At 46.0% G+C, this 144,179-nt stretch overlaps 1 protein-coding gene across 1 annotated transcript; it reads left to right on the forward strand.

Annotated features, from left to right (window-relative positions):
• The first annotated feature begins 32,519 nt into the window (after positions 1 to 32,519).
• Positions 32,520 to 104,805, forward strand: pamr1b (peptidase domain containing associated with muscle regeneration 1b). The gene is made up of 14 exons (XM_056281782.1): positions 32,520 to 32,688; positions 41,713 to 41,889; positions 46,848 to 46,973; positions 47,633 to 47,747; positions 80,606 to 80,823; positions 81,199 to 81,306; positions 96,083 to 96,253; positions 96,606 to 96,797; positions 98,604 to 99,533; positions 99,656 to 99,832; positions 100,216 to 100,282; positions 101,166 to 101,395; positions 103,305 to 103,663; positions 104,021 to 104,805. Exons 1-14 carry the CDS (start codon positions 32,529 to 32,531, stop codon positions 104,600 to 104,602), a joined length of 3,612 nt encoding a protein of 1,203 aa, XP_056137757.1. The 5' UTR covers positions 32,520 to 32,528; the 3' UTR covers positions 104,603 to 104,805.
• Positions 104,806 to 144,179: the final 39,374 nt, after the last annotated feature.

Genomic DNA, 144,179 nt, shown 5'->3' on the forward strand with positions numbered 1-144,179 from the left:
TTTTTTACAAATAAAAAACTGAAAAGTGCGGTGTGCAAAAGTATTCAGCCCCCTTTTCTCTGAGTGCAACCAATTGCCTTCAGAAGTTGCCTGATGATTGCTGAATGATCGAATGTTGACCTAATGACTAAATAGAGTCAACCTGTGTGTAATCTAATCTCAGTACAAATACAGCTGTTCTGTGACGGCCTCAGAGGTTTGTTAAGAGAATACTGGGGAGCAAACAGCATCATGAAGTCCAAGGAACACACCAGACAGGTCAGGGATAAAGTTGTGGAGAAGTTTAAAGCAGGGTTAGGCTATAAAAAAGATTTCCCAAGCTTTGAACATCTCACGGAGCACTGTTCAATCCATCATCCGGAAATGGAAAGAGTATGGCACAACTGCAAACCTACCAAGACACGGCCGTCCACCTAAACTTACAGGCTGAACAAGGAGAGCGCTGATCAGAGATGCAGCCAAGAGGCCCGTGGTGACTCTGGACGAACTGCAGAGATCCACAGCTCAGGTGGGGGAATCTGTCCACAGGACAACTATTGGTCGTGCACTGCACAAATCTGGCCTTCATGGAAGAGTGGCAAGAAGAAAGCCATTGTTAGAAGAAAACCATAAGAAGTCCCGTTTGCAGTTTGCCAGAAGCCATGTCGGGGACACAGCAAACATGTGGAAGAAGGTGCTCTGGTCAGATGAGACCAAAATTGAACTTTTTGGCCTAAATGCAAAACGCTATGTGTGGCGGAAAGCTAACACTGCACATCACTCTGAACACACCATCCCCACTGTCAAACATGGTGGCAGCATCATGCTCTGGGGGTGCTTCTCTTCAGCAGGGACAGGGAAGATGGTCAGAGTTGATGGGAAGATGGATGGAGCCAAATACAGGGCAATCTTGGAAGAAAACCTGTTGGAGTCTACAAAAGACTTGAGACTGGGGCGGAGGTTCACCTTCCAGCAGGACAACGACCCTAAACATAAAGCCAGGGCTACAATGGAATGGTTTAAAACAAAACCTATTCATGTGTTAGAATGGCCCAGTCAAAGTCCAGACCTAAATTCAATTGAGAATCTGTGGCAAGATCTGAAAACGGCCGTTCACAAACGCTCTCCATCTAATCTGACTGAGCTTGAGCTGTTTTGCAAAGAAGAATGGGCAAAAATTTCAGTCTCTGGATGTGCAAAGCTGGTAGGGACATACCCCAAAAGACTTGCAGCTGTAATTGCGGCAAAAGGCGGTTCCACAAAGTATTGACTCAGGGGGCTGAATACTTTTGCACACCGCACTTTTCAGTTTTTTATTTGTAAAAAATTCTTTAAATCATGTATAATTTTCTTTGTACTTCACAATTGTGTGCCACTTTGTGTTGGCCTTTCACATAAAATTCCAATAAAATATATTTATGTTTGTGGTCGAAACGTGACAAAATTTGGAAAAGTTCAAGGGGTATGAATACTTTTGCAAGCCACTGTACATGGCAAATAGACACCACACTACTATCTTTTCTATAATTCATTGCCATCTCAGCTTTCAATCTGCTTTTTGCCATTTTCCTGAGCCCCTGTGGGAATCTGTCACTCCCCTAATAAGCAAGTCCACAGCTTTGTTTCTGTAATGATTATTAAGTCGTCAATACATGGGTAACAGTTGTTGATAGATCCTAAATAACCTTCTTAGCCTTGTAGCGGAAAAGGATGGGATGGCTTGATGTACTTTCTCCATCTGGTTTCTCATACGAGATCAAGTCACTGAGGAATACTGTGCTCTTCGCCAGCCATCTCCACCATCAGAAAGGCAGTGAATTGAAATGCAGTGCTATGCAAGAGAAGACAATATTCTGCAGGGTGCAAACCACAGAGGACCCATGGGGAGATCGGCTCCTCTTGGAAAGACAGGAGCACCCCTGAAAACATGATTTGGGAAATTCTGAGCAGTCTCTAAAATATTAATTACCACATTGTTATTGCCACAATTTTGCTATGTGTATGTCTATGTTATTTTTTTCTGTAACCATCGATTATGTTGTACATGCATTCTTGAACTGAAAACTCATGAATTTAATGGGGGTGATTTATCACTGGTTCTTTATGAAGATCCAGCTGCACTTTTTCTACAAACACCATCTGAATGTGATGGCACAATAGAGAACTGACCATAGAGGAATTTCCTTATTGCTGCGTGACCTTTGACCTATCTGACCTACCTATAGGTGATGTTTGTTTTGATATTTGTCCCAGGGACAGATCTACTGATATAGAGCAAGTATATTCTTGCATCATGGATGTATTTTTCCATTCCATTTTCCAAGCAGCTTATCCTAATTAGGGCTGCAGGATGCTGGAGCCTATCCCAGCCATCATAGGGCAGAAGGCGGGGAAACACCCTGGACAGGCTGCTAGTCCATCCCAGGGCAGACACATTCACACTTAGGGACAATTTAATAAGTCTGATTCACTTTGGACTGTGGGAGGAAACCCAAGCAGACACGGGGAGAACATGCAAACTCCACACAGAGGATGACCTGGGATGACTCCCAAGGATAGACAACCCCAAGGTTTGAACCCAGGACCTTCTTGCTGTGAGGTGACAGCGCTAAACCACCATGCCACCGTGCCGCCTTGGATGTTTTATGACCAGTCATTTATTGTGAGTTGTATCTGAAGTCTGCATCCCAATGCAAAAAGTGAAAACTGTGGAGTAGTTTGCCCCCTCCTCTCACGAGGGGCAGGAATGTGGAGGGGGAGAAGAGAGGAGCTTGCTAACAACTTGATTAGAAAATCAGTATCCAATCTCTTGGATTACACCCACTGACCTGCCATACCAAATCCCTTGCTAAATAAGTCCAGAATTAAATTTTTCTCTCTCCCTTTCTAGTAACTGGCTTATTGAGTCAAGTGTTCTTGCTGCTCTGTGGGAAGGAAGGCTAGCCTTTAAAGTGGCTGAAGGGAGATCTGAAGAACATCTGATTGTTATTAGGCAAGTCAGATACACAAAGCAGTGGTGTAGTTTTATCCAAAGAAATGCATCACAAGTCTTGATCTAGCTGTGACCTTGTTAATGGGTCACATAGTCATTTAAGAGTAAAGATGGTGGAACGTTTTCATGTTTCAACCGATCATTCACTCTACTTAACAGGGGCTAGGGGGTCCAAAGGGTGCACAGCCTGAAATACTTGTTTTTTCATCTCATCACGTTGGCATGGTTCTTTATGGGTGCAAGTGGGGTAGTGGTATCCATACCCGTTCTTAACTCTCACTCTCTTTTTGATGTGTTTAGCAGAGCATTCTCACTTACATTGAGGTTAACCACAGGGCTCTGGGGACTGAAACGCCTTTTTGGGTCACAGTTTATGAGTCAGAGACAGGCTCTGCATGCAAAGCCCTACGTTTGCACGTTAAAGCTGAAATCCGCGACTTCTCTACCTTAACAAATCATCATTTTATCCATCTGGATCATGGAGTCAGTTCACATGATCCTTACCAATATTACTGTAGAACAGTGTTAAATATCACAGAAAGTTGAATCAGGTCACCTGGACACAACATTTATTGAGAGAAACGTTTCATCACTGATCTAAGTGATGAAACGTCTCAGCTGATTGCAGGTATCCCCACCCTTATAAACAATGCAGTTGCATAATGACCGAAAACAATGATGGGTTTCATATGCAAATTGCTGTGCCCGTGACCATTAACTAGCATTATAATGGCCATGTATACTATTCACAGAGGATTGTGGAATAGTTGCAATCACAGCATTGTAAGATGGTGACAGGTGTACTCTTAGCCCCCCCCAGGTTCAGTGATGGTCGTTCCCTCTTAACATATACTGCTCAAAAAAATAAAGGGAACACATAAGCAATGCAATGTAGCTCCAACTCAGTCACACTTTTGAGATATCACCCTGTCCAGTTAGGAAGCAACACTGATTTGTGAATCAATTTCACCTGTTGGTAAATTGTCTAATTTCCACCAGGTGGAAATTAGACAATTTGCAAGACAACCCCTATAAAAGGAATGGATTTGCAGGTGGTGGCCACAGACCATTTGCCTGTCCTCATCTTTTCTGGCCGATCTTTGGTTAGTTTTTCCTTTTGCTAGTGCCCTCACCACTAGAGGTGGCATGAGGCGGTATCTGCAACCTACAGAAGTTGCTCAGGTAGTGCAGATCATCCAGGATGGCACATCAATGCGTGCTGTGGCAAGAAGATTTGATGTGTCTCCCAGCACAGTGTCCAGAGCATGGAGGAGGTACCAGGAGACAGGCCAGTACACCAGGAGACGTGGAGGGGGCCGCAGGAGGACAACAACCCCGCAGCAGGACCGCTATCTGGTCCTTTGTGCAAGGAGGAACAGGAGGAGCACTGCCGGAGCCCTACAAAACGACCTTCAACAGGCCACTAATGTGCAGGTTTCTGCTCAAACAGTGAGAAACAGAATGCATGAGGATGGTATGAGGGCCCGACGTCCACAATTGGGGCCTGTGCTCACAGCCCAACACCGTGCAGCCCGACTGACCTTTGCCAGAGAACATCTTGGTTGGCAGATTCGCCATTGGCGCCCTGTGCTCTTCACAGATGAGAGCAGGTTCACACTGAACACATGTGGCAGACGTGAGAGAGTCTGGAGACGCTGTGGAGAACGTTCTGCTGCCTGCAACATCCTCCAGCATGACCGGTTTGGCGGTGGGTCAGTGATGGTCTGGGGAGGCATATCCTTGGAGGGCCGCACAGACCTCTACGTGCTAGCCAGAGGTACCATGACTGCCATTAGGTACCGGGACGAGATCCTCAGACCCATTGTCAGACCATATGCTGGTGCAGTGGGCCCTGGGTTCCTGCTCATGCATGACAATGCTCGTCCTCATGTGGCCAGAGTGTGTCAGCAGTTCCTGTATGTCGAGGGCATTGATGCTATGGACTGGCCTGCACGTTCCCCAGACCTGAATCCAATCGAGCACCTCTGGGAAATCATGTCTCGTACCATCCGCCAACGCGATGTCACACCACAGACTGTCCGGGAGTTGACCAATGCCCTGATCCAGGTCTGGGAGGAGATCCCTCAGGAGACCATCCGTCGTCTCATCAGGAGCATGCCCAGACGTTGTAGGGAGTGCATACAGGCACGTGGAGGCCACACACACTACTGAGCCTCATTTTGAATCGTCTTGAAGAATTTCCACACAAGTTGGATCAGCCTATGTTCTCATTTTCCACTTTGATTTTGAGTATGATTCTGAATCCAGACCTTAATGGGCTAATGATTTTGATTTCCATTGATCATTCTTAGGTTATTTTGCTCTAAACACATTCCTCTGTCTAATAAATAAAGATTTTCAGCTGAAATATTTCATTCATCGAGGTCTATATTGTGTTTTTAGGTGTTCCCTTTATTTTTTTGAGCAGTGTAGATGGCCTCTTTGACTCCCCGTTCAAACCAGCGTTCCCCCCTATCAAGGATGTGCACATCATCATCCTTGAAAGAGTGGGCACTGGCCCGTAGATGGGTGTAGACCAGGGGTGCCCAACTCCAGGCCTCGAGGGCCGCAGTGTCTGCGGGTATTTGTTCCAACCATGCATTACACCACCTGATTTAACTAATTCCTTTCCCTCCTTGGTCCAAGAGGTGAGCTAATTAGTTAAATCAGGTGGTGTAGTGCATGGTTGGAACAAATACCAGCCGATATGGTGGCCTGGAGTTGGGCACCCCTGGTGTAGACTGGAGTCCTGGTCTGACATCCTCTTGGCCAGCGTCTGTTTGGTTTCCCTGATGTACAAGTTACGGCAATTCTCCCACCACTTAACAGCGTACACTATATTGCTCTGTTTGTGCCGGGGGACCCCATCCTTGGGGTGGACCAATTTCTGGCACAGCAAGTTTTGGGGTTTGAAAGCAACTGAGACGCAATGTTTGGGAAATACGCGTCACAGTTGTTCTGACACTCCTGCCACATATATACGGAATCACCACTGGTTTACCCTTAGACAGCCGTTGTCCTTATCCCCTCTTCGATTGGCTGGTACTCTGTTTGGGTGTCTCCCTGGCTTTGAAAAACACCCAGTTAGGATAACCACACTTAACCAGGAGCTGTTTTAGAGGCCATCTACGGAAAGAGGAAACAACCATCCCTGAATCGAGGGGGGGGGGTGTACATCTGTCTCCAGCTTACAATGCTGTGATTGCAACTATTCCCCAATTCTCTGTGAATAGTACACATGGCCATTGAAACTAGTTAATGCTCACAGCAATTTGCATATGAAGCCGATCGATGGTTTCGGTCATCATGCAGCTGTATTGTTTATAAGGGTGGGGACACCTGCAGTCAGTTGAGACTGAAGAGGTCACTCAGATGGGTGATGAACCGTATCTGTCAATAAACACTGTGTCTAGATGAACTGATTCAACTTTCAAGGAGTTCCTTACCTGGATTATTGAGCATGTATAAAGACAAGTATTTACGATATATTTTGATCAAGTTTGTAACACTGCCTGTGTTAGCTTTGGTCTGAGGATGCTATTTTGACAAGGATGTAGACTATTTACTGGTTAGCTGACTTCACATGAGCCACAATGGCTGCTACACCTTGTTTGTAGTCTGAGTAAATCAGTTGCTACAAGTCTATTTCTCTCTGCCTCCTACATCGAACTACATTGGAGCATTGTTCCTCTGTAACATTGATTTTTTGTCCGACAGATTTGCCACATTGTCATCACGTCTCAAAGGATACAATCATGAGAAAAGTTGTGGATTGCAGCTTTAAATTTTTTTTAAACTTGGATTTTCAATTCAGTTTGACTTCAAATGAAACTAATGCAAAATGGGCTCTTGTGTTAGTTTGCTGTGGTATGCCACAGAAACAAGGTAGTTCCCCAACGTTTATTCATGCGTTTATATATTTCTATTTTACATATAGTTGCACCGATGATATGCTCGTTGGTTTTATCTGTTTCAGTTGAGAGGTTTCTTCTTTCCGCAAAATCTTTTTACTCCCCCAGTGACTTGACTGCAAAGAGCTGGGGGAGGTTTTCAAATATCTCGATATAAAAGCATCTCACAGTTGTCAGAGAGTCTAAAGCCAATGGTTTTATTCAGCCGTCAGGACTGATTTAACAACAGGTCTACATGATATTCTACTCTGGTTACCTTTACTATATTCAATTACACCTTGACACTCTGAATATGTTAAATATGTTCAGTATGATATTACTTCACAAACACACACACACACACACACACACATGCAAGAAAGAACATTCAAAAATGATTCAGTAATGATAGAAAACACCACCTCTACTTTCACCCAGAAGATCCAATCCAATCCATAATGTTTCGTTTCCTATTGCTTCCTAGCAAAAACACCTTCCCCTTTAGTCTCAGTTATGTTGGTGGGGGGAGGGAGAACACAGGCGGAGGTCAACATCCTGGACACAAGGATGAATGACCCTTTGGCATCCGGACCTCCATTTACACACAGTCAGTAGTGTTGATGGAGCCCTGGTGGGGGGAGGATAAGCAAACTAGCCAGACAGAGAAGACATCTTATGATGTAGTCAGCGACCACTGAACTCTGTGTGTGTGTGTGTGTGTGTGTGTGTGTGTGTGTGTGTGTGTGTGTGTGTGTGTGTGCGCGCGCGCGTCTGCATTAGCAAACTGACCATAGAGGAATTTCCTTATTGCTGCCTGTGTTTGACCTGTGTTTGACCTCACACAAAACCACAGAGTATAGCGGTGTCCGGGTGGTGTGGCGGTCTATTCCGCTGTCTACCAACACAGGGATCGCCGGTTCGAATCCCCGCGTTACCTCCGGCTTGGTCCGGCGTTCCTATAGACACAATTGACCGTGTCTGCAGGCGGGAAGCTGGATGTGGGTATGTGTCCTGGTCGCTGCACTAGCGCCTCCTCTGGTTGGTTGAGCTGCCTGTTCAGGGGGGAGGGGGAACTGGGGGGGAATAACACGATCCTCCCACGTGCTACGTCCCCCTGGCGAAACGCCTCAGTGTCAGGTGAAACGACGCACTGGCGACTCCACCTGTGTCGGAGGAGGCATGTGGTAGTCTGCAGCCCTCCTGGATCGGCAGAGGGGGTGGCGCAGCAACCGGGACATCTCGGAATAGTGGGATAATTGGCCGGATACATTCATTCATTCATTATCCAAACCACTTATCCTTACTCAGGGTCGCAGGAATGCTGGAGCCTATCCCAGCAGTCATTGGACGGCAGGCGGGGAAACACCCTGGACAAGTCGCCAGTCCATCACAGGGGCCACACACACACACACACACACACACACACACACACACACACACACACACACACACACACACACACACACACACACACACACACACACACACACAACTAAGGAGAATTTAGCACAGCCGATTCACCTGACCTATATTTCTTTGGACTGTGGGAGGAAACCGCAGCACCCGGAGGAAACTCACACAGACACAGGGAGAACATGCAAACTCCACACAGAGGACGACCCGGGATGACCTCCAAGGTTGGACTATCTCGAGGCTTGGCCGGATACAATTGGGAGAAAAAAGGGGGGGGGACAGAGTACAAACATATATTGCAAAGGTATCACAGACACAACCATTTATTACACTGGTGGAGGGGAGTTTAAGAAGAACTTTATTAATCCCTGTGGGGAAATTCATCCTCTGCATTTTACTCATGCTAAACACATACACTGGAAGCAGTGGGTAGCCATGTAGCTAGCAGCAGTGGGGGGCCCCCATGCAGCGCCTGGGGACCAACTCCAGTTCTTTTTTCCGTTGTCTTGCTCAGGGACACAGACAGCAGTATTAACCCTAACATGCATGTCTTTTTGATGGTGGAAGGAAACCAGAGCACCCAGAGGAAAGCCACACAGACACGGGGCGAACACACAAATGCCACACAGAAATGACCTTGGACGGCACGGGGTTCGAATCCAGGACCTTGTTGCTGTGAGGCAACAGTGCTAACCACTGGGCCACCGTGCTGTTTAGTACATGTACGACAGACGGTACACAGCTTTTGCTGAAGCGAGCCCCCATAGTGCCCTGTATCTACTAGCCATAGGGCAGGAGAGTAAAATGACAGTGAAGTGGGGGATCTGAGTCGTTTGCAATTGAACTTTCGCAAAGTCCCGCCCCCCTTAGTTACTGTTGCTATGCCCGTCAAGCATTTCAGAACTATCCAGGAAGTAGCCGGAAAACACCAAAACATGAAGGAAGAAATCAGCGCATTGTGTGGGTAAAAGTAACAGTAATAATACGTTAGCTGTATTAGCTATCAATAATAGCTAGTAGCAAGCTTAGCTTGGAGCAGACAGGTATTTTTGTTGATTTGGATGGATTAAGCTGGCCATGGGGTCTGCTATACTGCCAAATCTATTGCCGACATTGCGCTTCTTGCGTTCTGGGTTTCGGGAAGGGAAAGAAAATTACACCCCCTCCAAACTTTTCAGATATCTAGTATCCGATCTGCAGATCCCACAGGCACACCGTTTCCGCATTTTGCTGTGTGTTTGAAAGCTTGACGGACCGTTGCTAAGGTAGGATTGGACAAGCACCGTTCTGGGGCGGTACTTTAAGAAAGGTCAATTATGCGTGCTTTCCATATCAGGGCTGAGGTGGCAAGGTCTGACCGGTTGGGGATGGTAAGTCCAACTATTCTAGCTGCTGTGGATGACATTTCAAGACATATGTTACGGTTTGTAAGCCGAGGCATGTTGAAAAAAAAAAGAAAGAGATGAATCATTTCTGTATGCTCTATGCACAGCACAGCCAAATCATGACTAATCCTCTCACGTTTATCTCTTAATCTTTGTTAATTTCCCCCCACTAAGCTGCATATATCATAACTGCCTGCATAGTCTTTCTATGCCTGAAATTGATTTAAAAGGCTTAGCATAAAAAATGGGATTGTCAACCATTTAAAGATAGGATGCTCAGAGTATATTTCCCATTTGATAGCCGTTGTATTTTACCAGCCGTCGGCCTTAAAAGTGCTTGCCCCGATCATTTATAGCCACGGCCTTGTGGTATCTGCATCCTCATAGGCCGTGATGCCGAGTGTATTTTAGTCTCCTGTGCCTCAGCAGTGCCTAGCATCTCTAATGTGGCGGATAGAGTCTCGCCACTGGTAGATTTGTGTCTCCCGGGACCGGCTTGTATCGCGGTTGGCTGTCAGCGCATACATTACGCCATTTAAGCGAGAATGATCACCGCCATTAACAACAAAGGAGGCCCAATTGAATAATTTAACGGAGTGGGTAGTGGCAGCAGCCCGTTGCTGACAGAAAGGGAGAACAGAGAAACGATCAAACAGCCAGCCCGGGCAATGAGAATAGTTGGGGGGGGGGGGAATAAATAAATAATATAATGAGATCAGAGTGATCAGTTAACATGCCCCGTTCCGCTCCACTTCCTATCAGTAACATTCGTCTCCTGCTGGGCGTCTTGATGTGGACGTCTTTATAGCACCTCGCCGCCTGCAATGGCGAATCAATACACTCCGTGGAAACCAGGCTGTATTTCATTGGAACTCATAAGAGGGCGCCATGTTAAGTGAGGGATCGCTTTTCCTTGCTCGGTGTAAGGTTTGTGTGGCTTGGCTGCGAATCTTAGAAGTGAATCAACATGACGTATTGGTTTCAGTAAGGGGAACCAATGTGACGTATGTTTCAGGGTCGCGCTAAAAAATGTGATTGATTTATCTTAGGCTCTACCGCCCTCTAGAGGACATGACGTATCAGCATGCAGACACGCAAACAACATGCAACATCTTTTGACGATATTAAAGCTTTGGGGGGCAAAAAAAGGGAGGGGGTATTTTCCTAAAAAATTCCTTTTCTCATTGTCATATAATATCCATATATAGCCATTTTTCAAATAAAATGATAGGAGTTAGATCATTCCTGCCTCTGCTTAAATAGTCATTTTCTGTTTAAATAGGCCTTGAGCCTTTTCAGATCCGAATCCGAATTATGTTTATTGGCCATGAAGGTTTGCACTACATGGGATTTGACCCCGGTTTCGTGGCACAGCAGAATAACAACACTACAACACAACAATCTTCAGATATATACACAAGAATTGACAAGTGAAATAAGAGGTGATAAAGTGGGATGGTGCAGAGAATATGGCAAAAGGCCTTGAGCCTTTTTTTACTATTGAGGGCTGATAGAGCACACTTTAATCAATATTAGTTGACAACTTCACTGATGAAGCTCATCATTTTTAAACAAGCATCCATCTTGTACACCTCCCCCCCAAAATAAAAAAAAAAGTTTTATAACTATGTTTCTGCTCCAATACTCTGGTTGTAAATGCTGCAATTTTTTTCCCTATCTGCAGCTTTTTTTTTTTTTTGGTAATTGAATATGTAAATCAGCATAGCTCACATTGTGGGATTAAGACTCGTCTCTTGGACAATCCCCTTTCTTGCAGAGAAGATAGTCCAGTCACTCTTTTATCTGCTGCAGCCTCTGATGCACTCATTCATTTGGAATGTCTGCATGGGCACAATTTCAGCGTTCAAAACCGATCACCCTGAAAGCTTTTCATTTCGCTTCTCCATTCAAATTTGAGCATTTACTTTTATGGGGGCATTAAACTTGGTCACAGAGGTGAGAGAATTATTGGTTCGGGCTTGTTGGATAGCCTCAAATGTTCTCTTGGGCAAACTTTGCACCAATCATGTAGTTTAATCAAAAGCAACATACCCTGACAGGCTATTGTTCCACAGCATGTTGATGCACTCAAGGTTGCTGGTGCAGTCAGGCTGTGTATGACGCAACAGCTCTGCAAAGGCGGAGGTTGAATCACATCTTCAGCCGTAAGGAGACATTATCAGCTACAAAGGTCATAGGTGCTAATAACAATGCCGTTAAATGATCCATCCATCCATCCATTATCATAACCGCTTATCTGAATTCTGGTTGTGGGATGCTGGAGCCTATCCCAGCAGTCATTGGGTGGCAGGTGGGGAGACACCCTGGACAGGCCGCCAGGCCATCACAGGGCCCACACATTCACACCTAGGGACAATTTAGTACGACCAAGTCACCTGAACTACATGTCTTTGGATTGTGGGAGTAAACTGGAGCATCCAGAGGAAACCCACACATATACAGGGAGAACATGCAAACTCCACACAGAGAACAACCCGGGATGACCACCAAGGTTGGACAACCCCGGGGTTCGAACCCAGGACCTTCATGCTGTGAGGCTACCGCGCTAACCACTGCACCACTGTGCTGCCCCCGTTAAATGATAGTGCTCATAAATTAAATATCTTGGAAAATAAGTGGGGTGGTGCGGTGGTGCGGTGGTTAGCGCGGACGCCTCACAGCAAGAAGGTCCTGGGTTCGAGCCCCGGGGTAGTCCAACATTGGTGGGTCATCCCGGGTTGTCCTCTGTGTGGAGTTTGCATGTTCTCCCCGTGTCAGCGTGGGTTTCCTCCGGAGGCTCCAGTTTCCTCCCACAGTCCAAAGACATGTAAGTCAGGTGAATTGACCGTACTAAATTGCCCCTAGGTATGAATGTGTGTGTGTGTGTGTGTGTGTGTGTGTGTGTGTGTGTGTGTGTGTGTGGGCCCGTGTGTGGGCCCTGTGATGGCCCGGCGGCCTGTCCAGGGTGTCTCCCCGCCTGCTGCCCAATCACTGCTGGGATAGGCCCCAGCCTCCCCGCGAACCTGAGAGCAGGATAAGTGGTTCAGAAAATGGATGGAAATAAGTGTTGAACAGAGACATCAAGTTAATTAAGGTTTGTTTATTTGCGCTGTAAAGCTGGGGAAGAAAAAAAAAACGCTCCTTTTTTTTTTAAATTGACTTAATCTTTCAGGGAAATAGTAAATTGTCAACAAAACTGTAAAAGCTGCCGATACCACTGACGGGGACTGTGAATTTCATTAAAGCCCTTTCTTTCTCCTCTCTGTCTTATCCATTTATCCAGGGCTTGGAAGGTTGTTTTCCACTTCTCTCCTTCTCTCCATCATCTCTGTTATCCCTCAACACAGAAGATACCCTTCCAAGTTCCATGATTCCCGGGACTACAATTTGTTTTTCCAACATGGTGCCATATCATGTGAATTAACATAATGAAAAATAGTAATTTCAGAACCACTCAAGAGTCTTAGAGAGAAAAAAGCACTGCTCTGAGAAAGGAAGAGTTTTAAAGTAGACTAGGATTGAATTTTTTTCCCCTCTTTGTGGCCTACATACTGTAAAATATTCAGAATAGTTCAACTCTGAAAAACAAAAACAAAACTCAAGATACCGTTACAATTGTCTGGTTATTCCCCGCAGTCCGTTTTTCATATACAGCTATGCAAGTAAAGGAAAGCAGAAAGGTGCTGCTAAGATGATGTCAGTACTGATAACCCGAAGGTGGCTTTGAGGGTCCAAAGTGATGTAAGCTGCAACATATTACCTTTTTTTCTCACAGAACTGACACAAACTTCTCTTCTCCACCACAGAGGAATTGTTCCAGATCTCTGGTTTTGGGCGTACCAAACCTATTTACTGAGCATGTCTTGGCCCACACACAGTTGTTGCTTCGCCTTGGTCAGGCGCTGTGCCCAAAAATTGAGGTAATGCACTTCCATGTTTAGCTGCAAGAGGCTGTCTTTATGCCTCTTGCCAAAAATCGCTTGTGCATGTGATTTCCCTTATGGTACATATATATATATGCCATACGGTGAACACCGTCCAAACTGATGCATACATTTTTCAGCATAGGTAGCTTCAGCGGGAACCAATTAAGTCCCGAACCCCCAACATTTTGAACAGCATGCCAAACTGACAAAGCTAAACGACCACAGCTTTTGGCCCTCGACATTCTTCCATATGATTAACTCATCTTTAATACGACACATTTTAACAGAGCACGTCTCGGTGTTAAAGAGGCGAAGATTTGAAGTCTATTCTATCTATTCTGAAATCACCGAAACTGTCACGTTTAATCGGGGCAAGTGAGTGACTGAATGAAATCTAACTCAGAGTCACCGCTATTTAAGGTTATCGATAAGAAATTCTGTTAATTCGGGGTGCTTTTAAATACTAACTGCTAAGCGCTATAAGCCCAATTACTGTTATCTGTGATTTAAAAACTACAAATGAAAAAAAAAAAATTTACACAACATAAAAACACAGTTTATATCTGTGTGTGTGTGTGTGTGTGTTTGTGTGTGTGCATGCGTGCGTGCGTGTGTGTGGTTTGTAGAGGCAGTGTGGGTTAGCTATTCATACATTTTAATAGGCAGAACTTGCTGTCCTTGTGTGTCTCTGTCAACACAATAATCCAAACAGCACTATGTGAACTAGTTTATGCACACACACACACACACACACACACACACACACACACACACACACACACACACACACACACACACACACACACACACACACACACACACACAGGTTTATCATAAAAGTGTAAGAATAACACAAGAGTTTATCCCACATAACCAGGATGATTGTTACATGTTGTAACTTCAGGGTTCACTCACTGCATACGGGGCTTTGAAGTCAAAATAATGGCATGCTGCCATTTAATGATGTGCTTTTCTCTATATCTAATAAATGTTACGCATGACCTCATCACTTGACGTATTTCTTCCAGAACACGATCGCATTTAATTGTTCCGAGGGGGTCATCATAATATTTGGTTCAGCGAAAACAAGAAAAAAAAGCTACCACCCTAGCTAGATTTAATGTTATTATGATGGCTGCAGGGCAACTATCTCTCTCTCTGAGCCAAAATCCCAAATCACCGTGAATACAAATGCACACAAACAGATCAAGCACCGGGTGTGTGTTGACTAAGAGCTCTACATCCACACGCTACATCCCTACATCCTGCACGATGACCAGGAGCCAGCTCTTGTTTGAGTTTGATGTTGAGACTCATCAAGTGGCTCGGATCTGTAACCCCCGCCACCCCCGCCAAGTACTCCAGCCCTCACCCAAAACACTCACCACCTCTGTCTTGAGAATACACTGAGCTCATTGCACCCTGTCTGAAGTATACTCAGTAGATTATAACCGGTAGAAAACAAAAACCAAAACACATATCTCAGACCAAAATCTGGCCTTCTGCTGTAAAACTGGGGGGACAAGAAGCAAACAGCGATGGTGTGTTGTAAATTGTTGGGGGGGGGGTTGCGCTAATTGGCCATTTTCCACGTTAAATCAGGAGTTTAATGGTTCCAATTTTGTTCTCTCGGCCTGACTTTACTCATCCCCCTCTTTCAACACCCCCGCCCTCACTCTTTCACCATTCCCCAGCAAAGTGGATTCACTAAGCCTCTTTCATGTTACTGACTGAATTATTTCCACCGTAATGGCACAGACTTGGCGCTCCACTGGGGTGCAGAGGTTGTGAAGGGGGGGAAAAAAGATGCAATACAGAAACTTTGTTACCATGGTAAGCCAAAACAAACTTTTAATGTTAAACGGCTGTTTGGTCCGTTTCCTAAGGCCGTTCCCTAGCACATGGTTTAACAAACACCAACCGATGAGCAGCGTCACATTTAAAACCAAATAATATAATACAAACGGATGCAGGGGGAAAAAAGACGCGATCTTTCAATGAGCAAAGGCTGTCTGTTGAAGCAGAGTTGCCGTGACCATGGGACACAATGTCGTATGTTAGAGACCTCATGACTCCCGGCTGGAACCTGTGACCACAACAGATGGAAAGTCTCTCTATTTGTCCTGCATATGGAACTATCCATCTGTGTCTCCTTCCACCTCTCGCCGAGGTTTCCATTACAAGACCGACATTTTTTGCCTGGTATGCTCCTGTCTTCCAAGCATGGAGCTCAGTCAGCAATCCTTCCTCTGGAGGAACTCCCAGTGCTACCGCTACTGGCCATGCACCCTTATTGACCATTTGCCTTTCGGAGCCCATGAAGCAGAGTGGGATTTGGTTGTCGCACCTCTGTATGAACAACACTGTAAAACCAGTTATGGTGTTGCCGAGGCATGCTAGGGCTAGTGTTTAGGAATGGAATATATTACTTGTTTGTTCCCTAGCCAGGAGGTGCACAGGCAGAAGGAGTTATGATTCTTGTCTGCACATTTTATTTGGCACCAAATAAAACAAAACAATGGAACATTAAAGATGCACTCAACTCCAGCGCTCTCAATAATTATTATGTTTGCAAGGGACAACTCAACAACTCAAAAATCTATCAGCAAAAAAGTCCCCTTTATAGACAGCGACACATTTCTATGCAGATGGAATAATGTCATGAACAGACAAATCCCAGAGCTGCTCCGCTTAAAAAAGGAGCATGAACTTGCAGATAAGACGCCAGTCTACATTTCCTTTTCAATAGGGAACTTCGTAGTTTGGTAAGTTTAGGATAAAACAGCTCAGGGCCTCGAGTCTTTGGTTTTAAGCTTTTAGAAGAGAGTTGTTTGACACATCTTAATTTGATGCTCACGTTCATATCAAGAAAGAATTTGAAGCTCTTATTTAATTACTTTGGTTTTTATCATATTCTACTAATAGACACCCCTTTGCGAGTTTAATGGTAGTCTTGAATGCAATGAGGTTTTGCACTGTGGGAATTTACTGCAGATGGCCCATTTCACTGGGGGATTGTCACTGGTGTTAATGTGATGTGTAAACCAAGTTTTTGTCGCCTCCCGCCAAGGCAGCCGTCTCTGGCTAGCTACACCGGGCGGAGGCCTGGGAGGAAAGATTTAGAGCTTTGCACGGAACTATATTGAAATATTTGACCTGTTATTAAGATTAAAGTTAATCAAAACCAGTCCACCACAATGAGAATCACCCTGGCATAAATTGCGGTAACCACAATCCAAGATGAATTGTATTGTTTTCTTTAGATTCGTGTAGACTGGATTTAATGCATGCTTTAAGCCTTGGGATGCTTTGAAGTATTTTTGGCCATCAGCAATATGTAGTTAAAAGTAATTCTGAAGGCATCGCATCCCTTTTCAATCTGGCACCGCATATCCTCAGGGATGTATGAGATGGAGATGAAGGATAAGCATGTGCAGATGTTGTTAGTAAGCAAAAAAGGAACAACGGGATAATGTGTTTGGGCACGTACTGTAGAGATCTCTCATTTTTCTCAGACTTTTCATCTCCTTTTCTCCCATCTCTCTCTCTCTCTTCTTTATATTCAGGATCGAGTCACGCTTTTGTTACTGCTTTCGCCCTCCCCCAGATTACCTTTGTCTTTCTTGCCTCCCCTTTCTCACGTCACATCTGTTTAATAGGAGGCGTTTTTACAGAGATCCCGCAATACTGCCGTAACGAAGACTCGTCTTCACACTGAACCAAACAAAGGCGGCACAAGGGGGCCGTTTACATGTTGCCTTTCGCAGCGCACGTTCGTTACAGACCCGTTTGTTTTTGCGGACGTGTCCGCGGCTCACCGAGATGAGAAAAATCTCATTTTCTTTTCGGATGCAGCAAGCGCACCGCAGGTCATGTGACAAGAATCAACCAATTAGCTCCACAGGATTTGATTCACCCCATTCCGTCTAAAGACAAATCTAGCAGTAAAGCTACTGTTACGGGTCTAGATAGATCGATGCCATCGGCTATCCACTAGTTTACCTTAGATACACATGACCCGCGCTCAGGAACATGTTACATCACTTTGAATATACTTGGCTGCACTGAGCAACTCGTGTGTGTGTCATTCTTTATAAGATAGCCTACTGAAACATGGTGCCAGAAGTCGGAGAACTTATTTCTTATTTTACTAGCTCGCATGTTTAAGTTTGTAGGCCTGAGTAGGTCACATGTCGGAGGATTCCGATTCAGAGCAAAGTACTTCTGCTGAAGACGTTGTCACAGAGGAGATAACGCTAGCATTACCGGCGCCGATAGCATCACATACAATGGCAGCTAACGTGAATATTCCACCACCGTCCCCGATGAGCTTCACAGGCGATTGGAGTGTCAATTGGGACATTTTTCGGGCCGAATATGAAGACTACGTCCTCGTCACGGGCATACTTGGCAAGGACAAGAAAATACAAGCGGCTACTCTAAGAAGTGTGATGGGAAGTGAATGCAGGCATATTTACCGCCACAATCTGAACCTCTCAGAAGATGATCAAGGGGATCCTGACGCCATACTGAGAGAGTTGGGGAAATACTTCAAGCCAGCAAAAAACACAATATACGAGAGGTACATTTTCGGGAGTTGCAAGCAGGAGGAAGGAGAATCGTTTGATACCTTTGTGACGAGACTGAGAGAGAGGGCAGCAACCTGTGAGTATGGACAGTTGAAAGATGAAATGATCCGTGATAAGATAGTCCTGGGAGTTGCAAGCGAGGCCGTTAAGCGCAGGCTGTTGAGAGAGAAGGATTTGAACATGGTCACAGCTATTGACATGTGTCGCGCAGCAGAGCAAACTGACATCCGTATGAGAGCAATGGAGTTTGCAACAACACCGCAGCCGGAGGCAGTGCATGCCGTTGCTAGGCAACCCAGACAAAACCAATGGAAACAGAGCAATCCACCCAGAACAGCAGGAGATGCAGGCAATTGCAAATATTGTGGCAGCTCGCATTCAAGGGGCAGAGAGCATTGCCCGGCCTTCGGGAAACAATGTAGGTCATGTGGGACACTTAATCACTTTTCTAAAGTGTGCTTAAAGAGCAAAAAGGGGCATGCTGAGGGCAAGGTAAACTGTGTGGAATACACAGAAGAACCCCCAGAGCATAGTAATGATGCAGATGATCTGTACATGTTTGAGTCAATCGGCGCAGTGCACACCAAAGAAAAGAAGTGGTTTGTGACTCTGAAACTCCACGACAAGCCACAACAATGTCAGCTGGACTCTGGAGCCACCTGCAATGTAATGGGCTTTCAAGACAAGAAAAGGCTGGCCCCAAACACACCTCTCCGCCCGAGTGACACCAGACTGAAGCTGTATTCGGGGGAAACACTGAGCTCTATGGGCACCTTTGAGACTGACTGTACTGTGAGAGGCCAAACACACAAGCTCTCATTCGAAATAGTGAGGACCAGCCAACATCCTCTTCTGTCAGGCTCCACCTGTGAACGCTTAGGGCTCATGCATTTCACAATTCCAGAGGATGTGCTCAAAATGGAACACACACAACCAGGAGCCCTAACTAAAGAACAGCTTATCAACAGATACAGTGACGTGTTCAACTCCCCTGTGGAATCCGTGCCTGGGGAGGTCCATTTTGACCTTGATCCTAGTGTTGCTGCAGTACAGAGTGCCCCTCGCAATGTCCCAATCGCAATGAAAGCAGCAGTCAAAGCCCAGCTGGACAAGTACGAGGCTGACGGCCACCTTGCGCCTGTCACAGATCCTACAGATTGGATCAGCAACATGGTGATTGTTAAAAAACCGGAGAAGCTGAGAATATGCATTGACCCTAAACCATTGAACAAAGCCCTAAAGCGCTCTCACTACATCATGCCTACCTTGGAGGACATTTTGTATAAATTGCCCAAGGCCAGAGTCTTCACGTTAGTGGACGCTCGGGATGCATTCCTGCAATGCAAACTGGACTATGAGAGTAGCCTCATGACCACGTTCTGGACCCCCTGGGGGAGGAAGCGGTGGCTCAAGCTACCATTTGGAGTATCGGTGGCGCCCGAGGTATATCAGCGCAAGCAGCACGAGCTCCTCGCCGGTCTGAAGGGCGTTGAGCCCATTGCAGACGATATCCTGGTCGTCGGCTGCGGGGACACAGACAAGGAGGCTGGGGACGACCACGACGTCAAGCTTGCGGCGTTGATGGAACGCTGCCGCGAGGTCAAGCTTCGCCTCGGCCTGAAGAAGTTGCAGTTCAAGGTGGCTGAGGTGCAGTTTCATGGCCACATTCTCTCATCTGCTGGACTGAAGCCCGATCCAGAGAAGGTGAGAGCCATTATTGACATGCCGAACCCAACAGATGCCAAGGGCGTGCAGCGTCTCATTGGCTTCGCTAACTATTTAGCCAAGTTCATGCCTCATCTATCTACTGTCTGCGAGCTGTTGCGACGCCTGTTGGACAAGGACACACCCTGGCACTGGCTGCCTAAGCACGAGGCGGCGGTTCATGAGCTTAAGGCGCTGGCGACAGCCATGCCCGTCCTGCGCTACTATGATGTAACTAAGCCAATCGCAATCCAGAGCGACGCCAGCCAGAGCGGTCTCGGTTGTTGTCTCATGCAGGAAGGTCAGCCCATCGCATTTGCCTCGAGGGCTCTTACCCCCACCGAAAAAAACTATGCACAAATTGAGAAGGAGTGTCTCAGTATCGTCTTCGCCTGCCAGAGGTTTCACCATTACCTATATGGCCGCGACCCAATCACAGCAGAGACGGACCATAAGCCTCTGATCTCTATTTTCAGCAAGCCACTTCTCAATGCGCCCAAGAGACTCCAGAGCATGCTCATGACTCTGCAGAACTACGACCTGAGGGTAATCTACAAACCAGGCCCAGAGATGTTCATAAGCGACACGCTCAGCAGAGCTACGGCTGGATGCTCCGGCAGAGGGACTGCATATCAGCGACACGCTATCTGCTCTCTGCAACAAGAGCAGGAAGACATACAGCACGTGAACCAGGCAGAGTACCTGAATGTGACTAACCAGCGGCTGGAACAGATCAGACGACACACCGACAGAGATGAATGCTTACAGGCACTGAAGAACACTGTTCTCGTGGGCTGGCCAGATGTAAAGGAGGAAGCGCCCCTCATCGCTAGGGAGTACTGGCCCTTCAGGGATGAAATCAGTGTGCAGAACGGAGTTCTGTTCCGGGGGCAAAAAGTCATCATCCCAAAGTCACTCCGCCCAGAAATGTTGACGCGCATACATTCAAGTCACATAGGGGGTGATGCATGCTACCGACACGCTCAAGAGACATTGTACTGGCCCAACATGCAGTCAGAGATAAAGGACTTTGTAAGCAGCTGCTCGACCTGCAATGTGTACGCCCACAATCAGCAAAAGGAGACCATGCTCTCTCACGAAGTACCAACCAGGCCATGGCAGGTCTTGAGCATGGACCTATTCAGCTTCAGACAGAAAGACTATCTCCTAATAGTCGACCACTATTCCGATTTTTGGGAGATTGAGCCTCTACCCGACATGTCTGCAGAGACAGTCATCAAGCGATGTAAGGCACAGTTCGCCCGACATGGTCAGCCAGAGAAGGTTATTACAGACAACGGCCCTCAGTTCACAGCTCAGTTCACACGGTTCGCTTCTGAGTGGGAATTTGAGCACGTGACCTCCTCTCCCAGACACCCGAAAGCGAATGGCAAGGCCGAGTCGGCCGTGAAGATTGTAAAAAATCTTCTGCGTAAGGCCGCGCATGATGGTGAAGACCCCTGGAAAGCCGTGCTTCACTGGAGGAATACACCTACGGAAAACATGGGCAGCAGCCCAGCACAACGCCTCATGTCCCGCCGGTTGAAGACGTCCATCCCGGCGGCAAGCAGGCTCCTGGAACCAGCTGTTGTCGTGGGCGTCACTGAAAAGCTGCGCCACAGGAAGCAACTCGCCAAATCCTTCTATGACAGATCTGCCCGTGAATTGCCGGCACTTGAAATTGGGGAAGTCGTACGGATGAAGCCCCTGCCAGGTGATAACACTGGCCGCTGGAGAGTCGGAACTTGTCTCCGCAGGGTTGCGCCGAGGTCTTATCTTGTGGACATTGATGGCTCCCTGTACCGTCGTAACAGGATCGATCTCAGAGTGGCTGAGCCAGCTGCACGAGCCGCGCACGATCCTGTTGAACCCGCTGCGGCACACACACCGGACGGGGATCCAGCTACAGAAACTGTCATTGAGACCCCTCAGGCTGTGTTCGAGCCGAGCCCCATCAGGTCCATGCCCAAGGCGCCATCTACTCCTGTTGGCGCTCCGCGTTCGGATGGACACACTTACACAAGGGTTGGACGGCTGTCTAAACCTCCACTGAAACTCACTATGTAATCTGAATAATGTTGATGGTTGCTATGTGGGAGAGAGGGGGAAAAGAGGAGAAATGTTATCATACGCTACTGTGGTTATTACACTGGTATGGGATATGAAGAGATTTACTGCTGTTGCACTGTTATTGGTTGTTCGTATATGAAAGTAATTTTATTTTGCACTAACTTCATGTGTATGTGTTTATACTTGGAAAAGGAGGATGTTACGGGTCTAGATAGATCGATGCCATCGGCTATCCACTAGTTTACCTTAGATACACCTGACCCGCGCTCAGGAACATGTTACATCACTTTGAATATACTTGGCTGCACTGAGCAACTCGTGTGTGTGTCATTCTTTATAAGATAGCCTACTGAAACAGCTACTGTAAGGGATTTACGGGGCTGGAAATTCTTTGTTTTGTTTTGTTTTTTTGTGACTTTTTTCTTAGTTAATGTTCTGTCCTCGCTAAGTGTTGTCCCCATGAAAGCTACTGTAACCTGGGCTGGTGTAGGTGAAGAGAGCTAGTGGTATGTGGCTAGTTAAGCAAGAGCCCCGGGATAGCTGATTAGCTCGAGAGAGCCGACAGACAACGAGAAGGGGATTTCCACACACCTGGTCTCCACGGCACTATGTTCACCGACTATACATGAACAGTAAAGCATAAAAGTCATAACCTGCACCAACTTGCAACGGGGAGAATTCGTTCTTGTGGACGTCGGTCGAAGCAGTGCTGAGAATGGCTCTACTCTAGTTCGTCACAACAAAACAAAAAGGAGGAGCCACCCTGTGGCGTTATTTGGCATTGCATGTATATTTACCGGACTGACTGTCACACAGACAGCTAAACACTCTCCTAATCAAGCTCCAAGGAACAGACAGGTGTGTTGAATTTGGCAATTTAATCAGGATTAATTGTGAAACTGGACAAAGAACAGGGATATATGAATGAAAATGTTACACCACCATGCAATATCACACAAAGCTTAGCTTAACGGCTATATGACATCTTGAACCACATATGTTATAGGGTCATGCAAAGCAGATCATTTGCTTACATGTAGTGCAACAAAACAATTTTTTCTCAAAGTCAACCTGACTTAGACAAGGCATGGCTAACTAAACACCATACATTTTCAAACAAATAATGATGCACCTATGTTACTTTTATGCTAATAAACAATGCAATTTACAGATGATGCCATGTATAAGCTACGAAGGCGAGGATGACATTGGAATTGGTTTGTAGCCAGCAGTAACATGCGGCCGTCTCTGGCAAGATCTCGAGGGGAAATGAAGCACTCTGTTTCCAGGGTTAACAAGAGGAACTACTCAGAACAACCTCCAGGTAAATGCAATATGAAACAAATCTGGTTCCATCACACTCCCCACCTGGCATCTTTAGCATGTCAAATTGAAAGGTAAGCTAGATAGTTTTTACCCCCTATCAAGACACTTGACTGAGTCCCTTTGTAACAGAAGGATGGCCTCAGAGACTGGCCTTAAGAACAGTTTTGGTACACTGTCTTGGACAACATTCACTTCAACCTTTCTGACATTTCCATCATCACTAGGAAAGGTTCTTGTGATCAATCTTGTGGGTCAGTCATGTCTCTGACTAGGTTGTTTTTTAGCAGGACAACATCAAAGCCCAGTAGATTTGGTCTTTCCGTTCTCCATTTCCGTCGACCTGGACACCACTGAGGTACTCTCTCCTCCATCTTTCCCAGAATGTGTTGGCTAAACTTTGAACTTGCACCACTGACATCTGAAGAGGTTGCCATCATCAAACTTGCCAAGTGGAAGTGGAGGTATGCCAACTTTCTGTATCGGAATATAGCAGGGGTGAGGATAAGAGGATCATCTGGATCCGTAGGTACCAATGTAAGTGGTCTAGAGTTGACTATAGCAGTAATCTCAGCCTTAAAGGTCATCAAGACCTCATGAGTGAGCTTTGTAGGCCTGAGCTTGAGGAACATTGCATCAAGGATCCGACGTCTCACGCTGATCATCTTCTCCCAGCTGCCTCCCATGTGTGAGGAGTGTGGGGGATTGAATAGCCTCACGCAACCCTGATCAGAGAGGTAGTTGGTCACTTGCTTATTTTGCAACCTCTGGAGTCGATTTGAAGTTTTCCGCAGGCTCCTATAAAAGTAGTCTTGCAGTCAGACCTCAGTTGTTTAACAGGTCCCCTAATTGCGAAGAAGCGTCTGAGTGTTAATGAAACTGGATGAATCCATTGATTTAATAACCTCAAAACTATTAGATGCAATCTTATGCAGTCTGAGATTTGATTAAGCCAACATGTTTTGTGCTCCTTTCAGCACCTTGATGGCTTCCTCTACGCTGGGGATAGACATCAGGCTATCACTGACGTAGAACTGTCAATGAGCAAAGTTCCAAAGTCCTCACCCTCCATGGCCATCCTCTTCAGCCCATAAATGGCCACAGCTGGTGAGAGACAAATACCAAACACATGAACTCTCCTGTGATACTCCAAAACTTTGTCATCAAGTTAGTGGTTGCGAAACCTTAAGAATCGGAGGTATTCCTGATGATTCTCTCTCACTAGGAAGCTGTGAAACATCTGTTGGATGCCATCACAGCTACTGGCTCTGTCTTAAAGTGCATGAGGACCCCAAGTAAGGTGTTGTTGAGGTCTGAGCCCTGTAAGAGCACATCATTCAATGCTATACCCTTGAACTGTGCACTTGAGTCAAAGACGATCCTTATTTTCCCGGGTTCTGGGGGTGGTAAACACCGAAGCTTGGTAAGTACCAATACTCTTTGTCAGTCTCTGTTGGAGGAGCAGGCTCAGCATGTTTATTTCTGAAGATGTCCTCCATGATGTCCACAAATTGGTGTTTAATCTCCTGTTTTCTATTCAAGGTACGATGGAGTAACATCAGTTGGCTGAGGGCTTACTCTCTATTATTTGGTAAACATAATTTCGGAGTACAAAATGGAAGAGGAGCCACCCAGCTGTTGGAATCATCTTTCAAGAACTTTGTATTTGTGATCTGAAGTAAGATGTTATCTTCAATGGAGGGGGCTAGCTTGTCATCTTTAGAGTTGCTGAAGACCAGCTTTACTAAACCTGGTTGGGCAGAAGCCAGTGTGCTAGGAGGTTTGTACCATTCACTTACTGTCTTCTCTTTGAGGAAGATTCTGCTTTCACAAGGCCTGAAGTAACTGGGACGCCTGTTTCCTGGACATTGGTCTTGAATATATTGACAGTTGGCTGGTGGGCCCCGCCAAGGCAGACATCACCAACTATGACCCAGCCTAGATCCAGTTGTTGGGTGAAGGGTGTATTGTGATGACTGTTGCGCTGGCTGAGCACTTTGTGTACACGGATGATGTCTCTGCTAAATAATAGAAGGATCTCAGCCGAAAAGTCAAGAGGAGGAATCTTGTCAGCTATCGGCTTGAGATGCATATGACTACGTGCAGCCTCTAGTTTTGAGATTTCTTCCCTATTATTGGGAATTAGGTTGCATTCGATAAGGGTTGGCAGTGGTAGGGAAAGTTCCCCATCAGCTGACTCCATCATGAATCATGTGCCCCTCCTTCCAGCAGTGTCTCTAGTTCCTGAGCACGTTTTGAGGGTGTAGGGAGAGATGTCACTCTTGAATATCAAACATGTCAAAAAATGCTGATCTAGCTAGTGACACATTGCTTTGATCATCTAGTATCACGTATGTCCTCATGTTTTGCTCAGGGTGCCCCTTTGGATAGACGTTGACCAGACAGATTTTCAAGCAGGATTTGCCTTGAAGACCCTCACCACAGACCCCTGTGCATGAGGAAGTTGCTACATCTGGAGTGTGTTCAGTTGGCTTCTCACCATGTTTTGCAGTGGGCACATTGGAACTTGTAGCCCAAGGTGCTGGTCCTGCATGAAGTGCTGAGATGTATTGGCCACTGTTGCATTCTGAGCAATGGGTGACAGCTTTACACCTCTTAGCTTGGTGTGTTATCGAAGCACAACATTTAAAACATATGGAGTTCTCTGTCAGGAAGCGCCTTCAGTCAGCGAGTGATTTTTCCTGAAAACCTCAACATTTCTTGAGGGAATGAGGTTTTTTGTGGAGAGGACACAGTCTATCTGGATCCATGACAGGACCTTTAGAGGCTTCTGAGGAGGAGGGGTTTCCTACTTCAGTGTTACTGACTGATATAGGAGGTTTGATTTTCCATTGTTTGGATGAAGAAGAGGAAGAAAGTCACTTTATTTGACATTGCATTCTTACAACGAATTGTATTCTTACAAATAATTTGTTCTCTGCATTTAACCCGTCCTATTGTATAGGAGCAGTGGGCAGCTGTAGCACCCGAGGACCAACTTCAGTTTTTCTTTCCATTGCCTTGGTCAGGGGCACTGACAGGAGTATTAACCTTTAACATGCATGACTTTTTGATGGTGGGAGGAAACCGGAGCACCTGGAGGAAACCCATGCAGATACGGGAAGAACATGGAAACTCCACACAGAAAGGACCTGGGATGGCCTGGGGTTCAAACCCAGGACCTTCTTGCTGTGAGGCAACAGTGCTAACCACTGGGCCACCGTGCCACCTGTCACCTTTGAATAAAGCTGAGCTGGAGGTAGGGAGCGCAAAGCTAGACTCATTTCTCATCTCTGCATAGTGGAACATAATGTCTGCGAAGAATGAGAAAGGAGGGTATGGAACAGGATGCTCCCTCTCATAGTGAGACCCCAGTGTTATCCAATGTTCTTGGATGTTGTGGGGCAATTTCTCCACAATAGGTTTATTTCCCTTGCGGAATCGAGAAAGCTGAGTCCTAGTAAGTAACCCTCATGTTTTACCGCTTCAATTTCTAGGAGCAGATCTCTGAGTTCTTGAAGCCTCTGGTGATCTCTACATGAAAACTTTGAGAAGTGGTCCAATCTATTGAAGAGAGAAGCTTCAATTGCCTCTGGAGAGCCATAGCACCTGTCCAGCCTCTGCTAAAGCATGTCCAAACCCATAGACAGATTGTTAACGTGAACTGCTCTCATCCTCTTGGCATGCCACCAAGCCACTTAATGACCAGGTCAATTTCTTTGCTAGGCTTGAGGTTTAGCCCCTTTACAGCATTATTAAAGCTAGATTTCCAGGACAGGTAACTAGCAAACTGGTTATTGAACATTTTCAGTCCAGCTTTGACAAGATCTCGACGAGCCAAATATACAGTTTAGTCAGATACACCTGGGGCATCTGATCGTGAGCGGTGTGAAAGCTGGTTTGCCGATCTTGAGTGATGGCATGTATGGAATCTGCGGACGTTGACATCTGTTTGAACGGATGCAGCACCTGAGAGATTCTTCCTCCGATGGTTTGCTGCAGGGCTTCAGGAGGAAAAGCTGAGGGATCTGACTGCTCTGAATTTCGACTGACATGATGACCTTCAATGTCTGAAAGGCACCTGTTTTGTGGTGTGTGAGCAGCCTCTGCTCCTTCGTCAACTTGAGCTGAAGCATAATTTTGATGGGAGGCAAAATGTACTTGGATGTACTCGCCAGTATGACGTATTTACTGCTTTGGTGATAGAGAGTGACTAGCTTTACTCACAAGGTCACAATTATCTATGTCTGCAGCTGCCTCAAACACTTCAGCTTCCACTGAGGCAGCCTCAGCTTCACACTCTTCCTTTAGTGCATTCAATGTGGCCTCTGTGTGGGCTTTCACCACTTGCACATCCATGTGACACTTTGCACAGGCTGCTCATGTGCGTGCAGCTTCCACTTTAGCATGAGCTTGAGCAGCAGCTACACTGGCTTTAGACTTATTTTAGTGTTACGAAGATGAGGATGATGAAGATGATGCAGCACATTCTGACTTGACATCCACGTCTCGAGGATCAATATTGTTGGGGTTTGGGTCAGACATCCCTGTATCAGGCAAGTGGATGTATCTCCAGTCCTTAGGAAATGCTCTTGAAGACGTAGGTGTTTTTTTTTACTTTTGTAAACTGACTGGCTGAAATATGTGCTCAGGTTGGGGTATGCCAGTCTTCCTCTATGTGTCTGTTCAATAAAACTAATCGTGGTTTGGCAGGGGATAAACTTGTATGTCCCGTTGGGTGGATTCTTGGATATGTGTTATTTATTCACAGCTTGTAATGATGGTCCATCTTTTCACTGTTCTGTCTTCACTAAGTGTTGTCCCCATGAATGTATACTCAGCTTTACAGACAACTAAACATCCCTAATCAAGCTCCAAGAAACATACAGATGTGTTGAATTTGGCAGTTTGATCAGGATTAATTGGGAAACTGTGGACAAAGAACAGGGATATATAAATGAAAATGTTACACCACCATGCAATATCACACAAAGCTTAGCTTAAAGGCTATATGAAATCTTGCACCACATATGCTATAGGTTAATGTAAAGCAAGATCATTTGCTTACATGTCAGTATAACAAATAACTAGTTGATTGTCTGTACTAAACAACAAAGAACAAAGTCAACTATTGCTGACTTAGGCAAGGCATGGTTAACTAACACCATATATTTTCAAACAAATAATGATGCAACTCTGTTACTTTTATGCTAATAAACAATGCGACTTACAGATGATGCCATGTATAAGCTATAGAGGAGCTGGTGGCATTGGATTGTACCTCCTCACCTAGGTCGTCCATCAGGACGCCCCAAAGGGTTTCGGTTGCACGTGTTTGTTTACCGCGAGGAGGGTGTGGCTCTTCACCACACACTGACGGTCATACATCATGGAGAGGCTATATTTTGCACTTCACATGATGCTGGGGTGTATGGAGACCAGTATAGGTTGCCACGAAAGGCCATCTAGGAAAGGTACTACTCCTATACCTAACCCCTTAACCCCAACTGTATTGGACTGTAGTCAGCAGTAACATGCAGCTATCTCTGGCAAGATCCCAAAGGTAAGTGAAGCACTTTATGTTTCCGGGGTTAACAAGAGGAACTACTCAGAACAACCACCAGAGGGTGGCAAATGCAATATGAAACAAACCTGGTTCCGTCACAGTTAAGTTAGTTTAGTCAGTGAGGCTTACTGCTAAATTACCGTAACTTTTTTTTCGCATAAAATGGCCAAATCATCAGACCCCTCGTGATTTGGACCAATTGTCGCATTTCGTGTCATGATAACATATGCCATCGCATCGTGTAGCTTTTGGTTACTTGGTAACGTCAGGCGCGACAGAAGCGCAACCTCCCAAGCACCTTGGATAAAAGCATGAAAGTGGCATGGCTGGCGTTTTCCACGCATTTTTAGACACAACATGTGAACGGCCCCTAAGGCCGCCCTAGTGTGTGATTTTACATAGCATGCAGGCGTTCCGGAAGTGGAGGCCTCACAACGTGTACCACAACAGCGTTGGCTGCCCCGACCTGCCGGCTGTCCCTTTTACACAGACGTCGGTTTGACTTTGTGACTACCTCCACTCCCAGCTTAACGACGGAACAATAATGACCCTCATTCCATCATTGTACCTTTTACACAGAATGACAAGGCGGATTAATGGCGCAACATTTCTGCCTTGAAAAGGCTGTCTAAAAAAGCCTCAAGAGAGACAAAATGCTACACCTCTCTGGAGACAGCTCATTAAGTGGCCCAGGATGAGAGAGTACTTAGTTTGACGAGGGTTCATAAGAGTGAGTTAATATGGTCTTTAAAAGTTGAGTCATCCCCTTTGGGCACAGCACGTGAATGAGAGCAGATATGATGCCCTGTTTGACAGCATGACAGAACTGACCCTCAGCATCTTGTCAAGACGCTCGGCCCTTTGCAGCAGTTGTTGCCAGCTTTACTGACAACCTAACACTTGGCATCCGTCTCACCTGTGGAGCGGACAGACTAGTTTCCACTTGGTGGGTCCAGCCGAGACATCGGGTCGTGTCATCATGGAGAGCGGCTATTAACAACAGCTAGAAACAGAGGATTCCAACCGTCACCCCTCGTATATGTGGTTTCCACTGTGTAACTATAGAAATAAGAAAAAAATGCAATAAAGTGTAGTTCAATTTCTGCAAACCTAACGCCACACGGTTCCAGTAGTTTGACACTTCAATATTGGCTTACACTTCAACTAGTTGAAACTGTTAATAATGCCCAAAGCATGCTTAATTTTTGAAACACAGACGGCCCTTTGAGCAAGCAATCGCATGTGTGACGTTCTGTAGCGCTGCCAACTTAGTTTACATTCATTAACTACCAACACCGTGACACCTTTCATAATATGAAACAAGTCTCACAGCTCCTTGTCTATGAACAAGTCTATCACAGCTGCTATGAAATTTGCTGCTTCCCTGCCCCCTGCCGTACCACTTCCTTTGTTTACTTGTTAATGAGGCTTTATTGTGTGTTCTGGTGGGGTGGGCAGAGATGAGGGTTATTAGACGGCCCACTCTCCTTGGCTAACCACCGCTGCTCTGGTGCTAGCCAAAAAGATTCAAATAACAAGCCCCAGCAAGTTCACGTACATCTCACAGTGTGAGCACGATCAGCGGGTCAAGCATGATGACATGTTTACCCGCAGGAGAGAGGGGCTCGCTACTAGCCTTACATGACTGATGGATGATGGATGGAGGTATCAGCAGTTTCCTGCTTGTGCAAGAAACTGAAACTTAAAAAAAAAACTCCCCCCCAAAAGACTTACTTAGTGTGACTATCGGTTGGTTGATCTCCAGCAAGTCCAATCCACAAACTCAAATGTCTGTTTGTCATGAGTGTTCAGATTTTTAATTAATGGCAAATAAACAAAAATATTGTTCGAATATTCTCCCCAAAACGTAAAATAAAAAATATTGTTATCTTAACTTTGGTCATGTTATTCATGCATACCAGAAGATTTTTTTATCCCTGTTAAAAAAGAAAAAATCAGTGATGAATGTCAAGAAACTACTAGAGATACTACACGATACACGAACAGCAAAGTGACGGTGCAGACCGCGTACAGAGAGGGAACATTTTATATGGCTATGGAAACTAACCAAAATGCATCCAGGGGCTTTCTACTTATGGCATGTAACAGGCCTGTCGACACAGAGCAGCCATGCATGTTCAACCCTTTGACTTTAAGGCTTTGTCTCTAACGGGTGCAGAATACTGAGGCCGGTGTCCTGATTCACGTGAGTTTCACATAATAAACCACTGGGCATCTGGAGAAACAGTAGAGAGGTGTTGAAAGGCAGAAAGAAAAGTAGAGCGAGGCAGAAGATGTTTCTTTACCCCCCCCCCCCCAATTCACCTCTGTACCTCCATGGTAACTTGCACTACATTTCTCTCCTCTTTTCTTTGTTGTTCTTTTTCCTCAATGCTCCTTTTCTTCCATCCTCCTTTTTTTTCTTTATGTTGCTCTCCCTTATTTTCTCCATCAGGCACTCCTAAACATGTAAGTGCATGCAACATACAGTACACAACACGTGCACGCATACACACACACACGCACACACACACGGGAACACTGCCTATGTGCTACTAGTCTAAATCCTGCTGGCTTATACAACTGCCAGTGATATTTGATTCCTTCACTCCCAACCGTTGGATCTGTTGGCTCTCACATGCGATCTGAGGTCCCAGTAGGCAAAGAACAATAATTCAATTAATCCAGTGCTGCATTCATCTGAAATAAAGCACGCTCGGGGGATCACGGGAAATGTGAAAAAAATAAAAAAATAAAACAAAAACTCTGTTTGAGTCTTGGCTGCGATATGCCTTGGCGGTCAAAAATATCCACAGTCGTTTTTCAGACCCGACCAAGATGTCACAAATAAGATGATGAGTGACAGGGTGAAAGCCATTTATTCTCAGGCTTTAATAAAAGCTGTCACGCAAGCAAGACATTCTCTCACAACAGCAGTTTCCACACTTTGCTGACAATAGCTGGTTCATGAACTGATCAGTGTTGCGTTTGTTTGTTTTTGCATACCTACAGACGCGAATGTCTTGCATTTGCATAACGTCTCCTTGACAATGTGTGTGCACTCCAAAAAAAACAAAATATTTAAGCCCATAAGTTAAAGCTCATGCATTTCAATTGCATGTACATTTTCCATCCAATTTGATCACATGACTCCAATGCAAAATATGACGTTTCAATCCATGCATGCTCCTTCTTGAAATGTCATATTTTACATTGGCGTTACGTGATCGAATTGGATGGAAAATGTACATGTAATTGAGCTACATAAACTTTAACTTATGGGCTTAAATATTTCTTTGGAGTGTGCGTGTGTGTGCACGCGTGCACACGTGTCTGTCTGCATGCACATATAGCTTATGTGACGGGATAATGAGTTAACCATAAAAGATTGGAGCCTGCTTTCATTCAAGAGCAGTGACGTCGTCCACTGAGCATTTTTTTTTTTTTGGGAGATCACTCCAAGTGGAACTCCTTACGAGGCTGGGCTGTAACCTGAAGCCAGAGGGAAGAGAGAGAGACAGCAAAGGAGAGAGAGAGAGAAAGAGAAAGTCATAGAGTGCGAGCGAGCGAGAGAAAGAGAGAGAGAGCGAGAGAGAGAGAGGGGAGGGAGGGAGGGAGGGAAAGACTAAGAGGGAGAGAGAAAGGTGATGTCAGCTGAGTTCAGAAAGTAAACAGAGTTTCAGACTGCAGCATGCTGTCTGCAGGACGGGGACTGCAGCCGGGGCGAGCCCACAGGGGCACCCGCACAATCCTTAACACTGGCACCCGTATCCCAGGGAGGAAGAGCTGGCTCTTTTTTATCTCCTTCCTTCTCTCCATCAACCTGCCCCAAGAGATGGCCTGGCCCTACGGTAAGAGATTGGCAAAGCAGAGGTCTCTTATTTTATTTTTATTTTTTTTACCTCTCCACCCTTTGCCCCTTTCTTTCTTTATCTGTATTTTTTCCCGAGTGCTTTGTTCTTAAAAGAAAGCTGGCATCAGCACTCTCTCCATCCCCGTCTCCCCCTCTGTCCTTTAAAGAGAAGAAAAGCAGTGTGGTTTGTAAAAAAAAAAGAAAAGAGGACCTACAGAGAGCGATGTTAAGCAGATCTGTGTTGTTAGCTAAGAAGAAAAACATTACAAGTGAGTTTGTTTTGTTCCGGGGCTTAGCACGCCTTGTTATGGCAGACATAGTAGTCGGGGATGGCTCATTGTTGCTTTGGTCAGTTTCTTGTCCAATTAAGAAGCGGTTTGTGATTATCCCTTTCATTCCCGGAGAGATAATACGTGCCTGTTTTGAAACCTTAAACAAAAATACCCCCCCCAAAAAAAGGAAAAAAGGAGTAGTTGTTATCAGAGGAAAACAGCAACAGAGCAACTATCGTTGGGATGCTGAGTAAAGCCCACAACATTCCATTAAGGAGATTAAGGAGTTGGAGCCTTCCATGTAATGATACAGTCAGGGGCTTGGCAGCCGCCGGCTGTTGTACTGAGCCCTCTCTCTAAGTGTTAGACAGTGTTGTGGGTGAGCCTCTCTCTGAGGTCTCCTCTGTCTCTTCCCCCCCGGCTGCCTGCTCGGAGCGCCGCGGGGAGACGTGAGTCATGTTTGAGTTGATCCTGCTGTCCAGGGTAATGCGTATACCATACACCGTCTCCAAGTCTCCTACCTAAAAAAAAATCCCTTGCTCTCTTGTTTGACAAGAGAGCAGGAACTTGGCGAAGTAAAAATGTGACAGTCCCCCTGTGTCGGCTTTGGATGACGAATGTCAAGTGCAATTTTTTTGTTGATTTTGAGATACTTTATTGATCCCCGTGAGGAAATTCCTCTCTGCATGTAACCCATCCTAGCTGTGTCGCTAGGAGCAGTGGGCAGCCGCCGTGCAGCACCTGGGGACCAACTCCAGCTTGTCTTGCCATGTCTCGGTCAAGGGCACAGACAGGAGTACTAACCCTATCATGCACGTATTAGTCCCCCCCCCCCCCCGCAAAACAAGAGAGTCGGTTTTGATGTCGCTTGCCCGGTTATGATTTACACCATCAGCTGATGATGGACAGATGTGAGACAAACAAGAGCCACCCCGTGGAGGATTGTTTGATCTACGTAAGGCGTCAGCATTCCTTCCTGTTGAGGGCTGTCCTGGCGTCATTCTGAGATGTCCTCCTGTTCTTCTAACACACTTCTCTCTGGCCAGTCAACCATCTGTCTCCCCGCGGTGTGTTTAGCTAAGTTCCCCAAAGGAGACAGCCGGGGGCAATTGGGCAGTTAGCAGCGGGGAAACAAACGACATGGTTGGATGAAGAGTGAGGAGAGGACTGAGGAGTGATGGGGGCGGGTGGGGGGGTGGGGGGGCAGAGTAGAGAAAGGGGAATTTGCAGGAGCGAAAAAATATGCGGAAAAAAAAGGCGGTATGCAATTGAGCATTTGGAAAAATAGTTCCTCATATTTAGCTGGAGAGTTTATTCCAAGTGCAGGGGCCAAATGCTGAAAACATATTTTTCAGACTCCCGTTTGACCTACATTTCAGCAATCCAGCAAAGTGGATAATAGAGTGACGTGTTACTTTATTGGGTTGGAAGTTAAGAATTGGGCAAGTTTATTTCGAGCGATGTGTAGGCTAGCCATTGAGATTTATTTTTGGGACCACGCTACGTAAAGATATGCGTAGGTCCTCAGTGGTCCCCCGGGACTTTCCTGTTCCACTGCACCTCAATCACCCAGGCCTCAAAATACCAGACAGCTGCTGGCTGGTCTGGGCAGTGGTCAAGAGCAATCACACGGATGGACGTGTGCATGCCCCCTCTCTCTCTCTCTCATTCACACACACACACATGCACACAAGCACACACGCCCAGAGTCAGATGTTTTTCCATGGTACGTCAGTGTCGTGTCGTGTAAGCACCGTTTTGCCACGAGGAAACAATTTATTCAGTAGCAGATACAACTCTCCAAAAGTTTGAAGACTAACTGTTTCTGACACAATGCTTCATGTGACAGAAGTGAGACAAAGAGCAAGTGTGGCCCCGTATGCTGTCCGGCGTACAAAAGAGCCTTAGCACCTCTCCGAGACTTAACACACAGCTATTCATATGGAAAAAAAGAAAAGAAAAGAAAAGAAAAGAAAAGAAAAGGTGCTTAGCCATTGAAGTGACTGAGACACAGGAGCAGACATCAGTGAACCCTCATGTTCAGTAAGTTTGCTAAGCGATTTCAAATCTTCGTTTGTCTTCCCTGAGCTCGACTGTAAGCGTTATTATTTATGTGTCTGACCAAACTTCACTGACGGTTTTAACGACCTTCGCTGTGTCTGGTTTAGTCCCACGCTCCGATTAAATACCGTCTCTGAGCAGCAAGGGAGAGGAATAGTCTAGACAATAACGGGTTTCAGTGTCAGACATACAGCAGCGTGTACAGCTGCACCTATGACACCATTTGGTTCACCGCATGGTATCATAAGTGCAGCTGAAATAAAAGTATAATTACAGGAGTGAACAGAGAACCTGAAGGCAGAACGCATCTGCAAATGTGAGCCTGCACCAACGGTCAGATATGAACAGAGAGCAAATAAAAAAATAGCAGACGGTGACCTTGACTTTTCATCAAATGAAATAAGACACCAAGGGAGACGCTTTTGGTGAGGGCCAGCACTGCAGGTGTTGCAACTGATAGGGGTTTATGGGGAAGACGTCACGATGCTGCTACGGTTATATTCAGCAGCTGCGGCACATTTTCTAAGCAATTTTTCCATATATCAATATTTTCTGTTATTCAAGGCTCACAGATTAGTCTGTGGGTGTATGACTGTGTGTGTGGTTTCGCGTAATACCCCATTGATCAATGAAGGAGGTATTGTAAATATGCGCACCCTCCTCACTTTCACATGTGGGTCACACAATATGCTTAAATAATGTGCCTGTTGAGCTGGTGGGGAGTCAGTGCCTTGCTTAAGGGTAACTGCTGCAGGATGGCCACTCAGGGTGTCTTTATGTGTGTAGGAGCATTTGCAGTCTACTGTGCATTTGGCATCTGGGTAGTGTAGGGGTCTATTCTGTTGCCTACCAACACAGGGATCGCCAGTTTAAATCCCCGTGTTACCTCTGGCTTGGTCGGGCGTCCCTACAGACACAATTGGCCATGTCTGCGGGTGGGAAGCCGGATGTGGCTATGTGTCCTCGTCACTACACTAGCGCCTCCTCTGGTCGGTTGGGATGCCTGTTCGGGGGGAGGGGGAACTGGGGGGAATAGCGTGATCCTCCCATGTGCTACATCCCCCTGGCGAAACTCCTCACTGTCAGGTGAAAATAAATGGCTGGTGACTCCACATGTATCAGAGGAAGCATGTGGCAGACTGCAGCCCTCCCCAGATCGGCCGAGGGGTCGGAGCAGCGACCGGGATGGCTCGGAAGAGTGGGGTACTTGGACAGGTACAATTGGGGGGAAAAAAAGTGGGGGTGCATTTGAATGCTTGGGTGCATAAAAAAAAAACAAAGCAAAAAAAACCAAAAAACGGTCCTTACATAGAATGCATGGGCAGTGTCGAGTGGCCATGGTTGACGTGTGAGCAGCAGGGTGGTGGACTAGCAGGGAAGCAAGGTTAGCCTTATGGTCACAAAAATTACCTGATCCCTTGAGGAAATTGGGTGAAGTATGGTGACTGATCCCCCCCCCCCCCGCAGCAATAACCATTTCAGTCTCAGGATCCACGTCAAAAGGTGTGCAGCCGAGGCAAGCAAACTAACAAACCCAGGCCCAAAGCTTGTGACGGTGTGGGAGTGCTGTGAAAACAACTTTGCAAGGCGATGGAGCGTCTGTTAAAATATCTGGATTATTGCTATTTTGGTTTCTATGGCTTTGTGTGAGGGAATACATTTAGGAGCATGACATCTGGATGGAAAAGAAAACGACCAGTTGTAAGACACTAGAAAAACAAACCACATAAAGATTAGCACATCCAGCTGAGTGACCAAAGGAAAAAGCTATGTAGTTACTCCTGAATTTCAGTCTGTTGTTACATCATAGTTCTATGGCTTAGTTCAAGCAGTTCGCTCATACACAAAACATAATTAGCATGTGTATCAACAGTGCATAGCGTATACACTAACACACATTTGCAGCAAATCTGGGCGGTAATGTCATTAACATAGCCATGGGGGCACGATACCAAAACGAGTGATGATTACACTCAACCAATGCAATTATGTTAAGACTGACAGAGCCTGTTCCAAAATAAAAATGAACAAGAGCCATTAGACAAGATTAATGTAGAAAATGAGACACAACATTAACTGTCTGCGAGTTTCAATTTACAAGTCTGAGAAATGGAGCTTAATGAAGAATGATAATTACGGTGAAATTCACATGCTTGCACAGTTTCTCCCATACGTTCCCAATTATGTTGTCAGTTGCGGTATCTTGTGCAAAAAAAAAGCATTTTGTACATGCATCACAATAATTTGGTGGAATTTGAGTCAGTGGAGAGGCAAGCGCCTTTGCTAACCTTGATCCAAAAAAGTGCAGGAAGACACCACATACTGTCACTCAATCACTCACTCGCATTTTTACACAAGTTTGCTTCCATACCTGTCCACACCTTCCCCAGCAGTTTCTCTTGTAAAACGTTACAGTTGACTACATGTTCCTCAACAGGTGTGAACCGGGAAGCCAGACAGATGTGTGTTAACTGAGCAGTGCGTCTTATCTCTGCTTCATCTCCCCAACTAGTTGCATGCCAAACCACCTCAGCAGCACAAGTGATCTCTGGCATTAAAGATCCGTAAACAGTTATTATGTATAAAAGGTACTGAGGTTATAACAAATGCATTTAAGGATTACTGCAGCACAGGGTGAGAACTAACGTGAATTGATTCAGTGTGTGCGTCAATGCTTAGAGCACCACCACCTGTGTTTGTTTACTTCCTGAGGTTGCAGAGGCTTCCAAACATTTCAAGTGAAAAATGAAACGCACGTGGGAAATCATGGAGTTATGCTATAACAGCAGTAAATTGTTCCTTAGAGACAGAGATTGAGATTTTAGACCTACATATACAGACAGACATAGAGAGTCAGATACAGATATGGATAGATACAAGTGTAGGAATTACTTTCCAAATGACAGGACATGATAGCAGGAAGTACTTTCCAAATGACAGGACGTGACAAGTTTAGTAATGACATTGCCAGGTGAGCTCATAAAGCCTTTTGACCCTTTTAAGTTTCGGTCCAATAAATCAGGTCTCAAAGTCTGTCAAGACAGCTTCCCACCCAAACCTCTGTTAGAAAGCAGTAAAGCTTTGTCATAAGGAGAGAGGATGGTGTCGGCACCTCTCGATCCCTCCGTGGCAGTCATCTGAATCCCATTACATTCACTAAGGAAACAGCTTTGCCGAGTGGCATGATGGAAGTGGTTTCAATAACCAGCAAAATTAAAGAAATACTCACACTGCTTTGAGTCCACTTATAACCTGCCTCTCAGAGGACAATACCAAGCCTCCATCTTATGTAATTGACTTCATCTTGTACTCATAACAACAGCCATGGTGATTTGAAGTGCAACTGCTTCCGACTACATTTCAGCGCAAGTGAGTGAAAGCAGGCCACAGCTTGGATTGACTTCTGGTCAAACAGTTGAATGGAATAAAGGTCAGAACTCAGAACGCTGTAACAAAACACTGAGTAGCTGCCGTACAGCACCTGCTCAATATCACTGTTATTTAATCCAATGACAGAGCCATAGACTGGGTTTTTAACGTGCTTATTCTGCAGATTGCTTTAAATTTCTTATTATACCTCGACAGTAATCGATAGTACTCAAAAAAAAGAAAAAAAAGAAAAAGACGTTTGACACAGAAATGAAAAAAAATCCGTCGTTCCTGTAAGGGGCAGGAGAAAACAACGACATCCAATCAAACGCACGACCAAGTCAAATGATTGGAACGAGCGAGCTGTCTATCAAACCCTCAGCGACACGCGCATTTGTTATGCGCATAACAGTTCCACGTACACAAAGGCTGAGTTGCTAACACATAGCTGCCTGCTAGCTACCTAGCGAGCCAGTCGTGATTGCTACAACGATGGAGCCGGATCCTGAGAAAGTTAAGTTTTCTCTTACGTGTGTAACATCCATTCGGTACAGCTAATTCGTTTCCCACTTTTTGTTTCAACACTCATTTCTTAGGAAAGCAATTTAAAAGAATTACACAGAAATCACAATCTGAACAGAATCTTCTGGCTTCGGTTGTTTTGAACACAGGGGTGCGGAAAGACCAAGGCAAAAGAAAACAATGCACAAAAGAAATTGAGCAACAATGAGCGAGCAAAGCTTAAGGGCTGTCATTCTACATATGTTCTCGCCACATAAAACAATTACTGGGGATTTAAGCAAGACCGTAGATGTTGTGCAAGGGACATTTTTATGTTTTAGTCATGAGGTCAAGCACTCCTGGTGAAAATGATGAATGCCCAGAGCAGCGCCGTCCCATACGCTCAGAGTCTGTACATGTTTGCGAGCCTAATTGATAAATCAACCTGTGTCCCACTCTTTTTGAGTTATCAAATCCATAAATCAGACATGGAACACAGAAAAATCCAAAATAAACACTGTCGCAAATGACTCCAACAGCCTCATGCTGCAGCGTTACTGCCCCTATCACAGCACGCACAACTCTTGAGTTGCTGCAGCAGCAATCAGCCTAAATTCTCTTCGATGAATGTCAAAGAGCGAGATAGGGGGATCCTTTGAAGGGGTGTGTGCCATGTCTCCTTCAGCGGGGGGGGGGGTAGTTAAGGAGAATGACAGATTGAGGCTCGAGCGAGATATGATTTATTTATGATTTCATTACTGTCAGAGGGATAGCGAGATAGGGGGATCCTTAGAAGGAGTGTGTTGTAACATTTCAGGACATCTGCACAGCTCCTCTCCAGTAGACCACAAACTGATTAATCCCAACCTGAACCGTAACTTCCCATAATGCACTGCAGCCTGTCTTCAACTCTGTATGTCACTGAGTGGTTGGGCCTTGCGTGCTGAGTCCGTTTGTGTGCCTGTGTGTTTGCAAATATGTGTGTGTGAGTGTGAGAGTGTGGTTTCATTTTTTTCCCCTTTTTAACAGTCAGGGAATTTTTTTGCCCCAATGTATTGGAAAGAAAATTGTATTTAGCACACCATAGCTCCTCAGTGAGATTTTAAAACCTCCCTTTATAGTGTGAATATTATGTGCTCTAGAATAAAGACATTTGATGACTTGTCTGTCAGATGTGTGTGTGTTTCATGCACATGTGTATGTGTGTGTAATACACAGTGGAATTAATAAGTGTAAATGTTAGGTGAGTTGGGTTGGATAAAAGTAGGAGGATTAAAGGTTTAAATTTTATTATCTTTGTAGAAGTGCAAAAACAAAATGCTGCGATGGCATGCCATGTCTGAAGTTGCAGCTTTTCTGGGTTTTCCTTCCTCCTCCGTCTCCTCTCTGTCTCAGTTCTGTGTGTTACATAATCCTGACCACTTGAACTGCAAGGTCCTCAAAATGCTGTTTTCCAACCTGGTTAGACTTGTATTCATTGGGTAAGAACTCAACAGGGAGGAGAGGGTCAGTGTTTTGCACTGAATCATATAAACCACTTTTTGATCAATGATATGATCCTGTTTTCCATGACAATGACTTCACCATTGTGGTATGTTGCCATTAACTGAACAGATAATGGCTGTTGCAACAGTACATTAATGAGAAGAAAAAAAAAAGCCCCAACAGCTGTACAAATTAGGGAGGTACTGTGTACTTCCAAGGAATATGATGTCCCCCACACAGAAGGCTGCGGTCATACAGTTGTAGAAATCACAGCACTTGAGTCAAGCGTGGGCGTATTGCAGGGATAAACAAAAACAAACCAAAATTCTTCCACAGTTGCTCAGGCTTTCCTTACCATAACCAACACCGGTTCACATTTTCCTACAAGGGCATCCATTGCATTTATCATCCTCTCCACATGATATTTTACACATCTTTTACTCTTTTTTCACACATTTGGGCGGCACGTTGGCACAGGGGTTAGCACTGTTGCCTCACAGCAATAAGGTCCTGGGTTCAAACCCCGGTGTTGTCCAACCTTGGGGGTCATCCGAGGTCCTTTCTGTATGGAGTTTGCCTGTTCTCCCCGTGTCTGCGGTGGGTTTTCTCCAGGTGCTCTGGTTTCCCCTACCATCAAAATGACTTGCATGTTGGGGTTAATACTCCTGTCTGTGCTCTTGACTGGGGCAATGGCAAGACGAACTGGAGTTGGTCCCTGGGTGCTGCATGGCGGCTGCCCACTGCTCCTAGCTACACAGCTAGGGTGGGCTGAATGCAGAGCATAATTACCCCACGGGGATCAATAAAGTGGTGTCACGGTGGCCCAGTGGTCAGCACGTTCGCCTCACAGCAAGAAGGTCCTGGGTTCGAGCCCCGGGGTAGTCCAAACTTAGGGGTTGTCCCAGGTCGTCCTCTGTGTGGAGTTTGCATGTTCTCCCCATGTCTGCGTGGGTTTCCTCTGGGGGCTCCAGTTTGCTCCCACAGTCCAAAGACAAGTAGGTCAGGTATGAAAGTGTGTGGGTGTGTGTGTGTGTATGTCGGCCCTGTGTGATGGCCTGACGGCCTGTCCAGGGTGTCTCCCCGCCTGCTGCCCAATGACTGCTGGGATAGACTCCAGCATCCCCATGACCCTGACAGCAGGATAAGCGGTTTGGATAATGGATGGATGGATCAATAGAGTATCTCAAAATAAAAACAAATCTAATTTAATCTTCTCTCAGTTACCAGTGAGCCAAGCACATATCCAAAGGGTATTTAGAATGACTAAAATTGCTGTTTTTCTTGGTTTGAATGACCCTACTGAGTTTCTAATCATGACCAATCATCTTGTCTAGACTACAGGAGTTTGTACCATCATTGCCCCGGCCCAGAGTGGAACGTCATGTGCAGGGCCTGCTGCGAGTATGATGTGATCCGCTGTAAATGCCCAGTCCAGGGGACTCCTGTTGGCTATGCCGTGCCCTGCTGCCGCAATGAAATCAACGAGTGTGACCCCTGCATTATCCATCCAGGTGAGCCAGGAAGCACCTAAAAGCCTATGTCCATTTTTTCCTCCATGTGATTTTGTGGATGTGTGCACAGCTGTATTTTTGATTTGTTCATCACTATGAATAGGTTTACTTGTATGTGGATGTTAACCCTATTAGGTAATGTCTTCATTTCATTGAACAGGATCAAAACTTGGTAGACTTTGAGACTTCTGCTTCTAAGGAAAGAATCTGATGACTATAGCGGACCCATAGCCACCTTTGGATCTGTACTCTGTCAAATGTCTGTGATTAACCTACCAGAGACACAGCTCGGTGTTTAGTTTAGTTTAGTTTATTACATTTATTTATATCAGGGACAATGTACAAAATACATTAACCTCAAAAAAAGTGAAAAGATGCTTTGTACCAGTTTTAGCTACGAGCCAATTTCCATCTGTAGTCCCAGAGTAGGTTAACAGAAACAATAGAATACAGAGCAAATGAGCATCTGGGTAGTGTAGTGGTCTATTCCATTGCCTACCAACACGGGAATTGCCGGTTCAAATCCCCGTGTTACCTCCTGCTTGATTGGGCGTCCCTACAGACACAATTGGCCGTGTCTGTGGGTGGGAAGCCGGATGTGGGTATGTGTCCTGGTCGCTGCACTAGCGCCTCCTCTGGTCAGTCGGGGCGTCTCTTCAGGGGGGAGGGGGGACTGGGGGGAATATCGTGATCCTCCCACACGCTACGCCCCCCTGGTGAAACGCCTCGCTGTCAGGTTAAAAGAAGCAGCTGGGAACGCCACATGTATCAGAAGAGGCATGTGGTAGTCTGCAGCCCTCCCAGGATCAGCAGAGGGGGTGGATCGGTGACCAGGACGGCTCAGTAGAGTTGGGTAATTGGCCGGATACAACTGGGGAGAAAAGGGTGGGGGGCGAACACAGAGCAAAACCTATCGTCTCCACTACAAATGGACCAACAATCTGTTGACACCCATGCAGGCACACACACACACACACACACACACACACACACACACACACACACACACACACACACACACACACACACACACAATTTCATAGAAATATACACAAAGCAGAATATAGACATCAAGATATTACATACATACGTATATCCAAAGTTATAAAAACAGCTTGTCAAAATTTCAAATTAATGCTGACAAGACTGGTTACTTAAAATCCATATTTCAACTTCACGGGAGAAAATATGTTTATATCAACACTGCTGTTTTAATTGCAGCCTGATTAATTGTCAAACAATGGAACTGAAAATAGCGTTTCGTCTGTCTTTGCACTTCATTCAATATGTTAAGTGTCCGGGCCAACTTTACATAAGTTTCCCACTGTTTGAAGTACTGCTAGAATACCAGACATAATGGCAGGAAAGCTCACAGCTGGAACGCTGATTCATTGAAATGAAAGGTGTCTCTCTATGACTCTATACCTACAGATGTGCACAAGTGGGTGTCCATATGCATACAGAATATAGGCACATGTGTTTACAACAACTGCACGTGCTCACCAGCGCACAAAATGCAAATTTTCTTACTTCTCCTGCAATATCACGGCTGTTTTGCTAAACACCACTTGGCTAAGGAAGTATGTCATGCTTTCCTCACAAGTCATGTGTTCCATGTTTTTTGGGGAGAAACCCCCCCCCCCCCAGCTGTTCATAATCAAACGAATGCGTTATAGTTCAAACTATAAAGAATGTATCTTTTAAAGACTTCGGTACACTAGTAAATCAACTTGTATATTGTACATCTGTACCTCACGTGTAATATTTCTTTAATGTTCTCATTCAAGTCAAGTTAATTTGTATAGTCCTAAATCACAGTTGCCGTCTCAGAGGATTTTGCATTTACACATCGAAATGTAATAAATGACAATGAATGGACATCCTCCATCCTTAGACCTCTGGCTCAGATTAGGAAATGCACTGCAGGAAATATGGGCGAAACCACAGGAAGAGCAGGAGAGGAGGAATCCTACTTCCAGGAAAGAAAAGCATGCAATTGGCGTGGAAAGGAAAAAAGTAGACAATGGGTAAAAAGATTTAGAAATAATAATAATAAAAAAAAAATCAGGGGTTCCCCAGTGGCTCAACTGGTAGAGCGCATACCACATAAGGCTTAGTCGTTATTGCAGCGGCCCGGGTTCAAATCCAGCCCAGGCCCTTTGCTACATGTCATCCTCTCTCTGTCCCCTGCCTTTCCTCTCTCTCTCGGCTATTGCTACCTAATAAAAAGGCGGAAAAATATCAAAAACTAATCTTAAAAAAATAATAAATAAAAGGGCGTCTGGGTAGCGTAGCAGTCTATTCTGTTGCCTACGAACACAGGGATTGCCAGTTCGTATCCCTGTGTTACCTGCTTCGTTGGGCGTTCCTACAGACACAATTGGCCATGTCTGCGGGTGGGAAGTCGGATGTGGGTATATGTCCTGGTTGCTGCACTAGCGCCTCCTCTGGTTGGTCGAGGTGCCTGTTCGGGGGGGAGGGGGAACTGGGGGAAATAGCATGATCCTCCCACACGCTACATCCCCCTGGCGAAACTCCTCACTGTCAGGGGAAAAGAAGCAGCTGGGGACTCCACATGTATCGAAGGAAGCATGTGGTGGTCTGCGGCCCTCCCCGGATTGGCAGAGGGGGTGGAGCAGCGACCGGGACGGCTTGTAAGAGCGGGGTAATTGGCCGGATACAATTGGGGAGAAAAGGGGGGGGGTAAAAAATCATGTAAGGACTACACTTTGTGATAATAGACAAAGCAAAACAGAAATGCGGATACTGTGATAGCATTGTGTACAGACACATGTGAGGTATCCTCCAATCCACCTCATACAACATCACCAATGGAGAGCGACAGAACCCTGGAATAAGAACAGCTCTCAGAAGCTGAGTGCAAGAGTGAAAATGATGAGTTGTCTCAAATGCTGAAAAAGCAGTCATGAAAAAATTACACAACAAAAGACAGGCATGAGTCCCCAGAAAGGCCAGGGCCTAGGTCAATGGGAACAGAGGATGCAATGCACACAGAAGACTACCAAATTGCTGCATTATGCTTCAACAGTATAAGCTCTTGTTCAAAAAGTAAAAGACAAGAGAGAGAGAGCTCAGGTACACAACAGGCAGACTAATAGACTCATACATGCAAGCAAATAGATACTGGGTTAGAAGGATACATACAATGTCATGCCATTGGAAGGCCTTAGAGTTTAGTGCTAACTAGAAAGTCTAACTTAAAGTTGGGCTTCTGAAAGGTAACTGCTTGTCAAATGACAGTGAGAATATGTAGGTTTTCAGTTTATATTTGAAGGAAACAACAGAATCAGTTTCTCTGATGTCAGCAGGGAGACTGAGAGATAAGATGGCGCAAGCCAAAGTTTTTTTTTTTAACATAGCATTAGCGCTTTAAAGTCAGACCTAGCACTAACAGGGAGCCAGTAAAGGAGGCGAGGATTGGTGTAATATGTTCAAACTTTCTAGTTTAAGTCATGATTCTAGCAGAGGTAGCCTGGAGGTTTTTGATGCTAGTACATGTCAGGTCCTACAAAAGGACATTGTAGTAATCTACTCTGGATGAATCAAATACATTATATTTGGTTCATTCAGATATAATTATTTGGTTCAATCCATCCTGTCATTAGATTTTAGCAGCATTTCTATGGTGGAATAAAACAGTTGTGGTGGTTTCTCCAGCTCAAGTGAAAGAGTCATATTGAAAGAAACACCTAGATTTTTAAATATGAAACCATGGGAAATCCGAAAATGATCAATATTCATCTGTTTTGACACGCAGTTTTTAACTGCAAAAAAGAATTTCTCTAGGGGGGATCATTCAACTTTACAGGTACATACAACCGAATCTCATGTGCATAGCAATTGAAATTGATTCCAAAATTGCATGTAATATTGCCAGGACATAGCATAAAGAGAAAAAACGAGGGCCAAGAACTGAACCCTGGGGAACACCAAAGTTATTTAGAGGTAACTTCACCATGTGAGACTCATTGTGCTCTCTCAGAGAAATAGGACTTCAATCGAGGAAGAGCTAATCCAGAGACACCTATGTAGTTTTCAAATCTGAGTATGCCTTGGTTACCAGTGTCAGAAGCTGCGCTAAGATGAAGTAGCAATAACAGTGAGATGAAATCAGAATTGATTGCAAGCAGATCATTTACCACTTTGGTGAGCAGAGTTTCAGTAGAGAGAAACTATCGAAACAGATTGAAATGGTTCAAAAAGCAGATTATTTTTAATTATAGGCATTATTGTTTAATATAAAAATGGCAATTTTTTAAGCCATGTTTTTTTTCTTTCTGTGAGTATTTTAGAAAAGAACTGAGGTTGTAGATTGTATTATAGTTGTTGGGTATCTTTGGGTAAAGGTTGATTTTTTTAGGTAGTGGCATAATCAGGTCAGTTTTTAAGGTAGGAGGAAAAATACGAGTTGCAAGCTACGAGTTGAAAATAATTAGCATCGAGACTCCCTCAAAGTGGAAGTTAGCAGACAGGGTTTGTGGGAGGTTATATGACATTATTTTTCTCCCTCTTCTTTGACTTCTGAGTCCACAGAACAACCTTGAAGTGAAAATCTACTTTCCCAAGTAAACTATTTTCAAGGGTTATCTTCCTATTTATTTCTTCTATTTTGGGAAGAAGCGACTGTTTATGCTGTTCTGTATTAGAGGAAGGGGAGGTTGATGGGTTTAGCTGATGAAATGTAAAGGAAACATGGTTGGGATATGGGGAAGGTGAATGATAGGCTTCGTATTTTTGTTTATAAAATTTTATCAGCTCTGAAAAAGAATCACAATTCCTCGAAAGTTTAGAAAGAGGTGGATGTCCTCTTTATTTTCTTGCCTGTTAAACATTTTGTCTAGCCCCTGCCTCTCTTTTGATCTGTTTTTGTTTTAATTGTCTCTGTCTCTCTTGCCCCCCACTCCTCACCAAACCCCCTCCCATGTTCTTTCTCTCAGGTTGCAGTATATTTGAGAACTGTAAACGCTGTAACAATGGGACTTGGGGTCCTAAAGATGACTTTTTCATCAATGGTAAATACTGTGCTGAATGCCGTCCTGGCTGGTCCGGTGGAGACTGCATGAGTGAGTAACCCCATCCATCCTCATATTCCGAATTAACTAATCATGCATGTTTTTCTTCTCTCTAAATTAAAATTCTTTATACTATGATGTTTCTTTTTAAGCTATCTCAGTCTGGAACAACTGTACCATCTTGTAAAACTTCGATTTGCCCAGAAGCTTTTCACCAACAGGATCCAAAATTTCAATTTAACATCCTAGAAACCTATAATAATATAATATTTGGATGCCAACACTAACGCTCACTATATGCAAATCTACTGCCATGGGGTGCAGACATGTTATTGTGAATGGAAATTTGGCAAGCTGGTGAATAGCTTTGTTAGCGTTTGTCTTTTAAGTTGTCAAAGTGCCAAATGTGATTGCCTCGGGGGTGATAATTACAGTTCCTCAACACAAAAACAACTATGTGCACATTCAAACCTGAGACGGGCAGGTGATGTATGAAAAAATATTACAATGCAGATAAGAAATTATATGCAGACTGCATTTAAAGCTCCCTCATTCTTAACTTTTATGCCTAGAATGGTCTTCGTCAGACAATTGGTAAAAGAATGTGTGACCAATTCCACTGTACAGAGAATTTCCTATCTTCATAATTACAGATACTACCCATAGCGATGATACATTATTGTACGAACTTCCATCTGCGTCCTTTTCAGAATGTGGGGGCTTGATTCGTAAACGACAGGGCCACCTGGTGCTGGAGAGTTATCCCACAAATGCACATTGTGAGTGGACCTTGCAGGTGGACCGTCCCTTTACTATAGATTTAAGGTGAGCTACCTAAACCTCTGTCTAAACATTGCCCTTTAGTCTTTTGGTCTGCATTAACCTTCCATTAGTTTATGTTAGATCAGTCAATCAATCAATCAAGTTGCATTTTATATAGCACTTTTCTAGCTGCAACAGCCACTCAAAGCACTTTACATTTCTGGTCAAATCTGAATTTCAGACACCTGTTACAAGCTGTTTTCTGTACAATCGCTACCTATTTCGTATACGTAAGGCCAGCGAAATGCGATTTACAATGATTAACTTATTCACACGTGTATTACAAAAAGATCTGACATGGGCCGTTTGAGAGTACTGACGTTAAGCAGACCAGTGACAGACCTTAGTTGGTATGCAGATAATGGATTGTCAACAGCAGTGGAATGGTCACCAGAAACTACAAAGTTATTTTCTTGCACCTAACATTGCCATTTCCATTATTACCACGTGGGAATGAGTCAGAGCTTCTGAACAGCACACAGGCTTTGCTCATTAACACGGCCAAATGGGTTTCCATGTTAACTGTTCGAATAGACTTAATCATTTCAGCGCATGCCAGGCTAACCACATGCATAAAAATCGGTTGTCACTCAACAAGTCAAACAGACTGACAAATGGATGACATTGCTGACTAGTGAGCCTCTATTGCAGCAGTTTCATGCCATAAGCAAGATGGCATGAAAAGATGGCAGTTTCATGCCATAAGCAAGACGCCATAAGCAAGATGGCATTGTTTTGTTTTTTTGTTTTTTGTTTACTTGAATAAACCTTTAAGACTTATGAAGACAATCCATATGCATATAGCTGATCTAATTCTATTGGTTCAGTTATATGCATATGGATCATCTTCATAAGTCCATTTCATGTATTCTAGAAAATAATGAGTAAAACTAAATATCAAAGTAAAATTTTTTTCATTAGCTGTGATCTTAGGAAAAAAAGCAAATTAATAATTTTCATGGAAATGTTGCAAAAATGCACAGTGAGCATTCCGGTACCGTAGCGGTCTATTCTGTTGCCTACCAACACGGGGATCTCTGGTTAAAATCCTCGTGTTACTTCTGGCTTGGTTGGGCATCCTTACAGACATAAATGGCCATGTCAGGGGGTGGGAAGCCAGATGTGGGTGTGTGTCCTGGTCGCTGCACTAGCGTCCCCTCTGGTCAGTCGGGACACCTGTTGGAGAGGAAGAGGAATTGGGGGGAATAGTCTCCCACGTGCTTCATCCCCCTAGCGAAACTCCTCATTGTCAGGTGAAAAGAAGCGGCTGGTGACTCCACATGTATAGGAGGAGGCATGTGGTAGTCTGCAGCCCTCCCCGGCTCGGCAGAGGGGATACAGTAGGGACCAGGACGGCTCAGAAGAGTGGGGTAATTGGCCGGATACTATTGGGGAGAAAAGTGGGGGGTGCACAGTGAGATCATACAAGAGGGGCAGAAAACAAACCTGAGATACTGGCAGCCATTTCCACTAAAGGGGAAAAGAACACACTCAATTAATTGATTAATGATTAACCTGACTGTTAATGGATACTGGTATTAATTACATTACACCTAAATTGCTAAGGTTTACTTGAGTTCATTCAGTTGTATTTCACTGTGATGCGTCAGTGGAGCATTTGAGCATGGATTTAGAGGAAAAAAGAAACAGGACAAGTTTTATGTCCGGTTTATGACTCTACTGGCTCTGAACTGTGAAGAATATATAAATTTCCCCACCTGTAAAGCTCAAGTTGTCACACTTTAATCTGAAACGAAGTAATTGTTACATTTCACGTACTCCAAAATGGCTGAGAGGGTTATTGCATTATGACATCATCCACAATAGCTCGCTGGAAAAAAGAAAAACGATGGAGGTGCATTCCCCGTGCCAATCCCGGACAATATGACCCCCTGTGGTCATATGTCCTCCCACCAACCCCGTATTGGCACGCCCACCGGAAGCGCTATTCCTCTTTCCATCTCCAACTACATGAGATCGGTCGATGGCTGTTTCTCTCTCGCTGGGATTAAGAGTAAAACTGCAAATACGCAAGTAATCTAGTGATATACTGGTATATTAGATACTAACTTATAGTTAGCTTACCTTTTATCGCCAAGATGTTCGTTAATCCGGTCGATGTGGCCGGATTCTACGCTTGGTGCGGCTGTGTTAAACCGGCGACGCTCCAATGGGACCCCCATCCGGACTGTGTCTCCCATATCCCGCATGTTCACTACACGGGCTACTTGAGGGATGTAGACCGTAATGAGATCGACTGCAATTTCTGTAAAACCATCAGAGGATCGGGGCCAAAGGTGGGCTGCCCTGTACCGTCAAAGATGGGGACTTGCAGATCCCTTCGCACCTGCTAACGAGGCGGCTAGCATGGTGCTACCTAGCTATAGCCATGGGGCGGAGGCTAGCAACATCCCTCCGATGCTTCGTAGCTACAGTCACGGGACGGCGGCTAGCATTAGCATCGCTCCGGAGCCAGAGGCTATCCCACCATCCGGGGTAGTTAGAGAGGACTGGACCAATGAGATCCTATCTCTCACTGGTGAATCCGTGGCATGTTATCCGGCGGGTGCGGAACCCGAGGATTCACTGCCTGAGGAAGTAGAGGATCAGGGCGTGGAAGACGACCAGCCAAGTTCGTCTCAACCAAACAAAGATGGCGACGCCATGCAACGTGGGTCCGAAACACTCCTCGCCAGTTTCCGCGATCTGTTCGCGCGAGCGGTCAAGTCTGCCGACATCGTTACCGAGCCGAGCAATCCTCAAGATCCGGTGGTAGCCGATTTTCCACAAATGGCAGAGAGGGTCAGGGACTCCACTCTACCACCTTATCCTCACATCGAACGAGCGTTTAAGCGGGCGGAGGCGGATCCGCTACTTAAATCGTCCTCAAAGTTCAGTCAGAAGGGGGTTGACGTCTTAGCAGTCGAGGTTAGGAACCTGAACTACAAAGACTGGAAAATTCCGCAACCAGAGAGGGACGTTTTATCGTTCAACCCTAACACCAAGGTGGGGTCTCGCGATACTCCCAAACACCATTCGCAGTGGGGCCAACAGGTGGATCATTACGCGTGTGATGCATGGCACGCCAGTACACGCGCAGCTGGACTCGTCTCAATTGCTGGGATGATAACGGCGTACATGCGCAAGCTCTGCAGCCTATCAAACGTCGAGCAAAGCAAAGCCGCCATCGCTACAGCAGGTATCGACGGGGCCGAGTTCGGTGACGTAGTGGCCAGCGAAGCAGGTTGTGAGTACATCTTGGAAATGGAACGCATAGCTGACTCCCTGGGATCGCTGCTGTATTCCATCGCTCTAGAGTGCGGTTCTAGCGCAGCTGCCTCCACCCTTTCGCGCAGACGTCTCTGGCTAGAGACAGCCGGGGTAAAAGAGGAATTCTGCAAGGAGTGGATGGCTCACTCCTGCGCAGGGAACCAGGGCCTGTTTGGAACGACCCCGGACATTATCAGCAAATACAAGGCCGCCCAGGCCGAGCGCGAAACCTTGCACAAGGAGCTTCTCCCGATGATGAAGAACCCGCCTACCCCTAAGCCCGCGGTGGGCAAAGGGCAGGGGGACAAGCCTGCGCGCAAGCAGAAATGGAGAGAGACTTATCCAAAAAGAGGTGGTAAAGCGGGGCGCGGGCGTGGACAGGGCTCACGTCCAAACTCCCAGTCTTCCACAGGACCAGCGGCCAAGGCGGCCAAGCCGGACAGCACAGACACTTCCAAGAAGGGAGCTGCCAAGTGACGTGATTCGGCAGGATGTTACGACCCACACCAACAGACTGATTCCAGAGCCGTCTCCGGCGATATAGACGCTTGTTCAGGGGCTAAACACTGCGCCTTTTATTTTGGTTTCTGATGCACAGTCTACTTGTTCTATTCCAAAGGTTGTGAATGTGAATAAAAGTTTTTATGTTGGTGATGATGGTGATTGCGTATTAAAAGGTTTGAAACGCAAGTCTGATTGTCTGTCTGAATCTTTAGGTAAAGATGATGATAACAATGTAATAACATCCCTGCTGGAAATATTGGATAATAATGACATGAGCGCAAATGAGCCCCTGGGAGGGGACTATGATGCGACAATGTTTAGTCTCTCTGATGGGTCAAATGGTAATTTGGAAAGGTTCAAAACGCCAATTCCCCCATCTGGGTCTCCTTTACAAGGACGAAGCCCCCCCATGGATGCAGGGCATGGCGGGCGGGGCTTCCCCAGACCCTTTACGCGCAACTTACGCGCGCTACCTGAACAGCAAGGTACAGGAGGCAACGAGACCTCTGTCACGCATGTTACACAGGTGGAAGGAATTGGTCCCGTCGGCTTCTGTTTTGGATCAGATAGCCCACGGACACCAAATCCTTTTCGAGAACGGTATTGTACCCCCGTACTTGGGAATAGTGCATACGGAACCGGGGTCGGTGGCCGAAGCACAAATCCTAGACAACGAACTCACAGAGTTACTCTCGAAAGGGGCAATCACGGTGGTTCCTCCCCTAGAAAGAGAAGACAGGTTTTACAGCCGTTACTTTCTGGTCCCGAAGAAGGATGGGGGCATGCGCCCAATCCTAGATTTGAAACCCTTCAACAAGTATGTAGACAAGGTCAGTTTCAAAATGCTACGCACACCGGTTCTGCTGTCAATGGTGACACAGTCCGATTGGCTAACTTCGGTCGACCTAAAAGATGCTTTCTATCATTGTCCGATTGCAGAAAGACACAGAAAGTATCTTCGGTTCTGTTACCGGGGTCAGTGTTACCAGTACACATGCCTCCCGTTCGGATATCGCCTCTCTCCTCTGACATTCACAAGGTGTGTGAAAGCAGCGCTCGGAGTGTTGATGCGCAAAGGTATGCGCTTGGCATGGTTCCTAGACGACCTGTTGGTGTTGGCCCGGTCGCCGGAACAAGCAATACTCCATACTCAGGAGTTGATGGAATTCATGGAGTACATGGGTTTCACTATCAACATAAAGAAGAGCGCGGCATGGCCTTCGTGCCAGGCAACGTATCTGGGTCTGAGTTTGGATACGGTATCCATGCGCGCAACCCTTACGCAAGAGAGATGGCATTCCACCAGGACCACGTTAGCACATTTCGTCCCGGGGACATATGTCACTTATCGGATGATCAGGAGGCTGCTGGGCCTTCTGGCATCGGCTCACCAAGTTGTTCCTTTAGGTCTGTTGTTCATGAGGAGACTGCAATTGTGGTTCGCAGTTCACTTCTTGAAATACGGCAACGAACGCCGGTACAACAACCATCTTATCCTGGTCCCGCGCGTGGTAGCGCAGGACCTAGACCACTGGAACAGAGCCTGTGTGGACATGTCTGGGGTCCCTATGGGCCCCAGGGGACCCGAGGTAACGATTTATACGGATGCGTCCCTCTCGGGTTGGGGGGCCATCCTTGGCTACAAAACAGTGCGAGGAGTGTGGCCGTCTGGGGAGAAGGTCCACATCAAAGCGCGCGAGACGGAGACGATTTGGCTGGCTATCCAGCATTTCGCTCAGGATCTCGTAGGCCGTCACATACTGATAATGACAGACAGCATGACGGCCAAGGCCTACATCAACCGCCAAGGCGGTATGAAGTCCAAGCGTTGCAGAGAGTTGGCCATGCAAATTTGGATTTGGGTCAACAGCAACGCGCTATCAATCAGGGCGCTTCATGTTCCTGGGAAGGACAATGAAGCAGCGGACATCCTCTCGAGAGGCGGCCCGCATGCGGACAATTGGAGCCTCAACCCAGCCATAGTGGCTATGATCTGGGAGAGGTTCGGGGTAGCTCAAGTGGATCTGTTTGCATCGAAACTCAATTACAAGTGCCCTCGTTGGTACTCGATGCTCCCGTCCGACCTAGCGCCGTTGGGGGTCAACGCGCTTGGACTAGATCCATGGCCCGAGGAGATGCTTTACGCATTCCCCCCGCGCAGGTGCCTCCTAGACCTGGTGGTCAAGTTCGAGCGCACAGGGGGTCGGTTAGTTCTCGTGGCCCCGTACGAACCGAGCACCCCGTGGTTTCCGCGAATAGTGCCCTGGATAGTAGGCGAGCGGTTCGACGTCCCGGAGTGGGCAGACGCGCTCACACAAGCAGGAGGGCTGCTACGGGAGGGCCCCTGGATAGGAGGCTCCCAATTAGCGGCGTGGATGCTTACAAAGCCAGGCTCTTAGCTATTGGACTTAGTGCGCAAGTGATTCGTGTCATCTTAGCGGCGCGTAAAGACTCCACGTATTCCAGGTACCAGGGGTACTGGAATCGATTTGACCAATTTTGCGCTGAACGCGACATGGACCCTTTGTCAGTAGGGATTGGCCCTATACTGACTTTTGTGGAGGTCTGTAGGAGTGATAGACTATGGTCTTTCTCCTCGGTCAAAGTCTGTGTATCGGCTCTCACGTTCTTCCGGGGGAAGATCGAGGGTAGCACGGTTTTCACGCACCCGCTCATGACGCAGTACCTGTTGGGTGCTAAGAAGCTCTCAGCTAAGGAGCTTACGAGAGCTGAAACTTGGGATGCTTCCCTTGTTCTGCTGCACTAGAGAAAGATCCCTTTGAACCCATGTATACGGCAGACATGCGTTATGTCTCGGCTAAGCTGGCTGTGCTCTTGGCACTTACCACCGCAGCGAGGGGTTGTGAGCTCACTGCACTCACCATCAAGGGGATGGTGTTTTCTGATGATCTGATTGTCACGCTCTTTACAGACCCCAGCTTCGTGCCAAAAACTGTGTCTGTCCTGATGCATAGGGCCCCGGTGGTGATACACGCGTTTCATCCGTCACCGGTGACTAGGGATGAGAAACGCTTGCACCTCTCGTGTCCTGTACGGGCTTTACGCATTTACATGCGGCGCACAGCAGATATTCGTAGGTCTGACAGGCTGCTGTTGACCTACAGAGTGAGCAAACCAGGTTATGCCCTTTCCACCCAGAGGCTAGCACACTGGCTGGTGGATGGTATTACGGAGACGTATACCAAAGCGGGTAAAACAGCTCCTAAGCTGAAGGCGCATTCTACCCGAGGGACTGCTACGTCGATAGCTGTGTTGTCAGGTATCGACTGGGAGGTCATCCGCCAGGCGGCGGTTTGGAGTGGTGAGACCACTTTCTTACGGCATTATTACCGGCACGTTAAGGTGCGGTCGGTTGCCGACACTGTTCTGGAGCAGGCCTCTTAGGATGCTCTCATCAGAACGCGTACCCCTTCCCACCAGGGGTTTGAAGGGTTCATTGGACGGCTAGGGAACGGAGGCACGAATCCTGTCGTTGTTCAATGCAATAACCCTCTCAGCCATTTTGGAGTACGTGAAATGTAACTTTGGGTTCGCGAAGCGAACCCTAGTTATATGAACAACGACAAAATGGCTGAGAATAGAGCCGTTCTCCTCCTACCCGGGCCACAGGTGTGGTGCTCATTTAGTTGGAGATGGTTCGACTTACAAAGAGGAATAGCGCTTCCGGTGGGCGTGCCAATACGGGGTCGGTGGGAGGACATATGACCACAGGGGGTCATATTGTCCGGGATTGGCACGGGGAATGCACCTCCATCGTTTTTCTTTTTTCCAGCGAGCTATTGTGGATGATGTCACAATGCAATAACCCTCTCAGCCATTTTGTCGTTGTTCATATAACTTTGGTTCGCGAAGCGAACCCAAAGTTGTTAGGTGTAAGCAATGGGTGACGACGATCAATATTGTCAGGTGTGCTTGTGGTGTTTATGTCTGTTAAGTAATTTTTGCTTTTAGTGTACTTTTTATTTTTAATATTTATTGTGTGTTTTTTTATGCAACACTGTGGTCCTTGTGAAACATAATTTCATTCCCTTGTATGTATGAGACATGCATATGAGGCAGTGACAATAAAAGAAGTCTAAGTCTAACGCTGTGTAGGTGGAAGTAGGCAGACCAAATAACATTGTTGATGTGTGCTTCAAAAGATAATGTCCTGTCCAAGATGACACCCAGACTCTTAACCTGAGGGGAATGAGAGAAAACTATTGGGTTTAGCAAAAGTAGATTTAGTACCTACTATAGGAGAAGTTAAGTTTGATCACTATTAAGTTTGAGGAAGTGGTACGAAAAACAGGATTTAATTTCTAGTAAGCAGTCGGAAATGGACGTGGGCGGAAGAGTGGAGGTAGGCTTGGTGGATAGAGCTGGGTGTCATCCATTTAGCAGTGAAATTGAATGCCACGTTTCCTGAAAATGTGGCCAAGAGGTAAAAGGTAAATAATAAATAGGAGGGGGCCCAATACAGAGCCCTGGGGAACACCGGTAGTAGCAGGAAAGGACCGTGATCTCAACTTTTTAAGTTGGACAAACTGAGTGCGGCCAGAGAGATATGATCTAAACCAGTGATTCCAATGGAAGCTAATCTCTCTAGGATGATATTACATGACATGGTGTTATGGCCCTAGTGCCGCGTGTCTAATTTTCCCTCTCCAGGTAATGTCCCACCTCCTGTGGAACTGCTGATTGAGCCCAGGTGACCTCAATTGCTCATCAGCTGGGTATATACCTTGGAGAGAGACACCCAACAGGGCCAGCGTTGGCAGAGTGAGTGAGAGACGGCCAGTGTTGGTGGCAGCCAGAAAGAGATGGCCAGTGGGCCATTGTTGTCAACCAGAGAGCGAGCTCTTGTGTCGATATCCATTACTCCTTGAGACGGAGCGTGAAACTCGTAATTGTTCTTGTTTGTTTGTTTTTTGTTTGATTGGAGTTTGTTTTCTTAGCTAAGCCTGGTTAGCTAAGAGCCAGCACCGTTATTGCCTTTTTATTCTATAATTTGACTGAAGGTTAATTTTTGTTAATAAAACTGTTCATTTTTGCACTTGGTTCTGCCTCTCACCTTTCTTATTCCCCTGGGACACTTTTATTTTCTTTGTTACTTCCCCTCATCCCCTGGACCTTTAACAGGGAATGTAAAAATTGGGGACTCGTCCGGGATTTTTTTTTTTTTTTTAATAAGACAGTTCGGAGGTGGATTCCTGCTGTGTGTTAATTGTTGCTGTGTGCAGCTTGTCTCCGATGGTGGGCGCGGTGAATATTGTAAATTCGTTTGGTGTTTCAGACAGCTTCCCTGGTTAGAATAGGGGACTGTCCAGCTGGGCTGTGATCAGTCTTTCCATCGGACACTCTTGTTATTTTGCCTTTCTTGTTTTAGGAGTATTCCTGGGCGGGGACAATGTTCCCTGGTGGAGGTAGGCTTTTTGGGGCTCAAGCCGCCGAAGTTCAGCCTTTAAACCCGCCCTTAGCCCGGCACGCTCCGAGAAGACAGATAGGTGAAGTTTCAACCAGGTAGGAACTGGAGAAGTTTGTTAGTAAGGCTAACCATACGTTTATTTTCAGCTTGCCGTAGTTTGCCACTGGTGGATATGATTTTTGAAAGTGTGAGGTCGAGTAACTGTAGCGGAGGCTAATTAACATTCAGCCCACGCGTGTATGTTTGTTCTCTTAGCTATGGCTACTTTTGATTCACACGTGTCTACTCCTGGTTATAAGCTGACTGCGCAGTTAATAGTCCGTCTTGCTCGCCTCCAGTTGGAAAAGGGGGAAAGGGAGAGAGAATTCCAGCTTCGCGGGGAGTTGGAATTGAAGAAATTGGAGGCAGAAACGGCTATTAAAATGTGACAGCTAGAGGTGCAGTATGAACAGAAAGTCTCCACTCTGCATCAGGCTGTGGTGTTGGCGGATGAATTTGCGCTCCCACACAAAAACATCTTTGTGCCGTGTAATATTTCCTCCCCCTGTGGCAGCGACTCACGAAATGCTAACCTGCAAGTTACCCAAGATTCACGTGTCGGTACTCCTCCAAAACCTAAAGTGGAGAAACGGTGTTTTTTCTGCCAAAGGTCTGGACATTTGGTGGCCAATTGTGAGATCTTAAAACGTAAGCGGCAGAACCGCAGTCAGCGGGCGGTCGTGTCCCAGGTGAGAGAGAATAGGGAGGACCTAAACCAGCCCCAGACGCAAGAGGTGAGAGTTGCATACCTCAAGTCTGCCATCGCTTACCTCACACGCCAGTGCCATGCAAAGCAGGTGGAGGTGAAGAATCTTCGTTTGGAGCTGGCGAATCAAAACAGGAAAGAGATGGAGCAGCTTAAGATCATCCGCGCAGAACTCAAAAAAGCCCGGAAGTCCTAGCGGGAGATGAAGCTGCTGCTTGACATGTATCGCTCAGTGGTACATGTAGAGGAGCAGGTCGACATCCTCAACAAGAAGCTTTCAATAGTGAAACAACAGTAAGATGCCTTGCTCAGGGAGATGGATGTGACAGGTCAGGATTTTGAGGACATGCAGGAGTAAAACATCCACCTGATGCAGCAGCTCAGGGAGAAGAACGAAACCAATTTCAAATGGAGTGAAGAAGATCAGATGATCACCCTCTTGAATGCCAACCTAGGGTTTGTATTTATGGGAGGAGGTGTTACAGCCCCAGTGCCATGTGTTATGTGTGCAATTACCCTCTTACAATACAAACCCTGGGTTTGTATTTTTTGAGAGGGGGTGTTACGGCCCTAATGCCGTGTGTTATGTGTATGTGATTACCCTCTTGTAGACAAACCTAGGGTTTGTATTTATGGGAGGAGGTGTTACGGCCCCAGTGCCATGTGTTGTGTACAATTACCCTCTCGTATACAAACCTAGGGTTTGTTTTTATGGGAGGGGGTGTTACTGCCCTAGTGCCGCGTGTCTAATGTTCCCTGTCCAGGTAATGCCCCGCCTCCTGTGGAACTGCTGATTCAACTCAGGTAACCCCAATTTCTCATCAGCTGGGTATATACCTTGGAGAGAGACACCCAACAGTGCCAGTGGGCCATTGTTGGCAGAGTGAGTGAGAGATGGCCAGTGGGCCAGTGTCGGTGGCAGCCAGAGAGACGGCCAGTGGGCCATTGTTGGCAGCCAGCGTAAGAGAGATATGGCCAGTCGGCTATTGTTGTCAACCAGAGAGCGAGCTCTTGTGTCGATATCCATTACTCATTGAGACAGAGCGTGAAACTCGTAATTGTTCTTGTTTGTTTGTTTTTTGTTTGATTGGAGTTTGTTTTGTTAGCTAAGCCTGGTTAGATAAGAGCCTGTTGTGGTCCAGACGCAAGGTGTGTCTCCGCCTGAGTCTACTAGCAGGGCTCAATCAGCACGCCCGCTGAGAGCGCAGCTACGCACCAGAGGCTCATCGGTGATCAGCACACCTGAAGCCAATCTGCAGCCAGCTATAAGAGAGGACGCTGACGTTCAGTCGTTGCCAGATTGTGCCATCTAGTATGCCCCCGGTGCCGGTGCTTCTCGGGCTCCGTCTTTCTCGCGTCCCTTGTGTTCCCATGCTGCCTCCCGCAGAACCCCTACTCCTGGACTTGCACTTCACCAACACGCACAAACACCCTCCAGTCATTTACATTCCTGCACACACGCACCACACTTGCCCTGCACACAGACACATAGTCTTTTACACACCCCACATCCAGGACTCTAGTTGCACCATACACATCCCGCATTTCCCTTCCCTGAACCGAAATAAACGTGCCTACAGGCTTGACCCTGCCGGACCCCTGCACTGGTTCCTTTCCGACCCACAACAGAGCCAGCATCTTTAGTTGCGTTTTTATTCTATATTTTGACTGAAGGTTAATTTTTGTTAATAAAGCTGTTCATTTTTGCACTTGGTTCTGCCTCCCACCTTTCTTATTCCCCTGGGACACTTTCATTTTCTTTGTTACTTCCCCTCATCCCCTGGACCTTTAACAGGGAACGTAACAGATGGTATCAAAGGCTACACTCAAATCAAGAAGGACAAGTATGTTTAAGAACCCAGAGTCAGCTGGCATCAACAGATCGATCATTAGGGATTTTCACCAAGGTTGTCTCCGTACTGTGAAAGGAGTGAAAAACAGACTGAAATTGTTCAAACAGATCATGGTCAGTCAAGTGAGCATGTACCTGAGATGCAATTGTTCTTTCAAATACTTTAGAAAGAAATGGTAAATTTGAGATTGGGCAAAAATTATTGAAATTGTTGGGGTCTACACCAGATTTCTTGAGTATTGGATTTCTTGCAGCTGTTTTGAGAGAATAGGGAACAAGACCAGAAGTAAGGGAAGACTGTATGATATTGGTTATTTAAAGAGGACAGAGAAGGTAGACAGGCTTTTACTAAACGAGTAGGAAATGGGTCTAACTGACAGGTAGATGGTTTGGATTTATAAAATGAGACCAGATATTTCAGCAACAGGTGATATTTTAAAACTAGATAGTGTAGAAAAGAGGGGAATATAGAAGGGTGAATAAGGTTAACTGTATTTCAGTATTGTTGAAAGAGGTCAATTGATGGTGAATATTTTCAATTTTGGCAGGAAAAAAGGTCATAAGCTGGTGTAATGCAGGTGTAAACCAAGGGACAGAGTGGGTAAAGGAAACAGACTGGGTTTTTAAAGGAGAACGACCGTTTAACAAAACTATTAAGTCCATTGCTGTAATGAGAGACCAGTTCATCTGGGGTGGATAAATTGTCTTTGCTGGGGAGGTTATCAATTCCACTAGAAACAGCAGACAAATCAATATTCTTAATGTTATGGAATGAGATGGAACATAACAAATTTGTTGTGTCCAAAATACTAACATTTTTTTCAGATGAAATCCTGACTGCAATAAGGCTTTAAGATTTATTGTGTGTTAATCATGCAACATTTGTGTATGTGCCAATATCAAGCACTCAAGATACAGCTTAATCATTTGCAACCTTTGGTGCTTGGCAGTTAACACATAATAAGCTATAGAAAGCAGATGCCAGCAACCAAGCTATGTTAGAAACATCTGACAGACCTGACGACTGTTACAATATTTTTTTTTTTTGGCACTCATTCGATACTCATTAAAATACTACTACGTACATATAAATTCCATAATATCAATGTAATACTGATCGGGTGTGCCAATATTGTGAATAACATCACCCATGCCACTCTCAATAAACATCTTATAAATTTTAATTCATCTGTAAAAATGCAAAATTGCCGGCCTTCAGATGACTTTCATATAATTTTGGTTTTCTACTATAAAGCGTTGGTTGAACTTGATAACAGAAACCTTTCCAAATCCAATAGATTACACTGGGGCCATTTTTTAAATGATATATAGCAACACTTCCAAACCATTCTGAAAGGTTTATTCTAATAAACAAAAAACAAAACAAAACAAAAAAATCTAGATAATTGGGTAGTTAGGAGGCATTCTGAATAAAACTTAAAAGCTAGAGTTTCTTTTTGATCAGCCATTACATGTTCAAACCTGCAGCCAAAGATAAGAACTGGCAGATGACTGAAAAATAAAACATCAACTGAGTTTATGTACGTACACGGCGTACTGACACATGGTTGCAAGGCACCAATGAGTGGTGAGACGCCAACACTTTGTTCAGTGGACAAGCTTTGAATCTTGCTAAATTTTGTATATATATATATATATATATATATGTGTGTGTGTGTGTGTGTGTGTGTGTGTGTGTGTGTGTGTAATGGTAGAGCATATTGTTGCTGAAAGAAATTCCAGTTGATTTGGAGAACCAGAGAATTGGAATCTGGGAATATAGGCGGGATGACACGATACACAGAAAAGATATAATACTTGATTGCCTCAATGTTGCCAGACTTAATGCCTTTGGGTATCTGTTGAGAGGAAAATGAGGAGTAGATTTTCCTTTTCATTTTATAGAAGGCTTTGGCATGGCACCAAGTCTCTTAGTTTTATTCAAGACAGATCAGACCTTAAGGCTGATAATGTTTAGACTAATGAGGTATAATACCCAACCCTAGCCCACAGCAGTATCAGACGTGTAATGTGAGATGCTATACACATGTTTTTGGTTGTATGAGTGTACCCAACAGCCACAATCACAAATATAAAGAAGACTGAAAATAGTGAATAATGAATACATGTTGGTATTGCCAGTAATTTCTCAAATACACATGCTACAAGGTGGCATGTCCCGGTGTCTCCCCACCTGCCACCCTATAACTGTTGGGATAGGCTCCAGCCTCCCTGCGTTCGGATAATGGATGGATGGATGAATATATATATATATACACACACATATGCATATATAAATACATATGCATATATATGCATATATATGCATATATATATATATATATATATATATATATATATATATATATATATATATATATATATATATATATATACAGTGCATCCGGAAAGTATTCACACCCCTTCACTTTCCCCACATTTTGTTATGTTACAGCCTTATTCCAAAATGGAATAAATTCCTTTTCCTCCGGTGTGAATACTTTCCCCACATTTTGTTATGTTACAGCCTTATTCCAAAATGTATTAAATTCCTTTTTTTTCTCATCAATCTACACACAATGCCCCATAATGACAAAGTGAAAAGGGTTTTGTAGAAATCTTTGCAAATTTATTAAAAATAAAAAACTGAAATATTGCATGTACATAAGGATTCACACCCTTTGCTATGACACTCAAAATTGAGCTCAGGTTCATCCTGTTTCCACTGATCATCCTTGAGATGTTTCTACATCTTGATTGGAGTCCACCTGTAGTAAATTCAATGGATTGGACATGATTTGGAAAGGCACACACCTGTCTATATAAGGTCCCACTGTTGACAGTGCATGTCAGAGCAGAAACCAAGCCATGAAGTAAAAGGAATTGTCTGTGGATCTCCGAGACAGGATTGTAACGAGACACAGATCTAGGGAAGGGTACAAAAAAATTTCTACAGCTTTGAAGGTCCCAAAGAGCACAGTGGTCTCCAAAATTCGTAAATGGAAGAAGTTTGGATCCACCAGGACTCTTCCTAGAGCTGTCCGCCCAGCCAAACTGAGCAATCGGGGGAGAAGGGCCTTGGTCAGGGAGGTGACTAAGAACCCCATGGTCACTCTGACAGAGCTCCAGCGTTCCTCTGTGGAGATGGGAGAACCTTCCAGAAGGACAACCATCTCTGCAGCACTCCACAAATCAGGTCTTTATGGTAGAGTGGCCAGACGGAAGCCTCTGCTCAGTAAAAGGCACATGACAGCCTGCTTGGAGTTTGCCAGAAAGCACCTAAAGGACTCTCAGACCATGAGAAACAAGATTCTCTGGTCTGATGAAACCAAAATGGAACTCTTTGGCCTGAATGCCAAACGTCACGTCTGGAGGAAACCAGGCACCTCTCATCACCTTGCTAATACCATCCCTACAGTGAAGCATGGTGGTGGCAGCATCATGCTGTGGGGATGTTTTTCAGTGGCAGGAATTGGGAGACTAGTCAGGATTGAAGGAAAGATGAATGGAGCAAAGTACAGAGAGATCCTTGATGAAAACCTGCTCCAGAGCGCTCAGGACCTCAGACTGGGGCGAAGGTTTACCTTTCAACATGACAACGACCCTAAGCACACAGCCAAGACAACGAAGGAGTGGCTTCGGGACAAGTCTGTGAATGTCCTTGAGTGGCCCAGCCAGAGCCCAGACTTGAACCCCATTGAACATCTCTGGAAAGACCTGAAAACAGCTGTGCAGTGACACTCCCCATCTAACCTTACAGAACTCAAGAGGATCTGCAGAGAAGAATGGGAGAAATACCCCAAATATAGGTGTGCCAAGCTTGTAGCTTCATACCCAAGAATACTTGAGGCTGTAATCGCTGCCAATGGTGCCTCAACCAAGTACTGAGTAAAGGGTGTGAATACTTATGTACATGCAATATTTCAGTTTTTTATTTTTAATAAATTTGCAAAAATTTCTACAAAACCTTTTGCGCTTTCTCATTATGGAGTATTGTATGTAGATTGATGAGAAAAAAAAGGAATTTAATCCATTTTGGAATAAGGTTGTAACACAACAAAATGTGGGGAAAGTGAAGGGGTGTGAATACTTTCTGGATGCACTGTACACACACACACACACACACACACACACACACACACACACACACACACACACACACACACACACACACACACACACACACACACACATATATATATTAGGGCTGGGACTTTAACGCGTTAATTCGATAATTAATTATAGAAAAAATAACGGCGTTAAAACAATTAACGCATTTTATCGCATTTTATTTTTACACTTCAGTCAACACGGAACGCTTCTCAGTGCACTCGTTTCTGGCATACGGATTATACCGATGCACCGACTGACGTCAGTCAAGCGGAAGGCGGAGTAGGTTAGACTAACAAGTTAGTATGCTAACAACAGATATGATGGACGACAAGGATGACACCGCGTTGCTTAGCTCTGTGGTGGGAAATTTACGTTTAAAAAACGGTCGGATGGAAGCCTAGATAAGAGCACTGTTGTGTGCAGACTCTGCAACAAAGAGTTTGCATTCCACCGCAGTTATTCAAGCCTCCGGTACCACCTAAATGCGAAACACGTTGCAGCTAGTACGAACACCGGAGCTAATGCTAACGCTAACGCTAGTGCTCCTAGTACAACCAAGCAGAGTCGCCAACCGACTCTCCACCAGATGACGGGTTTCAAAGCCAAGATGAGTAAGTCCACGTCTGATAAATTAACAAACTCACTGGCGAAATGGATTGCTGTGGACTGTAGACCACTTTCAGTGGTAGAAGATCAGGGGTTACAAAAAGTACCGTGTTTTCAAAACAAACTTGTTTTGAACAAAATAAACAGGATTTTCTTGTTTAAACTTATGTATGTGTCTATTCATTGATTTAGTCATCTACCAAGACCTGTTTGAATTGAAAAATGTTTCTTCTGGTGTCAAATATCAATATGCGATTAATTACGATTAATTAATTACAAAGCCCATAATTAATTCGATTAATTTGTTTAATCAAGTCCCACCACTAATATATATATATATATATCAGTACAGGTACAGGAAAAATTGTTTTAATACTTTTAATACTTGTATTGATATTCCGCTCCTCATTAGTTGAGCACTTATAACAACACCATTGACGGTTTCAGAAAAAAACGCTATACACACATACACTCACCGGCCACTTTATTAGGCACACCTGTCCAACTGCTCGTTAACGCAAATTTCTAATCAGCCAATCACATGGCAGCAACTCAATGCATTTAGGCATGTAGACATGGTCAAGACGATCTGCTGCAGTTCAAACCGAGCATCAGAATGGGGAAGAAAGGTGATTTAAGTGACTTTGAACGTGGCATGGTTGTTGGTGCCAGACGGGCTGGTCTGAGTATTTCAGAAACTGCTGATCTACTGGGATTTTCACGCACAACCATCTCTAGGGTTTACAGAGAATGGTCCGAAAAAGAGAAAATATCCAGTGAGCGGCAGTTCTGTGGGCGAAAATGCCTTGTTGATGCCAGAGGTCAGAGGAGAATGGCCAGACTGGTTCGAGCTGATAGAAAGGCAACAGTAACTCAAATAACCACTCATTACAACCGAGGTATGCAGAAGAGCATCTCTGAATGCACAACACGTCGAACCTTGAGGCAGATGGGCTACAGCAGCAGAAGACCACACCGGGTGCCACTCCTGTCAGCTAAGAACAGGAAACTGAGGCTACAATTCGCACAGGCTCACCAAAATTGGACAATATAAGATTGGAAAAACGTTGCCTGGTCTGATGAGTCTCGATTTCTGCTGCGACATTCGGATGGTAGGGTCAGAATTTGGCGTCAACAACATGAAAGCATGGATCCATCCTGCCTTGTATCAACGGTTCAGGCTGGTGGTGGTGGTGTAATGGTGTGGGGGATATTTTCTTGGCACACTTTGGGCCCCTTAGTACCAATTGAGCATCGTGTCAACGCCACAGCCTACCTGAGTATTGTTGCTGACCATGTCCATCCCTTTATGACCACAGTGTTCCCATCTTCTGATGGCTACTTCCAGCAGGATAACGCGCCATGTCATAAAGCTCGAATCATCTCAGACTGGTTTCTTGAACATGACAATGAGTTCACTGTACTCAAATGGCCTCCACAGTCACCAGATCTCAATCCAATAGAGCACCTTTGGGATGTGGTGGACCGGGAGATTCGCATCATGGATGTGCAGCCGACAAATCTGCAGCAACTGCGTGATGCTATCATGTCAATATGGACCAAACTCTCTGAGGAATGTTTCCAGTACCTTGTTGAATCTATGCCACGAAGGATTAAGGCAGTTCTGAAGGCAAAAGGGGGTCCAACCTGGTACTAGCAAGGTGTACCTAATAAAGTGGCCAGTGAGTGTATATATACACTCACCGGCCACTTTATTAGGCTCACCTGTCCAACTGCTCGTTAACGCAAATGTCTAATCAGCCAATCACATGGCAGCAACTCAATGCATTTAGGCATGTAGACATGGTCAAGACGATCTGCTGCAGTTCAAACCGAGCATCAGAATGGGGAAGAAAGGTGATTTAAGTGACTTTGAACGTGGCATGGTTGTTGGTGCCAGACGGGCTGGTCTGAGTATTTCAGAAACTGCTGATCTACTGGGATTTTCACGCACAACCATCTCTAGTGTTTACAGAGAATGGTCCGAAAAAGAGAAAATATCCAGTGAGCGGCAGTTCTGTGGGCGAAAATGCCTTGTTGATGCCAGAGGTCAGAGGAGAATGGCCAGACTGGTTCGAGCTGATAGAAAGGCAACAGTAACTCAAATAATCACTCATTACAACCGAGGTATGCAGAAGAGCATCTCTGAATGCACAACACGTCGAACCTTGAGGCAGATGGGCTACAGCAGCAGAAGACCACACCGGGTGCCACTCCTGTCAGCTAAGAACAGGAAACTGAGGCTACAATTCGCAGCCTTGTATCAACGGTTCAGGCTGGTGGTGGTGGTGTAATGGTGTGGGGGATATTTTCTTGGCACACTTTGGGCCCCTTAGTACCAATTGAGCATCGTGTCAACGCCACAGCCTACCTGAGTGTTGTTGCTGACCATGTCCATCCCTTTATGACCACAGTGTTCCCATCTTCTGATGGCTACTTCCAGCAGGATAATGCGCCATGTCATAAAGCTCGAATCATCTTGGACTGGTTTCTTGAACATGACAATGAGTTCACTGTACTCAAATGGCCTCCACAGTCACCAGATCTCAATCCAATAGAGCACCTTTGGGATGTGGTGGACCGGGAGATTCGCATCATGGATTTGCAGCCGACAAATCTGCAGCAACTGCGTGACGCTATCATGTCAATATGGACCAAACTCTCTGAGGAATGTTTCCAGTACCTAGTTGAATCTATGCCACGAAGGATTAAGGCAGTTCTGAAGGCAAAACGGGGTCCAACCCGGTACTAGCAAGGTGTACCAAATAAAGTGGCCGGTGAGTGTATATGTGTGTGTGTGTGTGTGTGTGTGTGTGTGTGTGTGTGTGTATGTGTGTGTGTGTGTGTGTGTTTCATCTTATTATGATTTGAACTGTCTGTTACAGTTCACAATAGTTTTGTAGTTCAGTGCACAGCTGTATCTTTGGTAGAAAAATCCACAGAAATATTGAATGTGCATACTCTCAAGGAATGATAATCCGTTACACACTGTTTTATTCAACATTTATACATTGCACATGATGCGACTATACATATTTTTCATGTTGAAAAAGTCCCCATTGATGCTTGCCTGTAAAATAAGCTTTATGTCTGATACGGAAAGTGATCGAAATAAACATGATCACATGACCAAAAATGAATAACTCTCCTCAAGGCTAGGAATTGTGGTTTCAAAACTTTGGTGGAGACACTAGACTGTCCAGGCCATGACATCCATACCGTGGATATGTCCAAACTGAATGGAAATTTTACTGTGAGCCAAAAGGCTTTTATTAGCTATTACAAATGTACATTGAGAATTCCAAAAACTGATTACTGTTATTGCTCGCCCACCCCGCGCCATGGCCTGCCCACCCCACGCCGGCAGCCAATCGGCTCGTCAGGGCCGGGCTTAGTCATCAGGGCTGGGCTTAAGTTTGGTGGCCTCCCACGTGCCCGTTGTCAGTTCGTGTTGTAACCTCCCCGCAGTAGCGGCGACTCTCCTCTCACGGTCCTTTTCTCTACGAACTCATCCCAGCCCTTGGTTCATGTTTTTCCCTTGCAAGGTTTCCCCGTGGAAGTATCCTGCCTTGTTCCCGTTTGGATTACCTGCAAGTTTTTTTCCCCCTTGGACTTTCCGTTTTTTTCCTTGTCGCTCATTGCCTTCCTATGTTTGAATGAAGTACGCCAGTTTTTGGCTAACCCCATCTCTGTCTGGTGTCGTGCGCTTGGGGGTCTTCCACAAACCCTAACAGTACGAACTGACCATGACGACCCCAGCCGACACGGAGAGCGTACCGGCCAGCCCGCTTCGAGCAGCCCTCATCGAACAGATCCACCTGACTAACTCCCACACCCAGCAGCTAGATGCGGCCTCCGCCGCAGTAAGAGATCTTCAGACTTGGGTCCCGCCCCTCCAGGCCTGTGTGGGTAACCTAACGAGGCAGCAGGCGGCGTTGGCGAGCCAACAAGCAGAGATCCTGCGGCAGTCGCAAACCATCACGGCGGCTCTCACCATCCAGCCGCCGGGCCAGCCTGCCCCTGGAGTCGTGGGTAACCCGCCCCCTGGGCCCGCGGCCCCGGTTAACCCTGTGGGGCTCAACCCAGTTCCCCGGGAGCCCTGCCTCTCCAGCCCACGACCGTTTGATGGTGACTTTGAGACCTGTGCCACGTTCATCATGCAGTGTGAGCTGGTCTTCCTGCACCAACCCAGCATGTTCACGTCTGATGCTGCCCGCGTCGCTTACGTGACCAACCTGCTCACAGGCCGAGCAGCTCAGTGGGCCACTGCTTCCTGGTCCATGAAGGCCAGTTTCTGCCTCACCTACGAGGCCTTTGAGGCGGAACTACGGAAGGTTTTCCACCATCCAGTCGGTGGCCAGGACCCTGGTGCTCGGCTGAGCAGTATCCAGCAAGGCAGTGGCAGTGTCACAGACTACTCGGTGGAGTTCAGGCTGGCCGCAGCTGAGAGCGGCTGGAACGACCGGTCACTTCGGATCACCTTCCGGAGAGGTCTCAGCGAGGCTGTCAAGGACCAGCTAGCCACCCGGGAGGAGCCCACCTCCCTCGAGGACCTGATCAAGCTCGCCATCCGCATCGACGGACGCCTCCTGGAGAGGAGGCACGAGCGAGCCCTGCGTGGATCCCCCTCCATTCCCCAGTCGTCCAGCACTCCTAACAGGATCCCTACTCCTGTTCGCCCCACTTTCCCTGTGGCCGTTTCTCCCCCCGCGCCCCAGACCACGACGGGGGAGGAACCTATGCAGCTGGGGCGCATGCGCCTTAGTCCGGCCGAACGGGAGGCCCGGTTCAAGGCGGGTCAATGCCTCTACTGTGGCCAGAAGGGACATCTGATCAGCGGCTGCCCCACTCAGCCAAAAGACAAGGCTCACTGGGGCCCCGGGAGATCCTAGTGAGCCGACTTTCCTGTTCCCGCCGTCCTGCCCCACAGAACCATCTAGTTAGCGTTACCCTGGCCTGGGCTGACCAGCGGCTCACGGTGGGTGCACTCCTCGACTCGGGGGCTGATGAGTGTTTCCTGGACTCGGAGTTTGCGGCCCAGGCTAACATCCCGCTAGAGATGCTGGAGAAGCCCATGGAGGCCTTTGTGCTGGACGAGCGCTGCCTGGCCAGCGTCACCCAACGCACCCACCCTGTCTCTCTCACCATAGCAGGTAACCATGTGGAGAGACTTCGGTTCTACATCATCCATTCCCCGTTATCCCTGTGATCCTAGGGCGCCCCTGGTTCGTGCAGCATGAGCCATACATCGCCTGGGCCTCCGGTACCGTCATGGAGTGGAACTCCTCCTGTCATGCCCAATGTCTCCAGGCTGCTCCCACCCCATCCCCCCCGACGTGCCCCTAGTACCCCGCCTCCCGACCTCTCCTCTGTTCCCCCTGAGTACCATGAGTTAGGTGAGGTTTTCAGCAAGACCCGGGCCCAATCTCTTCCTCCTCATCGACCTTATGACTGTGCTATCGACCTCCACTCTGGGGCACCCCTTCCCAGCAGTCATCTGTACAGTCTGACCATCCCCGAGAAAGCTGCGATGGACGAGTACATCTCCGAGTCCTTGGCAGCGGGGCTCATTCGGCCCTCGTCCTCCCAGGTCGCAGCTGGATTCTTTTTCGTGAAGAAGAAGGACGGGGGCCTCCGACCCTGCATTGACTATCGCCAACTCAATGAGATAACCGTCAAGAACAAGTACTCCCTTCCTCTCATGAGTTCCACCCTTGAGCCCCTCACCCAGGCTACAGTCTTCACTAAGCTGGACCTCCAGTGTGCCTATGATCTGGTCCGGAACCGGAAGGGGGACGAGTGGAAGACAGCCTTTAAGACGCCCCGGGGTCATTATGAGTACCTGGTCATGCTGTTCGGCCTCACCAACGCCCCGGCGGTATTCCAGGCTCTCATGAATGACATTCTCCGCGACATGCTCGACGAGTTTGTGGTGGTGTACCTCGATGACATCCTCATCTTCTCCAGGACCCTCGAGGAACATGTCCAGCATGTCCGCCGGGTACTCGAACGTCTCCTCCGGAACCGGCTCTTCGTCAAGGCAGAGAAATGCCGGTTCCATTCCCCTTCCGTTGACTACCTGGGCTTCGTCGTTGAGAGGGGACAGACCCGGGCCGACCCCCGCAAGATCCAGGCTGTGGTGGACTGGCCCGATCCCACATCACGGAAGGAATTACAGAGCTTCCTCGGGTTTGCGAACTTCTATCGGAGGTTCATCCTAAACTACAGCTGCGTGGCAGAACCTCTCACCAGGCTGACCTCCCCCTCCCAGCCGTTCATCTGGTCCCCGGCTGCCCGCTCTGTGTTCCAGTACCTCAAGGAGAGGTTCACCAGCGCCCCGGTCCTGCTCCACCCCGACCCCAAGAGGCAGTTCATCGTAGAGGTGGACGCTTCGGACACCGGGTTGGGGGCTGTCCTCTCCCAGCGGTCAGCGTCTGACCAGAAGGTCCACCCATGCGCCTTCTTCTCTCGCCGGTTCCTCCCCGCCGAGGAGAACTACGATGTCGGGAACCGGGAGCTGCTGGTAGTGGTGGCTGCTTTGGAGGAGTGGCGCCATTGGCTGGAGGGGGCGGAACAGCCGTTCACCATCTGGACGGGTCATAAGAACTTGACGTTCATCCGGGCAACCAAGCGCCTCAATGGTCGGCAGGCACGGTGGGCCAGCTTCCTCAGTCGGTTTGACTTCACGCTGACTTATCGCCCCGGGTCCCACGACACGAAGGCAGACTTCCTGTCCCGACAACACCCGAGGAGGGAGCCAGCTACAGAGGAGCCGACTCCCATCCTTCCTGAGGCCAGGGTGGTTGGCGTGGCTACCTGGGGCATCGAGACCGTGGTCAGGCAGGCGTTGCGCTCCCATCCCGCCCCGAGCCACGTCCCTCCACGCCGCCTATTCGTCCCGGACGCAGTCCGGCCCCGGGTTCTCCAGTGGGGCCATGCCAGTCAGTTTGCTTGCCATCCGGGTGTCCACCGCACCTTCACCTTTCTGGCTCAGCGTTTCTGGTGGCCCACCATGAGGAATGACGTCAGGGACTTTGTAGGGGCCTGCTCCGTCTGTGCTCGCAGCAAGGCCTCTCACCAGGCACCCGCGGGTCTGCTGCAGCCCCTCCCAACTCCAAGCCGGCCCAGGTCCCATGTGGCATTGGATTTTGTCTCCGGACTGCCACCCTCCCAGGGTAACACTGTGATCCTGACAGTGGTGGACCGCTTCAGTAAGGGAGTGCACCTGGTGGCCCTCCCCAGACTCCCATCGGCTTCTGAGATGGCGGACCTCCTGACGAGCCACGTGTTCCGTCTCCACGGCCTTCCCCTGGACATCGTCTCGGACCGAGGGCCCCAGTTTGTCTCCCAGGTATGGCGGGCCTTTTGTAAGGGATTGGGTGCCTCTGTTAGTCTCTCCTCTGGCTATCACCCACAGACTAACGGACAGACAGAGAGGATGAACCAGAGCGTGGAGTCTGCCCTCCGGTGCGTGGCCTCCAAGAAGCCCAGCTCCTGGAGCCGGTTCCTCCCCTGGGTCGAGTATGCCATCAACTCCCTGGTCAGCTCTGCCACCGGCCTCACCTTTTGTGTTGTCCCTGGGCTACCAGCCGCCTCTCTTTGCTGCGCAGGAGTCGGAAGTGGCGGTTCCCTCCGTGCAGGCCCATCTGAACCGGTGTCGTCGCGTCTGGGAGGTGACCAGAGCCGCTCTGCTCCGGGCAGCTGAGCGCGCCAGTCGGGGAGCCAACCGACGCCGGTCCCCAGCACCTACGTACCAACCAGGCCAAATGGTGTGGCTGTCCTCGAAGGATCTCCCGCTTCAGTCCACCGCGAAGAAGCTGAACCCCCGGTTTGTCGGCCCCTTTGAGATCAGGAAGGTTCTCAGCCCCGTGGCGGTGAATCTTAAGCTTCCGGCTTCCTTGAAGACCCATCCCGCATTTCATGTGTCTCGGGTTAAGCCTGTCTCCCACAGTCCTCTGATGCCTCCGGCCCCGGCTCCGCCTCCCCCTGAGATCGTGGATGGGCACCCCCAGTGGAAGGTCCGCCGGCTGCTGGACGTCCGGCGCCGAGGACGGGGGTTCCAGTATTTGGTGGACTGGGAGGGCTACGGTCCGGAGGAACGTAGCTGGGTCTCCCGCCAGCTCATCCTGGACCCTGGGCTGCTCACTGAGTTCCATCATTCCCATCCCGACAAGCTGGGCAAGTCGCCTGATGGCTCCCGTGGAGGGGGGGGGTACTGTTATGGCTCGCCCACCCCGCGCCGTGGCCCGCCCACCCCACGCCGGCAGCCAATCGGCTCGTCAGGGCCGGGCTTAGTCATCAGGGCTGGGCTTAAGTTTGGTGGCCTCCCACGTGCCCGTTGTCAGTTCGTGTTGTAACCTCCCCGCAGTAGCGGCGACTCTCCTCTCATGGTCCTTTTCTCTACGAACTCATCCCAGCCCTTGATTCATGTTTTTCCCTTGCAAGGTTTCCCCGTGGAAGTATCCTGCCTTGTTCCCGTTTGGATTACCCGCGAGTTTTTTTCCCCCTTGGACTTTCCGTTTTTTTCCTTGTCGCTCATTGCCTTCCTATGTTTGAATAAAGTACGCCAGTTTTCGGCTAACCCCATCTCTGTCTGGTGTCGTGCGCTTGGGGTCTTCCACAAACCCTAACTTTGGGTTCGCAAAGCGAACCCTAGTTATATGAACAACGACAAAATGGCTGAGAGGGTTATTGCATTGTGACATCATCCACAATAGCTCGCTGGAAACAAGAAAAACGATGGAGGTGCATTCCCCGTGCCAATCCCGAACAATATGACCCCCTGTGGTCATATGTCCTCCCACCGACCCCGTATTGGCACGCCCACCGGAAGCGCTATTCCTCTTTGTAAGTCGAACCATCTCCAACTAAATGAGCACCACACCTGTGGCCCGGGTAGGAGGAGAACGGCTCTATTCTCAGCCATTTTGTCGTTGTTCATATAACTAGGGTTCGCTTCGCGAACCCAAAGTTACATTTCACGTACTCCAAAATGGCTAAGAGGGTTATTGCATTGAGCAACGACAGGATTCGTGCCTCCGTTCCCTAGCCGTCCAATGAACCCTTCAAACCCCTGGTGGGAAGGGGTACGCGTTCTGATGAGAGCATCCTAAGAGGCCTTCTCCAGAACAGCGTCGGCAACCGACCGCACCTTAACGTGCCGGTAATAATGCCGTAAGAAAGTGGTCTCACCACTCCAAACCGCCGCCTGGCGGATGACCTCCCAGTCGATACCTGACAACACAGCTATCGACGTAGCAGTCCCTCGGGTAGAATGCGCCTTCAGCTTAGGAGCTGTTTTACCCGCTTTGGTATACGCCTCCGTAATACCATCCACCAGCCAGTGTGCTAGCCTCTGGGTGGAAAGGGCATAACCTGGTTTGCTCACTCTGTAGGTCAACAGCAGCCTGTCAGACCTACGAATATCTGCTGTGCGCCGCATGTAAATGCTTAAAGCCCGTACAGGACACGAGAGATGCAAGCGTTTCTCATCCCTAGTCACCGGTGACGGATGAAACGCGTGTATCACCAACGGGGCCCTACGCGTCAGGACAGACACAGTTTTTGGCATGAAGCTGGGGTCTGTAAAGAGCGTGACCATCAGATCACCAGAAAACACCATCCCCTTGATGGTGAGTGCAGTGAGCTCACAACCCCTCGCTGCGGTGGTAAGTGCCAAGAGCACAGCCAGCTTAGCCGAGACATAACGCATGTCTGCCGTAGACATGGGTTCAAAGGGATCTTTCTCTAGTGCGCGCAGAACAAGGGAAGCATCCCAAGTTTCAGCTCTCGTAAGCTCCTTAGCTGAGAGCTTCTTAGCACCCAACAGGTACTGCGTCATGAGCGGGTGCGTGAAAACCGTGCTACCCTCGATCTTCCCCCGGAAGAACGTGAGAGCCGATAAACAGACTTTGACCGAGGAGAAAGACCATAGTCTATCACTCCTACAGACCTCCACAAAAGTCAGTATAGGGCCAATCCCTACTGACAAAGGGTCCATGTCGCGTTCAGCGCAAAATTGGTCAAATCGATTCCAGTACCCCTGGTACCTGGAATACGTGGAGTCTTTACGCGCCGCTAAGATGACACGAATCACTTGCGCACTAAGTCCAATAGCTAAGAGCCTGGCTTTGTAAGCATCCACGCCGCTAATCGGGAGCCTCCTATCCAGGGGCCCTCCCGTAGCAGCCCTCCCGCTTGCGTGAGCGCGTCCGCCCACTCCGGGACGTCGAACCGCTCGCCTACTATCCAGGGCACTATTCGCGGAAACCACGGGGTGCTCGGTTCGTACGGGGCCACGAGAACTAACCGACCCCCTGTGCGCTCGAACTTGACCACCAGGTCTAGGAGGCACCTGTGCGGGGGAATGCGTAAAGCATCTCCTCAGGCCATGGATCTAGTCCAAGCGCGTTGACCCCCAACGGCGCTAGGTCGGACGGGAGCATCGAGTACCAACGAGGGCACTTGTAATTGAGTTTCGATGCGAACAGATCCACTTGAGCTACCCCGAACCTCTCCCAGATCATAGCCACTATGGCTGGGTTGAGGCTCCAATTGTCCGCATGCGGGCCGCCTCTCGAGAGGATGTCCGCTGCTTCATTGTCCTTCCTAGGAACATGAAGCGCCCTGATTGATAGCGCGTTGCTGTTGACCCAAATCCAAATTTGCATGGCCAACTCTCTGCAACGCTTGGACTTCATACCGCCTTGGCGATTGATGTAGGCCTTGGCCGTCATGCTGTCTGTCATTATCAGTATGTGACGGCCTACGAGATCCTGAGCGAAATGCTGGATAGCCAGCCAAATCGTCTCCGTCTCGCGCGCGTTGATGTGGACCTTCTCCCCAGACGGCCACACTCCTCGCACTGTTTTGTAGCCAAGGATGGCCCCCCAACCCGAGAGGGACGCATCCGTATAAATCGTTACCTCGGGTCCCCTGGGGCCCATAGGGACCCCAGACATGTCCACGCAGGCTCTGTTCCAGTGGTCTAGGTCCTGCGCTACCACGCGCGGGACCAGGATAAGATGGTTGTTGTACCGGCGTTCGTTGCCGTATTTCAAGAAGTGAACTGCGAACCACAATTGCAGTCTCCTCATGAACAACAGACCTAAAGGAACAACTTGGTGAGCCGATGCCAGAAGGCCCAGCAGCCTCCTGATCATCCGATAAGTGACATATGTCCCCGGGATGAAATGTGCTAACGTGGTCCTGGTGGAATGCCATCTCTCTTGCGTAAGGGTTGCGCGCATGGATACCGTATCCAAACTCAGACCCAGATACGTTGCCTGGCACGAAGGCCATGCCGCGCTCTTCTTTATGTTGATAGTGAAACCCATGTACTCCATGAATTCCATCAACTCCTGAGTATGGAGTATTGCTTGTTCCGGCGACCGGGCCAACACCAACAGGTCGTCTAGGAACCATGCCAAGCGCATACCTTTGCGCATCAACACTCCGAGCGCTGCTTTCACACACCTTGTGAATGTCAGAGGAGAGAGGCGATATCCGAACGGGAGGCATGTGTACTGGTAACACTGACCCCGGTAACAGAACCGAAGATACTTTCTGTGTCTTTCTGCAATCGGACAATGATAGAAAGCATCTTTTAGGTCGACCGAAGTTAGCCAATCGGACTGTGTCACCATTGACAGCAGAACCGGTGTGCGTAGCATTTTGAAACTGACCTTGTCTACATACTTGTTGAAGGGTTTCAAATCTAGGATTGGGCGCATGCCCCCATCCTTCTTCGGGACCAGAAAGTAACGGCTGTAAAACCTGTCTTCTCTTTCTAGGGGAGGAACCACCGTGATTGCCCCTTTCGAGAGTAACTCTGTGAGTTCGTTGTCTAGGATTTGTGCTTCGGCCACCGACCCCGGTTCCGTATGCACTATTCCCAAGTACGGGGGTACAATACCGTTCTCGAAAAGGATTTGGTGTCCGTGGGCTATCTGATCCAAAACAGAAGCCGACGGGACCAATTCCTTCCACCTGTGTAACATGCGTGACAGAGGTCTCGTTGCCTCCTGTACCTTGCTGTTCAGGTAGCGCGCGTAAGTTGCGCGTAAAGGGTCTGGGGAAGCCCCGCCCGCCATGCCCTGCATCCATGGGGGGGCTTCGTCCTTGTAAAGGAGACCCAGATGGGGGAATTGGCGTTTTGAACCTTTCCAAATTACCATTTGACCCATCAGAGAGACTAAACATTGTCGCATCATAGTCCCCTCCCAGGGGCTCATTTGCGCTCATGTCATTATTATCCAATATTTCCAGCAGGGATGTTATTACATTGTTATCATCATCTTTACCTAAAGATTCAGACAGACAATCAGACTTGCGTTTCAAACCTTTTAATACGCAATCACCATCATCACCAACATAAAAACTTTTATTCACATTCACAACCTTTGGAATAGAACAAGTAGACTGTGCATCAGAAACCAAAATAAAAGGCGCAGTGTTTAGCCCTGCGCACGCTGTGTCCCCTGAACAAGCGTCTATATCGCCGGAGACGGCTCTGGAATCAGTCTGTTGGTGTGGGTCGTAACATCCTGCCGAATCACGTCACTTGGCAGCTCCCTTCTTGGAAGTGTCTGTGCTGTCCGGCTTGGCCGCCTTGGCCGCTGGTCCTGTGGAAGACTGGGAGTTTGGACGTGAGCCCTGTCCACGCCCGCGCCCCGCTTTACCACCTCTTTTTGGATAAGTCTCTCTCCATTTCTGCTTGCGCGCAGGCTTGTCCCCCTGCCCTTTGCTCACCGCGGGCTTAGGGGTAGGCGGGTTCTTCATCATCGGGAGAAGCTCCTTGTGCAAGGTTTCGCGCTCGGCCTGGGCGGCCTTGTATTTGCTGATAATGTCCGGGGTCGTTCCAAACAGGCCCTGGTTCCCTGCGCAGGAGTGGGCCATCCACTCCTTGCAGAATTCCTCTTTTACCCCGGCTGTCTCTAGCCAGAGACGTCTGCGCGAAAGGGTGGAGGCAGCTGCGCTAGAACCGCACTCTAGAGTGATGGAATACAGCAGCGATCCCAGGGAGTCAGCTATGCGTTCCATTTCCAAGATGTACTCACAACCTGCTTCGCTGGCCACTACGTCACCGAACTCGGCCCCGTCGATACCTGCTGTAGCGATGGCGGCTTTGCTTTGCTCGACGTTTGATAGGCTGCAGAGCTTGCGCATGTACGCCGTTATCATCCCAGCCATTGAGACGAGTCCAGCTGCGCGTGTACTGGCGTGCCATGCATCACACGCGTAATGATCCACCTGTTGGCCCCACTGCGAAGGGTGTTTGGGAGTATCGCGAGACCCCACCTTGGTGTTAGGGTTGAACGATAAAACGTCCCTCTCTGGTTGCGGAATTTTCCAGTCTTTGTAGTTCAGGTTCCTAACCTCGACTGCTAAGAGGTCAACCCCCTTCTGACTGAACTTTGGGGACGATTTAAGTAGCGGATCCGCCTCCGCCCGCTTAAACGCTCGTTCGATGTGAGGATAAGGTGGTAGAGTGGAGTCCCTGACCCTCTCTGCCATTCGTGGAAAATCGGCTACCACCGGATCTTGAGGATTGCCCGGCTCGGTAACGATGTCGGCAGACTTGACCGCTCGCGCGAACAGATCGCGGAAACTGGCGAGGAGTGTTTCGGACCCACGTTGCATGGCGTCGCCATCTTTGTTTGGTTGAGACGAACTTGGCTGGTCGTCTTCCACGCCCTGATCGTCTACTTCCTCAGGCAGTGAATCCTCGGGTTCCGCACCCGCCGGATAACATGCCACGGATTCACCAGTGAGAGATAGGATCTAATTGGTCCAGTCCTCTCTAACTACCCCGGATGGTGGGATAGCCTCTGGCTCCGGAGGGATGCTAATGCTAGCCGCCGTCCCGTGACTGTAGCTAGGAAGCATCGGAGGGATGTTGCTAGCCTCCGCCCCATGGCTATAGCTAGGTAGCATCATGCTAGCCGCCTCGTTAGCAGGTGTGAAGGGATCTGCAAGTCCCCATCTTTGACGGTACAGGGCAGCCCACCTTTGGCGCTCCGATCCTCTGATGGTTTTACAGAAATTGCAGTACATCTCATTACGGTCTACATCCCTCAAGTAGCCCGTGTAGTGAACATGCGGGATATGGGAGACACAGTCCGGATGGGGGTCCCATTGGAGCGTCGCTGGTTTAACACACCCGCACCAAGCGTAGAATCCGGCCACATCGACCGGATTAATGAACATCTTGGCGATAAAATGTAAGCTAACTAAAAGTTAGTACCTAATATACCAGTATATCACTAGATTACTTGCGTATTTGCAGTTTTACTCTTAATCCCAGCGAGAGAGAAACAGCCATCGACCGATCTCATGTAGTTGGAGATGGAAAGAGGAATAGCGCTTCCGGTGGGCGTGCCAATACGGGGTCGGTGGGAGGACATATGACCACAGGGGGTCATATTGTCCGGGATTGGCACGGGGAATGCACCTCCATCGTTTTTCTTTTTTCCAGCGAGCTATTGTGGATGATGTCACAATGCAATAACCCTCTCAGCCATTTTGGAGTACGTGAAATGTAACACTGCCATTTTCATTCATACCCTGGTTACATCCTGTATTGACTACTGCAATTCTATCTTCTTTGGTCTTCCACTCAAGTGTCTTTATAAAAGTCAATTGGTACAGAATTCAGCTGCCCGTATCATTACCATAACTCCTTCCATATATCATATCACTCCTGTTATTAAGCAACTCCATTGGGTCCCTGTTAAATACCATATTGACTTCAAGATTCTGCTTCTCACCTTTAAGGCCCTTAATAACCTAGCTCCTTTTTATCTTTCCGAACTCCTTCATATTGACACACCCTCCCGTACTCTCAGCTCCTCTTCTGTTATCCAACTAATTACAACATCTGCCCGCTTGACTACCAAGGGATCTGGAGCCTTCAGTCATTCTATCCCCCACCTCCAGATCTCTCTTCCACAGATATTTGAAATATAGACTCTCTTTCCACCTTCAAATGCCATTTCAAAATGCACCTTTTCAAACTGGCATATTCAGTCTGATCCAGACTTTAATGGTTACATCCACAACAAGTTTTGCACAGATGGTGATTTTATACCTATCTGTTGTATTAACTTATTGTTGTATACCCCCGCTTTGTTTGATTGTATGCTGTCTGATATAGTGCTGCTTGTTTTTAACTGTTTTGTAACGTGTCCTTGAGTGCTCTGAAAGGCACCTATAAATAAAATGTATTATTATTATTATTACTAGTAGTAGTAGTAGTAGTATTGGTTTCAGATGTCAACAAATAATCAACAGTGTTGCTATACAGTATAACCATTTACTTCCACTAGTCTCACCAAGCCTAAAAAAGCAACAAGTCTACAATCTAAATAATATCTTTGATATCCGAGGAAAATAGAAAGCTCTATTCAAACCTTTATTAAACAAAGTAAGTTGTGTAAAAGCGGAATGAGTCGTTTCCTGGTTCTGTTAACGTTTTTAGTGGCTCTGATTACTGTTCATTACTTGCCTCCTGGCTGCCATTTAAAAGAGCTTTGTGAGACCCATGATGCCAACCAGTGTGTCATTGCCAGGAAATCCAGATGCTCTCGCCTGTAGTCCAGGAAAACATGGTGGTACCAAGGGTGTCTTTTCTCACCCTGCACCTTTTTGGGTGGCATTTGTGTTTGTAGAGCACTACGGACCATTAAATAATTAAGATTTTTGCATCCTTAAACCTCAGTGTGGACATTCCTTTTGTTTGTTTTCAGTGTGCGAGTATTTTTCTTTAACTCATCTTACATTTATTCAGCTCATGCACCTGTTTGACAAGAGCGCAAACTGTTTTCATATTTTTTGGTACAAGAGGTATGACAGAACACTGTGCTGACAAGTATTCTGTTTACATCATATAGGTTAACTTTATATTCAATTTTACCAGGGTCTTAGTGAGAACACTATAAAAAGATTTGATATGGAAAATAGGCTACAGGTTGTCTACTGCAATTGACAGCTCTTGCTTTTGGCTGAGATGAAAAGAATTGTGTTGCAACTGAGTTGAATAGTGTGATTTAGGTGGTAAGAAAGGTCAGAAAAAAATTAATGCAATTGCCCAGTTATGATGTGCTCATCACTGATTTCCCAGTATTCCATTGGATTAAATGAGTATGGAAGTTTGTCAGTAGGGGAAAAAAAATCTTCACATTGACACTTCACTTTAAGATGCTAAGATTGTTTACCAGCGGAAAGAATTTGAATGCTCAAATAGATTGTGATGTTGCCTTTTAAGATTTAGCATCACTATTTTTACAAAACAAGATGTTTCTCCCTATTCTGTAACCTCCTGATTGCTTTTTGTTCACATTTAGATTCATGATGTTGAGTCTGGAGTTTGACCATTCCTGCCGCTATGACTATGTGGAGGTCCGAGATGGTGACAGCATTCAGTCACCTGTTATTGGTCGGTTCTGTGGAAACAACAGACCTGCACCAATTCAGAGCTCTGGGAACTCCCTGCACATCCTTTTTGTGTCAGATGGTTACAAGAATTTTGATGGCTTCTTTGCCATTTTTCAGGAGAGCTCAGGTATGTCAAATGCTCGTGGTAATTGTGTCCATTTAATTAAGACTGACACACCCCTCCCTCATCATAAATAGACTTTGTAGTAGGGATTTCCTTTTGACAATGTTAAAACAATCATTTAAAACAATTTCAACCCACTGCAAACAGTACTTGTGATTACGTTGTATTGAAATACATTTGCTATGAGCACCGACAAAGCAACAAGTCCAACCACAATAAAGAGATGTTTGTTGCGCAGATATGCCTGAAGACATTTGTAAATTGAATATGAGAATAGCAAAAGTTTCAGCCTTCAATGTGCTAGAAGCGAATTGCTTTATTAATACAGTATGTATTAGTCCACTTCTAAATGATGCCCACACATGCATATAATTACAGCATGCAGCTCCTCTCCTTGTCTTCATGATGGCACCTGTATCCTGGACACCTCCTACACCTACCACTGTGCCTGTCTGGCTGGCTACACAGGCAAGCGGTGTGAGAATGGTGAGTGTCGGTGACTTACAGTCTGACTGAGAAATTGAGAAAGATTAGCAACCCGCAAATTCTCAACTCTAGGCAAAACAAACATTTTCTGTAAATCAAAGGATAATACGTTCCTGTCTCATATTTTTCTTAATCCAACATTTTCTACATTAAATTCATATTGTTTAAATCATTTTAAAGCTGTTATGAGTTAGGAGTTTGAATTTTTTGTTAACTTTGCGTGGTTCTGCGGACAAAAGCAGTGGTGTTTCTCAGAGGGACGACTTCATTTCTCATAAGTATTGTCTTTTGTAAAAAAAAAAAAAAGATCTACATTCACCCTCTGGTGGTTCATGAATTTGCTTTGAAGAGAAGAGTGAGAGATGCAATTGTGTTTTGGAAAAACAGATGTTTGAAAGATATACAGCAATGAGGTAATGGATCTCTCTAATTGTGGCTCTGCATCCCATCTGTGTGCCAAACATCATTTCATCAAATTTTGAGGGGGGATCCGGTGTGGAGACAAAAATTGAAACTATTATTTAGTGAGATCTTACCTTCTTGCTGAGGGTTTTCATCATATAGTATGCAGAGGATTTCGTGCCACCCTGAAATACAAACATGACTTTAGGATGAGGTGAAAAACAATCGCCATGACATATTGTTTTACAGTGCATAGTATGCAGAAACCATGCCATGTGGACATGCAATGCACAAGAGGCGTTTTTTTTAACTGTGCGAAATGAAGAGAACATGCCACAATGAAAAGCAAAATCATCATTTCAGGGTGTCCGGGTAGCGTATCAGTCTATTCCGTTGCCTACCAACACAGGGATCGGCGGTTCAAATCCCCGTATTACCCCTGGCTTGGTTGGCGTCCCTACAGACACATTGGCCGTGTCTGTGGTTGGGAAGCTGGATATGGGTATGTGTCCTGGTCGCTGCACCAGCGCCTCCTCTGGTCGGTCAGGGCGCCTGTTCAGGGGGGAGGGAGAACTGGGGGGAATAGCGTGATCCTCCCACGCACCATGTCCCCTTGGTGAAACTCCTCACTGTCAGGTGAAAAGAAGCGGCTGGCGACTCTGCATGTATCAGAGGAGGCATGTGGTAGTCTGCAGCCCTCCCAGAATTGGCAGAGGGGTTGGAGCAGCGACTGGGACGGCTCGGAAGAGTGGGGTAATTGGCCGGATACAATTGGGGAGAAAAAAAAACAAAACATCAACATTCAGCATTAAAACATTAATAGATTTGCATCTTATTCAAATACCATCCAGAAACACAATGCGAATGCATTACAACACACACAATTTTATGATGAAATTACACCATACCACACTGAAATGCAATGGGCTTTTCTTTCCTCCAAATGTCTATTGGTTCATTTTCATTTCAAAAAAGTACAAGCTGAAATCGTGCCACCAGAAATGTAATTACTGTCCAATCACAGCTCTCTAGCAAACGGGGGCATGTTTGAGGAAAATGGACTGAGATAGTTGCTCAAGACGTACTGGCCACATTGCTCACCCTGGTCGTGCATGGCAACCGACTAACACATGATTCTACTGACGTGGAGGCTTCTTCTTTTTCTAGGCTGCTGAGCGCCTCCCTCAACAGTCCAGCCACTGTCTTACTACCATGAGCCTCAGCCATATCAACGTTCAGCGTTCGTCTGGATAGCGCAGTATAGCAACAACTGTCTATCAGTCAGTTTTCCTCAACTACGCCCCCCCCCCCCCGTTTGCTAGAGAGCTGTGATTGGACAGTGACTACATTTCCTGGTGTCACGATTTCAGCATGTACTTTTTGAACACAAAAATGAACAGATAGAGTGTTTAGACGAAAGCAAAGATGCCCATTGCATTTCGGTGTGGTGTGTGGTATGGCATGATTTCATCATTAAATTGTGTGTAATATAATCCCTTCTCATTGTTTTTCTGGATGGTAGTTGAACAAGATGCAAATCAATTATGATTTTGCTTTTCTTTTTTGTTGTTGATTCCCCCCCCTCTTTTTTCTTCTTCTCCCATTTGTATCCGGCCAATTACTCCACTCTTCTGACCTGTCATGGAAGCTACTCCACCCCCTCTGCTAATCCGGGGAGGGCTGCAGACTACCACATGCTTCATCCGATACATGTGGAGTCGCCAGCCCCTTCTTTTCACCTGACAGTGAGGAGTTTCGCCAGGGGTACATAGTTTTGGGGGGGATCACACTATTCCCCCCCAGTTCCCCCTCCCCCCTGAACAGGCACCCCGACCGACTAGAAGAGGCGCTAGTGCAGCAACCAGGACACAGACCCACATCCGGCTTTCCACCCGCAGACATGGCCAATTGTCACTGTAGGGACACCCAACCAAGCCGGAAGTAACATGGGGATTCGAACTGGTGAGCCCATGTTGGTAGGCAATGGAATAGACCACTAAACTACCCGGACACCCATGATTTTGCTTTTCATTGTGGCACACTCTCTTCATGTCACACAATGCAAAGCAATCCCTCTTGTGCATTGCATTTCCACTGGCACGGTTTCTGCATGCTGCGGCGCTGTAAAACAATACGTTGTGGTGATTGTTTTTCCCCTCATCCCAAAATTGTGTTTGCATTTCAAGGTGGCATGAAATCCTCTCTATAAATATAAAGACATCAAAATTAAATTGAGACTGATAATCAGTGAAAAGCTCCTCACAGCAGCTTTAAGATGGCGATCAGGTACAGAATCAGTCCTGTTTTTGACCTCTGCCCTCAATCTTTGTAGACGTTGTTGTTTCCCAATAAAGAGCAGAGGGTTATTCATGGTCACATGGGAAAGAGTTGTGGTTTGGACTAGTTTCAGGCCAGCTGCCTTCATGTACACTGGGCAGTCCCATCTATCGCTGTGGCCAATCAGCTATTTGGGAATAATGTGTGAAGTGTCAGCATATGTGATTGCAAATAACAATGACCACTTGACAGATGCAGCAGCATGGAATGGAACAGCACGCATACACTCAGATGAACTGTAATTCTCGAGGAGAGATTGATATGGTTGAGTGGCAAAAGAATAGAAAAAACATAATGCGTGAGAAGCTCATTCGACATGAGGCAGAAACAGAACACGCGGGGTAAGATGGGGAAATATATTTCTCATATTTTACTGGCTTGAGGTTTGGAAATTTCAATAAACCCTGTCAGTTAAAAGAAAAACAACCCTAAACTCTTTTATACCAACCCCTAGTTTCTCTTAATACCGACAGTCACGTTCCTCCACCCTTCTGTCAGAGCTTTGCTTCACCCTGTAGGGTGGGGCTGTATTAGGTGTAACCATGGGTGACTTTGGCCCACAAGTTCTTTTATTTATGGGCATCTGGACATAGGCCTGTGTTTCTTTGCCCACCACACCTCCCTTAGGACCCTGTGAAAACAGACTTACTAAGAGCCGCACTCTTTTTTTTTTCTGGTGGTCTCATTTTCAAGGCTAAATTTAAGTCTATAAAACTGATGGTGAAACAATCCTTCTGCTATAACGTGAGCCAGCTTTTCCATCAGAGGAGACGCCTGTAAAAAGCAGGAATTTCACTCCACTACACTCTATGCATTTTAATTCCCGCGAGGAATTCTCAGCTGCTTGTTTAATGGAATAGATTTAGGGGAACGCAAACGCCATTATTGGCTGCAGAAGCACATGTTAATGTGGAGTTAGAGAATTATAAGTATGTGCCTGGCATCAGCAATATAACGGCTCTGCAATAATCTACCTGCCATTAAGAGTAAGCTTCAGCTAAGACTCCTTCAGCAAAAGAGCATCTGACAAGGTATTGTCAGGATTCAAAATTGGAGAGCCTTGCTGTACCGCTCTCTCTGTTTTTTTAATTAATTTATTACTTAATTACCTTTCCCAAAACATATGTATCTGTGTTGGAGTGAGGTGGATTTGAAAATAGTTTCTAATTCATGGGATACAAGGCTGATTTATCATGCCTCATTATTTGGTAACCTGCCATTGTGAAGCATCCTGTTTGCATTCCTCCCTCCCACTGTAGAGACAGTTAGAAAGACTGATGTAGAGATGGAGAGAGGAGGATGAGGATGGGCAGGGAGAGGTTCTCTTTTCAGCACCTCAACAATACCCACAGCGCCTCTGGGAATATCAGCTTCTTCTTTTTTTTTAACCATATAACCGAAAGGGGGTCAAAGTGCAGTTTACTTTTCCACATTTGGATGCCGAAAAGCATTCCACACCCTACGAATGACTGAAATTTGGAAACGCTCGAAGGGAGAAAGACCGTTATTATAGGGAGGGTTCCCCGGTTTGGATCTGTAACTCTACAGCCAGATGGTAATTCACAAACCTGACCCAATTTAAACTCAAAAACACGTCAAGCCTCAAGAGTAATTGTCTCATAGCAAGTACTGCAGTGGTATTGGAGTGGATTGTGTGAATGTGAGTTTTCTTACGCAAAATTTGTATTTGCATGATTATCTATGTGTGTGCGTGTGTGTGTGTCTTTGAAGTTAAAAGTGGAATAGTAACGTGCCCCCAGTGGCCACATATGTTAGATATGTGCAAGTGTGCATATTTTCCAATGTGCTGGTATTCATTCATGCCCTTTTGTGTAATGTTTTCCCCCATTTTGGACTCGTGTTAGAAACACCAATTGCAGTTAAATAGATAGAGATGGATAGCTGGGCACTCTGTGTATCACAGTGTGTTACAGTAGACCTAAGACACAAGGAACAACACGTTACAGGCACTTTTACAAAAGATAGAAAGGAAGAAAGAAAGAAAAAGAAAGAGAAAAAGAAAGACAGAAACTTCCAACCAGCAGACAAAAAGTACGTAAAAAACGCATTTCATTTAAAAAAGAAAACCTCGGACATTAATTATAGTTGCTATATTTGTTGACCTTAACTGTGTTATTTTGCAGTAGTTTATTGTCTGTCAATTCTCAGCTACCGACTGCATAAAATCCAGTTTTATAGCAGTGGAAGACTGAACAATTCGGTTTAAGCTCTTTTACTGTGCGCATTCTGTTACAGGCCATGTGTTTAGTGTTGCTTTGTGAGCTGTTCACACTTCACCACAAGAGTTGAAATTAGTTATTAATGAGCCAGTAAGATTGGAGGCTATATATTTTTAAATCTCTGGTGCTCTATATTGGCAGTTATGATGCAGAGTAATAAGTAAAGAGTTGTAGCACTGTGAGTTTGGGTCTGAAGCTATTTGTACAAAAGAAAAACTACAAACACCAGAGGGAAGTGAGCTCGTTTAAGGCGATGCTCCACATACACCATTTGTGTGGTCTTTTATGGCCATGGAGGTACAGTTCACTTTACACTGACATGTACAACTACTGTTGTGTATGTCTCCCTGACTTCCACACATCTCTTCTCTTACTTGCATTATGTAAAAGTCGATTTTGAAAAAAAGAAGAAAAAGTGCATTTACATATACATTCACTCATTTAGGGGATGCTTTTATTCAAAGCGACTAACAAGAAAGTCAGCAATTAGCAGGTAAATTGTAAAATGTTAACTGGCAAAACAGAGTGTTATATGGTAATTATAATGTAGTGATAGATGGCCACAATGTAGTTAAGCTCTCGTTATGAATCTGAGGCACTACCTACTTGGCGTAGGAAATTCAAGTAAACCAAATTAATCAGTTTCAGATCTGAAGTTCTAAATTCCCGATTACAGGGATCTCTGTCTGATTTTAGAGAAACACACATACAATGACTTTCAATAATAGAGACAATTATTAATGGCTAAATGTCTAACAATGATAGAGTAAATGAGTAAATTAATAAATGGAAAATCAGAATCAAATAGATGAATGACATTATTGTTTTCAACTGGCAAACTAGAGCTAATCACTAAGTTTGGCCATACTATTAAGGGGTATGTGGTTTTCAGATCTACCAAAGAAGGCAATACGCTACAAACTGATTGAAATCTTTCTAAGGCTTAAAGCTGAGATCTTAGATGATTATTTTTCCCCCTTTTTTCTCCCCAATTGCACTTGTCCAATTGCCCCACTCTTCCGAGCTGTCCCTGTTGCTGCTCCACCCCCTCTGCTGATCCGGGGAGGGCTGCAGACTACCACATGCCTCCTCCAATACATGTGGAGTCTCCAAGCGCTTCTTTTCACCTGACAGTGAGGAGTTTCGCCAGGGGGACGTAGCGCATGGGAGGATCACGCTATTCCCCCCTGAACAAATGCCCCGATCGACCAGAAGAGGCGCTAGTGAAGCGACCAGGACACATACCCACATCCGGCTTCCTTTCTGCAGACACGGCCAATTGTGTCTGTAGGACCACCCAACCAAGCCGGAGGTAACACGGGGATTTGAACCGGTGATCCCCGTGTCGGTAGGCAACGGAACAGACTGCCACACTACCCGGACGCCCCCTTAGATTACTATTTGACATCAACTCTGATCAAGGGCAGCAGATATTTGTGTTTGTTTGATATTTTTATGAAAACACGAGAAGAGAAAAAAAATGCGATTTTAACAAAGAGAACCATGTTTAAAACATAGCTAAATAATAATAATAATACTATAATCAAAGTACTGTGCATCTCAATGGATCAAAAGAAAAACAAACAATATTTTCTGCCTTTTTAAAGGTGTTTTAATACTATACAAATTTCCAACACAGAGAACAAAACAAAGCAAATCAAAACAAAGTAAACTAGATTTAAGTAAATAAGTGAATAAATTGATTAATTAATTGAAACGGACAAACAAACCAGAAAAAAGGAAAGGGGGGGGTGTCTGTCAATCAGAGGACAAATATTGAAGAACGTCAAAAAAGATTGCCACTTATTACAGAACTTATCAGAATTAGCTCTCACTGAGTAGTTAACCTTCTCTAGCTTTAGAAAGGACATGATATCACAGAGCTACCGAGTGCTGGAGAGAGCTTTAGTGGACTTCCAGTGAAGAAGACAATGGCATCTTGCCAGTAAGGAAGTGAAAGCTAGAATATCTAATTGCTTGGAAGTATACTGCTCAAAAAAATAAAGGGAACACCTAAAAACACAATATAGACCTCGATGAATGAAATATTTCAGCTGAAAATCTTTATTTATTAGACAGAGGAATGTGTTTAGAGCAAAATAACCTAAGAATGATCAATGGAAATCAAAATCATTAGCCCATTAAGGTCTGGATTCAGAATCATACTCAAAATCAAAGTGGAAAATGAGAACATAGGCTGATCCAACTTCTGTGGAAATTCTTCAAGACGATTCAAAATGAGGCTCAGTAGTGTGTGTGGCCTCCACGTGCCTGTATGCACTCCCTACAACGTCTGGGCATGCTCCTGATGAGACGACGGATGGTCTCCTGAGGGATCTCCTCCCAGACCTGGATCAGGGCATCGGTCAACTCCTTGACAGTCTGTGGTGCGACATCGCGTTGGCGGATGGTACGAGACATGATGTCCCAGAGGTGCTCGATTGGATTCAGGTCTGGGGAACGTGCAGGCCAGTCCATAGCATCAATGCCCTCGACATACAGGAACTACTGACACACTCTGGCCACATGAGGATGAGCATTGTCATGCATGAGCAGGAACCCAGGGCCCACTGCACCAGCATATGGTCTGACAATGGGTCTGAGGATCTCATCCCGGTACCTAATGGCAGTCATGGTACCTCTGGCTAGCACGTAGAGGTCTGTGCGGCCCTCCAAGGATATGCCTCCCCAGACCATCACTGACCCACCGCCAAACCGGTCATGCTGGAGGATGTTGCAGGCAGCAGAACGTTCTCCACAGCGTCTCCAGACTCTCTCACGTCTGTCACATGTGTTCAGTGTGAACCTGCTCTCATCTGTGAAGAGCACAGGGCGCCAATGGCGAATCTGCCAACCAAGATGTTCTCTGGCAAAGGTCAATCGGGCTGCACGGAGTTGGGCTGTGAGCACAGGCCCCAATTGTGGACGTCGGGCCCTCATACCATCCTCATGCATTCTGTTTCTCACTGTTTGAGCAGAAACCTGCACATTAGTGGCCTGTTGAAGGTCGTTTTGTAGGGCTCCGGCAGTGCTCCTCCTGTTCCTCCTTGCACAAAGGACCAAATAGCGGTCCTGCTGTGGGGTTGTTGTCCTCCTGCGACCCCCTCCACGTCTCCTGGTGTACTGGCCTGTCTCCTGGTACCTCCTCCATGCTCTGGACACTGTGCTGGGAGACACATCAAATCTTCTTGCCACAGCACGCATTGATGTGCCATCCTGGATGAGCTGCACTACCTGAGCAACTTCTGTAGGTTGCAGATACCGCCTCATGCCACCTCTAGTGGTGCGGGCACTAGCAAAATGAAAAACTAACCAAAGATCGGCCAGAAAAGATGAGGGCAGGCAAATGGTCTGTGGCCACCACCTGCAAATCCATTCCTTTTATAGGGGTTGTCTTGCAAATTGTCTCATTTCCACCAGGTGGAAATTAGACAATTTACCAACAGGTGAAATTGATTCACAAATCAGTGTTGCTTCCTAACTGGACAGGTTGATATCTCAAAAGTGTGATTGACTTGGAGCTACATTGCATTGCTTATGTGTTCCCTTTATTTTTTTGAGCAGTGTATATTGGGTGGTTTTCTGGAAACTGAAATATGGTAATATGGTGTGGGGGGGCATTTATAGTTATCGGAAGTATTTTTGACATAGTATTGTGACGTGATCAAATAATAGACTTCTCAACAAACCTTTCAGAGTTAACAAGCAAGCTTTTAATGACCGCAAGCCAAGCTAGTCATAACAGACACAAGTTTGTATTGGTCTCAGCTTAATCCTTTTCTTGGCCACAGAAGCGACCTTATCTATTTGCCTACTCTTTGCCCTCATTGTGGGAAATAGCATGTTGTCTAATACAACTTCTCTCATAACATCCCCATTACCTTCCACCACATCCCCGCTATCTGTAACAGATATGCCCGTTTTTAACATGTTCAATATCCCACAACATAACCAAAACATCGACACTTCAGTTGCATCGTGGGTAATATGCAAATGAACTTGGAGCAGGAACACTCTAGTAGTATTCGCCACACTGCCCCCTTCCTTGAAAGATTAACATCCCGTTGGCCTAACCCAAATCCCATGTGGATGGGTCCATCCACCATGAGGGTTTCTTCTGACGAGCACCTCTCCCATTCCGGGCTGCTCCTTGCCGCGGGCTGCTGATGGATGACGGGGGCAGCTCTGCATCGGCTGGCTCTGAGCCCCCACCTTCGACGTCACCGCTGTTTCCATTCGTGGCCAGGGAGGGCAGCTCTGTAAACCCAGTGTCCCCGCCCCCTCCCTGACCCAAAACAAGGTGCTCTAATGGTAGCTCCTTGCTGACATCCAGGGAGGTTGGCTCAGATCCAGCAGTGTCCTTACCCCCTCCCTGGACCCCGGTAGCCTGGTCTACAGAGGAAGAGGAGTCTGGCACCCCACCTCCTCCCACCGCACTTTCAGTCCCGGCTTGGTTGCTGTCCCGGCTTAAGTAAGGTGCGAGGCGATCTTGGTGAAGGATGACTATCTGAGGGCGGCTGTGGAGCTTCACTCTATAGGTAACCTCTGAGATCCTCTTCAGGACGAGGCAGGGCCCCTCCCAGTTGCTGTCCAGCTTTGGGGACCGTCCCTTCTTTCGCCGTGGGTTATACACCCATACATTGTCCCCCTGCTGGTACTCTTTGCGGTGGCAACGTACATCATAGGCTCTCTTCTGCCTTTCCCCTGCAGAAGCCATATTCTCTCGAGCCAGCTGATGAGTAGCCTCCATCCGGTCCTTTAGTGCGTCTACATAGTCCTGGCCCGGCGGCCCTCGTACTGGTGGGTTTGGCGGCTTGTCAAAGACCAGATCCACAGGCGTTCGTAGCTCCCGACCAAACATTAGTGCAGCTGGGGTGCACCCCGTAGACTCCTGAATGGCCGACCGGTATGCCATGAGTACCAGGGGCAGATGGCGGTCCCAATCCCTTTGATGCCTCGCCGTTAGCATGGCTAGTTGTGTGATCAAGGTCCGATTGAACCGCTCAATCAGGCCATCACATTGAGGGTGTAGGGGAGTGGTCCTGGTCTTCCGCACCCCAAGGCGCCGCCACATCTCCCCAAACACCTGGGATTCAAAATTACGCCCCTGGTCACTGTGCAACTCCTCTGGCACCCCAAACCAGGTAAACATCCCCTCAATGAGGCAGTCTACCACCGTGGCTGTAGATTGGTCAGTGATGGCATAGGCCTCGGGCCACTTGTTAAAATAATCCATCACGGTGAGAATGTAATGATTACCATCCTCTGTCACGGGGAATGGCCCCACCACATCCACTCCAATTCTTCCCATGGGCGCCCCCACCCTGTATTGCTGCAGGGGGGCGTGGGATTGCCCAGCTGGCCCCTTCTTTGCATTGCAGGTGTTGCAGTTACGGCAGAACAGCTCCACGTCTTGCCGACACCTCCCCCAGTAGAATCTTTCCTGCAGCCGCCGCAGAGTTTTAGTAATGCTGAAGTGTCCCACTCCAGGGGGGCCATGAACTGTGCTTAACACTTGTTGTTGTAGTACGTGGGGAACAACTAGTTGCCAGGTACTGCCTCCCCTCCTTGACTCTTCCCACACGCGATAGAGGCAGCCCTCATGAAGCATGAGTGAATTCCACTGACCCAGCAATGCCTTGGTGGTGGGGGAGTGGGGACCTGCCATCTCTCTACTTGGGACCTCTTTATGTGCTAGCCAACGTATCACGGTTGTATCACGATGTTGGAGTTCCCCTATCTTGGTTGGTGACATCTCCTCCAGTGGTGCACTTGGGACCACAAGTGTTCGCACTGTAACACGATCCACCCGTTCCTGTTCTCGAGTCTCCAACCGGCTACAATGGAGGCAGGCCTGATCAGAACAGGGGCGTCTGGAGAGAGCATCAGCATTGTTGTGTCGGCTGCCTCATCGGTGCTCCATGGTGAAGGTAAATCCCTGCATGGCTTCTATCCATCTGTCTACCTGCCCTTCTGGTTCTTTGAAGCTAAGCAGCCAGCGGAGCGATGCATGGTCCATCCTCAGTAGGAAGTCCTTTCCATACAGGTAAGGCTTAAAATGCCTTATAGCCTGTACTACTGCCAGGAGTTCTCTCCGAGTCACACAGTAGTTCCTTTCTTCCTTGCTCAAGGCTCTACTGTAATAGGCCACCACTTTTTCCCCTTCCCCACTGGGCTGCGACAGGACTGCTCCCACACCTACATCACTGGCGTCAGTGTCAAGTATGAATGGCCACTGCCTGTCTGGGAGGGCTAGCACTGGTGCTTGGGTCAATGCTTTCCAGAGTATCTGAAAGGAGCTCTCACATGTTTCAGTCCAGTGGAACCGTCGTCCCTTCTCGGTGAGCTGGTGGAGCGGACGGGCTTTGTCTGCAAAGGCATGCACGAACCGGCGGTAATATGATGCCAGTCCCAGAAAACTCCTCACCTCCTTTCCTGAGGTGGGCGTTGGCCAATCCCTGACTGCAGTGACCTTGTCAGGGTCTGTGAACACACCTCCGGGCCCCACCACATGTCCAAGGAATCTTGTCTCCAGCTGCAATAGATTGCATTTTCTCGAATTCAGTCGTAGGTTGGCTGCCTTGATGCGTTCGAGCACCAGTCGGAGGTTGGAGAGGGCCTCAGTAAACGTAGCTGCATGCACCAGGAGGTCATCCAGGTACACCATGCAGACGGAGACGGCGAGCTCTCTGGCGGACTGGGTCCGCATTACCAGTGTCAATGTGGTGCTGTACAAGATTGGTGCGGCCACACTCCAGATCACTCGAAGCGAAGAGGTGTCTGTTCTCTATCAGCAGGTTCCGTACCTGCTCCCCCTCTTCTTGCCTCAAACCCTCCATGCACTTTTGGGGCAGTTCTTCCAGTGCAGAGGCCGTTTCTGGTGATGTACCTTCCCATGGCCCTGAAGCCAAGCACAAGATTCGTGGTCCACGAACTCCCTCATTCAAGTCTTCACTCAGCCCTGCTCACTACACTCTGGCGCTTGGTACTTCTGCCACAACGGGGTCCTAAGTCACTAGCTAGATTCTTCTCTTCTGTAGTTCCCTGGTGGTGGAACAAGTTACCAAACTCCATTCGATCTGCTGAGTCCCTCCCCATATTTAAGAAGAAGCTAAAGACCCAGCCCTTTCTGGAACATCTCCACACCCAATGGTATTAATGTCCAAAAAAAAAGAAAAAGAAAAAAAAAGCTTCTATGCACCCTATGTATTAGCTTTGTGCACTGCCTGTTGACACGTCTTGATGCATGCTCAACAATCTAGGTAAGAAAATCAAAGAAGATCGAATCAATTCATCTGGATACAACGTTTATTGACAGTTACGTTTCATCACTTAACTAAGTGACATGCCAGTGACCTGTGTTCTTTATCCTGTACCCAAGCATCTCCAGGATTACAGTGGCATATACAAGCTCATTGGTCGCTGTTATGGTGGCAGTTGAGATGTTGTGTAAGGCTGTGTTCACATCCGCAAACAGGCTTTGTGATGGTACTTTTTCACTGAGTCATGGAAGCCATGCGTGGAGGTTGACTGTCTTTAGTCTGGCCATGATTCTCATTTGAACCTCAGTAGTTTCAGCTGGTTGGGGTCTGTCCTCACGTATCTCCTGCGTACTGGGTGGCCATTCAGGGTCACTTCATATAGCCTATCTCCAGGGGTCTGCTGCTGTTATGGTAGCATACCATTGAGTCTAGGTTCTCGGCCCTTATCCACGAATGTCTTGTTCCAGTAGCCCATTTCTCATCAGGTTGCCCTGGTTCTCCAACACCTGACACACTTTGTTAACCGGGGCGACGTCTGAGCCGGTACAATTCTATTCATGTTTCTCTCACTTGTATGGCATCAGGAGTGTAAGCCACAGACTCTTACTTGATGTTTGTCCCAACCGGGGTTGGAACTCCGATCTCCGGCATGGAAGCAGACGTTCTTACCAACTGAGCTATATACTAGATATATTTATATATGATATATATGATATATTTATTTAGTTATAAAACTTCGTTAAAAGAAACACTCAATGGCAGGAAAAATGCTCAACAAATATGGAGAAAAATAATCCAGTGATTCAAGTAAATTTTTTATGAGACACTACAAGCCTGTTTCATGCCATGATGTTTCATGCTGATGATTGCTCATGGCATGAAACAGGTGTGTACGGTCTCATAAAGAATTTACTTGAATCACTGGATTGTGTGTATATATATATATAGATAGATAGATAGATAGATAGATAGATAGATAGATAGATAGATAGATAGATAGATAGATAGTTGAGCTGAGCATAACTGTGAGATAAAAAATGCAAAAATACTAAGAAAAAAGTGGAAAATAAGGGAAGACTTGGAAAATAAAGAAGACTTGGGAAGAGTCTGCGGAATGAAAGAAAATACCTTAAAAAAACTTTGAAAAAAATTGGAACAAACTTAAAAGAAACTTGAACAAAGAAACAGACCTGGCTTTTTATCCACCCTTGCTCTGGGCATTCCACAGGCGGGGTAGATGGTTTTCGCGGTATGCATCGCGATCTACCTCCTTACTGATATTCATTCCATGATTTTAGGAGAGAGGATTACTTAATTCAGAGTATACGTGCAAACTCACACACCCAGCTGAAAGACCATGCCCAGTCGACAGTGATTCTAAACATGGGAAGTATATTACAGCGTATTGTCTAACACACCAGAGAACATATGATTTAACAGCAACCGTTCTATCACATTAAATACTTATCCAAAAATGATATCTGTCTAAACTGTCTAGCAAGATGAGTTTCTATAGCTAATATCAGTAGATATGATAAAAATAGAAGCTTATACGAGAAGACTAACTGAATAATATCAATGAAATAAAATGAAGGGTGCCTTCCGCCTGCCGCCCAATGACTGCTGGAATAGACTCCAGCATCCCTGCGACCCTGAGAACAGGATAAGCGGTTAAGATAATGGATGGATAGATAATAAAAATCAAATAATAAAACACAGTTAACAGCATATTGTTTGACCCGGCAGACCTAACCACATATGGTCACTAGATGGTAGCATGGTGACATGGTAGAAATGCAGTTAAAATCTTGAATCGATATTTCAGCCAATCAATTACGGCATTATTATTATGGGGCCTAGATCATTGTTCATGAAGTTATTTGCTGAATTATATATATATATATATATATATATATATATATATATATATATATATATATACACTAGTTGAGTCACTAGTCACTAGAGGGTTAAACAATTAATTCCTATCAATTAAGACATGTACAGAAGAAGCAAAGAGAGTTAAATTAAACCTCTCTTAGGAATGTTTGAATCCATGACCTCAGATAAGACCACCAGCATCTGGCACAGTTCAGAGAGGGGTTTTTGAGGGTGTTCATGTAAACGTGTGTGTGTGTGTGTGTGTGTGTGTGTGTGTGTGTGTGTGTGTGTGCAATCTCAGTTGGAAAAGACCTTGCCTTCTTATCTGGTGGAATTCCAAAGCGGGACAGAGACAGAGAGACAGGAAGACAGGGAGTCCTCACTACGGCATCATAGCCAAGACTGCATGTCAAGTCGAGTACATTAATATAGGTGTACTTTAGAGCATCATGTGGCGGGGAATTAGAGAATCAAAATATATAGTAGTCGTACATTGCCACAAGTCAGAAAACAAGCTAATCTTGAATTTCTTTTGAACACCAGGGTGACAAAAGTTAACTCTTGAGCTCTGTGTGTGTGTGTGTGTGTGTGTGTGTGTGTGTGTGTGTGTGTGTGTGTGTGTGTGTGTGTGTGTGTGTGTGTGTCCTCACACAGTGGTGGGATGCCGTAGGCCTCCAGTGCCCACCCATGGTTCCACAGAGGGTGTGTTTCATCACTCAGGGGCACGTGTCATTTTCCGTTGTGACCCTGGGTTTGAGCTGCGGGGGTCTCATTCTGCTGTTTGCCTGAGGGACGGCACCTGGAGTGCTTCTGCCCCACAGTGTGGTGAGTAAAAGATGTTTTATTTTTTATTTGTTTCCTTTTCTTTTTTTTTTGCCTGATTACGGAAAAATAAAACTTGCCCACTGAGCCATTACACAACTGAATCTCAAACTCCCAAATGGTTGCAGATGATACTGATTCTGGGATTGTCCTGACAAAGCTGTTTAGTATTAGGCTAACTGGTACTAGCAATGCTATTCTTGGATATAATTCAATTCTAAGAAGACCATCTGTATCTAATTTGTTTTTAAATGAGTACCATACTCACTGCTCCGTAGTGGTTTGAAACATGGGAAAATGGCCAAATGAAGCCTCTACAATCATTTTTGGCTTGTTTCCTTATTTGTCTCATCAGTACCAAAGGAGCAATTCTGCACCCTCCCACCCAAGCCAACATATGGAGACCACTTCCTGGTTTATGGACCCAATGATGTCCTCATTGCTCTGCAGTACCTGTGCTACAATCCCTATAAACTCAGTGGGAATCCACAGAGAACCTGTCTTCCAAACAACACCTGGAGTGGGATGCCTCCCACCTGTACCAAAGGTCAGTAGCCTCGAGAAGCCAGATCAAAAATTTCGCTTCACTCTTTGTGATCTGCTAAGGCTCAATATGCATGTGTTTGTGAGAGGGGCGTCGTCAAAGGGCATACACCAAAATTACTTTGCAGGCGATTGGATCAGCCTTTAATTGGTGAGAGCAGCAATCTTCATGGGATAGAACTGGAGTGCAACATTTCCATACATGCTGGTAGGTTAGTAGTAAATGTTGTGACTGCTAGCAGGTGAGTTGATGTAACCAGTTTTTATTTCTGCACACAATTGTTGCTGTCTTTGATAGAAATAATTCTATAGCATTGACACGCAACCTCTCTGTGCAGCTGTTGTCATTTTCAAAACACGGCGTTTTTTGTTGTCGTCATCATCTGAACTGCTCCCCATAGTTTGCTGATTGGTCTGGTGTCCAGCTGCCGGGCCCAATCGGATCTCAGCGGTTACATCCCAGAATAACATCTCACATAGTGAAAACTGAGCTCGCACGATATAAGATGGCTTTGCGAGGCTAAAAGGTCCGGCCCAGTAGCAGGAATGATGATTGTCAGTCTGGCTGTCAGAAGTGAAAGCCTTTGAATTCGTTGCTGTTAATGTCAAGTGCAAAGAACTCAATTTGTTTTATCTTTAAAATAATAACAGTCTTAGGTTTATGTGTACCAGATTAATGTAGGGTAATGCGTCATAGAAAATGGGAAAATTCTCAGATCATTTCACCATTAACGAGCCAGCTTTAAACAAAAACATCAGTAGTTTACTCAAACTTCACCGAGTGTTCAAAGAAAGTTGAATCAGATCATCTGGACATACCATTTACTGAGAGAAACGTTTCATTACTCATCTAAGTGACTTCTTAAGTCTCAACCGACTGCAGGTATCCCCACATAAATAATACAGTGGCATAACGACCGAAAATAATGATTGGATTCATATGCAAATAGGCGTGACTTTTCAACGGCCATGTGTACTATTCACTGAGGATTTGGGAATGGTTGCAATCACAGCATTGTAAGATGGCAACAGAGGTACTTGTAGCCCCACCCTCAGTTCAGGGATGGTCATTCCCTCTTAACATTGATGGCCTCTTTGACTCCCCGTTCAAACCAGCATTCCTCCCTATCAAGGATGTGAACATGCTCATCCTTGAAAGAGTGGCCACAGGGGGGGCGTCCGGGTGGTGTGGCGGTCTTTTCCGTTGCCTACCAACACGGGGATCGCTGGTTCAAATCCCCGTGTTACCTCTGGCTTGATAGGGCGTCCCTACAGACACCATTGGCCATGTCTGCGGGTGGGAAGCTGGATGTGGGTATGTGTCCTGGTTGCTGCACTAGCGCTTCCTCTGGTCATTCGGGGCACCTGTTCAGGGGGGAGAGGGAACTGGGAGGAATAGTGTGATCCTCCCATGCGCTACGTCTCCCTGGAGAGACTCCCCACTGTCAGATGAAAAGAAGGGGCTGGCGACTCCACATGTATTGGAGGAGGCATGTGGTAGTCTGCAGCCCTCCCCGGATCGGCGGAGGGGGTGGAACAGCGACCGGGACGGCTTGGAAGAGTGTGGCAATTGACCATGTACAATTGGGAGAAAAAGGGGGAACCGCCCCACCCAAAAAAAAAGAAAAAGAAAAAAAAAAGAGAGTGGCCACAGGCCTGTAGATGGGTATAGATTGTGGAGCCATGAAACGTTTCTCCCAATAAATGTGTCCAGATGAACTGATACAACTTTCTGTGATTTTCTTACCTGGATTAATGAGCATGCATAAAGACATTCACTGAATTTTTTTTCTTTGCTACTTTCCCTCAGTGAACAACACCCTCGCCGAACCAGAAAAGGAGGGAGAGAAAGACACTGAAGGAGGCAGAGAAGCAGACACAGACAATGACAAAGATGCCAACCAAAATACAGGCCAAGATAATACAACAACAGATAAAGAAGACGTGGGTGGTAAAGATCTAGACAACAAGCGGGAGAATACAACAGCGGTAGACAGCGAAGATAAATATATAGGAACTGTTCCAGAGCAAACGCCAGGACAGGGTGGGGATGAGGTCAGTATATTGAAGGGAAACTCTGAGCTTCAAAACTCCACTGATCAAGACAAAGAGGATAGAAAAGACACAGAAACTAGCTTAAACACAGTTGAAAAGAAGGATGCCACGGTAGTAACGCCACCAGAGGAAACAGCAGGGAAAGACTCTAGGCAGGGTAAAGATGGAACATGGGAAAAAGGCAAGACAACAGAAATACTGGTGATAAAAAATAAAGGGCAAGAAGAGAAGGAGAGAAAAGAAGAGCAGGTAGACACTAGCAGAGATCCAGACAAAGTCGGCCCGAATGACACCAAAATGAGGACAGACACGAATGAGAAAGACAACACAGTGGAGGTATTTGAATTCAAAACAATAGTAAACAGTACAGGTGCATTTGATTCAAATGACATCGAGAGGGGGAATTATACGATAGTGTCTCCAGAGCAAGGGGAGCAAACCATTACCACCAGAGGCAACATAACACGGCACACCTTGTACAGGGTTGTGGATGAGGAAATGGAGAAGTCAATGAAAGAACCAGCAGTTACAGACGCAGTGGAAATGGGAACGGAAAAGCCGGAAGAGGATAAAACGGAAAAGCACTCAGATGAGAAAACACAGGAGAATTCGGAAGCTGTAAAGACACAGGAGAGGGAGAAGAAAGAAAAGGAGGAGGAGAAGGAACGCAACCAAAGTGTTATTGGTGAGACACCCATTGGTCCAGCCACAATCTTACTGAGTCATGGAAATACATCGTTAAAATGAGCAGTGTATCACATTTTCTTTGCCTTCCACCCTCACCCGCTCACTGTTCCCTTGTTCCAGAGAAGAGTTGCCCCCCCCTACCTCGCCTCTACCATGGTTATTACCAGTTTGTACCTGGAATGGAGCTGTTGACGGCAGAGTTTTTCTGTAACCACTCCTATGCTATCAGTGGTGACGCCCGCCGCACTTGCCAGCCAGATGGCACCTGGAGTGGCAAACATCCCCTCTGTGTAAGAGGTACTGCAATGCTGCTTTATTAATGGTGGGCTGATGAGTAAGGGCATTGTAATGTTATCTGTAGTTACTGGATAAATGTCAGATATCTTTCTTTGGGGTATTTTTTTTAATTGCATCAATTTATGTAAACCTAGATGCTATGTGTGCCAATTAGAGCACCAATGAATATGCAGCACCAGCAGCGTTTTCCCATTTAAAACACAGCAGCTGGATTACTGCAAGTGCTAATTGGAGTCATGTGTGTTCCTGTTTTTGTTTATGTGTGTGTGTTCCTGTTTTTGTGTATGTGTGTGTGTATGGTATGTATTTGTGTTAACCCCCTGTGTGTGTGTGTGTGTGTGTGTGTGTGTGTGTGTGTGTGTGTGTGTGTGTTTGACGAGCAGCTTGTCGGGAACCCAAAGTATCAGAACTGGTTAAACAGAGAGTCCTACCACCACAACTCCTTTCCAGGTATGTCTATTTTGTGATGCAATTTTGCATTACATTGTGCTAAACATATTGTTCATCTAAAGACACAGATATTTTACAAAAGTATAGCCGAATTAATAACTTTGCAGTGCGTACAGTGACCACTGCATGGCTATACACATGCAGCATTAAGTTACAAGCAACACGTAACCAGTCACATAACAATACATTCAACCATGGGTGGATTACTGAACGGGCTAACAGGGCCCAGATCCAGGGGCCCAAGGGCTCAGGAGGCCCCTAAGCCAGAGCCTATGTGTGAAGTCGCCGTTATTAACTTTGTATTTCTTGTCGCATAGTCAAAGGGCTAAGTCATTCATGTCAATAACAGAGCCCCAAAAATTCCAACTGAAAAAAAAATGAAGGAAACTGCAGGTGAATGTATGTCTTAGTTAATATGCTGTTGGCATTAATTCTGTGTATGTGTACTGTAGTTCCTGTTGAGGAACAGGTAGTTATTGTGCTGTTGGCTGCAAGTCATGTACCTGCCCTATGTGTGTTTCTGTAGGGGGGTGGGGGGGGCTCTTTTATGGATATGTGCCCAGGGGCCCATTATCTCATATTCTGCCTATGCATTGAATGTGACCATCTTGAAAATACATAGATGATAAAGCTGACCATTAATCCCTAATACACTTGTATAAGCGCAAGATTATAAGTGTTTATCATGCATGCATAAAAGGAAGGAAGCAATTTTCTAGTTACGCTACTGACTAAACATTTAGGAAATGTCAGAAGAATTTGACTGCAAAAACTTCTCTCATCCAGACTATGTTCTGATAATTCATAACTCTGATAATTCTTAATTCATAAACACTTGGTCATTCTGTGGCATATATGCCTGCATTTCTCCCTTTCCTTTCAGGAAGACACCAGTGCACAAGCTCTACTCCTCTAGCCTGGGCCAACAGGTCTTGCCTGACAGCTCCACTAAAGCACCCCCACTGCTTTCCCAGTTGCCCGATGGCTTCCACCAGCTCTACACACATATAGAGTATGAGTGTGCTTCTCCGTTCTACCACCATTCAGGCAGTGCTCGCCGTACATGCCTCAAAACCGGAAAATGGAGCGGGCGTCATGTCTCTTGTTCACCAGGTGAGGGCAGAAAACAACCCATTAGATAATATCTCAACATACAACAGGCACCGCAGTCACAATGCACTCTCACAGACAGATAAAAACAGAAAGACACACATATACAAACATGCTTCATATACGTGCGCGCATGCACGCACGCACGCACGCACGCACGCACGCACGCACGCACGCACACACACACACACACACACACACACACGGGTGACAAATTAAAGGAAAAACCTGAATGCAACAGTGGAGGAACTTAACGACTGCAGGTGCTTCCATACAGGTGTAGTGAATGATACAAATAACCTCCAATAACGTTCTGTGGCATGTACATTGGCAGACTGGCCATCTGGAGCACTGGGTCAAAAAGTCCTGGGCCATTTTTCATTCCCAGTCCACCCCTGGGCATGTACCTTTATTTTGGAACACAATGGCAAGAAGAAAAGATCTAAGTGACTTTGAAAGAGGGTTTTTTTATTGGGGCATGGATGGCAGGAGCCTCAGTCACAAAGACTACCGAACTGGCTAGTGTTTCAGTAGGAACAGTGGCTAAAGTGACATCTGCATTTACATCTCTGAGAAAGATATCAGTAAATAGGGTTGGAAATCATGGTCGAAAGCATACATTTGTTGGCTGTGAGGGTCGTGCATTAGTGTTTTAGGTAAGGAAAAAAAAAAGAGAAACTCTTTCTCAGGTGATGGGGTATGTCAATGCATGACATGATCAGACTGTCAGCAGGAACTTTCCATCGACAACTACATAGAGAGGGATATCATAGTAGGGTTGCAGTGCATACTCATTACAAAGACAAATACACGTTTGAGAGGTCAGTGTTGCAAAAACCATAGGCACTGGTCTACAGAGTGATATGGTCAGATGAGTCATCCTTCACCATATTCTTGACAAGTGCATGTGTGATGTACATCAAGAGAACAGCACAGGCCTGAATGCTTGACCCCTACAGTGAGGGGGTCTGGGGGCTCTGTTATACTGTAGGGGTGGGGGGGCATTTTCCTGGCATGGTTTGGGTCCACTTGTCCCCTTAGAGGGAAGGGTCACTGCAAATCAATACAAAGTTATTCTCAGGAATCACCTTTATCCTATGATGAGACATCCCTATCCTGATGGGATTGGTCTCTTCCAGGATGACAATGCCCCCCATCCACAGGGCACAAGGGGCCACTGAATAGTTTGATGAGGACGAACATGATGTAAATCATATGGTAGGACCATCACAGTCACCAGATCTCAACCCAACTGAACACCTATCGGAGATTTTGGAGCGACGTGTGAGACAGCGCTCTCCACCACCATCATTAAAACAACAAATGAGGGAATATCTTTTGGAAGAATGGTGTCCATCCATCCAGTGGAGTTCAGAGACTTGTAGAATCTATGACAAGGAGCACTGAAGCTATTATGGAGGCTCGTGATAGACCAACACCCTACTAAGACACTTTATGTTGGTTTTTCCTTTCATCTGTCACCCATCTGTATGTATGCGTGTGTGTGTGTGTGTGTGTGTGTGTGTGTGTGTGTGTATATATATATATATATGACCAAGCAATTACACAAAAAACATCACCTGCTCTGAATTTGAGAGTTTACAGCTCATTCATAGAGTCACATATCTGGAACACTGCTTGGTCTGGTTTCCAGGCACATAAGAGCACAACTGCACACATGCATGCGCACACAGAGAAAAGGCTGCTCAAAGAAAGGACGAATTGTTGAATTAATCTCACCTACATGTCCTCCAACCAAACTGAATAAATTTCACACAATTTCTCACCAAACAATGACTCAGTCTCACCGAAATGTTTTAATATCATAAGCTTCCGTCCGCTTTTCCTCCCCTCTCTTCTAACAATGTACTTCCAACTGTATTCTCTTCTCCCATCACATCCTGTGAGGCAGTCTGTGGGAAGCATCCAACCTTTGACCCTCAGAGGCGGGCAGAAGCTCACTGGCCTTGGCTGGCAGCCATCTACCACCGTGCCACCAAAGGAGCTGAGACTAAGGTGAACAAGGCAGACAGCCTGGCACAGTCCCCGAAGAAGGGGGGTCGAGCCGGAGCTGGCATCCGGGATCAGGCTTCTGACTGGCAGTTGGTTTGCAGTGGGGCCCTGGTAAACCAAAGGAGCATAGTGGTGTCGGCCCATTGTGTGACAGAGCTTGGGAAGGTGTACCCTATGGATGTGGCTAAAGTTAAGGTGGTTGTGGGCAAGCACTTCCGGGATGACCTGAGGGAATCCAAAAGTCTCCAGCACCTGAGGGTACAGTATTGGTGATTCCTCCCTATATGTTTGGCCCCAATTGTGATCAGATCAATTGTTCTGATTGGTGGTGTAGTACATACACTTTATGTTAATTAACAAACAGCTGGTCAGTTACCAAAGTTTTACCGAGCACTTTTTGTGATACACGTATCTTTTCACATGGCAATTTTTTTGACAGAAAACATTGGAGAACTTAAAAGAGGTTTTCTGTTTGCATCTCATTAATTCATTCCCTTGCATATCCTTTTAATCACACTGGATAACTCACTTCCCTCCACGGATATCACCAATTTATATGTCCCATCTCAGCCCCTTTCTCACAACGTATTTTAAATCTTTGTGTCTCTTCTTCAGGTGGCCTCAATTGCAATCCATCCAAACTACGACCCCCATATTCTAGACTCGGACCTGGCTGTGATCAAGCTACTGGACAAAGCACGGATAGGGGAGCAGGTACTGCCCGTCTGCCTCCAGAATATCCAGGGAGGGGAGGTAACCACCAGACAAGGGCTTGTGATGGGTTGGTCCCCCCTATCAGATGCACGTCTGGGGGCAGATGAGCGGGCCAGGGTTGGGGTTGTACACCTCGCTGACGTGGTGCCTTGTGAGCAGCAGTACGCTCGTAACGGTGTGTTGATAAGCGTCACTGACAATATGCTCTGCGGCAGCCAGAAGCCGGACTATGGTCCCTCTAACATCTGTCCCTCTGACACCGGGGGCATCCTTATCCTCCCTCCCTCCTCCTCAGACCTTGCCAGTAACACCCAGGACCCCTCTCTGAGTTCTAGGTGGGAGCAAGGAGAAAACAGAGGACTGTGGAGACTCTTGGGGCTGGTGAGCTTCGGCTACAGTCAGGGAGAGTGTAATCCAGACCTTTACACAGTATACACGCAGGTAGCCAACTTCAAAGACTGGATAGAAAGCAATATGAAATAAGGGATCCTCTCCGACTCACCTGTGTTCCTCCTCTGTTTCTAAAAAGATGTCATTGCCTTGATACCTTGCTGTTCTTCCGTTGTGACTTTTGTGCGTTTTTAAGCCCTCACCTATTTTCCCTTCTCCTTTTCGTTCTTTTCCCTCATGCACAAACAGGGTGCTCATACAAAGAGCATCGCAACACTGGACAGCACAGTACTCTAACTGGGCGGGGTGGGTGTGTGTGTGTGTGGGGGGGGGGGGGGGGTGCAACGGCAACTGGTTTGTGAATTTCCATCAATGGAGTACTTCATTGTTCACGTCTGGCAACCTGTAGCAAGCAACTTGAAACGGACCAGGAAACCATCGTAACCCATATTCCTCTGGGTAATAGTTGGTTTGCATTGTATTCATTGGTATGTATATATGATGTAATGTACTGTATTATTCTTTAATCTATTCATATGACTGAAGAGATGTACATATTGTAATAAAGGACAGAATAAAATAGATGTCTTTTTTTATTAAAGATGATGTGGGTGCGTGTAAAGACTGGCTAAGCTGTGATTATTATTCATTATCATAATTCGTCTGGGCTCCGGGTTCACCCTTCATATATTTAATTCTGATACTGTCACATTATTAACAGATTTATTGGTATGCATGTAAATGAACTAAGGTATAAATTAATCCAGGTCATAGAAACACGAGTGCAGCCAGCATTTTAGCAAACATTATTCACAGATAATTTCCCTTTCCTTTGTGCGAATTAATTCAGTTATTTCCATATTGTTCTGCCATTATTCGGAATGGAGTTCAGATTCGAGAAGTTGTAGCTTACGCTTTACACCACAAGGGAGCAGTCATTAAACATCATTTGTAATAAGACGATGCCTCGGTACTGTTTAATGAAATCCCACTTTAGCCAGAATTTGATAAATATATGCCTTTATGTTATACATAATCATTAACAAATGCTGACATATATAAAATTTATCAAATTGTGTAGTTATTCAATAATTAAATAATATTCATTGTTATAAAATATTTCATTGTATTTATTTTCACAACATTGTTACAAAATTTATTTTTTTATTTCATAATGACGGGTTTTGTTTCAAATGGGATTTTTTTTCTCCAAATAGCACATTTCTGTGTGCTTCTTTTCATTTCATTGAAACACTTTTCATTTCACTTTTAATTCATACTGATGCTCTTATTTCATGGTGTGGTCATCTCTCATTCATGATGATTGCACCTGGATTACTTTGTGAGAATCTGACTGTGTTTTCTTAGTGTGATATTATATGACACTTTTTTGTTGTTGTTGTCATTCAACATACAACACAACCAGTTTTCTGCATTTAACCCATCCTATGCTGGGATCAGTGGGCAGCCGCGGTGCCTGGGGACTAGCTCCAGTTCTTCTTTCCATTGCCTTGGCCAGGGTCACAGGCAAGAATATTAACCCTAACATGCATGTCTTTTTGATGGTGTGAGGAAACCGGAGCACCTGGAGGAAACCCACGCAGACACGAGGAGAACATGCAAACTCCACACAGAAAGGACCTGGGACGGCCCGGGGTTCAAACCCAGGTCGTTCTTGCGATGAGGCAACAGTGCTAACCACTGGGCCACCATGCCATCCATGCAAGCAAACTTTGTGCCAGGTAAGTTTGAGGCAGCACCAGATATTTTAGCATCGGGCCAACTGGGGTGACGTTGCCATCAGATAGGGTGTGAGCCTCTTCCTGTGTCCCAGTGTCTCAGAAAAGAATGTAAGGCTTTCTATTCATCTGTGTTGAACGTTGTCGCGTGGGCCTGATTGCATGGGCAACCAATGATGTTGCTAAACCACAACACTTATGTTGACTGACAGACGAACACATCATAAAATAACAGTTACATTATGAAATAAACTGAAATTATGAAAAGCATCGCCAAAAGGAAACAAAAAGGGAAATTTACTGTTTGAAAATGGACCATCATGAATAAAAAAATTGTCATTACAAAAAAAAAACGTAACAGATGTGGTGACAATGAATATGATAAAATATTTGATCAGTTATTATTTAATTCTTGAATTAGTGCTCAGTATTTTGGCTCACTGAAATATATTCTTGTATTTATTCATACAACTATTTATATCATCCATGCATATTTACTGATTTAATTTTGACTAAAAATAGACTCCATTAAATCAGTTGAGGCCGACCAATATGTCCGATGAAATTGGTCACCATCATAACATTAAGATTGGCAATGGGGTGGAGAGTGAATGTAAGTGTAGCCATAATGGTGCATACGGTTTATATTAATGGTTGATTCCATGGTTGGTTTGTACGTTGTTTGTTCGTTGGTTGTTGGGTGACATATGGTTTGATTTGTTTGTGATTGTTTCCATGTATGCATTTGGGTCTGGTCTCGCGTTGTTTGGGAGACGTGCTTTCGCCTACTTTTCCGGTCGCGCGCTTCCGCCTGCTTCCTAGCGGGATGATGCATGGACTTTCGGGTGGCCCACGGTCTTTCTCGTTGTTCGCGGGCATCATGGGTTAATGTTTGTCACGGAAGCTAGAAGGACATCAAAGACAACCAGCAAGTTTCACGGACAATTCCCTCATTCTGGCATGCCGCCAACGAGGTACGTTATGTATGTTATGTGTAGCCCACGTTATGTGCGGTCTGATTTTATGTTAATTGTGCTAATTGTATTGTTCCGTTTTGTGTTACAAGTTTTCACGGTGTTGACGGAGATTTGGAGACTTAATTAAACCTGTTCAAGAGAGCTACTTGTGTTCGCCGTGCCTTGGGGGGATTTACAGTGAAAACTCGACCTGTTTCACCAACGCAAGTGGGACTGAAGATGGCGCCGATATTTGTTTCACCACCTGGTTTCACCAACGCGAGTGGGACTGCATGACGGTGCAAATGAAAACTAAGCTCAGCTCGCATTTTACATACACATTAAAGGCAAGAAGATGGCATAAGGGCTATTTGCAAAACGAAGCCATAAAAAGCTTGGGCACTTAACAAGTTAGTGATCTAAGAAAAGGGCGTTTTTAAATGTGCTATAAGTTGTGTGCGTGAAATGTGCGTTGATTGAAAGTAATAACAACAAGCAACCGCTAGGAGTCCATGTTTACCACGTTTTGAAGTCTTTCATTGACTAGCCTATATTTGGGTGTGATTTTCAAGATAATACGGTCTGACTGAATTCCTTTTGCATGTTTGAAATAAGTGTGCTTTGAAGTTTAAAGTATAAGTATAATTTCATTGAACAATATTATTTGATGCATTTGAACTAAAAAGGGGTTTACATAAGTGAAGGTTATTTTAGAGCAGTGTTTCTCAACCCAGTCCTCAAGGAACCCCCTATCCTGCAGATTTTCATTGCAACCCTGCATAGGTAGCCCTGCTTGTACTTACTCGACCAATCATCTCGCAGCACTTAATTATGCAAGGTGTACAACGTCTGACAAAATTCATTGCTGATTGGTTGAATAACTACAAACAGGTACCTATTCAGGGTTGCAAAGAAAATATGCAGGATAGGGGTTCCTTGAGGACTGGGTTGAGAAACACTGCTCTAGTCCATCGGCCAGTGGGTCTTATTAGAAGTTTACAGTCGTCACCCTCTCCCGGAAGCGCGCCCTCGCGCTTTGTTATTCCCGTGCTCCGAAGAGACTTCTGAGGATCTGCACGCTTCCGGATCCCACCGCTGCCACCAATGTGACCGGTTATTTTCTTGCCCGGTGCGTGATTCGATACGGGGTGTACTGCATCACAAGGCGACATCACTAACCGCTCGACTAAAGGGTCAGACCCTCTAGTCCAGTGTTTCTCAACCCAGTCCTCAAGGAATCCCGATCCTGCAGATTTTCATTGCAACCCTGCATAGGTAGCCCTGCTTGTACTTACTCGACCAATCATCTCGCAGCACTTAATTATGCAAGGTGTGCAACATCTGACAAAATTCATTGCTGATTGGTTGAATAACTACAAACAGGTACCTATTCAGGGTTGCAAAGAAAATATGCAGGATAGGCGTTCCTTGAGGACTGGGTTGAGAAACACTTTTTTAGAGAAACAATTCTAAAATTCATAAATAATCACACAGCAAGCACTAAGTTTAAAAAGGCTTACAGATTTATTATATTGACAAATTTATTATATTTACATATTTACATTAACCTTTACCTATTAACAAGTTAACAGGATATCAGAGCAAGGAGAGCTTACTGATCAAGTTAAAGACAGTACTAGACGAAGTGAAAGAACCAGAACTCTGACAGAGAAGGGTAAAGGAATGCAAGACGAAAAAATAAAAGGTCTTCAACAAAGATTCAAATTAACATATGATAAATGGAGAATTCAGGTTAAATTTCCCAAGAAGATATTATCACAGACAGAGCCAGTATCTGATGATATGCTCAATGACATCATCGGTGAAGTCCGTGGTCTCTCTGCAGACGTCCAGTGTGCTTATAATGAACTACGGCAAATCGTAACACCAGACCACGAAGCACGTCGGAGAGTCGATCTGTGCATCCAAGTATCCCAGTTCATCGTAGACAGAGCCTCAAGACGACTGGGCGGACTTGCACCTGAAGAGGAAGAACCAGATTGGCCTGAAGCAGGTTCTCTGTTCAATTCTAGTGTTAGTAGTTTCACCTTTGGCTCGAAGAGGACCTCGCTACGTACAAACGGGTCCACTGAAAAACGACAAGACGCTGCTGCTGATGTCGCTGCAAGCAAAGCTGTTCTGAAAGTGTCACAAGAACAAGAAAGAGATCAACAGGAAATACAGTGACTGGAAGAAGAAGCTAGAAATGACATAGCCAAGCAAGAGGCAGCTGCTATAAGGCATCGTTTAGAACAAGAAGCCGAAGAGTTGAAACGGAGAATGGAACAAGAAGTAGAAGAGCTGAAACTAAGAATCCAGAGAGAGGAAGAGGAAGCTAAAATCAAGGCTCAACTGGAAGCGAAACATGCAACTCGCCAAAGGACGCTGCAAGAGAAGCAAAGAAAGGTACAGCATTTGGAGACGATGAAAAGTCTAAATGCAGCACAAGCGAGAATAGAAGTGTATGATCAAGAGGAGGTCACAGAAGAAGAGAAGAAAGAGATCACACTGGATAGTGAGTTCAGAACAGTCAAGCAAGTGCCTGCTCCCGCAAGTCCTCCATCCCCGTATGTGTTCTCTGCACCAAAGACTGTGATCACCTCCCCAAATGAAAGTACAGCAGAGCTCGCCAAGGTGCTAGCAGATGCAGTGAGTACCAACAGACTCCCAATCCCTGAGCCATCAGTATTCAGTGGGGATCCATTGATGTACAATAACTGGAGACTGTCATTTGAAACGCTGATCGACCAGAAGAATATCAAGGAAAATGAGAAGATCTACTACCTCCGTAGGTATGAGGACGGAGACGCAAAGAAAGCGATCGATGGCTATTTCCTACTCGGCACCGAGTCTGCCTATGTTGCTGCATGGGAGCTATTGGACGAAAGATATGGAAACCCATTCACAATCGCACAGTCGTACAGAGACAAGCTCCACACGTGGCCCAAGATGGGACCTAAGGATAGCCTCGAGCTCAGAAGGTTCACTGATTTTCTCCGCAGTTGTGAGGCCGCTATGACCCACATAAAGTCTCTGGAAATCTTGAATGACTGCAATGAAAACAGGAAGATTCTCTCCAAGCTACCGGACTGGTTAATTGCTAGGTGGAACCGGAAGTCTAATGAAATAGAAGAACGGAACAACCAGTTCCCCACCTTCAGCCAGTTCGTCGCATTTCTAACCAAAGAAGCAAAGATCGCCTGTAACCCCATCACCTCTCTGCAGTCACTCAAGCAAGGCGAAGCTGAGAACCCAAGAGGCAAATGGAATAGAACCGTTGGAGCAAAGGTACTGACAACAAGTTCAGATGAAAAAGAGGTCATGACATGTGTCTTCTGCAAGAAGAATGGACACACATTGCACAAATTCAGAAAGTTCATGAAGGAGGAAGTTCAAGAGAGAACAACCTCTGTTAAAGAAAACAAGCTGTGCTTTGGTTGTCTCAAGCTTGGCCACCACTCAAAGAAATGCAGCAGCAGAAATGAGTGTGACGTGTGCCACAAGCGGCACCCTACCTGCCTGCACGCGCATAGAGCCAAAGGCAACAAGAGGCCACCACAAGCCAAGGAAAAGCAAAGAGGAACCCGAATCATCACCTCCTGAAGAAACGCCCACAGCTGCTACTTCACACAGAGCAATAGTTGGTGAGGCTGGCACACCTACCTCTGCAATACTTCCTGTCTGGCTGTCATCTGCAACCTGCCCAGAACAAGAAGTCCTCGTGTATGCGCTGCTGGACTCTCAAAGTGACGCAACCTTTATTCTAAGCGAAGTAGCTGAAACGCTAAAGGCCAACAAAGACCAAGTCAAGCTCAAGCTCACTACGATGACTGCAACCACAACAGTAAACAAAGAGTGAACAATCTACAAGTCCGTGGCTTCTACTCCATAAAGAAGATCTCCCTACCACCAGCCTATACACGGGAGTTCATTCCAGCAGACAGCTCACATACCAACAAACAAAAAAGCGAAAGCCTGGTCCCACCTGGAGCACCTTCAGAAAAAGATAGCACCTCTACAAGAATGTGAAGTAGGCCTGGTCATCGGGTACAACTGCTCACAAGCCCTTCTACCAAGAGAAGCCATATCTGGCAAAGCAAACCAGCCCTACGCACAACGCACGGACCTAGGATGGAGCATTGTGGGGTGTGGAAGTCCCTGTGTAGACTATGGAGATGCCATCGGAACGAGTCATCGTATAGTAGTGAGACAAGTGACACCAGATGTTGATTCTGAGGACAACCCCGCGGATCACGCCTCTCGAGGTTTGACTGCAGACCAACTTAAGTCCTCAAACTGGTTCACCGGCCCAAAGTTTCTTCGGCAAAAGGGTCCACTCCACAGAGAATGCAAGGTGGGAGAAGTCAACGAAGATTACCCCGAGCTTCGCAAGGCTCTCGTGTGCAACACTGAGACAAAGGAACAGAGATCTTTATTAGACCACCTGAAGAAGTTCTCGGACTGGACAAGAGCTGTAAAGGCAGTTGCAAGATTACAGTGAATGGCCAATGAACACAAAGGTCTGGAGCAGCGCACCAATGAAAGTACAAGCATTGAGGAAAGGAAAGAAGCAGAGCTTGCCATCATTAAGTTGGCTCAAGAAGAAGCATTCCCAGCTGAGATAAAAAGGCTCAAGCTAAAGAAGGAAGTTGCCAAGACCAAAGAAAGTAAGGTGCAGAAGTTAAGCCCCTTCCTGGACGAAGACGGGATCCTCAGAGTGGGAGGACGTCTAGGTCAAGCTGCGCTACACCCGCACATAAAGCATCCGGCAATACTTCCACAGAAAAGCCACATATCAGCCTTACTCATCAAGCACCACCACGAAAAAATACAACACCAAGGACGCGGAATGACGACAAACGCACTCAGAGCAAATGGATGGTGGATCCTGGGATGCAGCAGTGCTGTTTCACCACACATCTACAAATGTGTCAAGTGCCGAATGTACAGACGACGCACCGAAGAACAAAGAATGGGCGACTTACCTCAAGATCGTATGGAAGCAACTCCACCTTTCACGTATACTGGAATGGATTGCTTCGGCCCAATCTGCGTTAAGGAAGAAAAGATCTCAAAAGATATGGACTCATACTTACCTGTCTATATTCAAGATCCATTCACATAGAAGTGATCGACGATATGACAACTGACGCATTCATCAATGCACTCAGATCATTAATTGCGCTAAGAGGAAACGTTCGCCAACTGAGATGTGACCAAGGAACCAATTTCGTTGGCGCAAGGAGAGAGTTCGCAGAACTCATGAAAGGAATGGATGAAGAGAGACTGAAGGCTCTAGGATGTGAGTTCCTCATGAATCCTCCAGTGGCAAGTCACATGGGTGGCATATGGGAGAGGCAGATAAGAACTATAAGGAGCATCCTGACTGCAATTCTGGACCAGTCTGCACAAAGGCTCGACAGCACCTCTCTCCGGACTTACCTGTATGAAGTCATGTCCATCATCAACAGCCGGCCACTTACCGCTGAGCACCTGAACGACCCATCCGGACCTGAACCGTTAACCCCGAACCACATTCTGACTATGAAGTCAACAATCATTCTTCCCCCACCTGGACAATTCATCAAGCAAGATCTCTATCTACAAAAGCGGTGGCGCCGAGTCCAGTATTTGGCCAACGAGTTTTGGACCACATGGAGGAAAGAATACCTTCTGAACCTGCAACCAAGACAGAAGTGGTGTAAAAACAGAAGGAACTCAAAAGTCAATGACATCGTCCTTCTCCAAGACGAACAGACACCACGCAACGAGTGGAGACTAGCAAGAGTCAATGAAGTCTACCCAGGGCAAGATGGTAGGGTCAGAAAGCTGAAGCTGCTAGTTAGCCACACCACATTCGATACCAAAGGGAAAGCTATAACCAGCACAATGTATCTAGAAAGACCTATACACAAAGTCGTTACTTTGATAGAAGCAGATTAGAGTACAGAGTACTACAGTGAGTTTCTTACTTACCTGGTACCTATGATATAGAAGTTTACCTGTTGAAAAAAAGGAAAAGGAAAACTTCTTTGTAAACTTACCTTTCTAACTTTGAGAAATATCCTTTGATGATATGGTACCTGCAATAACATTGTTTTTGAGAAATCCCACATACTGTTAAGTTTGTGTAATTTGGTGGGAGTGTAAATGTAGCCATAATGGTACATACAGTTTATATTAATGGTTGATTCCATGGTTGGTTTGTACGTTGTTTGTTCGTTGGTTGTTGGGTGACATATGGTTTGATTTGTTTGTGATTGTTTCCATGTATGCATTTGGGTCTGGTCTCGCGTTGTTTGGGAGACGTGCTTTCGCCTACTTTTCCAGTCGCGCGCTTCCGCCTGCTTCCTAGCAGGATGATGCATGGACTTTCGGGTGGCCCGCGGTCTTTCTCATTGTTCGCGGGCATCATGGGTTAATGTTTGTCATGGAAGCTATAAGGACATCAAAGACAACCAGCACGTTTCACGGACAATTCCCTCATTCTGGCATGCCGCCAACGAGGTACGTTATGTATGTTATGTGTAGCCCATGTTATGTGCGGTCTGATTTTATGTTAATTGTGCTAATTGTATTGTTCCATTTTGTGTTACACGTTTTCACGGTGTTGATGGAGATTTGGAGACTTAATTAAACCTGTTCAAGAGAGCTACTTGTGTTCGCCGTGCCTTGGGGGGGATTTACAGTGAACCTTCTTAACCTTTGGAAGAAGGCAATAAATCAACACGTTAAACAACTTTCCTTCACACCATCGGTTCCCAGCTGACATTTTTTTTCTGTTGCCCTGCTTGCTTGTAACTTAAATTTCACTTTAATCTTTTAACTTTAATAACTAACAACTTAACAACCCCTTGCGGTATTTTATTAGATCATCGGCTCCTGCGCTGACTTGATCGCAGTGAAGCCTCTGATTCTGTAGCGCTGGGGCTGTATGTGGTTTTTTTTCTAGCTTGTGGCTAAGCTAATCAAACAATTGTGCCAACTTTGCCCCTGTGATGACTGTGTGCTACTAAAGAACGCAAATTGAAAGATCGCTGACCTTGAAGAGGTTGTTCGACGGCTTTCTGGTGGACTTTATAAGACTCCCTGTTGATCAGCTTCATGGACATGGCTTTCTGGTCAGTCCAAACGGATTGTCACTCTCAGTGCAACCATCCAGGACACAGTTCTGTGGGACCCCTCCACTTGTCCACGGCTTTCCTCCTGCTCGACACCTAATCACCAGTCGTCCTGAGCCGAAGTTGTGGTCCGCGGTCGTAAGAGAGGCTCGGACAGGGCTGCCTCTCCCCTCGCCTAGGCCTCTCCAACCACTACGCGACCCTGTCTGACGATATTCTGGTCCACCCAGCTGATGTTCTGTGGCTCCGACGCGTCTTGATGGGAGCCCTTTCGAGAAAATGGCGCCTGCTGACACTGTTCAGGTGGCTCGCCATCATACTGTGGAGCCAAAACAGCAGCCCTCATCCCAGGTAATGACCTCCTCTTCCCGTCATAGGATCCTGAACGAGGCCATGATTAGACGCTCTCAAAGTCTTCCGTGCCCCAAGTCGGTAGAGAAATTCATTCTCAGAGTTGATGTCGCAGCCTCGTCACAACACTTGTTTGTTCGGATACCACATCCCCAGTCAGCAATTTCAGCAAACAGTGAGGTCGTGTACACCCACAGCCGATATCTCCCCCCCCCCAGCCACAATAATCAGGAACTTCCGTTTTCTCAAGGGTGACGCTAGATCCAACGGGGTGTAGGCACAGAAGTAGACGTGATTGGTTGTTGCGTCGGCCAATAGACAGCGCAGAACCTCGAAGCGCACTGACTGCCAGACCGACCGACAGAGCAATAGTTGGGGCAAATTAAGTTAATGTTGGTTAGCTAATGATAGCAATAGCGGTAGGGTTACGATTAGTGTTACAGCACGAGCTGGCAATGTTAAGGTCAGTTATAAGGTAGCTAGCCAAATGTTTCAGCGCACATCGTTTGTTTCAAGTCAGTGCGCTTCGAGGTTCCGCACTGTCTATTGGCCGAAACAACAGCTAATCACGAGTGCAACACCCAATCATGGTTACTTCCGTGCCTACACCCCATTGGATCTAGCATCCACCTTTTCTCAACGCAGTCACTCACTGTTTACCCGGAGCCACAGTCCTTAATATCCTGAATAAACTCCCGAGATTGATCCACTCGCTCACCCCCTTCCTCCACTAATCGAGTGATCGTTCATTTGGGGACAAACGATGCGGCACGTCAGAAGTTTGAATCAACCAAAAACGATTTTATTGACTTTTTCAGCTTTTTAAGTACGTGCCAAAGTCTGTTTTTATCTACTACTACTTTCGGCAGCTCCCGTTAGGGGTCGCCACAGTGGATCATCTGTTTCCATTTCTTCCTGTCCTCTGCATCGTCCTCTGTCACACCAGCAACCTGCATGCATAGCCGGATTAACCCACCAGGGGGCCCCGGGGCACGCACGTCCATTGCCCCCCACCCGCCCGCCCCGTCAGCTAGGCTACGCAAACAATACTAAACATTGTTAAATGTAAAACTAATGCAAACAGCCAACATGGTAGTCGACGCTATGCCAATCTGCATGGGATTCGGGTGGCGACTACAAAGTGCAACAAAATTTTGAATCACAAAACAAATAGAGATGACAATAGCAGCTCACAGCATCGCAAGCATATTGCGAAGCCTTCTTCCCACTTACAATGGCTTACCATCAGGAAATAAATGTTTGTTTCAGAACAAATAATTTAGTGAAATATGGGCATATTTTAGTAAAACTATCTGTTTAATTATTTTTCAGCATGGGCATTCTAGCTAGCACATTTGTTTAACTATACACAGTGAAACAATGAATTGGATCATAAGCATCGAGTTTGCATTATGTCAGACTTTGTTGCACGAACACAATACCCCTGACCTTTTGGGGCCCCTCGTGGTCCGGGGCCCCGGGCCACTCGCCCGGCATGCCTGGTCCTTAATCCAGCCTTGCCTGCATGTCCTCCCTCACCACATCCATAAACACTCTCTTTGGCCTTCCGCTTTTCCTCTTCCCTGGCAGCTCCATATTCAGCATCCTTCTCCCAATATGCCCAACATCTCTCCTCCACACATGTCCAAGCCATCTCAATCTTGCCTCTCTTGCTTTGTCTCCAAACCGTCCAACCTGAGCTGTCCCTCTAATATACTCGTTCCTAATCCTGTCCTTCTTTGTCACTCCCAATGAAATTCTTAGCATCTTCAACTCTGCCACCTCCAGCTCCACCTCCTGTCTTTTCGTCAGTGCCACTGTCTCCAAACCATACAACACAGCTGGTCTTACAACCATCTTGTAAACCTTCCCTTTAACTTTTGCTGGTACCTTTCTGTCGCAAATTACTCCTGACACTTCTCCACCCACTCCACCCTGCCTGCACTCTCCTCTTCACCTCTCTTCTGCACTCCCCGTTACTTTGGACAGTTGACCCCAAGTATTTAAACTCATACGCTTTCATCAACTCTACTCCTTACATCCTCGCCATTCCACTGTCCTCCCTCTCATTCACACATAGGTATTCTGTCTTGCGCCTACTGACTTTCATTCCTCGTCTCTCCAGTGCATACCTCCACTTCTCAAGGCTCTCCTCAACCTGCACCCTACCCTCGCTACAGATGACAATGTCACCCGCAAACATCCTAGTCCACGGAGACCCCTGCCTGATCTCATCTGTCAACCTATCCATCACCATTGCAAACAAGAAAAGGCTCAGAGTCCATCCGGAAAGTCTGTTTTTATCTCAGGTCCTATTCCAACACTGGCCCGTGGAGAGGAGCATTTCAACAGAATCCTCAGTCTGCAAAAATGGCTCATCTTCGCCTGCAGAGCTCACAATATTGCTTTTACTGACAATTTCAATCTGTTTTGGGATCGTCTCTCCTTCTTCAGATCTGACGGAGTCCACCCAAACAGGCTGGGTAGCCGGATGCTAGCAGCCAACCTGCAGCACGCCGTACAGTCCTCTCTATGTGACTGACTGTTTACATCCCACGCTTCCCTCCAGGAGCCTTCGCTTCCGTGTGTGGCGGCACTCGACGGTACTGTTCCGCCCGCTGTCTCCCTCCGCTGGCCTCATCTATCATTGACCCTCTCACCGGGAGTTTTCCCCATACAGCATCTTTCCCTGGGTCCTGCTGAGCACCCCTCCATCAACAATATTCCTATTCCCACTAGGATTACCTTAAACCGTACCACCTATAGACCCAGAGGTAATTCTAAATCTACAATAAGAGCAAACTTGGTTTCCATTCCACCCACTCTAACCACAAAATCAGGTATATCTTCTACTCAACAGCAATTACACCCTTTGATTTGACTGCGTCTACTGTTGAAACTATTGCTGCTATGTTTTGTTTGCTGAACGCGAGGTCCCTTGTTAACAAGTCTTTTTTTATGCTAAGATTTTATCACGACCAATAATATTGATTTTTTTTTTTTTATTCATTACTGAGTCCTGGTTAAGCCCTGAATACCATATCCTACTAACTGAGGAAATGTTGCCCCAATTACTCCTGTTTTAATCACCAAGGCTGTCTGGTCATGGAGATGGGCCAGCTGTCATTTTTAATAATAATTGCAAATGCTCCCATCTCTCTTAATGCTGCTTCTTCTTTTGAATCGCTGGGTTTTCTTTTAAATGGCCACCATCCGATACTCTTTATTTTAATCTATTGACCACTAAGATTAACACTAGTTTATTCAAGAATTTTCTGAACTTCTTTATTTTATTATGGGCAAATACGAAAGAGTTTTTTCCTTGGTGATTTTAATATACATGTTTGCTGCCCATCCCATTGCTACCCATGTCTTGCTTTATTACTGATTTTATTAACCTCTTTGAGTCTTTTAATCTTGAACAATCTGTTAAGAAGCCAACTCAAAATAATCTGGGCATAATTAGGGCATACTCTTGATGTTGTGTTGTCTTATAATGTTTCTCTCCATAATATTGAACTGCTAGAATGAACTGCTAGATTTTAATGTCTCCCCCTCCCTGCTCACAAGCCATCTACCTGTATCCACTCTTGTCTTTTAATTCCAAGTCAGCTAGTAGTTTTAGAAAAAAAGTTTACCGACTCAGGCTAGTAATACCCTTAACCAGAAGGATCTCTCTGTAGTGATTTATTGGATAATTACATAAATACTTGTTGGATGATCCTTGATGACATTGCCCCTATCAAAGTTAAATGTGTCAAACATAACACCCTCCCCTGGCTTAATGACCACCCAAGGGATTTAAAGAGGCAGTGCAGGAAAGCTGAGAGAAAATGGAAGGAGGACAAACTGAAGGCATCTCTTCATAGACTGAAAAGTTTGATGCTGGCTTATCAGAACGCAGTTAAGGAAGCAAGGCATGCCTACTTTTCTAATTTAATTGCTGGTAGCTGCCACAACCCCAGGTTTTATTTCAGGCTATAGATTCGGTGGTTAGGCCCCCCCCCAAAAAAAAACAAAAAAAAAACAAACAAAAAACAACAACAACCTTGGGATGCATCCACTGAAAAATGCGGCAGTTTCTCCACCACTTTATTAAGAAAATAGATAACATAAGCCTCCACATTACACTGGTGATGAGCAATCTCCTCACTTGTATTGAACCCTCCACCAGTCTGACTTGCTTTAAGCAAATGTCTCTATTAGACTCAGAAGAGTTAAATTCCCACTTGAACTCTTCCACCTGTCAATTGGACACCATCCCCACTAGATTTCTGAAAGAGTTATTTCACACTGTTGGCCCACAAATTCTCTCCATTATCAACTGCTCACTGTCTACTGGTTTGTTCCCATCTAGTTTTAAACATGCAATAGTCCAACCTCTCCTGAAAAAATCTACTCTCGCCTCTCTATTTTTAAGCAATTTTACACCAATTTCATATCTACCTTTTTATCTAAAATCTTAGAAAAGTCTGTTGCTCTTCAACTAATGACACACATGAATAGTTGTAGTACTTTCGAGCAATTTCTATCAGGATTCCGTACCCACCACAGCACAGAAACAGCTCTCATTACAGTAACCAATGACTTATTGCTCACCGCTGACTCTGGTGCTTGCTCAATTTTAATTCTGCTTGACCCGAGTTCCACTTTTGATATGATCGACCACAACATCCTTTTAAATCGCCTGGAAAACTATGTTGGCATTAAGGACAATGCTCTTGCCTGGTTCCAATCCTACCTATCTGACAGATCTTTCTCTGTTATAATGAGAGAATTCTCACCCCCCCCCCACACACACACACGTGGTGTCTCCCAGGGGTCAATTTTTGGTCCATTATTATTTTCCATTTACATGCTCCCCCTGGGTCAGATCATCCATCATCATAATATTAATTTTCACTGTTATGCGGACGACACCCAGCTTTATGTCCCGCTTACTGGTAATGACAAACACGATCTTTCTCGTGTTATGGCTTGTCTCTCCGATAGTAAAGACTGGATGTCACACAACTTCCTCCGGCTTAACAAGTCCAAATCTGAGGTCCTTTTATTCGGCCCCCCTAACCTAACTGGTGATGGAAAGGAGTCTAGGGAACCTGTCCTCCAATGTTAAGCACTCTGCCTGCAATTTGGGTGTCTTTTTTGACTCCAAGCTCCATTTTGACACACAAATCATCAAGGGAGTACAGTTTTGCTTTTTCCAAATTAGGAATATTGCAAAAGTTAAAAAAATTCTATCTCAAACGTACCCTGAAGAAGTCATCCATGCATTCATCTCATCATGTCTGGATTATTGTAACTCCCCGTATTGAGGGAGTTACAATAATACAATTCAGTCAAAAGTCCATCTCCCACCTCCAGCTCATCCAAAACTCAGCCGCCAGACTATTAACAAATTCCAAGAGACATGAACACATCACTCCCATTCTTGCAACGCTTCACTGGCTACCTGTTAGGTATAGGATTGATTTTAAACTTTTACTAATTACTTTTAAAGTTCTACATGGCCTCACTCCTACATATATCACTGATTTACTCACAGCCCATTGGCCCGGTCACTGCCTGCGCTCCTCAGGCAGGTCCTTTTTAACATTCCCTCAGCCAGTCTTGTTAATAAATGCGACCGGGCGTTTTCTGTAAGAGCCCCAGAGCAGTGGAACTCCCTACCTAACAAATTTAGGCTAGCAAACTCACGGTCTTCTTTCAAATCACTTCTTAAAACTTACTTTTACAGGGAGACTTTTTTTTATAGTAAATCCAATGTTGCCCAATTTTTATTTATTTTTTTAAATTTTTATATTGTTTATATCTTATGCTTTTATACTTTTACATTTTTAATTCTTTATATTTTTACATTCTTTCATCACCTTAATTTAATTGTTTTTACCTTAATCCTTGTTTTATCGGCTCTAATTATTTTCATTTTAATTATGCTTTTGTGACTTTATCCTGACTGTGTTTCTGTGGAGTGGATCTGCATTATGTCCTATACTTGTATTGTATTTTGTTGTTTTATCTTGACTGTGCATTATTTTATCCTGCTGTGTAAGGCACCTTGTAACACTGTTCAGAAAGGTGCGATATACATAAAGTTTATTATAAGGGTTTGTGAATGTTGGCTCTCTTATAATGAAATTAGAAAGGAGTGCTTTGCATTACTTGTCCTGGATTTGTCTATAAAACCAGGACACCCTGATGTGTGAAGAAGGCTTCTTATACGTACATACATAACATTTGAAAAGATCCACAGTGAAGGCACCTCCTTAGGTAGAGGTACCTTGTGCATATGTGCATATGTGTGTGTGTGTGTGTGTGTGTGTGCGCGCGCGCGTGTGTGTGTGTGTACACAGCAAAGTGTGTGTTGCTTTAATCATCATTGCGGTCACATATCAGTTCACCCCAAATTCCGATAATGTATTGCCTCTGGCCAAAGCCTTTCAGGGTGATTTCTAGTAGACTGACAATGTAAGTGTCATTATATGTCTTGCCAGTAACTTGCAATTTAATATGTTTGCTCTGAAATATTTCAGACCCAGAGAGGAGTAAGACTGTGGAAGTCCAGTTTTCCCTTGTAACCTTCTCTACCGTGGAATAGGGAACCAGTCCTTAAAAAAATAAAAAATAAAAAAATAAATCAACTATTATTCAGTGTAAATGTGGTTTAACTACAAAACCACTACAGCGTGTTTCGTTTACTTGACAACACTTCTACCCATCAAAGGCTCTCTGTGGTTTTTCCACCTATTTACTGAAAAGAAAAAGGGCTTATGGTTTGGTCCCCAGCTTCCCAGCGGAGTGAGTTGGTCTGTTTGACTGAGAGAAGGCCTCTTCTCAGGCCCTCATTAGCTTACAGGGCATCATCAATAGAGGAGACAGGCAACACTTATCCAAAGCCCGACTGGATAGGAAAGAAGATCAAGCCTCGAGTTAAAGTACCTAGAAAATACTGAGAAAACGCTACCACAAGTGCTCCATAGTTAATATGGAGAGGCGGAGGGGCAAAGTACTTAACACCAGATCTACACAAAATGTCCATTTCCCAGTTTAGCTTCCCACTTAGAAGACACAAAAGATGTCCTCAATCTAGCTCATCTATTAAAACACCACGAGGAAAAGCTCCATTTAGCTCTTCCCTTCGGAGATCTGAAACGTTTAAAAACACGTCTCCATCCTGGCTTCCTTCAGCACGAGAATGTTTATGGGATAACTACTGCATACCGCGAATCAGTTTCAAAGTCTCCAAAAAGGTGCTGGAGGCAAACAGCAAAAGCGAAATACACACATACTCCATACAAAACTCAAATTTTATTAGCTGCGCTTTTGTCAAAGCAGGGAACAAACCAATACGTAGAAGATAACCCAGCAAAGTGGAGGAGACAGCTAATCAGTACACCCGTGTCAATAACCAACTTTTTTATAGACATTTCTTATAGATTTTTTTCATATATAAATCCAATTCAAGTAGAAGAGAACGCCACAAAAAGAAATAGGCCAAGTATTAGTACCCATTAAATGTAAGCTAAATAAATTAATGAAATCAATTTGAATACCGAAAACATATCAGGACAAGGTAGAAGACAAAATAAGATGATGACCAATGCAGATATCAGGAAGATGTGTTATAGAAAGCAGGCATCCACTGTCAGAAAACACGTACTATATATGGAGGTGTCTGGGTAGCGTGAGAATAGCGTGATCCTCCCACGCGCTACATCCCCCTGGTGAAACTCCTCACTGTCAGGTGAAAAGAAGCGGCTGGCGACACCACATGTATCTGAGGAAGCACGTGGTAGTCTGCAGCCCTTCCTGGCTCGGCACAGGGGGGCAATTGGCCAGGTGTAATTGGGGAGAAAAAATGAAAAGAAAACACTATATATGAGACCAGGCACGAAAAGAAAAGTTGGCAATCTAGATCATAGCATGGTCTATGTCAAAATCATTAAAGCCCCTTGGTTGCAATGAGTCAAGATCAAGATCTAATAAAGTTGATGGAGTATTTTATCATAATTGCCTCGCCTGGGTAAGAAGACCGTGTCAATGTCATGGAATCATACAGCAGAAACACTGTGTGAATATGCTTTAAAGAGACACACAACTGGATAATTCTCATCTTCTCGTCTAATGCGACTCTTATGTTCAGTAACGCATTGTGTAAGTCTTCTAGTAATTTGACTGGCATGGATTTTATCACAGGGATACTTTAATATGTAAATTACGTTTTTTGTGTTATAGTTACAAAAAACCCTTTACTGAGAATTTTTTAATCCTCTCTGGGATGTCTAAAAAAAGAGAGATCTTGATGGAGTCATTGCATTGGGCACACTTGCCACAAGGAAAACAAAATCCTTTTCAAGCAACGCTTGTCTGGTGCTTGGAGTGAGGTTGGCATGCACCGGCTAATTTCTGAGGTTAGGTCCTCAACTGTAGACAAAATGTAGAGGAACTTTAAATTGTTGGCTTGGGAAACATCTGAAGAGAGGAGATACCAATATATCACGTTAACATTTTCTTATATCATATGATTGAGGGGATGAAAGAACAGTTATCTGGGCTTCTGACTGTACTGAGGGAGACTTCATTTACATTCAGGCCTAGCCTCCCAGGTGTTTTCGGATCTGTTTACTGCCCTCTCTTTAGATCCCTCTTTCATTTTTCACCTATAATGTTCTAGCTACAGTAACCATTACGTGATTATGTACCACAACCCTTTCTTTTCCAGAACCATCTATCATGTGATGGGAAGCTTTCTACACCAAATACAGCAAAGGCATTATTTAGGCATTTCCAGAAGAAAAAAAAATGCACATATGAAATAGTGAGCAATGCAATTTTGCCGTGTTGGGAAAGCTGTGGGTGTGAGTTCACAATTATCACTCCTCCACCTTCAGGCCTATAACTGAGTCACACAGGCTTAGGTGACAATGTGATTTATTACAGCCCTGTTTATTTGACTGCTACAGCCACAGAACGCCTGTAATGAATTCTGGTCCTTGCAACTGAGCTCAAACAGATGGAGAGAACGAGAAGAGAGAGAGAGAGAGAGAAAGAGATAGATAGATAGATAGATAGATAGATAGATAGATAGCATGTTGGGTGGGTGTTATTGCAAAGAGGCATGGCACAACAGTATTGACCAATAATGGTCTTCATTTAGCGTTGTACTTACCCAATCCACCAATTTTACAAGTCTAGTAGGCAGTTCAATATTACACTAACCCTTCCCCCCAGCCTGCCTTCCTTTCTCCCAGGGGTGTATGTCCAGGGACCTCCTAGCTTTATTACTCTCTAACATTCCTGTATCAAACTCATAGGTTGCTCCTGAGAGGCCACTGACATTGGCCCAAGCCCATTAGGTATGTAGTTAAGGTACTATTCAATACTGGGTCAGGGGCCCCACACATGTGGCCTTATAACATAATTTCTCAAACCACACATCTTCTATAAATAAAAAAAATCATAACCATAAAACCCTTGAACGAAATCAAACATTTATGCACCTGGTTCATTAAGCTCCAGTAGCCCTGTATAAAGCATATCACTGAAAAGGAGCCTCGGGCATATATGTATATTGCAGACAATTTTGATTTGTTACTAATAAAAACCCCAACTGCCAAATGTAGTCTCAAGTGTGTGTACTGTGCTTTGTTTGGCAGCATACATGTTTTTGCCCTATGATTGTATTATTCCCTTTATCAGTAGCCCATTAAATAGTCAAAATATCTTTGTGGCTGCACTTGTTTTTATAATGTCTTTTTGTCCCAGTGTTTGGGTCTGTTGTGTTCTTGTTGCGGCAGGTGCAGGGATTGAGGACGCAAATGCAGACGTATTTTGTTTCACCAGTCGACTAAAGGGTCTGACCCTTTAGTCGACTGGTTAACGTTGTCGCCCGCGGTGCGGAATACATGAGTTTGCGCCCTCGCGAAACAAAGTACCAAAATTGTGTAACCTGTGGAAATAGGTACCACACAGGACACAATCACTACTTTTGGGGTTCTTTGTTTTGTTTTTTGTTATCACTCTAAATTGAATTGAGTAATTAAGTTCCGTGTTTATGGTTTAGGCAGAAAGACTTAATGAAAAACAAATACAAAAAACCTCAAAAACAAATCAAAATATGCAACAGGTGAAACAAAATGTTTACTGGTATCAGGAGCACACATGATGAGAACACGGTAGAGACATGGCAACAAGGTGCAGACATGGAATGCTCTGACAACCAACAAACAGCCAGACTTAAATACAAAGATCGTCTTATTGCATGCTCAATAATCCAGGTAAGAAAATCAAAGAAAGTTGAATCAGTTCATTCTGGACACAACGTTTATTGAGAGAGAACTGTTTCCCACTGTTCAGTCTCAACTGACTGAAGGTATCCCCACCCTTATAAACAATAGAGTTCCATAACTCCTGCCTGATCTTATCCGTCAACCTGTCCATCATCATTGCAAACAAGAAAGCGCTCAGAGCTGATCCTTGACGTAATCCCACCTCCACCTTGAACCCACCTGTCATTCCAACCGCACATCTCACTACTGTCACACTTCCCTCATACATATCCTGTACCACTCTTACATACTTCTCTGCCACTACTGACTTCTTCATACAATACCACACCTCCTCTCTCGGCACCCTGTCATATGCTTTCTCTAAATCCAGACACAATGTAACTCCTTCTGACTTTCTCTATATACTTCTCAATCAACATTCTCAAAGCAAACATCACATATGTAGTGCTCTTTCCTGACATGAAACATACTGCTGCTCGCTAGTTGTCACCTCTCCTCTTAACCTAGCTTCTATTACTCTTTCCCATATCTTTATGCTGTGGCTGATCAACTTTATCCCTCTGTAGTTGCTACATCTCTGCACGTTACCCTTTTTCTTGAAAATCGGTAGCAGTATGCTTCTTCTCCACTCCTCGGGCATCCTCTCCCTTTCCAAGATTGTGTTAAACAATCTAGATTAAAAATGCCACCGCTATCTCTCCAAAACATTTCCATAGTTCCACAGATTTTTTCATCTGGACCAACCACCTTTCCACTCTGCATTCTCTTCAGACGCCCTCACTTCCTCCTTGCTAATCCACTACACTTCCTGATTCACTATCCCCACATCATCCAACTTCTGTCTCTCACATTTTCTTCATTCATCAGCCCCTCAAAGTAGTCCTTCCACCTTCTCAACACGCTCTCCTTGCTTGTCAGCACATTTCCATCTTTATCTTTGATCGTGCTAAGCTGCTGCACATCCTTCCCAGCTTCCCTCTATCTAGCCAATCAGTACAAGTCCTTTTCTCCGTCCTTAGTGTCTAACCTCTCATACAACTCACCATTTGCCTTTTCCTTTGCTACCGCTCTCTTCACTTTACACCACATCTCTTTGTACTTCTGTCTACTTTCTTCATCTCAGACTATTCCACTTCTTTGCTAACCTTTTTTTTCTGATATACTTTGCTGTACTTCCTTATTCCACCACCAACTCTCCTTGTCTTCCTTACTCTGTCCTGATGACACACTAAGTACCTTCCAAGCTGTCTCCCTCACTATTTCTGCAGTGGTTCCCCAGCCATCCGGCAACTCTTCACTACCACCCAGTGCCTGTCTTAACTTGTCCCTGAATGCCACACAACACTTACTTCTTCAACTTCCACCATTTTATCCTTGGCTCTGCCTTCACTCTCTTCCTCTTCTTGGTCTCCAAAGTCATCCTACAGACCACCATCCGATGCTGCCTAGCTACGTTCTCCCTTGTCACCATCTTGCAGTCTCCAATCCCTTTCACATCATACCTCCTACAAAAGATATAGTCCACCTGTGTGCATTTTCTTCTGCTCTTATACAAACTGTTACCCTGTGTTCCTCCCTCTTCTTGAAATATAATATTCACCACAGCCATTTTCATCCTTTTTGCAAAATCCACCACCATCTGTCTTTCTACATTCCTCTCCTTGACACCATGCCTACCCATGACCTTCTCATTACCTTCACCAACATGCCCATTGAAGTCCACTCCAATCAGCACTCTCCTCCTTGGGTACACTCTCTACCACTTCATCCAACTCACTCTAGAATTCTTGTCTCTTCCATCTCACACTCAACTTGCGGGACACATACACTGATACCATTCATCAATGCACCTTCAATTTCCAGCTTCATACTCATCACTCTGTCCGGCACTCTCTTCACCTCCAACACACTCTTGACATAGTCTTCCTTCAGAATTACCCCTACCCCATTTCTCCTCCAATTCGCACCATGGTAGAAGAGTTTGAACCCACCTCCGATGCTCCTGGCCTTACTCCCCTTCCACCTGGTCTCTTGCACACACAGTATAAGACCCCTTTTCCGTTAGTAAACACAGTGACAATTTTTTGTGGGCGGAGCTTAGCTGGAGGCAAAACATTCCCCTCAGAGACAGGGGCGTCAATTGGGTATGGCAAGGTATGGCAGCTGCCATACCTTGGTTGCCTGGTCAGTGTGAAATAATATATTTCAATTACACATTTCTCAGTGTTTTAAATGATCCTATTAAAATCATTCATTGCACAAAGCAGAATAAGATCGAGTGAATCGACACCTCACTCGGCTCAACTCCTGTCTTTCGGTCGTCACTGACTCAATAGTGAGAGTAGCTGTCTCTCTCTCTCTCTCCCCCTCTCTCTGCACATGTGTCACGTGTGTTGCTAACTGACAGAGAGGAAGAAGAGCGTGTGTACTGTGTAGCAAGGTAATAACTGTAGCATACGCAATGGATGACTGAAATTAAACGAACTCTCATAGGGAGAGCTTCTTAAAATCCCAAATGAGTCGGGGGATGCTTCGTTATGGAATCAGAATGATCTCGTTGTGACAACAGTAATAGTCTAACTTGTTTTAACTGTTGCCTTGATCAAGTTCAGTTGGCGAAGATGATTTGTGAACTGTTCAGCCATGTTCATTTGGCAAAGATTGGATTATTGAACTGTTGACATGTCAAGTTATTCGGTGGGTGACGTTTCACTGCTTTATTGGGATTGCTATGAACAGGTGAGATGAAAAAGTGGTTTATCAATACACTGCTGTGTTCTGTGTTGGATGCCGTGCCTAGCAGCGTGTAGGCTCCTACTAGCCTATGTGTTGCTGATTTGGACCGCTGTGTGTAAGAAGTAGTGTAATTAGTTGGTTTGGTTTTCTGTGATTTATTTTTATTTCTGTATGCTGGTTGTGGGTGTTATTAGCTAAACCTGTCTGAAGATGTAAGTGAACTCGTGCCGTTAAGTGTCAAATTTCAAGAGCATGATGACTCTTCTGAAATTGTGACGGGATAGATATGGTTCAGTGCACCGTGCCAGATGAAAAATTTGAAAGTATTTCAATATGTGACTGTTGTATGGGTCAAATGTTGTGGTTTTGGTCTATTTAATGGAGCTTGTGAGCGCTCTGCAAGGTATAATTCTTCACCGATTTGAATAAATGTGGCAAGAAAAAATACAGTGGTATATAGCTATAATGCATCGAGTTATATTGCACAAATACTTGCATCAGAACTTCTGATACAACCCTAAGATGTAATACTCTTAGAAGCTTTAATGCCTGTAACCCCACCTAGGAATTTCGCTCTAGATATCGTAACCTGGGTCTATGTTGGAATCATGGGCGTAGTTTGGCTGGGGCAAGTGGGGTCACTGCCCCCCCTAGCGTCCAGAGGCGCAAACTGCGCCTCGTCCAAAACATGTATTCTGTCGATGATTGAACGTTTGTTGACTCCTTCGCAAGTTCTAAAATGTGGCAATGCCAAATGTTGACAATTCATGTATTCTGGTGCTTGCTTATACTATGTTATAAACACCAGGTACACAGAAGTGTGTTCAAAGAGGTGAGCTGACTGTGGTAAGCCAATTTTATCATGGCTGTTGGTCGTGGCCATATTCGTTGTTAGTGGTTAGTTTACCCTCAGCGAGAAATAAAGTTTTTTTTAAAATCTAATTGAATGGACGATTATTCATGGAAGTCAAGCTTTCCCAAAAAGAAGGGACCAGTAAAAAAATGAAATGAAATCAGGGGCGTCAGTTCACCAGAAGCCAAGGTATGGCAAAGTCAGATGACGTCGCCTGACATCAAATCGAGTCCCTCAAATTCTCATTCCATCTCAACCATGTGGCTCTGTGCCGGTAGTTAGCTACAACCATTTATTTCATTTATACAATCGCGTCACCCTAATACAGTCAGAGCCTTGAATGATTCAGTCTGAAAATCTTAACTTAGTCAGTGGTTGTGCTATCTATTTTGCACAAATAATTAGCTAGCTAATGTTACCTGTAGTCCAACATACCCCAATCATCGAAAATGCTAGCCATCTGGTAGACGAAGTTAATGCAAGGTAATGGTAGCGGACCTTTTAAAGGCAAGTTAGCTAGCCGATAACATTAGCTAGCTAGTGAATGTGGCCCTCGGCAACGCCGAACGAGCCCAAATATGTTCTCAAAAAGTAAGATAATGACCCTCCCTCCCTAAAGTTTCGCCCTTGATAACACTCTAAATGTGTAATACGTTTACAATATCTTACTTTTAATGGGAAGAAAACTGAAGTTAAGGCTACTATGCAAAGCACAATTTTCCTTGATTTAGAGCAGATGTTAGCTTACCTTTGCTGTCTGGACTGTGTTGTCGCAGTGATCCGGTCTAAATATAAACAATTCCTGCACCCAGCCATTGGTGAAATGTCCGTGGGCCTCAAGGGATTTGTAATTTCGGAACTGTTCACAGGTAAGCACTTATACCGTTAACAAGATAGTTGGCGATATCAAGGTATGAGGTTGGAGGCAGCAATGCGGGGTCAGCACTCCACGGTTTTGCAGGCAGGTCGTATGGATCGGATCAATGTTGTTAATTGACGATAGTTTCTCCAAATAACGGTCCCTGGTATCCTTGCTAAGTTTGTCTCGGTATGGTATCCTCTCTGCTTTTTTATGCTTCGCCATGGCTACTTTAAAAGTGATTTTATTTGCTGCTACCTGTCACCATGTTAGCTATTTCTACGCCACTAGTAATACCAGGAAAATGGCGGCTGGGAGACGTCAAAATCAACAAGCATACGTAACTGTCAAAGACCGATTGAGTCAGTGACGACCGAAAGACAGGAGTTGAGCCGACTGAGGTGCCGATTCACTCGATTTTATTCTACTTTGTGTAATGAATGATTTTGCTACAGTAATAGGATCATTTAAAACACAGAGAAATGTGTAATTGAAATATATTATTTCACACTGACCAGGCTGGCCATACCTTGTCATATCCAATTGACGTCCCTATTGAGTCTTATCTTTTGCAAAAGGCTCACCCGGTTCTTTGATTCAGGTCGACATAGGCAAATAAGAAGTCAGACGGCTTCTTGCTGGTTCGTGATATTTTATTGGGCACACAACAAATAGTTCACAGGTAATGCTGCAGCGCTGGAGACGTACCCTCGGTGCAACCGGGAGTCGTCTGCCAAATAGTGGAAGAACATAATCTTAAATACTAAAACAACAAGGCGTGGTGTTTTTCGGAGACAGGCGTGATCTTCTTCTTCTTCTTGGTTTCCTTTCGTCATTGTCGGTCCCGTTTCCCTCATGTTGTCTTGCAGGTGTAGCGCGTGTCTTAATCAGATTTATGTGCATAGCATTCCTGCTTCAAGGCTGTCCTAATGAGGTTGGTGCACATAGTGCTTCTACTCCAAGGCCGTCTCTATCAGGCTGGCGTACAATGTTCCTACTCTCAGGCCCAGCTCCTTTACCCCTGCCAGCAGCTCCTTGATATATGTACTGTGTATGGTGTGGAGCATGATCTCAAATACAATGCTAGTAAGAGTATTGTCATGCTCTGCAGAACCAAAGAAGTCCATCATTTAGAATTTCCTGATTTTAAATTGTCTGATAATAATCTTGGGGTATGTAATAAGGTGAAATATCTTGGGCACTATATTACTGAATAAATGACAGACGACGATGACATTTATAGGCAATGCCGCATGATGCACATGTGTACAAGCAAACACTCTGTCACGCAAGTTTGGTATGTGTTCAGTTAGTGTGAAGATGTCTCTGTTCACATTGTACACCACTTTATACTGCACACCTGTGGTCAAACTACAGAAAAGCAAGCTTACAGAGACTTCGAGTAGCTTATAATGATGCTATGAGGATACTACTAAAAGACCTAGATGGAGTAGTGCAAGTGAAATGTTTGTGGCTGCAGGAGTTAATACTTTTCAGGCTCTTCTAAGAAATATCATGTATACATTTCTTTGCTGGCTAATGACTCTGATAATGTAATGTTTAACCAATATAAGATTCAATGCCACACTCTACTATGATATTATGTAAGGGCAAATGTGGGCATCTGTCGTTTCATGTGATAAGAGGGACAAGCAATTGTGGCAAGTAGCACAAGGCCATATAACCAGGACAGAACGTTAGTAGAAGATAAACGTGTTTATGCCCAAAGTAGGATAAGTGACATTCCATTATGTAAGTGTAACCATTATTACGCAGAAAACAGTAGTAGCAGTAGTAGTAGCATATCAAGACATCATAACATCAACCTTGCATCGATAGGGAGGCTCCTGCTCCACCAATATGTCCTGATCAACAAGGTCCCTGATTAACAGCAGGACATTGACTGATGCAAGTAGATTGTTCACTAGATTTGTAAATGGTATAAAGACAGGGAGGCTTTTGTCTGATTTTCAGTCACTCTGCAGACCTGACCCAGACTTTGCTGATACGTCAATAAAAGTCTTATTTTGAAGGATTCTCGTCTTATTGACTTTTTTTTGTTTGCAATTTCTCTGTATCATTGGCCACCACACTACCAATCCCGGCAGAGGGACCGCTGGTATAGCTGCCTTCTTATAAGACACTGATTTGTTCCGTTTATGTTATTTTATTGTGTTTACTCTGTGTATGTCTGTTATGGACCCTGAGTCTGCAATAAAGTTTTGAATTGAATTGAATTGTGCAATGATGGCAGTTCATGCATACCTCACAGTAAACGGGAGGTTCACAGATATAATGATTTATTTGTACGATATGATCAGTTCATTGCTTAACCAATTCAATACCAATGTCCTTGTAATGGCCAGAATTGGCTGGGCTTGTAGCCCCACTCCATTCCTCTTACTGAAAGATAGGGAGGGTAAGAGAATGACTGAAAAATTAACACAACCTATGCAGTAGATTAACACACACAATATTGCAAATAAGAAAGGGATAATATACCACAATAGGCTGCATGCATTCTATGAAAATACAGCTTGCGTTGCATGCATCCCTGAGGTGGAAGGTTTATGTCTCAGTTATCTGTGTAGAATGATATCATGGCAATTTGCCAAATGATAACAGTTAAGACTAGAACTATGAAAAAAATTACTTTAGCCATCATTGACTACTGTTGTGAAAGCCATTCTCTTCCATTTCTGCATGTGTATGGGTCATGCATTGTTTTTCAGGACTGGACTAGATCAGTCCGGACATGGAGCCCCTACACCCCCCTGAGTAACTTGCATACCATCTCTTCTGATAATGACTACTTTTTCTCATCCGTCAACTTGAACACACAAGAAAGCTCCAAAGAACTTGAGGGATATTTGGCATGCTGTGCTGACCACACTAGTCTGCTGAAGACCTTCCCCTCCATCTGCAAGGTGTACATTAAATATGTTAAACACACACCTCTTCCTGCCTCAGTGGAGTGTGAGAGGCTGTTTAGTATCGCAGGACTTGTATTTAGCCCCAGGAGAGCCAGGGTGGCTCCAGCAATTTTGGAAATCAGGTCCTGCTGAAGCTGAACAGAAGCTTTTACAGCTTTAAATAGTAACGTCTTACAAATGAGCTGACCAGTCAGATTCTGTGTAGCCCAATAGTATTTTTTGAGGATATTTCAAGTTAAAGGGATGGTTCACTGTCATTAAACAATTCTTAAATAGTTGTCTTATATTGCATCTTTCATGCAGCTAATGCTATGGAACACGGCTACTGAAAGTTCCACCTCTATACTGCATTAAGGTGCTTCATTGTCACTTAGGATTGCAAATCTAACAAATTCTTATTTGCGGTGTTCTACTCTTATAACTTATTTACAGTGCCCTAATCTGCAGGATTGTACTACTGTGGATTTTAATTAAAGTGGGGGGTGGGGCCTGGACTTTAGAGCTGTCTGTTTGTTGTCATTTATATTCAATTAAAGCATTGCATATCACTGCCACAGCAATTGTTCTGCTTAATTATGGCTATTTACAGTTACTTTGAATATTTACTTTTGGTACTTAAGTACATTTTAAATCGGATACTTTTGTACTTGTACTCAAGTGGTGTTTGAATGGGGACTTTTTACTTTTACTGGAGTAATTTTTTAATTAGGTATCTATAATTTTACTCGAGTATAGCGCCTGAGTACTTTTACCACCCTAGTACTCTGCAGCCCTGCCCGGCTTGGCATAGGGGGTGGAGCAGCGACCGGGATAGCTTGGAAGAGTGGGGTAATTGGCCGGGTACAATTGGGGAGAAAAAGGGGGAGAAAAAAAAAGAAGTCAAGTCAAGTAGGTTTTATTCGTCCCTAGAGGGGCAATTGTTGCGTAGCAGCGGCAACATTTAAACACACAAACACTCCACAGAACACATAAGGCAAATAAATACAATTAAATACAACATGTAGTGAGGTGAACAAAGCCAACAAAAAGCAATGCAGCAGTAAACAGTGTTAACAGTGTTTATCAAGGTGGAGTTGGTATCACCTCTTACTATTGGAGTTTAGCAGTGAAATGGCTGCAGGAGTGAAGGAGTGTTTGTATCTATTGGTTTTGACTACTGGGTATTTGAAACGGGAACCAGAAGGCAAGGTCTGAAACTCTAGGTGCAGGTGGTTGGTGCTGTCAGACAGGATGGATTCTGCTTTCCTTAACATCCGTTTGTTGTATAAATCAGACAGACTTTTCTGTTGGGTACCTGTGATACTACTGCAGACCTTGATCACCTTTGTTAGTGCATTTTTCTGTTTAAGATTGAGAGAGGCATACCAACCAATAAAAGAAAACGTAATAACCGACTCAATAAAAGATCTGCAGAACAAAGTCAACAGGAACCTGTCGACACTGAACTTAGTCAGCTTCCTCAGACAAAAAAGGTTGCTGCTGGCTTTTTTTTTTTTTGCATAGCAAATTGGTATTACAATCAAAGTTCAGCTTGTTATCAATTATAGTGCCCATGTACTAGTATGACTAAACAATTTGAACTTCATGACCGTTAATCTTAGTGTTGACTGGGTTGGAGGGATTATGTCTAAAGATAATACACATCTTTGGTCTTAGGCTCCCTGACACCATTTGGAGAAATGTCTATGACAGGACCATGGGACATTTCATTTTCCTTCAGCAGGCTCACTATCACCGTGTCATCTGCAAATTTCACAATGTGATGATTTTTGAACTCACTGCAGCAGTCATTAGTGTACAGGATGTATAGGAGAGGAGAGAGGACACAGCCCTGAGAAGAGCCAGCTGATGTGCAAGTCAAGCCAGAAAAGTGTCCATTCACTCTCACTCTGAGATCTGTTGGTGAGGAAGTCCAAAATCCATCCAACAATGTTGGTGTCCAACCCAAAATGTTCCACAAACCTCTGCACTAGCAGGAGAGTCTGTATGGTATTGAAGGCTGATGAGCAGTCTACAAACAACAGTCTGGCATGGTTCTGACTACATTCTAAGTGACTGTGAATGAAGTTAAGCAGAGTTATGGTTGCATCCTGACCCCCCACGTTGGTCTGATATGCAAACTGTAACGGGTCAAGAAGATGCTCCGTCCTGTCCAGAAGTTCCTTTTTAATCAGTTTTTCAAACAACTTCATAACAAGAGAGGTTAAAGCTACAGGCCTATAGTCATTCAAAGTCTGAGGATGGCTCTTTTTTTTTTCTTTTTTTTTGTGCAATGGGAACTACTGTAGATTGTTTCCATAGATTGGGGATCTTTTGATGACAGAGTGACATATTGAAAATAGGGCCTATTTGAACAGCACAGTGGGACAGCAGACAGCTACCAATGTTATCAGGGCCAGGGCTTGTTCGAACTTTACAGTGTTTAAAAGTATTCACAACACTCTGTACAGAAAAGAAAGAGACAGGTTGACTAGAGTTCAGTAGGTTGTGTTTTAAAACAGTTTCATTAATAAAATCATGCACATCAAATCTTGAGTAAAACTTTTTAAACTCCTGTGCTAGAGCCAGATCTGATGAAAAGCCATCTAAAGCCATCTTTTTCTTTGCTTTGTCATTTAAATTAACAATTGTCCTGACACTGTCCCAGGCTGAGTCTAAATTGTTATTGCCCAGTTTGTACTCAACCTTTTGTTTGTATCCCAATTGAGCCCTCTTAATCTCCCGTTTAATTTCCTTTTGTAGAACAGTCAAGTCAGAAAAGTTATCTTGCTTGAATGCAAATTTCTTCTGGTTAAATAGCACTTTAAGGTTTTTGGTCACCCATGGTTTACTATCAGGATAAATCTTGACTACCTGCTCAGGGATAACAATGTCCTCACAGTATGATACCCATGAGCTGACAACTTCTGTGAGTTCATTAATGTTCCGCGATGATTCGAAGAACTCATCCCACGCTGTGCAGTCCAGACAGCCTTGCAACATCAACGATGCCTCCTCTGACCAGTTTCACCTTCCTGGTGACCGCTTTCCCCCTCTGTAGACATGTACGGTATGTTGGTATAAGATGCACACAATTGTGGTCAGCTGTACTCAGCGGGGGGAGTGAGAAGGATCGGTAGGCTCCTTTGATAGAACCATAACACTGGTCCAGTATCTTGCCATTCCTGGTTGGGCAAGACACATATTTGTAAAAGCTTCTAGGGCATTTGTCCCGTGAGCAGTGGTTGAAGTCTCCCAGAATTAAGTTGGGAGCATCAGGAGAGAGAGACTGTAGTTTCCACACTGTCTGCGTGATCAGTTCTGAAGCTATGCTCTCGTTTGCCTTCGGGTGATACGAGTCACAAAAATCTGCGGGAACTCCCGGGGCAGGTAGAATGGACGCATAGAAACAGAAAGCAGTTCAATATCCTTGGTGCATAGTCTCTGGACGGTTTGTTCATAAGGGCGATCGGGCGACGCACCACCAAAGGGGAAAAGGAGGGAATTTTTTCTATCATATTCTACCACAGTGTTACTGTTCTAGACAGTTTGAGCTGCCTCTGTATGTCATTGTCCAATGGGACTTTGTCACGGCAAAAGTGGTCGTCCCCCTCCTCGGCGCGGATTTCCTATGTGCCTATGGGTTGCTGGTGGATGTCAAAAACCGTTGCTTGATTGATGCTGTCACTTTCAGTTCGTATGTGTGAACTCTCAGCCTGTCGAGCATCAGACTGTCTAGCATGCTCTCCGCCACAGCCACAGACGATTTTCTCTGGCTTCTCGCTGAGTTCCCGGTCCTCACGCAGCCCACCTTCTCGTCTTCCACCGCCAAGCACGGAGTGGAGCACCACATCGCCACCACTGGCCCACCAGTCTATGCTCGGGCTCGGCGCCTCCTCCCGGCCAAGCTCACCGCCGCCAGGGAGGAGTTCGATAATATGGAGTGTCTCGGCATCATTCGCTGCTCCAACTGCCCGTGGGCTTCATCCCTCCACATCGTCCCGAAGCCTAGTGGCGGGTGGCGCCCGTCCGGTGATTACAGCCGACTCAACAATTCAACGACACTGGACCGCTACCCAGTCCCACACATCCAGGATTTTCCCGCCCACCTGGCTGGAAAAGTCATCTTTTCCAAAGTGGACGTCGTCCGTGGATACCATCAAGTGCCCGTCCACCCACTGGATGGCCCCAAAACGGCGGTGATCACCCCATTTGGACTGTTCGAGTTTCTGCGCATAGCGTTCGGCCTCAAGAAGGCCGCACAGACATTCCAGCGCCTCATGGATTCGGTGTTACGGGACCTGCCTTTCGTTTTCGTCTATCTAGACGACATCCTCGTAGCCAGCACCTCCAAAGCGGAGCACCTGTCCCACCTTCAGACTCTTTTCGAGCGGCTCAGCCAGCACGGGCTGATCGTCAATCCGGCCAAGTGCCAGTTCGGGTTGACTACCATCGACTTCCCCGGAAGTCACCAAATATGGGGCGGTACCCCTCCCGTCAAAGGGGGGCGCCGTCTTGAACTTCCCCCGGCCACTCACAGTCAAGTCCCTACAGGAGTTCTTCGGCATGGGGAACTTTTACCACCGCTTTCTCCCCCGAGCTGCTCAACTCATGTGACCCTTGTATGCAGCCCCGCACCCGTTACCCCAGGCTCCGATCGCCGTTACTACAGACGCTTCGGATTACGCAGTCGGGGCGGTGCACGAGCAACGGGCGAACGGCGCTTGGCAGCCACTCGCTTTCTTCAGCCGACAGTTACGTCCCAGCGAACGGAAGTATAGCGCCTTCGATCGGGAGCTCCTCACTCTCTACTTCGCCGGTCGACACTTCCGTCCCCTGCTGGAGGCCCACTAGTTCACGGCGTTTGTGTACCACAAACCACTGACGTTCGCCATGGCCAAGGTTGCTGAGCCGTGGTCCTCCCGCCAGCAACGACAGCTCTCCTACATTTCGGAGTTCACAACGGACGTATTGCATGTTGCTGGCAAAACCAACCTCGTCGCCGACTGCCTCTCCCGAGCCATTGCGGGGGCCGTCCATCTGGGTCTTGACTATGCCCCCATAGCAGCTGACCAGGCCGCCGACCCGGACATGCAGGCTTTAAGGACAGGACGGCTATCACAGGGCTGCAGTTAGAGGACGTGGCTTTCGACAATGCTGGCACCACGCTCCTGTGCAACATCTCCACGGGTCGGCCCCGGCCCGTCATTCCCACTGGCTGGAGGTGGCGTGTTTTCGACACTGTCCATGGCCTCACCCTGGCAAAAAGCCGTCTCAAAGACTAGTGGCAGCCAAGTTCGTCTGGCATGGGCTCAAAAAAGACGTGAGAGTGGGCTGACACCTGCGTGGAGTGTCAGCGCTCTCAAGTGCACCGCCACACCAGAGCCCCCCTGGCACAGTTCCCGATGCCCCCCTCCCACGGTTTTACCTACTGCCTCACTATGGTGGTCAGGACCACTCGATGGCCAGAAGCCGTCCCACTTTCATGGACGACGTCCACCGACGTAGCCCAGGCGTTCATCGGGACCTGGGTTGCCCTGATCGGCACCCCATCTGACCTCGCCTTCGGTCCGGTACTCACAGTTTGCGTCTGAGCTCTGGAAGGCAGTCGCAAAGAGCATAGGGGTGAAGCTTCACCGCACCACGTACCACCCGCAGGCCAATGGGTTGTGAGAGCGGTTTCATCGCTCTATGAAGGTCGCTCTTCAGGCCAGCCTCAAGGATAGCAGCTGGGTCGACAGGCTCGCGTGGATCATGCTAGGCCTCAGGACTGCCCCTAAGTAGGACCTCCAGTCCTCGTCCGCTGAACTGGTTAATGGACAGCCGCTGCGGGTCCCAGGGGATTTCATTCCCAAAACCGCAGGTCCCTGGTCTGCAACCCATCAACAGACCACGCTCCTGGATAACGCCAGAGCTTTCGCACTGGTCTCTACTTCGCAACATAGCCTCCCACAGTCTCACATGTGGGACACTCCACGCAGGTGTCAGCCCACTCTCACGTCTTTTTTGATCTCTCTCACATCCCCGCAAGTCTGCAGTCGGCAGAATATGTTTTCATCCACCACGACACCCACCGTGGGGCCCCGCAACCTCCCTACAACAGGTCGTTCCGCATCCTTAAGCCAATAAACAAGCACTTTGTCGTGGAAGTCGGCAACAAGCCAGAGCACATTTCAGTAGATCGCCTCAAACCGGCTCACTTGGACTTGAACCGACCTGTTGGACTTGCCCAGCCTCCCTGCCCGCACCCCCCAACAAGGCCCCTAATGTTCCTCCACCACCTGGCCTACCCCCACACTGCCGCAGGGTCCCCCAGGCCCTTCCTGTAGTCATCTGTCCTCCGCACCTGTACGGCGAAGCCGTTGCGGCCGGGCCATCCGCCCCCCTCCACGTTGACTTTTTTAATTATGGTGAATTCTGGTGGGACGTATGTAGTGGACTATATGGGCACAATTCACCATAATTGGTAGACACGGGCCCTTTAAGAAAGGGTTTCCGGGTTGAGAGGGTGGAGCGAGGACTAGATTGGTTGGGGCAGCGCTATATTGCTCGCGCTGTTGGTTTTGTGTAGAGAAAGTAAAAGACACATGTTCGCGTAATCGATGAGAGAAATTGTCCGTCTCTACTTTCCTGCAATTCCTACACCTTCTAACTTTGGTCCAGTTTGTAGCCGATCACTAACCTCCTAGGTCAGTATAGGAAGGTTGTTATTGAACCTATGTGTGTAGGGAGCAGGGTGTTGCAAGTGTAGGTGCATATAAATAACAGACAGAGTCGGGCTGTGTCTCTTAGTAATGTGTATTCACCGGTTGAGCCCATAACGCAACTGAGGCATATTACACAAGGCAAGTATACATCAATCAGTGCCCCCAGGGGGAGCTGTTGGCTGCATAACATTACCCTACAACATCTCCCTTCCTTTCGTAGAATACAATACCAAATAATATAATGGATAGTATTAGCCATTAGAACATTAGTGCTCATATCCCATTATTAAAATAGTGCAATGGAAATAGTGCATCAAGAAGGAACAGCAAGTCAATATCAACCAAAACCTTTGCAGAACAATAACAACAAAATGGTAGCATCAGAACATCCGCAAGACCACTGAATAAGAACATTAGAAGTGAACATCACAGTTTTTGTTTCGTTTTTAAAAATTTTTTTTTTAATGTCCACAGTCCAGTGTGTGTGTGCGTGTGTGTGTGTGTGTCAATCTCAGTACAGTGTATGACCTAGAGGTCAAGTCTTTCTGGAGGCTTAATCTGCCTCCCGCTCCGGGAGAAGGCCCGGCCCTGTAACTCACGGCATGGTGTGGTCACAGCCTGTGGGGGAGATGGCGGCGACCTCGGGGCTGACGACCTTGGAGACGTTACAGGGCTGCTGACGACTTCCTACATGCTGCCCCCACTCACATGGCCCCCTTCAGCTGCACACGCGCCCACAAGCTGCTCCGGTGGCCGTTCTGTGTGGGCTGACGGCTGTGGAGGGGCAACCTCTGCTGGTCGGAGATCAACCCTTTTGCGACGGTACGTGGTTCCCTCCACGTTGACGAGATAGGACCATGGTCCCACCTGCTGCAGGCATACTCCTCTCCTCCATCAGCCTGTCCTGTCACCTGGGATTGGTTTCATCCTGACAGGCTGGCCGACGTTTAGCTCTGGCAGATCTCTCGCAGTTCTGTCATATGTCAGCTTCGCTGCCTGATGCTTCACCCTCAGCTTGTCTGTGACCCCAGTGACGATCTGAGGTGCTAGCAGCTGGTCGGCCACAGGGAGAAGAGTTCTCAGCCTCCGTGACATCAGCCGTTGTGCTGAGCTGCAGCGCATGCCCTCAGTGGGCGTGTTTCTCCAGTGTAGAAAAGCCTTGCAGGGGTCCTCGTCGGCCCGGTCTGCTTTTCTGCATAGGCCTTTCACAATCTTCACTGCAGACTCTGCTTTGCCGTTACCTTTTGGGTGTCTCGGGGAGGACATGACATGTTCGAAGCCCCACTCCCTCGCAAACGCCCGAAACTCTCCACAATCAAACTGACCTCCGCAGTCGGAAATGACCCGGTCAGGGATACCGTACCATGCAAACTGCGCCTTGCACCTTCGAACGGTCGTTTCTGCCGACAGGTCTGGGAGTAGATCAATCTCCCAGAAGTCTGAATAGTGATCCACCATGAGCAGGAAGTCCTGCCTTGCGTAGCTGAACAAGTCCATGCTCACCAGCTGCCAGGGACGTGTGGTGAGCGGGTGTGACATCATAGTCTCTTTCTGTTGCTCGTGTGCATACTCGTTACACACTGAGCACTGCTGCACATAGTCTTTGATTTCCCCCTGCATATTTGGCCAGTAGAGAGTATCCCGGGCCTGTCTATAACAAGCCTCACCCCCCCACGTGGTTGTAGTGGATCCGTTTCAGCATCTCAGGACGCATAGCTTTCGGAATGATGACACGCTGGCTCCTAAAAAGCACACCGTCCTGTGCGCTTATTTCATCTCTGATGGCCCAGTATTCTCTGACGGCTATGGGGCTCTCCTCTTTGCGTTCTGGCCATCCCTCCAGCACGACCGACTTGAGTGTTTGAAGACACACATCCTCCTCTGTGTGTTTTCGAATCTGTGCGAGGCATTGGCTGGTGACGTTTAGATAGTCTGCTTGCTGAATGGCTGCCGTGTCGTACTGCACCTGCTGCATGCTGCAGACCATTTCACGTCTGTACCGAGTGTCCGTTCTCTGTGGCGGGGTGGTGGCTCTGCTGAGCGTGTCACTTATGTACATTTCAGGGCCTGGCTTGTACATCACCGAGAGGCAGTAGTTCTGAAGTGTGAGGAGCATGCTTTGAAGGCGCTTTGGTGCATTGAGAAGGGGCTTAGTGAAGATTGACACCAGCAGGCGGTGGTCGGTCTCTGCAGTCACATCACCCCTCCCATATAGGTAGTAGTGGAAGCATTGACAAGCGAATACGATGTTCAGGCACTCCTTCTCAATCTGTGCGTAGTTTTGCTCCGTCTGGTTCAGCGCGCGGGAGGCGAACGCAACCGGCTGTCCCCCCTGAAGCAAGCAGCAGCCCAAACCGGTCTGACTGGAGTCGCTCTGTATGGTGACTGGCTTGCTGACATCATGGTAACGTAGTACTGGCACCGCCGTGACCAGCGTCTTGATTTCCTTCATAGCAGCATCATGTTTGGGCAACCAGTGCCACAGCACATCTTTGTCCAGCAACCTTCTCAGCGGTTCACACACCTCTGACAAGCGGGGCATGAACCTCGATAAATAGTTAACGAAGCCGACACACCGCTGAACGCCTTTTGCATCCGTGGGGTTTGGCATGTCCAGGACTGCCCTGACCTTCTCGGGATCAGCTTTAAGGCCCTCCGCCGACAGTATGTGGCCGTGGAAGCGGACCTCCCTCACACGAAACTGTAGCTTTTCTATGCTCAGCCTCAGCTTCACTTCCCTGCATCTGTCCATCAGAGCAATGAGGTTTGCGTCGTGGTTGCGAACGGCCTCCTCCTCCGTGTCCCCACAGCCGACTATGAGGATGTCATCGGCTATGGGCTCAATTCCTTTCAAACCGGCCAGCAGCTCATGTTGTTTCCTCTGGTACAGCTCTGGTGCGACTGACACACCAAAAGGGAGCTTCAGCCATCGCTTTCTACCCCACGGCGTCCAGAATGTTGTCATCAGGCTGCGCTCCTCATCAAGGCGACACTGCAAGAATGCGTCGCGCGCATCCACCAGGGTGAAGATACGTGCCTTAGGCCGCTTGTACAGCACGTCATCTAAAGCGGGCATGAGGTAATGGGACCTTTTCAGGGCTTGGTTAAGTGGCTTGGGGTCGATGCAAAGCCTCAATTTGTCCGGCTTCTTCACTATGACCAGATTGCTAATCCAGTCTGTGGGCTGAGTGACTGTGGTTAAGTGTCCATCCTTTTCATATTGGTCCAGCTGCGCCTTAACAGCTGCCTTGAGGGCCACCGGGACATTTCTTGGTGCGCACTGGACAGGGGCCACAGCGCTATCCAACTCGAAGTGAACATCACCCGGCAGTGACTCGACTGGGCTGGTGAACACGTCATTGTAAGTGTTAATGAGACAGCCTTTGGTTAGCTCACCTGTCTTGCAGTGCTCCACTTTATTCAGCTCTTCGGGAATGGTGAAGCGTATCAAGCCAAGTCTCTCGCATGTCTCCCCTGAAAGCAAGGGCTTCTGGCTGGTGCGCACGACCTCAAAGTCCAGTCTTTGCGTCTTGCCCCTGATGACACACTGTGCTGTACACGCCCATTGAGCTCATCCACTCACTGTTGTAGAGTCTCAGCCTGGTGAGACTTTTCTGAAGAGGCACTCTTATGGCGACAGAATAGTGCCAAAAAGAACTCGCGCGATAAAACATGCGTTCGGGCGTATTATATTATTTCACACACATAGATATTAACTGCGAGCGCGCAAATTATCTCTGTGCGCGCGCACTCCGAGGAAACTGCTCCCCGACGAGGAAAAAAATGCTGCGAGCGAGGAGGAATCTGTGACCAGCGCGCCAAACAACCACTCGAAAATCACTCCGCTCTCTCGAAGTTGATTTCTGCCCGCGCGAAGTCAATTTCTGCTCTCTCGCTCGAAACTTTTGGCACTGTGGGGGAGGGACCCAGGGGGGTCGGTACTGGCTCTGCTGTGATTGGTCATTTCTGAAGAGCGAGATTTGATTGACAGCCCTCCTTTCAGAAAGCCCAGGAAAGTGAACTCCCAGTCCCCGAAGAAGACGCCATTACCACTTCGTTTTCCAACTCCGCTGCTATTTTTTTCTTTTGTCAACATTTCTACTGCCTGTCTTGAAGTAAAGATTCTGCCAAGAAACTGTTTACCTTGATAATTTTAACAGGTCGTCTAGAAGAAATGTATCTTGGCCAGTAGATTGTTGCTATGAGTTTAGTGGGCACAGCCATGTTAATGGTAGAAGGCCGAATGTGTTTACTATTTTTATCCCAGTCAACTTGTCTTGAAATACAATTCTGTACATAAAACGACTACATTTGTAATTCTATTTATCCATTAGAGCTATGTAGTGTCACAGACAGCATCCCAAAATTGGTTTAAGTAAAACCAAGGTGTTATTTAAATTAGGGACCTTTTTGCAATTACCAAAGTGTTTAAGTTTGTATAGCAAATTTTAAATGGGAAATGTTGATACACCCCAAAATAGGCTACGGTTATCACTTGCCTCTAGATTGTTTAAAAGCAATTTTGGTAGTTCCATGTACCATTCACATTCGCATTGCATTAAATACGGTAGAGCCAAGGAACAAGGTAGAATGTGACATTCAACTACCACCCTGTTGTATGTCCCCTGTAATATCAGAACAAGTCATACATTTTGACATCAATAATGTTCCAAATCTGCTGCTGTATGTCTGTAGATGTTTTAACATTGGACCTACAAATAATGCTTTATTGATAATCTTGTTTTGCCAGATTTTAATAGGCCTACTTCAGAAAAACTTCAGAATAAGTAAATGCTGCAAAGCATAGCTAGGTACCTCTACATACACTGTTGTATTTACAAACATATTGGAGTGAACCCCAACTTTGTTAATTGTACAAAGCAGGACCAAGAATCTATTGAAATTGAAACAATTCAGAAAACTAGTGGACTGCTACCTAAAAGGCACAGTTAAATTAGATAAATTATCTACAAGAGAACTAATAAATTTTCTGGCATGGCACACAAGGAGGTAGGCTGATGTAACTGAATGAGCAGTTTATTAATACAATTAATCAGGGTCGCACCAGAGACCAGTGGGTGGGGGAGTCCTTGGGGGATGTGGTGGGAATTAAGAGGGGCTCAAATATTCGCGGCATAGGAGGTACA

Source organism: Lampris incognitus, chromosome 6 (genome assembly GCF_029633865.1).
Source record: "Lampris incognitus isolate fLamInc1 chromosome 6, fLamInc1.hap2, whole genome shotgun sequence".
NCBI lineage: Eukaryota > Metazoa > Chordata > Actinopteri > Lampriformes > Lampridae > Lampris > Lampris incognitus.

Bases quoted from the DNA above. Each gene is read 5' to 3' on its own strand.
- pamr1b (XM_056281782.1), top strand. From the start codon at position 32,529: ATGCTGTCTGCAGGACGGGGACTGCAGCCGGGGCGAGCCCACAGGGGC. The intron at 80,824-81,198 runs GTATGTCAAATG...ATATAATTACAG, and splicing joins CATTTTTCAGGAGAGCTCAG to CATGCAGCTCCTCTCCTTGT. The intron at 103,664-104,020 runs GTACAGTATTGG...TCTCTTCTTCAG, and splicing joins AAAGTCTCCAGCACCTGAGG to GTGGCCTCAATTGCAATCCA.